The sequence below is a fragment of the Mesoplodon bidens genome, assembly GCF_964165515.1.
Source record: "Mesoplodon bidens genome assembly, chromosome: 5".
NCBI classification, from domain to species: domain Eukaryota; kingdom Metazoa; phylum Chordata; class Mammalia; order Artiodactyla; family Ziphiidae; genus Mesoplodon; species Mesoplodon bidens.
This window is the reverse complement of record NC_138161.1, coordinates 56,742,526-56,886,704: the sequence shown is the minus strand read 5'-3', so window position 1 is coordinate 56,886,704 and position 144,179 is coordinate 56,742,526. Positions and strand designations below refer to the sequence as shown.

Genomic DNA, 144,179 nt, shown 5'->3' with positions numbered 1-144,179 from the left:
ACAAAAGGTAACTGAGTTTCCCAAAGTATAAATGGTCGTGAGGGCCTAATTACGACCCTGGGAGACATCTGATATTTGGAACTCAACAGACCTAGTTTGAAAGTTAGCCTGGAATTTGTAGACCAAACAATGGGTGGAGAAAGAGAGGAAGAAATTAGATTTCTCTGCTACTGTTTGCTTTGAGCTATTCTATGTGCTTTACAGTTAACTCTCACCAAACCCTTTGGGAGATAACTATTTTTACACCAGTTTAAAAGATTTGCAAACAGGGTGTACAGAGCCTTTGACTTTGGTCGCACACAAACACAGGGTGAATCAACCCCAAAACCATATACTAATCATCATGAGCCGGTGGAGTGCACAGTCTGGCTTCTTTCCACTCTGCATGTTGAGTTTTGCTTTTTTTACAAGCACTATTCTGGGATAGAAAAAAATTTAGCCTGTATTAATAATGTTTTTGAATACACATGTAGTTATGCTTAAATGTGTTTCAATTCTAAAAATTATAGAAGCACTAGTAGCAAAGAAGACTTGACTGGAAATCCAGAAATGAGAGCAAATCAGAATACCTCAGGATTGGAATTAGAAGAGACAAGAGATCATTTAGTGACCTTCTACAAAAATTATCAGTTTATCAAATTATCAATTTCCTTTACAGCATTCCCAAAGAGAAATGTCACCACTTACTTCTAAATTGTGCCTCAGGTTCCCACCACTGAACTAGGAACTTAATTATTAACAGAAAATCGAATATGATATCTCCACATATTCCAGCCCCTACCCCCAACTCCCACTCCATGGTCCAAGTCCATTTGCACCAGCCCATTTTTGAGCAGTTGAGGGCAAGGCTCAGTTCCCAAATCTTACTGTGTAAAGTATTAATGTAAACATTAATCTATGTGGAATATAATGATATTTTACTTGCTCCAGGTTTAGCTAACCTGGGGCATTTACTCTCTATTCCATTTTGGTGGTGGTGATGGCGGTGTATGTGTGTGTTTGTGTGTGTGGAGGGCTATTGACAAAGGATGCTGCAAATTTAAAACTGTATGAAATTTCTGAAGATCTTTTTTCTTAAACTAAAAAAGGTCTTTTAGAAAAAACACTTCATTTTCATACTCCCAGGCTTTTACTACTTGAATTTCCTCATTTTCTTTACAATTAAAACCAGTGTGTAAATACTTTTATTAAAATGCAGAAGGTTTGTGCTGTTTGAGGCTTTTCAAGAGCTTAGAGAATGGTAGGTTTATTTGCAGCTACCTCACATTGATTTTTCTGTCATCTTTAGGATTAACCGATTTGCGTCAAATACGATTTTTGTACTACCTGCATCAGAGAGAATTTCAAAACCTCAATAGAGAACGTAAAGAAATAAAAAAAAATAGAAAGTATCATAGCTAATAAATATTTATTTTGCTTTGCAACTTATTCCAAAGAGATTTCTAAAAAGTATGAATGAAACGCATGGTTGAGGAAATTAACCAAGACCAACCAAAGGAGAAAAGTAAAAGCTATTCATTCAGAGCTTGCTAGAGCAATGGTGCATTGGTTCAAATGCTTGGAGGCTTCGCGGGTGAAATCTGAAACTGACCCGCAAACAGGGAGGGCAAGGAAAGGACAAAGAAAGACGTAGGCCACTCCAGATTGGTAGGTGGTAGGTTTAATAAGCAACGGGGTTGGGGGGAAGCAACGGAATTTACGAGGCTTTTCGTGGGCCTCCGCAAAAGTAGATCTCCGCACCCGCCATCAGAATCTTAAAAGTTTATACAAAAGCCTTACCTGGGTTCTGTCATGTACATGGTCGAAACGGTCTCAACAACACCTTGCTCTCTCAAGGCTGCATCCGTGAACACGGCTCTGGCTGTAGGAAGGGTGGGTAGAAGGTACATTCCAAGGCGGGCTGGGGGCGCAGGGGTGAGCGGCCTCTGATTCCCCGGATCCAGCTCCCAGGTCAACCGGCGGTCTTGTCCTCTGCATGACCTCCTGGAACACTCCACCCCTCGTGACCGGCTCTTCCCATCTCACAGCCCCCACTCTTCGGCAATGTGCCCTGAGCAGTCAGCCAGGCGTTCCACTAGCTTGGAGGTGGGTCATTAGGTGGTTATCGGGCAGCCCTGGAGGCAGATACCACAGCAGCAACAGAGGCACATGCAAGAGAAAACACAGATCAAAATAATGATTCCCAAAATAAGTAACGATTTTTCTCCACCAAGAGCCTCCTGATCTGAACCACTAGATTTATTAAATCCCCTGGGCTGAGGGTCAGATCACTCAAGACGTTCACTTCTGTCTTCATGTGATTTAATAGAGGACCCCCACCTTCTCCCTCTTTCAATGCTGTGTTCCATTCAGGTGCAGTGCATTTCAACGGGTCCAGGTTGCAGTAAAACAACGGGTCCTAGTGGAGACTGAGTAGTTCTCCCTCACCCGGAGGAAGCAAGTAACTCACCCATCCCGGTGAGATGTCCTATTGCAAATTCCCTTAGGTAATGCCTTTCCCAGTTGTGCTGGGGCTTGGTGTTCTCAGCAGCATAGCACATGTGTTCACACTGAGAGTCAGAGCAATGGGTGTCTCCCATGACTTCCATACCTTTACGGTGCTGGGTGTCTCAGCAAGGGTACCCAGTCTGGCATATGGTGCAACAGGCCCTACTTGTTAATCATTCAAATGTGTCAAAACCTGGGACAGTACTTTAGTTCTCCCAGCCAAAGTGGTTTTACCTGTTAGTAATTTAATCTGCTGCTTTAATATCCTATTTTTTCCTTTCTACCAATTCTGCTGCTTACAGGTTCTAGGGGAGATGGAACCTCCATGACAAAAAAAAATGTCATTTTTTTTTGCCCAGTCTTACATATCATGGCCTTTGAAATGGTACCCTGCCCATCACTGTCTATTCAGCAAGGGTAAGGGTATCTGTACATGGTACTCAGCTTCTCTAATCCCCTAACAGTGGCAGCCTGGTTTGCATGGTGACAGGGGAAAGCCTGGGTTAGGCCAGATGCAGTGCCCAAACAAAACAAGGCATATTTGGAACCCTCTCTCAGAGGGAAGAGGCCAATATAAATAATTGCCCAATCCCTCACCAGATGGGAACTCCAAGTGGATGGCCCTTGGCATCTTTTAGCAACAATGCCTTGGGCACTACTTAGAACACATAGGACACGCTGTTACTGCATTAATGAAGTCACTGTATTTCGAGGGCAATCCGGCATCCTTGGCAATATGCCATCCCACCCAGGCACTATGGTGGCCACTCTCTATACATGCAATCTGCTGTATCTACTGAAGGGTTAGTTGCTAGAGCTTGTAGGGAGCTAGGTTATGTCAGTGCCTTATCAGCTGGGACACAGAAGGCAGTGAGACTACCTCAGGCTCTGGCAGGCAAACCTAAATGTCTTTCCCCATATCCTGACCCCATAATGGCTTATTCATGATCAGTCACCTCTTGGCTTCCCATTGTCCAAGTCATTTAGTGAATCCCTTTAGAATAGTGCAACTGTCAATGCAAAGAATTAACAGCCAGGGCTCAAGAGTGAGCTTCAGCCAAACCACTGAGTTGAGCCCACTGGCTGCTGTGGTTTGTTCCTGTTTCCATCCAGATGGTGTCAGTGTTGGGCTGAATAGCAACTGCAGTCCCTGTGGATGGGTTGCCCCCAATAGACCATCTGTATAGCGGGTGTCAGCGGGAATTCCCCCACTCCCTCTCTACGGGCTGCAGGGGCCTCCGCAGGAACAGGGGGATCTATGTTTGGGGGATCAACATACTCCACAGGGCCTAGTAGCACCCACATTTCTAGAGACAGTGGCTGGTGGACACAGTGCTCCTCTGCTGCAAGTAGGCCACTCAGTTAACCTGGGAGTGTGAGCCATGGCAGAGGTGGGTGGATGGAATGTATTCTCAACCCACCACCCCTTCATAGGAAAGGAAGTTCTTACCATGATAAGAACTTCCTACCATAGGAAGGAAGTTACTTCATAAGAGGCTCTACCTGGAGGAATGCTGTGTACACTGCTAGGAGCTGTTGCTCTATGGGGTATTTGGGGTATCTGCCCCCTTCCAGAGCTGGGACCAAAATCCTAGGGGTGTCTCTCCTTCTGTTGTCTCTGCCACAATGCCCAGCCCATCCCTTCCAGAGTCACAGACACATCTACTCAGATGGTACCCTGCTTGGGAGATGCCCAGAGCTTTAGTCTGCTTCACTGGTATTTTTGGCTTCTGGAAGGTGGCTTGATGCTCTGATCCCCAGTCCTACATGTGCTCTTTCCTTACCGGGTGGTATAGGGGATGGAGGCACTGTGCTGGGTGAGGAATAAAAGTCCTCCAAAGCCCCCAAATCCCTAAATAGGCTTGTACCTCTTTCATGTTTGGGGGAGTTGGATAGGCTAGTACTTTATCAATCACAGTTTCTAGGACAACTCAGATCTTACTCAACCAAATGACTCCCAAAAACTTTACAGCAGTGCCTGGGCCTTGAATTTTCTGTGGGTTCACTGTCCATCCCCTCACACATAGATGTTCCAACAAAGTCTGCAGAGTGTCCTGCAGCAGAGGCAAGCCTTCACATGTTAACAGTTTATCATTAACACAATGAGCCCATTTTACTAACGTGGGGAAGGAGAACAGAGATACATCTCAGGCTGCCATCCCATGACATATGGTGGGGCTGGGCAGATAGCCTTGGGGAAGCACTTGAAAAGTCCATTGTTCCTCCCCTGTGAAGGAAAATTGATCTTGTGACTCAGTGACAAGGGGTATACTAAAAAGAACATTTGCTAAGTCCAGTACAGTAGGATACACTCCTAGGACCAGGGCCAACGCATCTAAGATGGTGGCAATGTTGAGCACAGCCACATGGATGTGGCCACAACCTTGTTCAGTTCTCTGTAGTTCATGGTCATCCGCCATGAGCCATCTGGCTTTTTTCCGGCTTCGCTGAGCTGTTTTGAAAGCACTACGGGCAGGATGTACAAAGCCCACTCAGTGCAGTTCTTCAAGAGTTTCTCCTACTTCCCTTTGCCCCCAGACAATTTATATTGTTTGACAGTTACCACTCTTCACAGGGGGTGGTACCTTACTGGTTCTCAGTTGGTGTTTCCCCTCAGTGCTGGTTTGATTACTCACTGAAAGCAGAATTCACTGACAGAGGTTTGCAGAGTTTGACCTTGTTAGGATATCAATGCCCAGTATATTCTCTGGTATTGAAGAGATAAACACCTAGTGTTCTCATAGGGGAGAAAGCCCAATTTTCAGAGTCAAAGGGACCTTTTTGACCATAACAGTTGATCCTCCATAACCATCAATGGCACTGAGGGGGCCAGAAAACTTCTGGGAGTGACCATGTATTGGAATACATTTGGTTCCAATATCAACAGAGCCATCCCTTTTTGCTTGTTTCCGGGGATCAGTGAATACTGATTTCAACAGGAAGCCTCCAGTCACCTCCAACAGCCCTCCCTGGAGGCTGTCTTGGCCTGCATCCTATACCTGGGCTGTGCAGGCAACCACCCCGAGTAGGACTGTATCCCTGAGGCCTCTGCTGGAGCAGGTGGGGCATCAGGAATGGTAGGGGCAGGTGGAGCAGCTCTGAACTGCTCTTCAGGTTTTAAGGCTGTCCACAGGCCAACTAATGCATCATTGGGTTGCTGGTCTATTTTTTTCAGGTGGGGTCCTGGTAGCAATGAGGTCAAACTACATTTGTTTCCAGGTTACTTTTACCAGACTCTCTATAGAGGATTGGGATAGCATCTTGGCTTTTCAATTTCCCTCTCTCTCTCTTGGGCCTTTCCCATAGCTCATACTTGTTCCCAGGAGTTGTCAGTTTCCCCCAGGTGAGCAATGGATTATCTGGCTTTCACTCCTGCAGTGAATGTGACTGGATCAGAGCCTTCAAAGACAGGGTGTAGGGCTTCCCTGGTGGCGCAGTGGTTGAGAGTCCGCCTGCTGATGCAGGGGACACAAGTTCGTGCCCCGGTCCGGGAAGATCCCATATGCCGCGGACCGGCTGGGCCCGTGAGCCATGGCCGCTGAGCCTGCACATCTGGAGCCTGTGCTCCGCAACGGGAGAGGCCACAGCAGTGAGAGGCCCGCGTACCACAAAGAAAAAAAAAAAAAGAGGGTGTAGAAGTCAACTCCCTAAGAATTTGTTGCTCTCCTCTGTGGATTTCCAGGGTCCCACATGCCCAGGGAGATCCTCTTCATTGGACCAAGGCTCCCTGCAGCTACAATAGTCCAGTCTACAAGGGAGTGAGTTCCTCGAACACTCCCCCCACACCCTAGAACCAAGCAGGAACTGCCAGAGGGGCTCATTTTCTCTCCCTCCCGCCCAGTCAGAGAAATGCCATCACACCCCATATCCCACTGCTGCACTAACCAGGCCTGGATACCTTCCCTGGCCTTTCCCTGGAACTTGGTGGCTGTGTCAATAAGCTCAGCAGGAGTATATTCTCTCATCATGAACATTACATGAATTGGGGGTTGCCCTGCTGGCTGGAGTTATGGTTGCTGTGCATTGCCTTTCCTTTGTATTAAGGGTCAGACTGTGCTGGGCATTTTGTCCATTTCATTGTCAGTCGCCACAATATCCTCCTCTTCACTCTCCTCACTTTCCCAGGGATTTCACCTCTTAGTGTCCCAAACAGTTAGCCTCATTTCCTAGAAGTTGTTGCTTTTTGTCAGATAAAGGAAGCTCCAAGAAGGCTTCTCTCTGAATCTGTTGAATCTCATACGTCTTCAGCTTAAAATAATCTTCATATCAACTCTGGAATTCCAAATGGGTCCCCACCATTTATAGCAGGTTGGCTTCCTGGGCTGTTTATTATAGATAGATAAGGGGGTTGATTTCCTGCACAGGTTGCTGCAGGTTGTGAGTCAGAGTTCTATTTGTAAATATGGTCCAGCCGTTGTCCATTTTATATTCAGTTCTCATGGTCATGTGTGATGCCATTTTTCAGGGAAGAAAGGATAGAACTTTTTCTCCTCCTTTTCTTATATATCCGCATTGTCATAAATATAGGCATATGTGCCTGAGGTTTAAAGGAATTCAGAATGAATATAGAATACTTTCAGCATAGTCAGCTTCTCCTTTTTGTTTCCAATTTAATTGTGCTGCAGTTAGACTATATTTGAGGAAGAACTGCATCCCTTCGCCAATAGACACAAAGAGAATGTAATGAAGATGAATAAAGGGGAGAAAAATCTAAAGGTAAATGAAAATAGACTCAAGACAACAGGTTGGTGCTTTCACTGGGAAGGACTCTTGCAGTGACTGGTCGACGGGCTTTAGCCCAAGAAAAGGGTCATGGGGGATTCTTGGCAAGGTGCTGGAGAGGGACAGAGATGGAAAGAAACAGGACAAACAGGAAAAGACAACGAGCCTCAATAATTCTAACTAGCATTTAACTTTCTTTCTATCCAAAGGGGTCAGAATGATCTTCATCCACACAACCCATTGTCCCTCTCTGTCTTTTCCTCTACCAACTCTCAGTTGGATTTTTCTACCATTCTGACACTAACCACAAGGTCTCACTCTCATTAAGAGAGAGTACAAAGACTTATACATACAGAGTGAAGTAAGTCAGAAAGAGAAAAACAAATATCATATATTAACGCATATATGGGGAACCTAGAAAATTGGTACAGATGAACCCGTTTGCAGGGCAGAAATTGAGACACAGATGTAGAGAACAAACGTATGGACACCAAGGGGGGAAAGCGGCGGGGGGTGGGGGTGGGGGTGTGATGAATTGGGAGATTGGGATTGACATGTATACACTGATGTGTATAAAATGGATGACTAATAGGAACCTGCTGTATAAAAAAAATAAAAAATAAAAAGAGAGTACAAAGACTTATAGGGCAAAATCAGTTGACCCAAGCAAAATAACAAATTGCAAGGAAAATAAAAAGTAGAAATGGGGCTTTCATGGTGGCACAGTGGTTAAGAATCTGCCTGCCAATGCAGGGGACACGGGTTCAAGCCCTGGTCCAGAAAGATCCCACATGCTGCGGAGCAACTAAGCCTGTGTGCCACAACTACTGAGCCTGCACTCTAGAGCCCACGAGCCACAACTACTGAGCCCACATGCCACAACTACTGAAGCCCGTGCACCTAGAGCAACAAGAGAAGCCACAGCAATGAGAAGGCCGCTCACTGCAACAAAGAATAGCCCCTCTCGCCACAGCTAGAGAAAGCCCGTGTGCAGCAACAAATACCCAATGCAGCCCAAAATAAATAAATTAAATAAATAAATTTTTAAAAAAAATTTTTTTAAGTAGAATAAAACATTATTAATGATACCAGGGAAAAGAAGTGCAGTGAAAATGCTGCCCTCTTTTTACATGGCATACTCCATAACTGATATCTCTAAGTAGGCTAGAAGTTCTCAAACCTTAATTTTAACTTTTTTAAAAAGTAACTGCAGGGCTTCCCTGGTGGCGCAGTGGTTGGGAGTCCGCCTGCCAATGCAGGGGACACGGGTTCGTGCCCCGGTCTAGGAAGATCCCACATGCCGCAGAGCGGCTGGGCCCGTGAGCCATGGCCGCTGAGCCTGCGTGTCCGGAGCCTGTGCTCCGCAGTGGGAGAGGCCACAGCAGTGAGAGGCCTGCATATCGCAAAAAAAAAAAAAAAAAAAGTAACTGCAATTTAATACACATAATATGTGCCAGCTGTACCAAGAGAGTGGCAGACAAATCAAGACTGACTTGTCTTGGGGGGAAAATGTTGAAATGTGCTTTAGATAGGGAGGGCTAATTGGCATCCAACTTAAAATACTTAAGAAATTAGCCTACACCGCCAAGACATTAGCTTACTAAGCAACACTGGAAGATAGGACATATGTGCTATGCTTGAAAAGGGCAAAAGTTATGTTTATTTTTAATGAAAAATTATGATAGCCCTGTAAATTATAGACTGTTCAGCTTCACTTGGAGTCCCCAGAAGGTACTGGATTTAATCTTCATATAATCAATGCAAAAATATCAACAGTGTCATACACAGAAGAATGCTCAGCCTGACTCTATGAAGAAGAAATGCCATCAAACCCACTTCCTATTCTATAACAGCATGCCAGGTTATGTAGATAAGGTGACTTACTACTGATGGAATGTTGTGGACTTGAGTAAGATTGTAATTCTGTAATACCAGATTTTTTTTCATCAACAAAAAAGGCTTAGAGTTATAGTATAGGATTTGTAAAACTTAGGTGAAGTGTTCAAAAGTTCAGGAATTCAATATTGCCAAAAGGACATTGCAAGAGTGCCCCATTTAAAGACAGATATTTTGGTAACCACCTGCAGCCTCCTGAAGCCCTACCATGATTAGTCAGGAAAAGGCACCCTTCTCCCCGGCAGATTGGCTGCATTGCAGCCCCTACTTATGCCTCTCAAGCATCCTTATGTAGGACAAACTGTATTGCAACTCCCTCTACCCTCTCTCTGATCCTTTTTCCCTGCTTTATTTTTCTCCACAGCATATAACAGCCTGTAATATACTATATAAACTAACTTATTTTGTTTCCTTTTGGTCCCCTTATACTAGAATATATGCTCCATGATGGCAAAGACTTTTGTCTGTTTTGTTCACTGTTGTGTCACCAGCATCTGGTATGCCTGAGCAATCATGATAGTGCTCAGTAAACACTTGGTGAAGAAACTACAGGGGAAATGGATCAGACCAGATGAAAACAATGAAGGCAAATAAAATAATTTTTGAAGGCAAAAAGGAAGGGGATATCCTTATTATCCCCTGGCTTGTCAATAATGTCCTACTATGATAGCCAAAACCAAGAGGTGATTCATGGGGACTCGTTGGCCTTGATCTAGACCGAAACACCTAGGCATAGTATTAAAACCTTCCCTCCTGACTCCTTTCAGCCCTCCTGTTGTTCACCAATATCAATCCCATTTCCAAGGGAGTGTGACAAGTCCGCCCTCTAGTGATTTGCCGCTCTGCAAAAGTCTGAAACCGGGATGTACTGGGGAGACTGGGTTCATCATTTCCTTGGTTTAAAAGCCCCATCCGCTTCAAAGGATTTCCAGGAAATTTCCACTTGGCAAAAGCTACAATTAAATACAACCACTTTAAAGGGGGTATGGGGTAGAGAGGTGAAGGCTTCATTCAAAGACTAACAGACAAGCTACCACTTAATTTTATGTCACTCGTTCTAGAATCTAAGCATGCCTCTTCCAAGAAAGATGTGCAAAATAAAATTCTTTTCTTTAGCAAAGTAAATATTCTCTATTGTTTTCCATCTTTAAAAAAATGTTTTTTAAATCTTTTCCTTGAGCTTGTACCTCTACCAACTGCCCCAATCTCTTGCCTTCCTTACATAAACCACATTTCAGGATGAAATGGCCTGAATCACTGGTCTCCCCTTTCTTACCTCCAAATACCATACATGTCAACTCACTTCCATCAGGCTTCCAACCACACACATGCTCTCCTGGTTCTCCTTTCTCCCAGGTTGTTCTTTCTCCTCCCTTTTGCTGGATCTTTTGGCTCAGCTCTTAAATGGTGGCTGTCTCCTCTTAGCCTTCTCCCTATATACTATTCTTGGACAATGACATTTACTCCTTGAAATATCAGCCCATGACCCCAACCCTAACCTCTGTGCAGAGCTCCAGATTAATATCTCACAGTTGGTCATCTCCTCCTGGGTAGCCTTCAGTCACATCAAAATTAAAAGTACAGGGCTTCCCTGGTGGCGCAGTGGTTGAGAGTCCGCCTGCCGATGCAGGGGACGTGGGTTCGTGCCCCAGTCCGGGAGGATCCCAGATGCCGCAGAGCAGCTGGGCCCGTGGGCCATGGCCACTGGGCCTGCGCGTCCGGGGCCTGTGCTCCGCGATGGGAGAGGCCGCAACGGTGAGAGGCCTGCGTACCGCAAAAAATAAATTAATTAATTAAATAAATAAATAAAATAAAAGTACAAAACTGAAATCTTAAACTCTAATACGACAACCTCTCATTATACGTTTCCTCTTCAAACTGCCCCTCCTCTTTTGGGTACCCTTCTCTCGCCCTTTTGGGAGCCCTTAAAGTAATGGTATCATTGTCCACTAGGACAAGCAAACCAGCTCAGAGTGGTCCTTCACTCCTCTCTCTCCCACGTTCAAAAGGTCATGGGTGCAGGTTGAGTTCTCCAGATAGCAGGCTCTGAGATGGAGGTTAGTGGGTCAGAAGCTTATGAAGGAATACCCTTGGCACTTGTAGATGAAAGGGGAATCAAGCAGATTAAGCTAGAGGAGACATAAAGTCAAGTTTTGTTTGTTTGTTTGTTTGTTTTTGGGGTACACGGGCCTCTCACTGTTGTGGCCTCTCCCGTTGCGGAGCACAGGCTCCGGATGCGCAGGCTCAGCGGCCATGGCTCACGGGCCCAGCCGCTCCGTGGCATGTGGGATCTTCATGGACCGGGGCACGAACCCGTGTTCCCTGCATCGGCAGGCAGACTCTCAACCACTGCGCCACCAGGGAAGCCCAAAGTCAAGTTTTAATGCAGTCCCAACAACTGCCTGAGCTGACTCCATTGGGGCTCTGAAGCTGAGAAGCGACTTTTCTGAGTTACCTGAGATGGGCTTAGGTAGCAAGGCCTTTATGCTCCATCATCAATACCAGCTACATGATTTGCAGAGTCCAGTGCAAGACAAAAATACAAGACTCTATTCGAAAATTAAGATTTCCAAGAGGGCGACAGCAGAACATTAAACCAAGCGGTAGACCCCTTCTGTGCATGGGGCACTGTGTGACTGCATAGGTTGTATGTACATGAAGCTGGGGCTGTTCCTCATCAGTCAGTGCATGTGGTCAAGGTCTCTCTGTAGTTAAGATCATCCCTGAAGGGGCTGGCAGCTGAAGGTTGTTTGCCAATGGCACTCCTAACAACTGGAGCAACTGAACATCACTCATGAGGCATCTGGGCCTGGATCACAGTATCCACCACAGTCACCAAGCCTGTCCTCTTTACCACCTTGAAATTTCTTGCATCAATTCTCTCTTCTCAATTGACCCTGCTAATCAATAGAATTAAGGTTCTCATCATCTCTTGCCTTAACTGCTGAAACAGTCCCATGCCTGTTATTTCTCTACTTCTAGTCTAGCCTTCTCATCCTCCATTAGTGGAAATGAGGCTGTCATTCCCATTCTTAAAATACGAAATAGCTTCCCATTGCCCATAAAATTAAAATCTAAGCCAACGTTTCCCAAATTGTGTTTCACAAAACACTAGTCTTCAGAGTAGAAAAAATACGATGCTTGCAAACTTTCTTCTGAGTTATTTTTGAAATACTTATGTAATAAAAGTACTAAGCCATTTACACTGTTCTGTCTATTATTTTATGATATTCACTCTGAAGGATGGGTGAGTTACACCTTAGAACTCCAGAGGTAGCAGGAAAGATCTCCTAATCAAAGGGTTTTATTCTGTCTGCAAACTGACCCCTAAACAGCATTTACTAACTACTACCTAGTTGTATATCATCTTGTTGATAATCACTAAATTTTTTGTATTTTCTATCTAATTTTAATAATAGCTGTGATATTATTCAATGTTTTTGATTTTATGCACGGATTTTATAAAATATTTTCCCCATTGGATTTGTGGATTATAGAAGTTAGTCTGTCACTACTTTTGAAAATCCACTTTTTTTTTTTACTAACAAACATTAAATATATTTACAGAAGTAGTACATGTGGAAAGATGTAGGCATCATAATTGTACAGCCTGATGAATTATCACAAAATGAACATACTCATGTAACAACCACCAAAATCAAGAAATAAAATATCGGGAATTCCCTGGCTGTCCGGTGGTGAGGACTCGGCACTTTCACTGTGGTGGCCTGGGTCTGGGTTCAATCCCCAGTCGGGGAATTAAGATCCCACAAGCCATGTGGTGTGGCGAAAAATAGCTAAATAAATAAAATATTAGCATCTAACAGCCTCCCTTTGCCCTTACAGTCACTACTTCTTTCCTTCTCCCCGAAGTTAACCACTAACCAACCTCTAACAATTTGTGATCTACATGAATCCAAGTTTGACTTACTTGAGCTCCTGTTGGTATTTCATTATTGTGCCAACTAATGGTAGAGCTGGGATTCAAATTTGACTCTATATACAAAGCCTATGCTTTTGGAATGTTCCTAATGGTTGTTTTTATTCCCTACTGACATAGTAAAATTGCTAAGAAAAAGAAAACATAATTATTTCTTCAAATTACAGGGGTTCCCACACTGCACCTTGACAGGGAAAAAAAAAACTGCCCTTCACACAGCCAAGCAAAGTATATGAATGAAGATGGAGTTAAATCTAATTGTTTATTAAATAATGAAGCTACTAAATCTAACATTCCTGGATTGATATAAGAACTGCATATAGGTGTGTGTGTATGTGTGTGTGTATGTATGTATGCAAACACATATATGTATATATATTATGGTCATATAATCCCATATCTGCAATGCAATAAAATATATTTCCTAGGTTTGGCACAAATTCATTTGGCAGTAAGACCTGCCCAGAACCTATATGAAGCTAAATATAGTCTTTATTTATTATGTAAATATTATAAATAACTAGATTTTGCTGGTGAAATGTTATGTGTTTGAAAAAGTTGTATGACCCCTGACCTCCTGGGTGTGTCATGTAGTGTGGCATATATATTAAATCTGTAGTATAGTGAACACACATAGGTTTTTATGTTTTTATTTTATTTTATTTATTTTTTAAAATACTTATTTATTTTATTTAGTCTTTTGGCTGCATCGGGTCTTAGTTGCAGCATGCTCTTCTCTCTAGTTGTGGTGTGTGGGTTTTCTCTCTCTAGCTGTGGTGCAAGGACTCTGTAATTGTGGCACACAGGCTTAGTTACCCCGTAGCATGTGGGATCTTAGTTCCCCGACCAGGGATTGAACCCATGTCTCCTGCATTGGAAGGCTGATTCTTTACCACTGGACCACCAGGGAAGTCCCAGGTTTTTATGTTTTTAAAAAGAAAAATCCTAAAGGAAACTGTGGCCTCTTGACCTGTTAAAGGCAAAAGAAAAGTAATGCAAACAATGCCCTCATCCACTAAAAAGTGACTAAAAAATAAAAATATGGCATTGGGAAACAATAACCATACTACACGGAAAAATCTATGAGATTCCATAGTATAACAAGCTACACTCTTTCATCATTTCTCCCTATCAAAGTAAAGAGAAATGTCTTTTAAATATCATAGATACTTGATTTTAAGACTTTTTTCACATCTGATCATTTCTGAAATCCAAATGTATTTTACAATTAATATGTAGGTTTAGTGTATAAGAAAAATAGCTATGTATAAATCAGGGATGAACGTTACAGTCACGATATCTAAGGAAGTAAGTTATGTCTCATCATACCTAAAGCATTCACCTGTTTCTACTAGTGAAGCATAATTCAATAAAATTACAGAGTATCCATAGCCACTATGTCAAAGACAGTTACAGAATTCCAAATGATGTGTTGGTGTCTAAGGTTATGGGAATTGACTTACACAGACCTAGTCAGCAGTACTTTCACAGTGTGTACATTACTTTTCAGAGCAACCCCTCAAGTTAGCAGACAAAATACATTTATTCATTAAGCACACTGTTATATTATTGAGCTATAAATATTTAAAAGGTTAAGTTAGATTGTGGAAATACCACAATAAAGAGCACCTAATTCTTAATCATTACTTATTGATTGTAAACATGAAATTATATATATGTTTATTTATTTATTTGTATATATATTTCTATGTAACATTATTATGTGTTTAAAAGGAAGATATCACAATGAACACATCATTCTGCAATTTACTTTTTTTAATTGCTACATAGTATCCAAAGGGTACTTATTCCACAGACATTTCCCATACTGATGAATGCTTTGATTTCTTATATTTTGCTGTTTCAAATGTGCTTCAGAATATCTCTAAAGGACACATTAAAAATTGGTATATCCTGGTTGCCTCTAAGAAGAACAAATCATAAAATAGAAATCTGGGTTTGAGAAGGAAACTTACTTTTCCCTGAACATCCTTTTATACTATTTGAATTTTTTGTATGTGAAAGAAACAACAATTACAATATTTATTTTTTTTTAATTTATTTATTTTAGTTATTTATGTTTGGTTGTGTTGGGTCTTCATTGCTGTGCGCGGGCTTTCTCTAGTTGCGACGTGTGGGGCTACTCTTCCTTGTGGTGTACGGGCTTCTCATTGCGGAGGCTTCTCTTGTTGCGGAGCACAGGCTCTAGGCATGCGGGCTTCAGTAGTTGTGGCACGCAGGCTCAGTAGTTGCTCATGGGCTCTAGAGCGTGGGCTCAGTAGTTGTGGCACATGGGCTTAGTTGCTCCATGGCATGTGGGATCTGCCTGGACCAGGGGTTGAACCCATGTGCCCTGCTTTGGCAGGTGGATTCTTAACCACTGCACAACCAGGGAAGTCCCACAATACTTATTTTTAAAAAGCTTTAATTACAATTCAGTACTGTGTAGTCATTAAAATTGAAAAGGCAAAGCTGCAATGAACTTCCCCTCTTTGGCATATTTTTTGGTTACAATCTACCAGGCACTGTGTTAAGAGTTGTACACATATTGCCTCATTTAACCTTCATAGTAATCTTACTAGACAGGTATTATTGTCCTCACTTTACAGATAAGGAAAATGAGTGTGAACAATTTTATTTTGTTGAGTCACAGAGAGAGAAAAAAGGTGACAAAACCAAGATTTAAACCAAATTTTTATGATTCAAAAACTCTTGCTCTGGGACTTCCCTGATGGCGCAGTGGTTAAGAATCTGCCTGCCACTGCAGGGGACATGGGTTCGAGCCCTGGTCCTGGAAAATCCCACATGCCGCGGAGCAACAAAGTCCGTGTGCCATAACTACTGAGCCTACACTCTAGAGCCCTCAAGTCACAACTATTGAGCCCGCGTGCCACAACTACTGAAGCTCACAAGCCTAGAAACCATGCTCTGCAACAAGAGAAGCCACCACGATGAGAAGCCCGCACACCACAACGAAGAGTAGCCCCTACTTGCCGCAACTAGAGAAAGCCCGCGTGCAGCAACGAAGACACAACACAGCCATAAATAAATAAATAGATAGATAGATAGATAGATAGATAGATAAATATTACATTAAAAAAAAAAACTCTTGCTCTCAGCTACTGAGCCAGAACAATAGCTTCTTCTCCAGAGACTTCTCCTAAACTCTACCAACTCTGGCTGTGCTACAACTTTGGGAATCATTTATAGGAGTCTAGTGAACTAGATTTTCTCATGTTCCTGGACTTTTGCACATTCTGCCCTTTCTGTTTATGTACCTTTCCCTCTTGGTTAATTCTCACCCAACCTTCAATGACCAACTCAAGTGTCATCTCCTCTTGCAATCTTTCCCTAAACCTCAGATTGAGAAGAATGCTTTTTGTCTGCCTTTTTCCCATCCTGTGCTACCAACATGTTCAAAATGCTGTTGAATCACCTAAGTATCTCTCAGCCAACAAGTCTTCAATGTCAGGAAATCTAAATATTCCTAATATACTAGTCCCAGTGCTAGAAATATTTAGCATATAGTAGGTCCTCAATCACAATATGCTGAATTCAAGCCAAGGACTAATATATACAAAGAACTATAGGGTATTAGAACTAATTCAGGATTTCCAACCCTGGCTGCACACTGTAACCTCCAGAGCTTTTGAAATAGGTTATCTAGCCTTGCCCAAGAGCTAGTAAATCAGAGTGGCTATAGGTGGAACTACACCTTCTGTATTATTTAAAAGTCTTTCCAGGCGATGCCAAGTTTGAGAATTCTACTTGTCTCACTTCATGAAATATGGAGATTGAGACCTAAGGACATTAAATTACTGGTCAAATTTACACAGACAGAGGTAAAGATAGGACTTGAACCCTGGTCTCTTGACTTATAGCTGCTTTACTTAATCACTCAAAACTATTTGTTAAATGCCTTTTATATGAAAAACATTGTGGTAGGCACTGGAGACACAGTGGTGGATAAACTAGAGCTTGCAATGTAATGGGAAAGACAGTATTAAACACATGCCCATATAATTAATAACTCTGATTGTATTAAAGGAGAACCTGTTTGTATATATACAAATAAATGGGGGACCTGGCTTAGTCTGGGGGCAGTTGAGGGTTGTCACATAAATCTTACTCCAGCTGAAGAGTACATATACAGAACTAATAAGGCTTGTGTTTCTCAACCTAAGATATTCTTGGGCCCATAGGTCCTCTCTAATACTTTTTTTAAATTTCCTATTTTCATTTTGATGACAACCTTAAAGATTGACAGAAACATTTTCTGGAAGTTCCCTGGTGGTCTAGTGGTTAGGATTTGATGCTTTCACTGCTATGGCCTGGGTTCATTCCCTGGTCGGGGAACTGAGATCCCACAAGCCGAGCAGTGTGGCCAAAAAAAAAAAGAAAAAAGAAACATTTTCTGGATTTTTTTCTTTTTTTAATGACTGGGTTCTGCCCAAAGCTTCAAAAGCCTACATGAACATGTGTGCTTTTGATTGAGTTGGCCACAAGTAGTACTACTCTGTCTCGGGCTAATATGAAAAGAACAGAGACTGACAATGTGTCTATATTGCATTCCTGCCGAGTGAAGATCAAATGCCCACCCATAAACGCTGCAAGAATGAAAGTTTCATGGTAGTTCGAATAGGGGGCAGCAGTGGGTGAAGTGTGTCATTGCATGTCACCAGTGCACTGGCCATGCTGAACTCAAAAGAACCTGGGCCCTGGGCCATGGGAGTCAGGTGCAGGCACTGTGCAAATGGGACTTCAACAAAACATCGTCTACTCCACTAAGTTAGTAATGTGAATTCTTACTTGAAAAAGAATGCAGCAAATCTGAGTAAAAATAAACTAAGGCTAAAAAACCTATATATCTCTGGATATATATATATATATATATATATATATATATATTTCCCCTTTAGGAAGGGGAACTGCAAGGCTGAGACAAGGTGTAAGAAGGAGAATTGCTTTTTTTTATATACCCTTTTGTACGTTTTTAGTAATTACATAATTTCTTTCTTTTTAGTTATTGTTTTTATTTTGGATGTGATGTTGTATATGAACTGCCAACATAAGGAGTTACAATTTTATGTCTGTACTATTTTACATTGTAATAAAGTAATTTAAATCAATAGCTGAACACCAGAAGGTATACATTTTTTGCTCGAAAGTGGTTGTTGCATTACTCACTAAGCAAGGAGGGAGTGTGTGTGCGCGTTGGAAGTCAGCGGGAGGAAGCAGCCTCCACGGAGTTGAGAAGGCTCACGGGAGACAACGTTCCCGCAGGAGAAACTAGGCAGGCCTGAGCACGGCTGGTGCAGAGCCAGCAGGGGGCAGGCCAGGCAGACCAGTCCCTGCAGCAGATCGGCAGCGAGGAACCTACTCTTCTCTGAAGAATAATGGGGGTTTCCCTGGTGGCGCAGTGGTTAAGACTCCGCCGGCCAATGCAGGGAACGCAGGTTCGAGCCCTTGTTTGGGAAGATCCCACATGCCGTGGAGCAACTAAGCCCGTGCACCACAACTACTGAGCCTGCGCTCTAGAGCTGTGAGCCACAGCTACTGAGCCCACATGCCACAACTACTGAAGCCCGCATGCCTAGAGTTCATGTTCCCGACAAGAGAAGCCACCGCAATGAAGAGTAGCCCCACGCGCTGCGACTAGAGAAAGCCCATGCACAGCAACGAAGACCCAATGCAGCCATAAATAAATACATAAATTTTAAAAATAAATAAATAAATAAGAATAATGAGAAGCCCTTGTGGTTTCAGTTACGTTAAGCGTTTTAGAAATCAATGTTTGTTGTAGGCATTTGAAATTCTAAAACCACGTTAGTTTAAATACTATTTACTTCTCTCCAAATTCATCCGAAATATTAATATTTTACAATATCCAAGCGAACAAGAAATGCTATTGTTTGAATAGAGTAAAAAAGTTAAGTTTATAGATTAATACGTACAGACCTGCTCTGTCCAATATAGTAGCTACCAGCCACGTGCAGCTGGTGGGCACTTGAATTGGGGATCGTGTCAGGTGAGGTGTTCTTTAAGCATGAAATGCACATGAAATTTCAAATAATTAATACCAAAAAAGATTATAGATTATCACATTAAAATACGTTCACATTAATTCCATGTTGAAATATTACTTGGGATATATTCAGGTAAATAATATATATTACTAAAACCTTTCCATTTGTTTCTTTTTATTTTTCCAATGTTGCTACTAGAAAATTAAAATTACATATGTGGATCACTTTATATTTCTATTTGGACAGCACTGCTATACTTCATACTAGTATACACATAACAATTTTTAAAGATCATAAAATTCATGGTATATACCCTTGCAAGTGCTTTTACATGCGTTAATGCATTTAATTCTTGTATGAACCTGATAAGATAGGCACTATTATTACCTCATTTTGCAGATTAATAAACTGAAGCACGGATGCTGCATAGAACGTTTTTGTAAGGGTACACAAGAAACTGACAACAGTGATGGTCTCCTGAGGAAGAATTAGGGGTTAAGGCGTGGAAATAAATTTCTAGGCCCAAGATAGCACCACTCCTGCCCAGGGTACCACATTAGCAAACCAACACTGAGGTGATATTTGTGTCCCTGTAAATGCTCTGCTTGACCAGAAATGTGGTATATCCAATCAGCCAATCCCCAAACACCAAACCATCTCTGACTTACTTCCTTGCTCCTTATTCTTTTCCTATAAATCTTCCTACCTTCACCCCAGTTTGCAATTCTCTTAGGAACAGAGACTGCCTGCTTCGTGAAGTGTTAAAGTGTTTGTTATCAGCTAAATTGTCTCCTTTAACAAAGGTCAGGGATGAAAGGGAGGTTGATTTTCATTGTTTATCTTTTTATACAGATTGAATTTTGTTACAATGTGAATATGTCATCTGCTAACCACTTCAAACTAACTATAAAAATACATAGGGGCTATCTGCAAAACTACAGCGTTAAGAGCACAAACTCAAGTACATTAAGTACAATCGAGCACTTAATTAAGAGTAATTGAGAGAAGATCAACTAGAAATCAAAGCATAAAAACCACTGAACAATTTGTACCTTCCAATCTAATCACAGACATGTCTTCCTAGCTTATTACCTGTAATCTGCCAAAGTGACTGTTTCCTGAGTATTCAATTGGTCTAAGTGTCAAAGCTTTCGCACCAAGAAACCAGGCTCAGCAATCATTTCCCAGGACTATGGTTTTCACCAAGACAAAAGGCCTAAGAAAAGCAAAAGCCTATTGCTTCAGTTTATGCCTGCAGTCTTTTATTTTATTTTTTATAAATGTATTTATGTATGTATTTATTTATTTTTGGCTGCGTTGGGTCTTCGTTGCTGCACGTGGGCTTTCTTTAGTTGCGTCAAGTGGGGGCTGCTCTTCGTTCCGGTGTGCAGGCTTCTCATGGTGGTGGCTTCTCTTGTTGTGGAGCACAGGCTCTAGGTGCGGGGGCTTCAGTAGTTGTGGCATGCAGACTCAGTGGTTGTGGCTCATGGGCTCTAGAGCGCAGGCTCAGTAGTTGTGGCGCACGGGCTTAGTTGCTCCAGGGCATGTGGGATCTTCCCGGACCAGGGCTCAAACATATGTCCCCTGCATTGGCAGGCGGCTTCTTAACCACTGCACCACCAGGGAAGGCCCCTATGCCTGCAGTCTTTTTTTTAATAAACTGGGTAATGTTCTTCCTTAATGCAAATGTGAATTCATCTTCTTTTTCCTAAAAACATGGATTAGAAGTCCCATGTGAACCAAGGTCAGGCTCACTATGGAGTTGTTTCAACCATACTTCTACTATATTAATCAACACTATCAGAGAAACCCAGATTAAGATCTCTTAATTAACAGCTTGTATTCACTGAAAATTCTCATTCTCTCTCTCTCTCTCTCTCTCTCTCTCTCTCTCTATATATATATATATATATATATATATATATATATATACACACACACACACACACACACACACACACCTGATATTCCTACCATTCATTTTCATTTTGTATGTGTATATTCCTCTATGTGACAGGCTGTTCTCTAGGGGCTGGGATTGTAGCACTGATGGCCCAGACAGACAGCAGATTTTTCTCTCATGGCTAATATTCTTGTGGAGGTGCAGAGAAAAGCAATAAGCAAACAAATAGGCAGACCAGTTTCAAATAGTGATCAGCACTCTGTGGCGAGAGAGTCAGGAGACAGAGTGGTGGGGGGGAGATGGCTTCTTCAGAATGGGTGATCAAGGGAGGGCTAAGGTGGTGACATCTGAGCCGAATGAAGAGGGGAGGAGCCATGAGGCTATGTAGGGGGAAAGTATTCCAAGCAGAAGGCATGGCACGAATGAAGACCTTGAAGGGAGAGGTCAGGTGTGGGAGGAACAGCAAGAGTAACTGCTCCCTGGAGCAGCGGAGCCAGAGGAGAGTGGGGGAGAGTTCAGAGAGGTGGGCTGAATCCCCACCACCACATTAAAATATTGGTAAGCCACAGTCACACGGTTAGATTTTACTGTAAGTTTAATGGGATTTTCAAGATTTCTATTTTAAAAGGTGTGGCATTCAAATGCTGATCACTGGTTTAATGATAGACAGCGAGGTCACTGCACAGAATCAGCCGGTGTCTAGAGTTTATATCCAAAGGCTTGCGCTGCCCAGCTCCCCTCCCCCTCCCAGCATGGGTGACCCCTGGGAGCTGGACTGGAAACGTCCTGCCCCAGACTGGATCACAACCTGCATTTTTATTTATTTATATTTATTTATTTTATTTTTGGCTGCATTGGGTCTTCGTTACTGCACGTGGGCTTCAGTAGTTGTGGCACGCAGGTTTCATAATTGTGGCATGTGGACTCTAGAGCGCAGGCTCAGTAGTTGTGGCTTAGTTGCTCCATGGCATGTGGGATCTTCCCGGACCAGGGCTCGAACCTATGTCCCCTGCATTGGCAGGCAGATTCTTAACAACTGCGCCACCAGGGAAGTCCCAGAACCTGCATTTTAATAAGCTCACCAGGTGATTCATGAGCACATTAAAGTTTGGGGAATGCTTCCTAAGCCAGGAGTCTCAACCTCGACTGCATTCTGGAATCACCTGGGGGAGATATAAAAAATACGGATGCCAGCATCTTTCCAGAGAGGCTGGTGTAATCGGCCCGGGGTGCAACCAGGGCATCGGGAAATTTGGAAGTCATTCATCTTCCAAAGGCTAAAGACCACTGCCTAAAAGGCACAGTGGGTGACCAGCAGCTGTTTTTCCTGCTCAGCTGATTTCCTCTGCTCCTTTTTTCTTTATTTTCCCTCCTAGCAGTCCCCAGGCGTTCACCTTGTTTTCCTTTCTCTGGTCACTAGCAAAAGTACTTCTCTCTCTGGGGATTTTCAACTGCCCATGCTGAAGGAGAGCAGTCCTGCTGTCCCTGAAGACAGACACACTGGCTTTTAATGTTAAGGATTAACTGCTTTCTCTACTAGGCCACAGGCTGTCAAATAGAACAACGCTGAACAAGTTACAAAACTAACAATGTTCTTACAAAAGTGACCCTGAGTCTAAAGTGCCTAATTCCCTTCAAATAGAAGGCCTAGAATGAAGAATTCCACTCTCCATCAGTCCTCAGCTTTTCAAAAGTCCAAGGTGTCCTGCATTCAGGAAAGACTTTTTCCTCAAACTGAATACAGTCAGCAGTCCCAATCCCCGGGTTTCGCATCCGCAGATTCTACCAAGACACTGGCAGATATGACCAGTGGATCTGCGGCTGGTTGAATCTGCAAATGCGAAACCTGGGAATAAGTATCGCAGACTGTATTCATGGTACTTCGCCCTCTTATATAAGGGACTTGAGCAGCCAAGGATTTTGATATCCGCGGGGTCTCCTGGAACCAATTCCCCTCCAGCCCCCAACCCCGCAGATTCCAAGGGAGACTGTAATTGTGCATCTCTGAGGAGTTGGTTCCTCCCAAATCCCACCCAGCACAGGAATGAGCCCCCTGGGCATTTTTTGCCAACCCGCTTAGTCACTTCTGTGGCTGACTTCTGGAGCCAACAAGTAGGGTCCCATGATCCCTAAATTGCAGCAAAGGGTCTACAACATCTCTCCCTTCTTTAATGAAGTGATTTCTTTTCACATTAAACTTCTCATATTGGGGCAATATGAGTGTAAGGGAAAAGGGAAAGGGACACTCCAAATTTTCACACAATGATTTAGCCTCGGGGCTTCAATGTAGTACTGCAAAAGGTTTAGCTTAAATAGCCTTTCTAAAAGATCATTACTCATTTAAGAGGAAAACTGCCAAGAGAGCAGCTCATTGTCTTTAGGTTTTCTAAACTTTCAGCCTCAACAAGTAGTTATCATTTAAATCTACCGTTTGACAACTTAACAGCAAAAGCATTGAAACTACCAATGACAAATCAGACTAGGCTGACAAATAACTTCATGAGAATGCAAACTTTGCTCAAAACTAATCTAAAATAATTAGATTAGGAAGGGAGTGGAAATGTAAGACACCTTTCCCTTACTAATGATGAATATGAATATTTACTGACCAACACTGTTACCTGAAAAAGTGGGTTCACCTCTTGGTAGGTGTCAAAAGATACAACCAAAGACACAGCCAAGTCAAAGATCAGCAGAAGGAGGTTTTATTACTTGCATCAAGTAAGGAGACTAACCGGGAATCTTTCCCAAAACAGTGTCTCCCCAACAGCAAAATTGGGGAAGTTTTAAGCTAAGGGTACATGAATATTCATGAAGGGGCTTCAGCAGAAGAGAATTCAGCATGGAATTGGGACAAAGGTTGCCAGAGTCAAAGTTTTAGTTGATTGAAGTCATGAGGGTCAGAAAAGGTCAACATCATCATCCCTTAGGTTCCAGCCAGTCTGGGGTCTCAGCTTGTAGTTACCATCCTCCACCAGAGTGGAGGCCCTAGGTCCTGCAGAACTCAAAGGTATGTATCAGATTGTTATGTATATGCCTTAGAGAGGAAATAGGACTCTGTTTTATCACGGAACCACTGTTTCTTGATTGTTTTTCCTTTGTGCCTTCATTAATTATGAAAAATGTTCCAGGGAAAGCATTGTGGCCAGGCTTAGATCACAAAATTGCTTAGGCCAAAAATGGTTTCTCTTATGTCAAGAAAGCCATTCCTGGTTCTCTTTTTCTGGGGACCTCCTACTCTATCTGCTTACAATACTGCAAGGGAACTGAAAGATATTTTATGAAATATGTTTGCAGTGCTTTTTCAGGACAGGTTTAAAATGAGATGGGAGTTATTACAAGCCGTTGCCTTTTGCAATGGTGATGTTATAGTCTGCCTGCTCCCTAATGTTCAGTCAGTGAAAACATATTCTACTCTTTGAGTCCATTTGGATGGTGTTCTTATGTTGACTTTGAGTCTAGGCCAAGAATAATTGGAATTAATTCAGGAGTTAAGTTCATTCATCCTGTAATATCTGGGCCTTTGTCAACCGGCCTTGCTTATTCTTGCAGCACATTGAGATCATGAGCACCACTCTTGGATACTTTGAATTTAATTGCTCTCAGAACGAGTTTTTCCACTGTTAGTACTGTCATCTTAAGCATATGTAACACAATCGGTGACTTCATTACATGTGCATTATATTTCCCATGCTTTGTCCCTTATCAAGTTTATTTCTGCCCTAGGGCCTTAGCACTAGCTCTGTTCTCTGTCTAGAATGTTCTTGCCTCAGCTTTTAATATAACTGGCTGCTTGTTTTTTAATTCTCAGTTATATGTTCCCTCCTCAGAGAGCATTTGCCTGACTGCTCAATCTAAAGTAGTCCCTCAGACACTCTCTATCAGACCACCCTATGCTATTTTCCCCCAGCACTGAGCACTGTTTGAAATGGTTTGGCTTATTTTTTGGTCTCTCCTTTCCCTAAAATGAAGCTTCCTATGCTTGAGGTCCTTGTCTGTCTTCTTACAGCTGTATCCCTAGCACTTAGAATTCTATCTGAGACATACTGGGTGCTCAGTAAATACTGGCTGACTATCTTTCAGAAACATGGTGTGGATTAGCTGTCACCATCTCATCCAGTTGTGGTAACTGTAACAAAACATTATGAATCTTTACCTTTAATGCATCAGAAAGAAAACAGAAACTTTTCAATATATTATTGTTTTTTAAAAGACTTGAAAATTACAATTCTTCAATAATGAAACATCAAATTATGGAAGTAGAATTGCAAACCTGAGGAATTTTTTTTCCCTCAAAGTCAGAGGATAACAAAAAAGAGATTGGATCTTTGATGCTATTTTTTAATTTCTGTCACTGTGACTAAAACTCACATTGGATTCACTGTCTCAGAAAGATATCCCGAGCCACGGTGATATAAAATATAGAGAGGATCAAGAAGAGAAATCTTGGCATGAAACGCATCTTAATAATATTGATAACTCACAGAGCATTTTACAAGTAAATTTATCTCAAAGAAAAGTTTTTTTGCAGTCATGGGTCCATGGGTCTGTAATTGGTTACCAATATGTTTTGTTTCTGAAAAAAATATTTATATAAGCTTTGCCTTGTAAGCACTGCTGATATTCTGATAAACCATAGCAATTTTAGGAGGAGGAGAAATTTGCTGTATTTATACTGTAACCCACTACCAGAGTCAATACAACATTTAGGTTTTCTATAAACTGCCTTCTTCTCATATTCCATACTGTCTTAACTCCAGCTGTGTATTCCATATATGTTTAAAGGAGAATTTTTTCTTTAAGTGTAACTCTGGTTTTCACATATAACATGACTTACTTTGGGCTGTTATATTCCCGAGAAAGATAAAGAAATCATCTGCTACTTGGACTTTTGTTTAGCTTGTTAGGTATTTAACTTGACTGTAATGTACCAGATGTTAAGCAGTTGGCAAAACAGTGCTTTCTTACCCATCTGTGTGCTCATCTCTCCCCTTAATTCTCCAGCTGTATTGCTCTCTGCTTCCTTGTATAAATAACAATATTGAAATGTTTCCCAAGAAACATGCCACTTTTTCTTAGCTTTTACTTCCTTGTCCACACAGAACTTGGGAGTCATCTGCATTCACCTCCCGGGACCCTCTGGATCTCCTCCCATTGTACTAAAAGCATCACAGTTGCAGTACTGTCATCCCATCTGTAAGGGTAAGACAGTTCTGAAGCTGACTAAATCAACTGGGATTATAGCTTACTTCTAAGTTCAGCTAGGCTTCATAAAGAGCTTTAGCAAAGATGTTTACCTTTCCTGAAGAATGCACATAGATTATTTGTGCAAACTAAGAGCAAGTCATGCTGTACTAGCATCAATGAATCATGAAAGTATGTTTCAAATCATTTTCCCAAGCCCCCAAACCCACTGAAATATTTTAATATCATTAACAAATGTTATATATTTAAATAATCTTCTAAGCTTATAAATCAACTATGCCAGTAGAGCTCATCACATTAAAATTCATTATTTAGACAACATCCTTACTATTAGTTAATCTCCTCTACAAATGCTCAAACTGAGAAGAGTCACTCCCAATTCACTAGAAGAATAGGAAAGAAAAACATTTATATAATAATAATAACTAATGTTAATTGAATGGTATGATACTATGTATCAGACCCTGTGTAAAGAGATATTACCTCCATTATCTTTTGTTTGTTTGTTTGTTTGGCCACCCCTCGCAGCTCCTGGGATTTTAGTTACCCAACCAGAGATTGAACCTGGCAGTGAGAGTTCACAGACCTAACCACTGGACTGGACTGCCAGGGAATTCCCTACATCCATTATCTTTTTAATCCTCGTAAGGACCCTGAGGTTGATAGTATTATTACTGCCATTTGACCAAAAAGTAACCTGATAATTACTTTGCCCAAGGTCACATGGTAGATTCGTAATGCAGGTAAGATTCTAAATAGAATATCAGGACAATAGAAATTTACCTTGAGGGGCTTCCCTGGTGGCGCAGTGGTTGAGAATCTGCCTGCCGATGCAGGGGACACGGGTTCGTGCCCTGGTCCGCGAAGATTCCACATGCCGCGGAGCGGCTGGGCCCGTGAGCCATGGCCACTGAGCCTGCGCGTCCGGAGCCTGTGCTCTGCAACAGGAGAGGCCACAACAGTGAGAAGCCCGCGTACAACAACAACAACAAAAAAAGAAATTTACCTTGAATTTTTAAATTTTCATAAATCAGGATTAAGAGAGGAAAAGCTATGGAGGCTGGGTTTCTCTTTCTATTTTTATTATGATAACTTTTAAACACACGCAAAGTAGAGAGAACACTAAAATGCATTCTTAAACCAATTATCCACATATATCTCACCAAACTTGTCACTTTCCTTCACCTATTCTTTTTTTCCCTTTGCAACCCTATTTTAAAACAGATCCTAGATATCATATTATTTCGTATCTACATATTTTAGCATGCGTCTCTTTAAAATGTGGCCATTTTCCTACTGACTGGAAAGTCAAAATCAACCAAACAAAATTAAGAATAATATTTGATGTTGGCTGATACCCAGGCCATGCATTTCCCTGTCTTAAAATGTCTAAAGTAGACTACTCTCAAGGGACTTCCCTGACGGTCCAGTGGTTAAGACTCCATCTTTCCACTGCAGGCGGCGCAGGTCCAATCCCTAGTCGGGGAACTAAGATCCCCTGTGTCGCATCCCGCGTGCAGTGTGGCGTGGTCAAAAATAAATAAATAAATAAAAATAAAGTAGACTGCTCAAACTTTTCCCCCTGTGTCATTGATTTGTCCTGTAGAACAGTGGTCCCCAACGTTTTTGGTACCAGGGACCGGTTTCGTGAAAGCCAATTTTTCTATGGGGGCGGGGGGAAGGGGGGCGTTGGAGGGGGAGAAGAGACGGTTCAGATGGTAATGCAAGCAACGTGGGGGGCGGGGGGAGTGATGGTGAGGGGAGTGGCAGATGAAGCCCGCCGCTCACCTCCTGCTGTGCGGCCCAGCGGGGTTGAGGACCCCTGCTATAGAATATGCCATATTCTGGGTGTGTCTGTTTCATTCTCTGTGCAATCACTTAATTTGTTCCTTTCTCCCATAGTTTTTGTAAATGGAAGTGTGCCCCAGAATCTTGATTAGATTCAAGTTCATTACTTTGGGCAATAATACATAGTGTGTGGTGTTTGTGATATTGCTTCACATTAAGCACCACCATGTCTGATGGCTTCTCTATATTTATGTAGACTGATCAGTGTATTTGTGCAGTAACTACTGAATCCTTCCCTTGTAAAGATCACCATCAGCCTGTCACCTACTGGTTTCATCCATTGTTGATTGTTGCCTGAATTATTACATTAGGACTTGCAAAATAGTGACTATCATTCCTTCCATATTCTCTATCTGTAATTTCTGTAGAGGAGAAGTGACACTTACTGGGACTATTGCTTAAATTGACACATTGTACGAGGAAACCTTAATTCTCTTCATTTAATTGTAAAATGTAGGATAAAAAGTTGATGTCTTAGCAGGTACCAATGCTGTCCAATAAGTTGGAGGGGATGAAGTTGGTGGGGACCGAGAAAGAGGCTCTCTCTACTTTCCCTCCCATTAGTTCCATTATGAATTTATCATTCTCTATTAAATATACATCAATATCATTGATTTCAATGGTGTCTAGTGTTCTACTGTTTGGCTAGATTAATGGTTCTCAAAATGTGTTCCCTGGACCAGCATCATCAGCATTACCTGGGAACTTACTAGAAATGCAAATACTCCAGCTTCACTCCCGAACTACTGAATCAGAAACTCTGTGGATGAAATCCAGAAAGATATGTTTTTTGTTGTTGTTGTTGTTGTTGTTTTTGCGGTACGCGGGCCTCTCACTGTTGTGGCCTCTCCCGTTACGGAGCACAGGCTCTGGACACGCAGGCTCAGCGGCCATGGCTCACGGGCCTAGCTGCTCCGCGGCATGTAGGATCCTCCCAGACCGGGGCACAAACCCATGTCCCCTGCATAGGCAGGCGGACTCTCAACCACTGCACCACCAGGGAAGCCCCAGAAAGATATGTTTTAACAAGCCCTCAGGGTGGTTCTGATACCCACCAAAGTATGAGGATTGGTGGGCTAAATCATACCTGAATTAACCACTCATTCATTGTTATTATTATAACCTGCTTTACTTTAGAATGACAAGCTTGTTTTATATCCTTTTCCAGTGAGGCCATAAATATGTAAGGTTTTTTTGTTTGTTTTTTTGGTTTTTTGTTTTTCTTTTTATGTAAGTTTTTTTTTCAGCTTTGTTGTTTTGTTACTGTCTATAGTTTCAATGTGCTCATCTCAGAGTTTGCAGACAGTTTAAGTTCTTTCATTTTTCTTGTATAATTTTAAAGTAGAAACAGTAAAATATTCATACGAGTCATAAAAATAAGTATCCAATTTTCATGTAAGAAAATGTGATATATTTATTTCTCAAACAAACAGTTATAAAATGATAAGGGACAAGGATGATAGAGTTCATTTGTAACTGCTGCTTTGTTTACAGTGGGCGAAAAAAAAAAATTGCTTCCCAAAGCAAGGTCAGTGCTTTTAAAAAAAAGTACATTTAAATCTGTTTTTTAACCAATATATTACTTGAGAGCATCATAAATCCAAAGCAGATATTGGACCTATATGAGAATCACTGAGAAAGAGGCTTGCTTTAAAATATTAAATATTACTATTGGAACTTTGCTGAATCTCATGGACAATTATAAAGATGCCATTAAATTGAAAAGGAAAGTAAATGCATATCTTACAACAGTAACATATACAGTAAAACCCCAATGTTAGTTTTTATTAAGGTTAAAACATTCTTCCCATGAGATAGAAGATCGTTGAGAAGATTTTTAGGTAAGATGGATTTTTTTGCTTGTTTGTTTGTTTGTTTTTGCTGTACGCGGGCCTCTCAGTGTTGTGGCCTCTCCCGTTGCGGAGCACAGCCTCCGGACACGCAGGCTCAGCAGCCATGGCTCACGGGTCCAGCCGCTCCGTGGCATGTGGGATCCTCCCAGACCGGGGCATGAACCCGCGTCCCCCGCATCGGCAGGCAGAGCATCGGCAGGCAGATTCCCAACCACTGCGCCACCAGGGAGGCCCAGTAAGATGGATTTTATTATGCATTTCTTTGAAGTAAGAGAAAATCTTTCAAAAAGAAATGATGCAATATAAGATGAACATGAGATATCATATTGCACTGTAAAGCAAGAAGGCTAATAAAGAGTAACTGGGCTTGGACTTCCCTGGAGGTCCAATGGTTAAGACTCCGTGCTCCCAATGTAGGGGGGCACGGGTTCGATCCCTGATTGGGGAACTAAGATCCCGCATGCCGCATGGCACGGCCAAAAAGAATAAAAGGTTAATAAGATTAACTGGGCATGCCAACATGAGCCATAAAAGAACAGTGCAGGCCCCATGGATGGAATACCTTGCACTCCAGGACTTGCTCTTTTTATTTCGTATCCCAGTGCTTAAAACAGTTCCTGGTACCTATTACCTCTTCGGTATAGGGATATAAGAATTAGGAAAAGGAAAATCAAAATTTGATCAGAGTAGTAGAAAGGGAAGTAGAGGGCACTAAAAATAAATGTACCTACTTAGATGTCTTCTATTCTGTTTTCTTTACACCCATCACCACAATACCCTCCCCTGAGCTCATACCACAAACCACCACACCACCATCACCACCACCGCTTGTCAACTAAAGCCCTAACTAGTCACACATACCCAACATCAATATACACCAACTAGAGGAGCAATCTGAGCCAATGTCAGGATTTCTGTGACCACACACCCAAACTTAGTCCCAGCAACAATGAGAAGAGCTAAACCAAGCACTGGAAAATTTATTTGCTCATCCATTCAGTCATCTACTCATTACTTAGCCAATATTTATTTGTGTGCTAGGCTCTTAGACAAGGGCTGGCAATACAAAGTTAAATAAGACAGAGTCCTTTTAATCCAGGAAATCCTAATCTAGCAAATCATTATACTATAGAATAAAAGTCGTGCAAGATCTGCAAAAGTCAAGAAGGGAAGAATTAAATGGGGTGAAGCAATTTGTCAGATAACTAACAAGGACATTTTATCAAGCTGGTTATACTAAATGGACTCCAGAATTTGCAATTCCAGGTTCTTTAACAAAGAAAGATATATTATAGTTCTATCCTCTACGCTGTCTTCAGAATCTTAGCTAAAGCCTGGGAGACACTTGATTACATAATTGTGGATTTATTTTATGCCAGGTGGATCATTGCAGGAAATAACACCTATCAACAGTTACTAAGTGCTGTGATCTCTTAAGTCCATGACACATCTCCCTTCCACATTCTCTTTGGTTCAAACATGGTGTTAATAATACCACCGTTTTCCTGGTACCCATATTTAAACCTCACTTTTATAACAAATTTCAATCCCCTGATACCTAATAAGTTCCCATGGGATTCTACCTCATCATGCTTCACATAATCTTCCTTGCCTTTCCAGTTCCACCAAAAACCACTTCATGCTGGTCTTCATGGTCCCTTGAAGGGAATCCCACAATCGCTCCTTACCAGAGTAATTTTCCTAAAGCCCAATTCCCATCATGCCTCTCTAAGAAACACAGCCGTGCTCATCATTAAATTCTCATCAGTGCTGACCCATAAGCAGTCAACAAATGTTTGTTGGAATTGACCCCTGGCTCCTGCTAACGAACTTCCCAAGGTAAGCAGAGGGGATTTAATATTCACAGGATCTGCTTCTCTACAGTATCAAGAATGTTTATGTCCAGTAGCTGGAGTTTCTCTCTCCTTTGGACAGTTGTAAATAAATTCAAGTACTGACATGTTCTCTTTTTCTACCCTACTCTTTGGTTTATAACAGGGCATGATCACACTGCCTCTCTGCATTTCCACCACTTTCAAACTGGGTTACCATTTTGAAGTTTACAGACTTTTTAACATTTATTGTATTTCAGGCTGACTACTTCCTAGGGGTATAAAGGGCCTTCTTGTCAGAAAATTGCCTTTGAAGCACATCAGATGAGTTATCATACCTGTATATACTTGCATGTTTTATTTTATTTTTTGGGTATCGTGGTTGTGACTTTTATTTATTTATTTATTTGTTTACATTTATTTATTTATTTTTGGCTGCATTGGGTCTTCCTTGCTGTGCGTGGGCTTTCTCTAGTTGTGGTGAGCAGGGGCAACTCTTCATCGCGGTGCGCAGGCTTCTCATTGTGGTGTCTTCTCTTGTTGCAGAGTACAGGATCTAGGTGCTCAGGCTTTAGCAGCTGCAGCATGTGGGCCCTAGAGTGCATGGGCTTCAGTAGTTGTGGCTCACGTGCTCAGTTTAGTTGTGGCTCATGGGCTCTAGGGCGCAGGCTCAGTAGTTGTGGTGCACGGGCTTAGTTGCTACAGGGCATGTGGGATCTTCCCAGACCAGGGATCGAACCCATGTCCCCTGCATTGGCAGGTGGATTCTTAACCACTGCACCACCAGGGAAGTCCCTTGCATGCTTTAAAAAAAAAAGAAAGAAAAGGATATATTCCGTAAGGATTTTTATGACCCTTTACCAAAGTCATATCTAGGTCAATATTTATGGGATTCATCTTACTCATGCATCAGAACTGTTATTCACTGTCTGTATAGGATCACCAATCTGTGTAAACAAGCTAATCACCACATTTGGTATTGTGTGGACTAATATAAGGGTCATGTGGTTTGAATGCTCTCACCTGTTCTTTTTAAAACTAATTCTACACATAGGCAATATGGGAAACTTCGTGGATAATGTATCCCACACAAGGCTGCACTTATTCCAATGTACTCTTATCACCATTCTGCTATGCTTGTTGCTGACTGACTGCATTAGTAGTCCTCCTTAGAGATGAGGGATGATCTAAAAAAGAACCATAGGCCAGGATATAAGGAGGCAATATCTGTGCCACCCAACCTAGTGCCACTACCATATGTGGCTATTTAAATTTTAATTAAAATTAAATAAAATGTATAATGTGGTTTCTCAGGAGTTCCCTGGTGGTCTAGTGGTTAGGATTTGGTGCTTTCACTGCCGTGGTCTGGGTTCAATCCCTGGTCGGGGAACTGAGATCCCCCAAGCCACATAGCAGAGACAGAAAAAAAGGGGGGGTTTCTCAGTTACACCGGCTGCATTTCAAATGCTCAATAGCCACATGTGGCTAGTAGCTACCTTATTGGATGGCATATTGTATAAAACATTTCCATCAACCCAAAAAGTTCAATTGGACAACTCTGCTCTATAATTTAGGACATTAATGTGCTTTAAAATCACCTGCAGGACAAAAAAAAAAAAAAAAAGCTTGAAAAATAGATGGGTCCCAAAGTTTTTTATCCATTAGATCTGAGGTAGAGACAGAGAATTTGCATTTCTAGTAAGTTCCCAGGTGATGCTGATGCCTCTGGTCAGGGTCTACATTTTTTTTTTTTTTTTTTTTTTTTGCGGTACGCGGGCCTCTCACTGTTGTGGCCTCTCCTATTGTGGAGCACAGGCTCCGGACGCGCAGCCTCAGCGGCCATAGCTCACGGGCCCAGCCGCTCCGCGGCATGTGGGATCCTCCCGGACCGGGGCACAAACCCGTATCCCCTGCATCGGCAGGTGGACTCTCAACCACTGCGCCACCAGGGAAGCCCAGGGTCTACATTTTGATAAGCACTGGTTTAGGAGCTAACATCTCAGATTACTGAGACAGAAACATCTGAGTTTGAATCTTAACTCCACCTCTCATTAAGTGTATGACACTGAGTAAACTTCTGGGCACTAGTTTTCTTATCTGTAAAATAGGAACAATAATGCAATAATGTAAATATAATACTTATCACATATACACTCAATAAATGTTCATTGTTATAATTATTTATGTCTACCTAGTTTTCCTAGTACCTAACTGATTCCTAGACAAAACTGAATCCTATTGCCTAACTGACTCACAACTAGAGGAAATTAGTCAAAAAACAGGTAGCTTTTGGGCTACTAAGCCCGTGCGCCACAACTTCTGAGCCCGTGCTCCTAGAGCCTGTGCTCTGCAGCAAAAGAAGCCACTGCAGTGAGAAGCCCGCGCACGAAGAGTTGCACCCGCTCGCCACACCGGCTGGGTGTCCTACAATTTAACTCAGTTCTGACACTATATTCACAGAGATCGCTTCAGACCCCACAGTCCCACAGACTGCCCCTAGCCCCACTTCAGACGCCAGTCGCAAGTCCAGGCAATCACCTGTACTTCTGAACAAACAGCTAGGGATTGGAGGTTCCAACAATCCCCGCCTTGGGTTCTATTAATTTACTAGAGCAGCTCACAGGACTCAGAGAAACATTGTACTTACTAGATCACTGGCTTATTATAAAAGGATATCGCTCAGGAACAGCCAGATGGAAGAGATGCATTGAGCAAGGCATGGGGAAGAGGCACAAGTGTCACTCTCCCAGCACTTCCCAAGTTCACCAATCCCCACCCTTTCGGGGGTTTTATGGATGCTTCATTAGGTACACTGGATTAAATCATTGGCCACTGGTGAATGATTCCATCTCCATTCCCTTTCTCCTTCCCAGAAGTCAGTTGGCGGTGAGGGAGGGACTGGAAATTCCAATCCTCTAATCCTGTAGTTGGTTATCCTGGCAACCAGCCCCCATCCCTTGAGAGCTTTCCAAAGGTCACCTCATTAACAAAACAAAAGATGCCTTTACTGCTCTGTCAATTAGGAAATTCCAAGGGTTTTAGAAGCTCTGCCCCAGAAAAGGGGAATGAAGACAAAATTCGTATTTCTTATTATAAATCACAATATCACAATGAGAAAGGTCGAAGACAATACCATTTTTTGAAATTCCATGTATATAGAAAAATGAAGATATGACAATGTAAATTTACAGAAAATGTTGTACAATTGTAGAAAGTATTTACTTCTAACAGTTAAATTGAACAATTGATATATATTTTCTTTTAATCCTGATGGTACATCTCTGGCTATAGGGATAATCTCTTTTGGAGATCTTTCAACTGTCTAAACGTGAGGCTCTTTGAAAATGCGAAGCTTGGATCTCTTGGTTTCCTTTATGGCATTGACAAAAAAATCAGTCAATCTAAGAAAGAGGTGGAAAATTTTATGGGAGCCAAACTGAGGATTATAACCGAGGAAGAGCTTCTCAGAAATCTCCAGGAACTGTTCCACTCTAGAGGTCAAAGCACAGTTATATAAGTTTTTGAGACAGACAGCTATACATTAAATGATGTATTATTGACAGTTTGCACAATCCATATCTACACATACAGAGTGAGTAGTAGGTCAAGAAGGTTATCTCCTAAGGATTTGCGACCCTTGGTGAGATTAAGAAGGAATGTTATCTCCTAAGGAGGTTTGGTTAATGTGGATGCACAATATACACTAAAGGGGAGGGAGGAGGCCCAAAGGGACAGAGAAAAATTTTACGTTTAAATTTTTTTCGTCTTGCCATAAAATATGAATTTTATTTCATCGATGGTAACACCTGTTCTTATTTATCGTGAAAATTTTAATTACCTTGGGAAAAATATATTGTTTACTCTTTGCTTATTTTAATTTTTCTGTGACTGATTAACCTTCAAAAAAGGTCTTTTTTTTTTTCCTCCAATCTATTTAGAAATTTAGAGTCTCACTGTTTAACTTCTGTTATGTCAGGAATCAAAAATGCATGCACCGGGCTTCCCTGGTGGCGCAGTGGTTAAGAATCTGCCTGCCAATGAAGGGGACACGGGTTCGAGCCCTGGTCTGGGAAGATCCCACATGCCGCAGAGCAACTAAACCCATGCGCCACAACTACTGAGCCTGCGCTCTAGAACCTGCAAGTCACAACTACTGAGTCCGTGAGCCAAGAGCCCGTTCTCTGCCACAAGAGAAGCACTGCAATGAGAAGCCCGCACACCGCAACAAAGAGTAGCCCCCGCTCACTGCAACTAGAGAAAGCCTGTTCGCAGCAACGAAGACCCAACGCAGCCAAAAATAAATAAATTTTTTTAAAAAATGCATGTACCTATAGACAGGTACAATATGAACATTTTAAAGTCACCAAAAAAATACAAGGTTACAACCTCACAAGAGAAAGTGTGTGAAGAGGATCAGTTGCAATGTATTTCTGGAAATTTCTAGACCTACTATCAATATGCAGAACACTTAACACTTTAGTATTGCAGTTCAGGGCTCTAATAGGCAAAATTTCCATTTATACCACTGAGCACATCCTGTAAATCTTTTGCTTCAGCAGAGTGAAGAGGCCAGTTCTCAGACGCATTCTTGACGTGTTTGTTAGCACCATGATTGAATTGATTCTGGGGAGCAAAAGATGTTTTATCTCCTTCTTCATCTCTGTATTTTTCCACTGCAACTTTAGAACAGCTCAGAAAGATGTCCATTCATCACTTATCATTATGTTTTTCTCCCATGACAGCAAATGCCTCAGTGCCACAAAGGCAGGTAGTCCATCGATGCCTTTGCACCTTGAGGTTGACGTTAGAGGGGAGGAAAAGAGACAAACCTGTGTTCAAAATCAATATACACTGAATTCTAGAGCTGCTTTAACTCATTATCATATTTGAGAAAGGAAACACTCAGGAATAAGGAAATTGCACAGTTGTAATCTTCAACCATAACACAGAATCAGCTACATTTTGCCTTCCTTTGAGATACTCAGATGAAAGGCAGGCTTGTCTGAATGCAATATATTACCTATCTTCTCTTTGAGGTTGCAGTTATTTAGTGATCATTCTCACTTAAGTTACTCTTAGTGTTCTCTGCATGGTTATGCTTTTAGCTCAGGAGGAAAGCAATTCTTATAAAAGCCACCCTATTTCAGAGCTGGGTAACATTGAAAGTCAAATAAAGTGAATTATATTTAACAGCAGTTAAGGCTTCTGAGCAAAAATGCATACATGCCACAGAATTAAATTAAGCCTGCTTTTATACAAAGTCTCACTCCTAAATTCCTTGAGATGGTCATCTAGGTAAAAAAGCCTCATGTACTCATGTTTTCTATTCCCTGCATCACTGGGACACTAGAGCTGAAAGGACTGTAGGGGACACCATTCACGTCATACTCGTGTCCCCTGGAGGTGGAGAGCACAGCCTTCTATAGTAAGCCTCACGTGGAGGATGGTTTGGAAGGGGCAGGCTGAATGAAGGTAGAACAGCAATAAGGAGGCTATTACAGTGGTGCAGGTGAGAAGAAATGAAATCCTGAGTACAATTGTAGCTGCGGGGATGAAGATGAGGAATGGCAGTGTTGTGAAACATTGAGGAGGTGGACCCAATAGGACTTGGTGGGGAATGAGGATGAGGAAGGAGGGATTCATCCCTCACACTGGGAAATGGAGGAATGGTCTTGTTACTGAGTCCAAGCTAATACTGCTCACTGCACAATATGCCAATGAATTGAGAGACGAGTTGTTGGGGGCAAGGAATAGTGACTTTATTTAAAAAGCCAGCAGACTGAAAAGATGGTGGACTTCTGCCCCAAAGAACCATCTTGTCTGAGTTAGAATTCAGGCTTCTGGGACTTCTCTGACGATCCAGTGGTTAAGACTCCGTGCTTCCACTGTACGAGCACGAGTTCGATCCCTGGGGGGAGCTAATACCCCGCATGCCACATGACATGGCCAAGAGAAAAAAAAATGAATTCTGGCTTCTTTTATGCTACAGGGAGAGGGAGTAAACATTTCCTTGTCAGCCTCTGGAGGAGATGTGTTAATTTCTTCCTCCCTGTAGTCATTCACAGGTGGACCTGTTCAGGGTGTTTCCTGTGAGCTAAACAAAGGTATTTTAGCTTAATGGTCATTACCTGGGAGACAGGGTTCCCAGAGATGGGGATTATGTATAGTCTAAGCTTATAGGCAACATCCCTTTAGCGATTAATTTGTACTAGAATACAAAATGTTCTTCCCTATTGTATTCTCTTTCCTTTACTTTGAAGTAGGTCACTGTATCCAGGCGAGTTTATATGATCACAAAGACTAGTACAGAGCCAGGTATTTCTCTGTTTTCAGTTCAAATAGGTTCATTAAGGCCTACAGGCTCACAGTTGCCTCTCTTCCCCAGTAACATACAAACAAAGACTTGGGAAATCAACGTTCACCTATCTACAGACACTATCAGTTGGCTTGGTGAAGAACAAGCTTTGGGAAACATCAATATCCTCCAAGGCAGTGATGAATCTCCTGGAGTGTTGATAGATATAATTTATTTTGGCTTCAAAAAGCTTTTGAAGATGTCCTCAATAACATATTTGAAATAAACCAGGCACACAGAACTGCCGTGGTAATAGTACAAGTAGTGGTCTCCATACGGAAGCTCCAGAGAAAGGATGTGAATTGAAGCTGGAATAAAGCTCAGGAGCCTCTTGTCAATCCCTGTGCCTCACTCAGAGCTGCATCAGCCTGGAGAAAGTAGCAACTTTTTTCTAACTGGTCCCGTTGAGTGGATGCTTTTTTGCAATTTGTCAGCTCCAAGTGTCATGGGTTTCAGATGTATACTAAATTTCATAAGGGCTGATAATGGCCCTAGGACACACAATTACTTTGGCACTTAGCACATACAGGAAGATCAGAAGCTAGAAGCCTAATAATTGAGTAATGATTCTCCTGGAGTAGTTAATTGGGAGGAGAGAGGGGAAGCTGGGAAGGGGAAGCAAAAGGAGAACATATTAGGCGAGATTGTCAAGGAATGTTATTGTTTTATGCAAACATTTCAGTATTTATGTATAATCACTGGGTCAGATCTATAAGGTCTGAAGCTTATACAATTTTGGAGTTCCCTTTTTAAGAAAAAGAATATAAAATTATGAATGCACAATTGCTAGAGCCCTCACAGGAACTTGGGATGGGCCAGTGCAAGTCAAGTACTCAAAGCTTAAGCTTTAGTAGCTTCATGGTAAATCTGCCCTGATTAGCACAAAGCATCCTGTTCTTTAAAGTAGATGCCAAAGAAAACTAGGTGTATAATTCACACCACTAGGTTTGCTCACATTTTGGGAACTTCTTCTACTGTGAAGAAATTAAGGACCAAAACCACCATTTTGTTACCAGTGCCTAATACACAAAGAAAGGAAGGCAGAAATGAAGGAGAGAAGTTGGGAGAGAGATAGTTTATAAAGAGACAGGTTTATTTTTATTTTTTTATTTCATTATCAGCTCTACCAGCTACCTCCAACTTTTCCCTTTTTAAACCAAAGTTATTAACAAAGCTGATGGCCTATTTTACTGTTTAGATTTACTTCTAAATGACTGGCCTGTTTCTTAAAATAAAATAACCTAATAAAGAGCAATAATTTCCCACTATAAGAGATACTATTTAAAAGGTACATTGTCATAAATTAGGTGTGTCAAGTTCCAGTGTACTTGTTAAAGTACCAGTCTCTTGGATATGGAGAAAGAGGTGTTCTCATACACTTTTAAATTGGTAAAATCTCTCTGGATATGAATTGAGTTATGCGTAAATTTTAAATAAGCCTAACTTTGGACACAGCACTTCTAGGAATACACAGTGTAGAGAGATTCAGGCAAATTCTCCAGCCAGCCTCCACAGTCACACCTCCCACAAAATCTCTTTATTCCATCAAATATGAAATGGTGGCTATGTATGATATAATCCTGTTTCATCTAGTGTAAATGCAGATTAATGGCTTTTTAAGCATCATTGCCTCCAGGTAAACAACTGTAGGCCTCATTAACTCAGCTCATTTTATTCAATCAAAATTTTTAGGGAAGAGAAAATACACATAAAGACAAAAGAAAACCTGGCAGAAATACCCCCATATCTCTCAAATCTGTCTTCCTTTCCAACATGCTAATAATAGAAACATTTAACATTGATCCAACACGTGCTGTGCCAGATACCATATATTGGAACATGTGAGAGCCCACTCCACTCTCCCATAACCCTTTGAGCAAGGGGTATCATTTTCATCACCCCCATTTTACAAGTGAAGAAAGGGAAAGACCCAGAGGTGTTAGACAACTTGGCCAAGGTCACACAGCTAGAAGAGGAGAGGTCGAGGTTCAAATGCAGTCTGGCTTTGGAGTCTGCTCTTTTTTAGTTCCCCGACCAGGAATCGAACCCGTGCCCCCTGCATTGGGAGCACAGAGTCTTAACCACTGGACTGCCAGGGAAGTCCCTGGAGTCTGTTTTCTTAACCACAACTCTACATCGCCACCCAGTCACAAGTTTTCACAGGCCTAAAAATGCCTCAGTGGCCTCCTAACTCATCTTCCAGGGTCTGTGCTGATTCATCTCCACTTTCTCCACATTGTAGTTGAGAGACCTTGAAAATATGCTCATCGGAATTCACTCACCCCCATCCCATCCCCACAGCTATCTTGAACTTTTCAATAGCTTTCCATTGCTCTTAGCCTACAGATCAAAAGGCCAAACTATCCAGACTCAGTTTACACTCTCCTCCTCCCCATCAGAACAGACCTGGGCTGATCCCTCCCCACCTTCCTCTATTCAATTAGGTAGCTCACCTGGTCCTTCAGATCTGCTACTTTCTTGACTTCCTCCATGAAGTCTAAACCCCTGTTGCAAGCTGCCAAATGTAGGAAATTTTCCTCCTTTTCAAGGGTCATAATTGAATAGTTTACATTTGTTTGGATAATACCTATGTATATATAAGATAAAAAGATATTTGGATTTTTACTTCATTCAATAATTCAGTAGTATTAATTATGCTCAAATATTTTAAATTGTACTAATCCTCTTTATATTGAATATATAGGACATTATTTAACCCTTTTTTTTTTTGAATGGTTGGTGCAATTCTTTTTTTTTGTCTTTATTTTTATTTTTTGGCCATGCCGTGCAGCTTGTGGGATCTTAGTTCCCTGACTGGGTATCGAACCAGGGAACACGGCAGTGAAAGCCTGCGTCTTAATCACTGGACCACTGGGGAATTCCAGGTGCAATTCTTTTAGAATTGTGTTTCCCCAAATAGCAGTTGGCCTAAGAATTTCTAAATTATAATCTCAACACAGACTCCCATCTATTAACACACAAATCACGGATTATATCTTGCCCAGGATTAGGTATCTATTTTTTTAAAATAAATTCATCAACACTAGCTAAATATTAACATATGTCGTGAACTTTTAAATTAATTAATTAATTTATTTATGGCTGTGTTGTGTCTTCGTTTCTGTGCGAGGGCTTTCTCTAGTTGTAGCAAGCGGGGGCCACTCTTCATCGCAGTGCACAGGCCTCTCACTATCGTGGCCTCTCTTGTTGCAGAGCACAGGCTCCAGACGCGCAGGCTCAGTTGCTCCGCGGCATGTGGGATCTTCCCAGACCAGGGCTCGAACCCGTGTCGCTTGCATTGGTAGGCAGATTCTCAGCCACTGCGCCACCAGGGAAGCCCCAGTATCTCTTAATTTAGAACTCCGTAATGTTACCTTCAATTACATTGGGAAAAGGAAGATGATTCAATGAAATACTTGAATCAGGCAAACCTAAACTTGATTTCAGTTCTTTCACTTACTGTGCCAAGCAAGTTACCAACACAATCTTATACACACTTTTGTCATCTATGAAATGGAGAACAATAAAATAATGGCTGTGTGGGACTTCCCTGGTGGTCCAGTGGTTAAGACTCCATGCTTCCACTGCAGGGGGCATGGGTTTGATCCCTGGTTGGGGAACTAAGATCTCGCAAGCCATGTAGCATGGCCAAGAAAAAAAATTAATAATGAAAATAATAATAATAGCTGTGAACCTTTAAACCCAGAATTAGTATTAAACAAATACTCAATGGACTTTTAAAAAAATTTTTATTTTATTTTTGGCTGCATTGGGTCTTCATTGCTGTGCACAGGCTTTCTCTAGTTGCAGTGGGCGGGAGCTTCGTTGCGGTGCTCAGCCTTCCCATTGTGGTAGCTTCCCTTGCTGTGGAGCTAGGGCTCTAGGCACGTGGGCTTCAGTAGTTGTGGTGCGCGGGGTCAGTAGTTGCATTAGCAGGCAGATTCTCAACCACTACGCCACCAGGGAGGCCCCCTCAATGGACTTTTAAAACTATTATTGTTAGTTGCTGGCAGATGGGACGGTTCTAGTTATTAGTAGTACTGATGGAAAACTGAAGTTTTAATAAGTTGAGTAACTTGCTTAAGAAATGAAACGTATATGGTACAAGAAAACAGTTTTGCTTTCTTCAAGCCACTGGTTCGGCCCAGAATTCTGTTGTTTCCACAAGTTTCAGCATTCAGTCCTGTCACACGGCCCCTTCAGAAGTCTCTAGCAACTTTTCTTTTCCCCTTGGAATTTTTCTGAAGGAATTTTCAACTTCCCAGTGTCTCCGGAACCACACCCTCCGTAATAATGTTAAAAAACTCACAGGAAAGGGCCCGGAATGTTATTATGTATTCATTCATACAATAGTCATTCATGAATAAGAAAGTGTGCAAGTTTAGCTTTCACAGGGTGTAGGGGAAGGAGCAGAGGGGAGGAGAAAAGGAAAAGTGCTTACGGGCGCCGGAAGGAGGAGGAGCCTTTAAAAGAGCAATCTTGGGCCAGGGGCCATTTCAGAAGAAAGGAGAGTCTTTGTTTTATCAAGCTTGAGATTTCTGAGCATGGAGAGTGCAAAGAACCAGGAGGTAAGTACAATCTGCACGGGTTTGCTTTTGTCTGTCTTTGTCAATCTTCGTGTTTCTCTTTCTCTTGGGCACACTTACTCCCTCTTTTGAGGAGAAAAGAAGGTCCCTTAGAATTTCCTTCCTTTCACTTGTTGAAAAAAAAAATCAATTTCCTGGGTATAATTGCTCCCTGGTATACTGGACCAGATCCTTTCATTTCGCTTCTACAGACACAGGTTCGAGACCAAAATTGCTGCATCTGGATTCATCTTTTCTGAGGGTCGTTAGGGCCAAGGAACAATGGGAAACCAGACGTATTGAGGAGCACCGAGGACAGCAACTGAAGTCAGACAGGCTGTGGGGCTTTGTTGAGAAAAATTGAACCCCTCTGCCAGTGCAGCCTGACCGCTCTCCGGGTCTCCTTCCTAGAGCTAGGCCATTTTTTGCCCTCCCAATTTTAACTAAGACTTTTGGGAGGCCCCAAAGTGAGTGAGGTACAAAGTGAGCACTTTGTGTAAGTGTTATGCCAATGTGAGATTTGAATATGAATGTAAACCTGCTATAGAGATGTAAAAATATAATTTGTACTCCCTTCTTGGAGGTGATAGGATTAGATAGGGGAGCAAATCTGGGATTTAATATTGACTTGGGGTTTAATTTCTATCGAAAGTGCCTACCTGTGTGCCCTTAGTTATGTAACCTCTGAGCCTCAGCTTCTGTATCTGAAAAACAAAATAATAGATTGTTGCTGGATTGCTGTGGGGATTAAAAGAAGGAAGGAGTCTGTGGTGTGGAACAATGCCTGATGGAAACTATAGGCTCAAAAAATGTTGTTTATTTGTATCAAACAGCTTTATTCTCACTGTTCTCTTGTTTCTTTTGAATTAACCAATATTTATTGAGTGCCTACAACCAGAGGGAAAGGAATTCTACCCTTGGGGAGTTTATAATCAAATGGAGTACCAGACATGGATCAAATCACACAAGCAAATGTAAAACTGCAACTGACAAGTGGTAGGAATGTGGCAATGTGCAGTAGATTTGTATTGGTCTATAAAGTGGAGAAAAGGTTACCAGCTGAACTAACACTTGAAGTGAGATTCTGAAAGAGGATTAAGGGTTTAAGGATATGAATATAAGGGAAGGTGGTGTGTGTGGAGCTGAGTGATTTCAGGCAAAGTAACTAGGTTGGAAAGGAAAGTAGTTTTGTAGCTTGGGGCAATAGTATGGGAACGGTTTATCTAGAAGAGGTAAATGGGGGGGGGGATGGGGAAAGGGGGGAAAAAAAACCTTCCAGGTGAGGGATAATGGATATTGTGGGTGATGTAAGGGCTTTCTCCAAAGCAGAGGCTAGCTTCTTCTATGACTTTTGTTTATATATATATATATATATATATATGGTTTTTTTTCTTTTTTTGGACCTTGCCGCCGAGGCTTGTGGGATCTTAATTCCCCAACCAGGGATTGAACCCTGGCTCTTGCAGTGAAAGTGCTGAGTCCTAACCACTGGACCACCAGGGAATTCCCCTTTTCTCATACTTTCAGATTGGCCTTCCACTTCTCTATCACTGCTTCCCTTTCTTATAAATAAACCTGAGTATTAAGATGATACCCAGAAGAGAATCCATGTTGCCAGTGGAGCTCAATGATTATCTTGGTACCTTGGATGTGAGGTGTCATAAGTCAGGTAGTGTATGTGGTGGGTTGGATGCCCAGAGGAGTGACTTTCTGGTTCCTCTATCCCCAGTGCAACTCCACAAAGAAGACAGAGGAAGAATATATGAGTTGCAAATTCAAAGGTACATCAGTAGATGCCGAAGAGGGACAGGGGGCTTCTGGTAAACCAGATATACTAGAAACCTCGGCAAAGGGGACCAAAAGAAAAAGATCTATAAAAAATAACAGAGGTAAGAGATCTACAGTTCCTTAAATCCTATTTCCCTGGGTCTGAGAAGACTGAGGGATTTTTCTGAAAAAGTAGGGAAGAAATTTCAGTCCTGTATTCTGCAAATCCTACACTTCCTTCGAAGCCTAGTTTAAATCTCACCTCCTGGTTCTAATCACTATTTTGCCTACTCTAGATTCTGGGAGTTAAGGATCTTAATGTGCAATGATCTGGGGACAGAGACCTATACATTCAAAATCCCATCCTTGAAACTCTACTTCCTGTCTTAAAAATATGAGGAAAGTAGCTACCTTGCTGAGTTGGATTGAGGTCAGGGTGGAGGGTCAGTTGTAATTTACACAGAAGAATTAGGTAAACAGCCTACACTTCATCTGACTGTAATGGGCGCTCAGTCAAACCTAGTGACCATTAGCATCAGTCTTTCCTGAATGGTGAGAGCGTGTGAGGTGAAGCAGGAGACCAGAGTGCTGCCCTAGTGAGGTGGGCTGCCAGAATTATGGGTATTAGTCATTGTGTAGCATTTCTGGGTGGCTTATTTTGTTTTGTGGTGAGAGGGCAAGGCATGGCCTAGTAGTTATGACCACAGGTCTAAAACTTCTATCATTCCCTGCATCGGAAGTGCAATCTCTAGGTCAACCTCCTCAGGGTCTGTGGTTTAGAGCTCTCACAAAAGAGCAAGTGTGCGTGAGTAGTGGGGAGTTTTAGGAAGTAAAAATACTGAGGGATTCAGAAATATTGTCAGTTTTAGTTTTGAGGTTCTACCCCTTGAAGGTTACGAGGTCTTTGGCAAGTCATTTAATTTTACAGTGGGGATCAGAACTAAAAGTGATTGTACTTTTGACATTTTAAAAGGCTACACAAAAGTTAACTGTTGCTAATTTTATCTCATTCTCCTTCAGCTTGCTGTCCACGAAAAATGCCACAATGTTGTGACAGTGTGAAACCTCAGAAGAAGGCAATGCCGATTCCTCCTTTACCTTCTACACTGCCGCCTGTCAATCTGATTCACAGGGATGTTGTGCGCGCTTGGTGCCAGCAGTTAAAACTGAGCACCAAAGGCCCGGTGAGTGTCCAGGGTAGGAGTTGATGCTCTTGGGAGGAAGACTACGAGTCTCAGTTTGATTATTAACTCATTTTTCTCTTGTCTTAGAAACTAGACGGATATAAACGACTCTGTGAACATGCCTACCCTCATCAAAAAGTGAGTAATTTGTAGAGAATTTGGCCAAGTCGAAGGTTTAGTTATTCTCATCCTAATCACCTATTTTAGCGTCAAAAGGTGAGTAGGGGGCTTCCCTGGTGGTGCAGTGGTTGAGAGTCCGCCTGCCGATTCAGGGGACACGGGTTTGTGCCCCGGTCCGGGAAGATCCCACATGCCGCAGAGCGGCTAGGCCCGTGAGCCATGGCTGCTGAGCCTGCGCGTCCGGAGCCTGTGCTCTGCAAGGGGAGAGGCCACAACAGAGAGAGGCCTGCATACCGCAAAAAAAAAAAAAAAAAAAAAAAAGGTGAGTAGAAGAATTGTCTTTAATCTTTTAAACCCTCTATGTAGAACATTCCTGCCACAGCCCAGGAGGCCAGGATCCTATCACTATCGAGAAGAAAATCAAAGATGGACAAGGGGGAACTACCTCTGGAATGTTCTGATGAAAAGATGTCTTCTGAAGTGGCTCCTCCTCCTGAGGAGGAAGCACCTGCCCTTGAAGGAGCTCCTACTCTTCAGGAAGTTGTATCAACTTCTGCCTCTGACACAGGAGCTGTGTTTGCCTCTTGGAGCAAAATGACAGCCAGGGCCATGAAGATGGAGTCGGCGCAATCACAAGAGACCTGTGGTAAGCTCATTACTAAGAACTGCTTCTGGTTCAGGTGGGAAAATAAGTTTAATTGATATTAATTGCTGATTAACTTCAGGGTATTATCAAAATCATCTGAAGACCTGGTGATTCCTGGGCCCCATCCACACATTTTTCTGGTTCAGCTCTGGGTAGGCCCCAGGAATTTACATTTCTAACAATCTCCCAGGCATGGCTAATCTGGGGACCACACTTTGAGAACCAGTGATCTAAATTAATGAGGTCATCAGAAGGGGATAGAAATATGGCTTCATTTCTTTTTGCCTCCTTTAAAGAATTAAAAGTAAAAGCAGTCTCTAAAGTCAACTGCCTGAGCTAAAGCCTTGGATCTTCTAGCATCTGTCAAGTGGCATTAACTGTTATTTAATCTAGTTCTCAGTTTGCTCGTGGTAATGTAGGTTAATAATAATACCTACCTCATGATGTTATTGTGAGAGTTACAGGAAATAAAATTAAGACCATGCACTGGTTAGCACATTACAATGCCTGTTGAGACCCCTGTCCCCCTATAACTGGTAACCTCCCCCTCCCCTTGGGAGCAAAGCCTGGGGCCAGGCCCTGCCCACTGTCTGTTGCACATAGTGGGGTGTTGCTCCAGGATCTTGCTTCAGACACGTAAGATCCCCCATCCATTAAACCACTGATGTCGCTAAAAAAAAAAAATGAGTTGAGACCTCTGAACTTATTTTATGAGGGCCTTCCCAGACCACTCTGGTTTAGTCTTCTATTGAAGGAAACCAGAACATCACCCCAAAATCTGCCTCTTTGCCATAAAAATCTTGAGCTGAAGGCAATCAAAAAGCAGCAAACCCAAAAAAGCTCTTCCTTTTCAGCCTAAGGCAGGATTATCTATTCTCCTTTTGTTGGAGACAGACTTATCCACTGAGAGTGGGCACCAGAGCAACCAGCAAAGAAAACTCATCCATTAGTTTACTCCCATATATTTACCTTCTCACTGTTTGCCACCCTTGGGAGCCTAAAACTGCTTCCCTTTGTCCTGTCATTTCTTTGCAAATGTATTGTTCTTTGTCAAAGATGTTACATAAGATGGAATTCTAAGCTGCCATTTTGAGCTAGTTTTTGCGTTTTTCCTGCACTATGTGCACTGCATGAATTCATCCACTGTTTTCCCCTTGTTAGTCTTTTTGTTAGAGTCCCAGGTGAAAAGCTAAGATGGGCAGAGGAAAAGCTTTGCCACCCTCCCAGCCACAGTGTCATCTACCCACTTGCCTCTACACATCCAGATATATTTTTTGTTTCTTTGAAAATATTTAACAGGAACTGTTTTTGCATTATTTTCTAAAGGGGAACAGGGTAGAGAAAGTTAGGTTTCAGGGTTCATATCTGGGAGCTGACACTTGAGGAAGACAGTAGCATCAAAGGCCATGATGCAAACTCAGAGTTTAGACTTTGGTCTTGCTATGCTAGTACTGAACCTCTCTTTCCTTCCTCAGGGGTCTGCTGGTGTGTGGTTCACGGGAGAGGTCTCCCTGCTAACACAGAGGGCTGGGTTCACTTACAATTTCATGCCGGACAGGCTTGGGTGCCTGAAAAACGAAGGAGGGTGTCTGCGCTCTTCTTGCCGCCTGCGGGCAATCTTCCTCCCCCACACCTGGAGGACAACATGCTGTGCCCTGAGTGCGTGCACAGGTAACCACCTGGTACCCTTCTACACACTAAAAGTGGGCATCTGGGTTTTAGTTGGGGGAAAGAGGAGATACATATTCATCTTATTTAGCCCTGTATTTCAAGCACAAGTTGTCAATAAAGATTTTCACAACAGGTTTTACTGGAGTAAGTGTATTTGTAGGAGAAAGGGCATTTTTATGTCAAGGCATAATGCTTCTACCTGGAGACCCATACTTTTGGAGCAGTAACCAATTGTATAATTACTATATTCCCGGTATACGCACTACACAGAAATAATGACTGGCAAAAAAACCCTTATTTTAGGTGGCCTACAGTCTAAGGGGGATGACTGGTACGTAAACAACTGTATCACCATGTGATGACTGGTATCAAAGAAGAGGTTTCTTAATTTTTTTTTTTTTTTTTTTTTTGGTACGGGGGCCTCTCACTGTTGTGGCCTCTCCCGTTGCGGAGCACAGGCTCCGGACACGCAGCCTCAGCGGCCGTAGCTCACGGGCCCAGCCGCTCCGCAGCATGTGGGATCTTCCTGGACCGGGGCCCGAACCTGTGTCCCCTGCATCGGCAGGCAGATTCTCAACCACTGCGCCACCAGGGAAGCCCGAGGTTTCTTAATTTAAGGGAAGAATTGTCTAGATGGAAAGGAGGAAGTAAGAAAAACCTGGCTTCTAGATGGTTTTTCGGTAACTGATAAGGAGAAGAGTTGCATTGGGTTGAGGACAGAGCTTCAAGGAACAGCAGTGTTTTAGGGGCATGTTAAAGGACAAAAGAAACAAGGAGAAAACCTGAAATATGAAGTCAGTGGGGAGAATTTGCATGGAGAAATTGTCTTATAAAGAAGGTAGAGATAACATACTTGCTTGGAAAAGATAAGGGATTCAAAGCAATAAAGAATATAGATAATTTGGGGGTGGTTGAATAAGGGGAGGAGAGAAATAGAGGCTACAATTGGAGGTATTTTCTGAAAGATACAAATGGAGGAGGGGAGCAGTAGGATGCTTGGAGGGGATTGCCATGTGTTTTCTGTTAAATTGGGCCACGTGTGTTTCCGGGCTTAGCTTGGGAGAGGGGCCTGCAGAGGAGGAGGATGGAAAGAAGCCCATCCCTCTGAATAGAGGGGCTTGGAGCAGCCCAGACGTGGCTCCCAGGGATCCATCTCCTCAGCCTGTAATTGTCCAGGAATCATCCTGGGCTTCATCCCGTGCTCTCTGTTGGCTCGCTGGGGACCCACTTTTGGCGTCATGATGACTGAACACCAGAGATCTAGGGCAGCTGGCAGAGGATAGAAGCCTCAAGTGGGGCGGAGTGGGCGGGGAGCTCAAGCTGCAGGATCTTAGTTCCCTGACCAGGGATTGAACCTGGGGCTATGGCAGTGAAAGAACTGAGTCCTAACCACTAGACCACCAGGGAAGTCCCAAGGGCAATTTTATTGGCATTCCAGGAGTGGGTTTCTTGGTTATTTTCAAGAATGCAACTTGATATTTCGTCTTGATTCTAAAACATTTCCTTTGCTTTTTAGGAATAAAGTATTAATGAAAAGCCTGCAGTGAGATCACAATACCAGTAAAAAGGGTGCAGCTATGATTATAATTAATGATAGAGAAGTGACTACAAATCAACTCCACGGTGCTATTTGACAGCTGAACTCTGGGCCACTCTGCACTCTCCATGCTTCCTGCTTACAGGGTTGCGTGAAAAAAAGCCTATGAACGGCCAAAAGTGGAAGTGGCTAACTCTCCAAAGATTCCCAGCCCTAAGGGAGCAGATGAGAAAGGAGATGGGGACATTTTAAAAATGCTAATTCGATGAATGGAATTAATTTACTTGAAAGTGCCGCAAATAAATTTCTACATTGGCAAAGATGGGGCTTATAGGCAAAAGTTCAAATTTGGTTATGTACACCTTAACCAAGTATTCAAACTTATCATCACCAGGAATGGTAAGAGTAGCGATGTGTTTCCTGATGTGATACAATATATCACTGATAATATTCTTGCCCCAAAGAATCTATTCACAAGGAAGCAATCAGGCCTGATTATGCCTCTTGTCTCCACATAATTAAGTGAGCTTACCTTGTTCTGGGTGGCAGTTACTTAGATGCACCCATATGTAAATACTCACAGAGCTATGCACTTAAGATGTCTGTATTTTACTTATATGTAAATTATATATAATTTTTTTAAGTGTCCTACATTGAATGATAAATTATAGTGCCTCTAGTAAAAAGGCAACTAGAAAATTTTGAAATTAAAGCTTTTATTTTAAAACAAAATTCTCAATTGTGTATGTGAAATGACCCTTTTGAAATATGTCAGATCACGACACTGCTCAAAACCCTCCCATGGATCCCATTCAGAGGGAAAACCAAAGTCATTGTAATGACCTCCAAGACCTTAACTAAAGTGCATTCTACCCCGTGCCCCTTCATCTCCTGCCTCATCTCCAACACCCTGTCTTTGCTGTTCTTCGACCATGCCTCACATGCTCTTACCTCAGGGCCTTGTCACTGGCTGGAATGCTCTTTTCCCCACATGTCAATATGGTAAACTTTCTTTTAATTCTTTCTTCGAATGCCACTTTGTCAAAAAGGCATACTCTGACCCCCTATTTAAAATCACAAGCTGTTTCTCCAGCCCTATAAGCACCTTGGGTCCCTATTTCTTTTTCCATAACATTTGTCTCCTCTAACATGTTAATTTGTAATTTATTGTTTGTCTTCCCCTAACAATACAAAAGGATTTCTGGGGGACTTCCCTGGTGGTGCAGTGGATAAGAACCTGCCTGCCAGTGCTGGGGACACATGTTCAAGCCCTGGTTCGGGAAGATCCCACATGCCTCGGAGCAACTAAGCCTGTGAGCCACAACTACTGAGCCTGTGCTCTAGAACCCGTGAGCCACAACTATTGAGCCCACGTGCCACAACTACTGAAGCCTGCGTGCCTAGAGCCCGTGCTCTGCAACAAGAGAAGCCACCACAATGAGAAGCCCGCGCACTGCAACGAAGAGTAGCCCCTGCTCGCCACAACTAGAAAAAGCCTGCGCGCAGCAACGAAGACCCAGCACAGCCAAAAATAAAAATAAATTAATTTTTTTTAAAAAAAGGATTTCTGTCGGTTTTGTGCACTTAGTTATCACAACCTCGTAGAACAGCCTGACACATTACAAGTTTCTTGGAAACCAATATTAAAAAAATAGACCTCTGTCCTGTCTGTCTATATTCTCTGGGAAAATAAATTGCTTTGAGTTACCTTTTGGAAAGAAAAAAACTTCTCTGTTGTAACACGCATTATTCTGTTTTCTATTTCCGCCATAAATCTCATAGTTTAATTTCCTCCAAAATACAATTTTGGAAGGTCTCTAGTAAATTCTTTTAAAACTGTTTAGCAGGATTTGTGTTTTCCCCCATGAGCCACCCTCCTGTTTTAGAATATGAAGGACCGAAGTGTTAAGAATGGCAGTAATCACCCAGTATTTCAATCAGCCTTACCTGAAGGACATAGCTGAAATTGTATTTTTTGAAAGATAAGAAGAGGAAAAAGATCTTCTATTACTAAGGGGTAGACATCAGATGACAAAAGATGAAGTAAATGGGTCCAGAAGACACTTCTCTTTAGAAGAATTAACTTGAGTCATCTTTTGTTCCTGGCCAGGAAAACCTAGATTGGAATGGCCTGAAGGAGGTAAATCGCTCCAAAAGATGTTACTTTTCATTTCTGAGTCCACTACTTAAAGGGACAGATTTCTCTGAGAAAGAGTTTTGAGCTGACATCAGATTGAATGGCAAATAAGAATTTAAAAAGGAGGACATTCCAGCCAGGAGAACGGGTTGTGAGGCTCCTGAGGTGGGAATCAAGAAAACTGAAAGGCCAGTGTGTTGGGAGTTCAGAACCAGGGAACATAGATATTGGATGAGGCTGGGAAGGAATGGAAGCCCAGACAAGAGAAATCCTTTGTTTTGCCTTTATCTTAAAAAATAGAGGGAGGCACTGGGAGTTCAAGGGGCTGGGCTGAAATGTTAGATTTGCATTTTGCAAAGATGATTTGCCTCTAGTGTGGAGGAAGGACCAGAGGAAGAGGGTGTGAATTAGAGGAGACCAGTTAGGAGTTATTTATTTCTAGCAAGAGATGTTGGCAGCTTAGACGTGCAGATGGAGGTAAGCTGTAATGGGACGGGATTTTGGAGGGAGGATAATAGAAAGTAAGGAAAAAGTGATTCTAAAACTGATGTCTATCAACAAATTACCACTTCCATTGTTCAATTTTTTAGTCTCTTCATCATTTTTTTTAAAAATTTATTTTCTATTGGAGTATAGTTGATTAACAATGTTGTGTTTTCTTCATCATATTTTATATTAAAAACCATTTGGTAGGGCTTCCCTGGTGGCGCAGTGGTTGAGAGTCCGCCTGCTGATGCAGGGGACACGGGTTCGTGCTCCAGTCCGGGAAGATCCCACATGCCACGGAGCGGCTGGGCCCGTGAGCCATGGCTGCTGAGCCTGCGCGTCCAGAGCCTGTGCTCCTCAACGGGAGAGGTACCACAAAAAAAAAAAACAAACAAAAAAAAACCATTTGGTAATCAAGATGAGTAAGAAGAGGGACAGTCCACCTACCTAAAGTAAATAAGATGCCACTTCTTTATCCAACTAACCCATGGGGCGGGAGTGGCCAGAATCTCCTGGAAGGGGCAAAGAGAAAATTCTGTGGTGATGGAAATATTTTCTGTCTCGACTAGGGAGTTGCCTACCATTTTTCAAAACTTTTCAAACTGTACACTTAAAATCTGTGTATTTTGGGACTTCCCTGGCAGATCCAGTGGTTAAGACTTTGCCTTCCAATGCAGGGGGTGTGGGTTTGATCCCTGGTCGGGGAGCTAAGATTCCACATGCCTCATGGCCAAAAATCAAAACATAAAACAGAAGCAGTATTGTAACAAATTCAATAAAGACTTTAAAAAATGGTCCACATCAAAAAAAAATCTGTGTATTTTACTGTAAATTTTACCTCAAAGGGAAAACAAAAAGGTTTCGTTTGGAGATCGAAGAGGAAATTGCATCTGTCACATGACTCTACTCCTAGGATTTGTATACAGAGGCCTCAGAGTAGAGTTTGAGGAGGTCCTGTTTTTTCCCATGACGGATGACAAAGAGGAGTGCCCCCATACATTAGGGAGATTTATAACACTGAGAAGGGTTATAGAAGGTCACAGAGACTGGACAAGATTTCCTCAGTAACTCAGAACTGCTGTAGCTCTAACACTGGAAAACGAAGGTCAGAACTTGATTCGTTCTGCTCTTCCTCAAAAGCCCTGATTAAATCTTCTCTGATAACTTTATTTGATATATTCCTTTTTTTTTTTTTTTTTTTTGGCCGCGCAGAGCAACATGGGGGAATCTTAGTTCCCAGACCAGCAATTAAACCCATGCCCCCTGCAGTGGAAGCAGAGTCTTTTTTTTTTTTGCGGTATGTGGGCCTCTCACTGTTGTGGCCTCTCCCGTTGTGGAGCACAGGCTCTGGACGCGCAGGCTCAGCGGCCATGGCTCACGGGCCCAGCCGCTCTGTGGCATGTGGGATCTTCCCGGACCGGGGCACGAACCCGTGTCCCCTGCATCAGCAGGCGGACTCTCAACCACTGTGCCACCAGGGAATCCCAGAAGCACAGAGTCTTAACTACTGGACCACCAGGGAAGTCTCTATATTTCAATTCTTAAAACTACTAAAACTGCTACCTTTTTTATCCATACTGGATTGGAAGGCACCACTTATTTCTTACTGTTAAGAAACACAAGAGCCCAAGCTTTGGGGGCAGCTAGATATGTTTACAAGTTTCTATCCTGAAAGCTCAGTTCACTTGATTTTTAAAATGAAGGTAACAGCTCACACTTGCGAGGTTTCTAGATTGAAAAAAATAATGTATGTAAAACAATTATGTTAGGAAAGTGATAGGCACTCAGCCAAGAGTAACTGCTGTAATTTCTACTATATTTTGTCTCTTTCTTTTCTGCACTGAGCTGATATGTAATTACCAAGCACTTATTAGCCATTTCAAAGCTGTGTGGCTTTAGGAATTTAATTAATCTCTCTAGCCTTAGTCAGGTTTATTTACATAGAGTGAAATTCACCCATTTTAATGTATAATCCTTTGAGTTTTGATAAATGCATGCAGCCATGTAACTACCATCACAAGAGCTAGAACTTCCATTGTTCCAGAAAATTCCTTCTTGCCTCTGTAGTTAACTCCTTTCCCCTCCTCAACTCCTGAAAACCAAAGGTCTATTTTCTGTTCCTATAGTTTCTTCTTTGGTTCACGGGGCCCAGCCGCTCTGCGGCATGTGAGATCTTCCCGGACCGGGGCACGAACCCGCGTCCCCTGTATTGGCAGGCGGACTCTCAACCACTGCGCCACCAGGGAAGCCCGAGACTGGGTTCTTTAATTTAGTATAAGGCATTTGAGGTTGACTCATATTTTTGAATGTATCACCAATTTGTTCCTTTTTATTGATGAATAGTAGTATTCCATTGTGTGGATATACCATGCTTGTTTATCCATTGAGGGGGAGCAGAATATGCCACTCCAGAATGTGGCTTTGGCATATGGATTATTTTGAGCTGAAGACAAGCAGGGACCAGCAGATTCAGAAAGAGCTTTTTACCTTCCCCTTAGCTGTCTCAAAGAATTTAGATAGAGGACCTATACTAGGAAGAAAGCTATTACTAGAGATAATATTTTATATAAGAAAGACTTATTAACAGGACTTCCCCAGCAGTCCAGTGATTAAGACTCCATGCTCTCAATACAGGGGGCACAAGTTTGATCCCTGGTCAGGGAACTAAGATCCCACATGACGCATGACATGGTCAAAAAATAAAAGACTTATCTACATGGCAGAGCAAACATTTGTTTACCAAACATTTGCTCTTCTCGTCTTCCTGAGAATTGTCTTCCTCCGCTTTGAAGCCCCAGACCCCTACCCCTTCTCTTTAGCTTGGGATGGTATATATGCCTCAGTTACCTGACTGCCAGGGAGTCCACATATTTTTATGGGGCTCCCACACATACAAAATTTGATTTTCTCCTGTTAATTTGTCTCATGTCAATTTAATTATTAGACCAGCCAAACTACCTAGAAGAGTTTTCTGCTCCTACACCATTCACCAGTTGAAGGATATTTGGTTATTTTTAGGTTTTGGTGATTATAAATAAGCCTTCTATAAACCATCATATACAGTTTTTTGTGTGAACATTCAAGTTTCACTCATTTGGGGGTAAATATCTAAGGAGGGAGATTGCTGAGTCATACATTAAGTATGTTTAGCTTTACAAGAAACTCTCACACAGTTTTCCAAAATGGTGGTGACATATTGCATTCTCACCAGAAACGTATGATATCCTCATCGACACTTGATATGATCAGACTTTAATTTTAGCTATTCTAATAGGTGTATAGTGGTATCTTAATTGTGGTATTAATTTACCCTCCATATAGCTTCTTGATGGAGTGGCTGTTAAAGTATTTTGCTCTTTTTTTTTGGCAGCGGGGTTGGGGGGGGATTGTTTTCTTATTATTGAGCTTGAGGAGTTCTTTATATATAAATTTAGAATCAGCATGTCACCTTCTGCAGCAAAAATCCTTTAGGGATTTTGATGAGCTTTCTGGGTCAATGAGTCATGGGAAAAGCAGCTTGTTGCAGGTCCAACAGGAGAGACTAACTCTAGAAAAATGATATATGGTATTGTGTTGTAATGTATTAGGGATAGTTATGTTTGTTGCAAGAAGAATGCATTTAAGTATGTTCCTCCGTAAGAAAATATCTAGCCTTAAGTAGAATGCAGTGTGTAAGGAGTTCTGCAAAGTAGCAGAAGGCACTAATGGAATGCAGGTGGGTTGTATGTAGTGTGGAAGGTATTAGGAAATGAAGATAACAGTCAACTGTGTTAAATTCTAAGACTTCATTGCCCTAGATGGTTAATATAACTCAACTACAATCTAATGCAATGATCTGACCTGCGAGTGGGGACTATAGAAACAAAACAATGACACACATGTATGTTGGGCAAAGTGTTAATGACCCTCAAAGATTAAGAAAGTAACAAGTCTAAGACCTAGTTTTGAGACCAGATGTGCTATTTTAGTAGATGGTTGATATTGAGTATCTGTTACCTAAATAAATAGCAGTGATCATAATATTTATCTCACAGGATTATAAGAATTAATGAGATAATATATATATAATATATTTCATAAATTGACAGTCTATGCAAATGCTCTTTATGACTATTTTATTAAACTCTTTCTTAACTTCTGTTCTTCAGTGTTAAGTTGCCCCGAACAGAATACTTCCCTAGCCAAGCAGTCTGCCTCCTATGGATGGGCTATCTTGAACACTTTGGGTAATTGGTGCCAACAACATAATTTGAGTAGTGATAGCAAGGTTAGTAAACTGGGAATTTGTGCTGCTCAGAACAAAGACAGGAATGTGAATCATTTTATTAACTTTTATTTCCCTCTTATTCTCTCCAGAAAAAAACAATTTATGAGAGATTGTATAAACGTGCATTTTTTTTAAAGTCACTTGTTGGGAAGATATTAATGCTACAAAATCATAATTCTTACGTTGAATCATTTTGCCTAATTTTGGTATAAAGCAAGGCCAGAGAAAGCAGACAGATAGAGAAGGGGAGGCTATTATTCTTAGTGTCTACTACCATACCTTACTCTCTCCATACTCTATTTTGAACTATTAAGATAAATAATGTTCATCTTTTAAAAAATGGTAGTAATACCTTACTTTTGAACACTGATCATGAGACCTGTTTGCAGAATATGCTCACCTCAGCAGAAATGGTCCAGAAATTGTCACATTTGAGAGGAGACCAGATATTATCCAGATACAACTGGAAGAAAAAAAAAGAAAAAAAAGATATATATATAACTCAACTAAAACAACCCCTCCCCCCCCCAAAAAAAAGAGAGAGAGCAAGAGAGAGAGAGACCTGATGTTAGCTACTCCAGCAAAGCCTCAGCGCAGACCTAAAAGAGGGAAGAAGGTTGCAGTGGTCACTACCCTCGACATGGTTAAAAGATTTGTGATAAATAACTCAGACAAAGGGACTGTACAACTATTACATTCAAGAAAAGGTTCAAGATAAGACAACCCTATTGTAGTTGCCCTCCCTATTTTTACTGCCACTTCTGAGTCCTGGACCCAGAAAGTCTCTGGTAAGACTGATAATAGTGCTGGTCAGGAAGAGGTAAGAAGCTCAATTTAAAATAGCTTCAGATGGAAATAAAGTGATGGAACAAGCCACTTACTATTTAACAGTCTATAGGTTGGGAAATATTTTTCCATAAAGCTTCTCTCCATTTGCGGCAGCTCACTTACTACGGGCAGATGTCAACGTTTTTCCTGAATTGATTTCTAAGCCAAGTGATTTGGCCCCTGCTCTTTTCCCATCATTGAGTGTAATTATAATTTCAGAGGGAAGAATAAAATGTTGATGTGCTCAGAAGAGGAATGCCCCAACTTAAGTATACTCTATTTCTCTTCCCTTTCTTCAAGGCATTCAAGCAAAGGGAGTATAGCATTATGGTGTGGTGATCATGCAAATGTGCCTTTCAACTCTGTACTGCAGGTCACTGGCCCCCTCTTTAACACCACTGCTGTGAAGTTCACACCTATGCTATAACTCCCATCTGCTCCTCCCAGCCACTAAGTGTAGCAGGGATTCTAAAGCAGGGGCATTCTTATGGCTTAGACTCAAGGACTCTTCATCAGCCTTGCTGAAACTTTCTTAGAACTGCACTGCAGTTCAAGACTCTTCCTACCCATACTCCCTTCCTTCTCCTTCAGAGAGGTCAGACCTACATCATGGTCTGACAACTCTCCCAGCCTTCCAGCTCCCTTCTTACTTTCATTCGCAGTTATTTTCTATACCGAATCTCTTGCATACCTAGTCTCTTCTTGCCATCTGCTTCTTGGAACATATGAACAAATACCTATTGTGCCAGGAGCAGTCAGGAAAAACCAGGTAATAAGATGAGATTCTGGAACTGGCTCACTGACCTGCTGGTGAACACAAAAGGAGAACATTCTGAGTGCTATATGGGGGATGGATAATCCCTGGCCCACAATGATGGTCCAACTGCTGAAGATTTTACTGGAGGTGATCTGGGAAAATGTCCTTGTAAAAGGGAATGCCCTCACAAATGCAGTAATTCAGGCATTTGGAAAATATAGTTGTAAAAGCAACTACAAAGTTAGTGGAGTTGGCTGGTTACTTGTAAGTCATATTAATGTCCATCAATGGGATAATGAGAAACTGAAGGCCATTAACAAGCATTGGAAGATGAAGTATGAGATGTGAGAGCCAAACAGCCCCTAGTAATTTACAGAGACCCACATCTCCTGCTGTTAGATAAATGGACACAGCAAATAGAAGCTCTAACAGATAAAGTCTCAGAGCTACAGAAACTTAAAATTTTAGCCAAGGCAGGTCTACTATGCTAAAGTCAGCAACCTGATTGGGAAAATCTTGGACCCTGAAACATCCGGTGGGGGTATGGGAGTGGGTGCCCCTGAGAGTGTCAGCTCTGTAGAGCCCTGTGAATTCTCAGACTTTACAGAGCTGGTCCGTGGTTCCCTAGTAAGAACTAACACTACCTGTACGCTGGAGGATGCTGCACAGGCCCCTCCCCCGAAAGGTAACAGTGACAGGTACTCCCCTCAAAAGTTCCTCCAAACTCCTCTCCCAGCTACTAGGCCAATAACTGAGAATTATATTCCAGCATAACCCAGCTGAGGAAGTGATGGGCCTGGCAAGGGAGGACAGACAATATCCACCAAAGGATCCGGAGACATTAGCCAGCATGTTTTGGCAGGAGCTAGGGAAGCAATTCTTGTGTTAGGTTTTAAAAGCAACTGACCAAAAGGACTGGAATACAACATTAGATAAGAAAGAATTTATTGTCTTGGAGGGATATTTTCTCTTTGAACGGGATTCAATATCCTAGCAAGGATCCCAGGAGGTGGGACAAATTCACTGCTAAGATGATTCTTAGAGGCCCAGGGCAAGTGACAGCCAACACTGAGCAAAGTATAAATGCCCAAGCTGCCCTGGCAGAGGGTAGAGGAGGGAATAAAGAAGCGGAGGAAAGTGAATCTGCAGGGATGGACAAGTTATATGAGGCCAGACACCTACCAGAGAATGTTCCTCAGGGGGGCCCAGCATTCACCAAGGCCACAGGAACATGCTGGAGAAGGGAGCACCAGTATTGCTGAGACAAGGCTGATGGTAGGTGAGGCAGTCACAGAGTTGGGGTTGTTAATGTCATTCTGGGGATTATGGTCCCTGAAGTAAATGAGTCATATGGTGGCTCTTAACCAGCAGAAACCAGGAGGCTGCAATTACCAGGAGGGTTGGAGGGCAGCCAAGGGAGCTTGATTCATAGGAGGCTGTGGAGATGGTTAGTAGCTCATGACAGCTAGGGGCAAAGTAGATGGGAAGCCAACAAGGATGCTTCTTTTTTTTTAAATGTGGAAGTAAACAATTACTTGTATTTAAAATTTTTCCAGTTTTATTGAGATATAATTGACATATAACATTGTACAAGTTTGAGGTGTACAACATAATGATTTAATACATGTATCTATTATGAAAAAGGATGCTTCTTAACAGCTACAGTCAAAGTCAAGGATAGAGGAGCAGGAGGCTGAGGGCAGTCATTCTAGTAAAAAGTCACCATCTCTTGCTTAGCTCCCAGACCTGAGCTGATTTTCAGATCCAGAACCCACTAAGAGCTGAGATGGCCAGCTTCCTGTGAAGAAGGACCCTGTAACCACCATAACACGTATTTCTTATTATTATTCCCTCTGTCTTTCTCCAAAGGGATATATAGGCATTTAACAATGCGACTGTACACTGGAAAAGAGAAATGAGACATTTTAAAGACTATTGGACACAGGATCTGAATTGACTTTGATACCCAAATTATCATCATGACCCCCTCTTTGTTAGGTTGGGGGCTTAAAGGAGCCCCGTAATAGCTGAGTCCTGGCTAAAGTCTAGCTCCAGAAGGCCCACTGTTTTTATGAAGACACCCAGAGATCATTTTCTCAGTCTCTGAATGTATAATTGGAACTGATATACTTCACAGATGATGTAACCACCACATTGGGTCCTTGGCCTGTGGGATAAGAGCTATCACAGTGGGGACGCCAATTCTAAACCTCTAAAACTGCTTCCTGTGACTTCCCTGGTGGTCCAGTGGTTAAGACTCTGCACTTCCACTGCAAGGGGAGCAGGTTCGATCCCTGGTCGGAGAAATAAGATCCTGCATGCCACGCAGTGCAGCCAATAAATAAATAAATAAACAGAGTAATTTCATTAAAAATAAATAAATAAAACTGCTTCCTATCTCACCCTGGTGTGCACAGAACAGACACTAAATTCCCTAGTTATGAAACTCAACTTGAGGTAACATACATCAAGCATCATCAAGAATGGGTTGGGAGACTTCCTTCGTGGCGCAGTGGTTAAGAATCCACCTACCAATGCAGGGGACACGGGTTCAGTCCCTGGTCCAAGAAGATCCCACATGCTGCAAAGCAACTAAGCCCATGCGCCACAACTACTGAAGCCCCCTCGCCTAAAACCTGTGCTCCACAACAAGAAAAGCCACTGCAATGAGAAGCCCGTGCACTGCAACAAAGAGTAGCCCCCGCTCTCTGCAACTAGAGAAAGCCCACGTGCAGCAACAAAGACCCAACACAGCCAAAATAAATAAATAAATTAAATTAAAAATAAATAAATAAATAAGAAAAAATAATGGGTTGGGGATTTCCCTGATCTGCCCTCCAATACAGGGGACACGTTAGATCCTCAGTTGCGAAACTAAGATCCCACATGTCACGGGGCAACTAAGCCTGCGCACTCTGGAGCCCTCACGCCGCTGCAAGGAAGAGCCCGCGGGCTGCAACTAAGACCTGATGCAGACAAAAGAAAAACAAAACAAACACACAGAATGGGTTGAATCTGAAAAAGAATGTGTGTGTGTGTGTGTGTGTGTGTGTGTGTAAAACTGAATCATTTTGCTGTACACCTGAAACTAACACAACATTGTAAATCAACTATACTTCAATTAAAAAAAACAGCATAGGTGGGCTGGGAGGTGATGTGGTCAGTGAGAGATTTCAATAACGGATTAGAGATGCTTTAGACAAGAAATAAGGCAATGGCAGTAGAATTATAGGAGAGGCAAAATCAAGCAAGATGTGTACATGTTTGACTCCACAGGACTTTGACCTATTGGAGTTTAAGGAGAAGGGGTGTTTTAAGTAGTTGTTACGTTTCTGCCTTTAGATTACTGGGTGGATGATAACACAACTCAAGAAGAAATACCAAAGGAGGTGAAAGTTGGTAAGGACGTCACTGAGTTTACTTCTTACTATGTTTGAAGTGCATAGCCCGATATGCCAAAACTTGGGTCAGTAAGGCAGGCAAAAAGATTGGGCTAGAAATACATATATGGGAGTCATCAGCATGTAGGTGGAGGTTGAAATTGGAAAAATGGATGAAGCTGCTCTAGAAAAGCATGAAGCATGATCACGAGTAGAGAAATGCAACCTCATGGGACATCAGTGTTTTAGGAGTTAGGTGGGGAAAAGGAGACAGAAAAACCATTAGACCGGAATGGAAAGGAACTAGACAGGATAAAAAGTTATGTTCAAAAAGTTGAACTGTGAAAGAAGGAAGAGAGAATAGTAGTTAAATAAAATGATAGTGTCAAAAGAGCTGTGTGTTTTAAGTAGGATGAGGTTAAAAATGTTTGTGTGCTAGTAGGGTAAGACTTGTGAAGAGTGAGAGGTGGAAAACTCAGGAAGGAACAAATGATAGGCACGTAGGAGGGAGTAACCTCAGTTTACTTTTCTTGGCCTGAGTCCCCATCCTTTCTTACCCACAATCCTTATATAGTGGCAATTGCTCGGGGTCCAAAAGTCCTTGGCACCAGTCTTCAGCCACTTCAAAAGGACAACATGAATTAAGCTTTCCAACTCCAGCATGTTTCACATACATTTGATCTGTCTCATAGGAAACAGATCTTGATGAAAATGCAATATGCATTCAATATGGAAAGAGGAGGATGAGAAAAGACTCGGTTTGACTGGTCAAGGTCACTTGCTGGGGGGAACTAAATTTGCAACTATTATTGGAGAATCTACAGCCAAATCAACTCCCTGTCCATTCATCAAAAATCGTCCTTCCCACCTCATCTCCCCTGACTGCCATGCTCTGTCCTAACCACATCTTCTGAGTCATACAGAACAGAGGATAGACCTTACTTGTCTGGATTCTGAACTTAAGATTCTCCTAATTGTGACTGTTCCTTCATGACAGAGAAGAGATATTTTTTTCAGAAAAAAAAATGTTTATTTATTCTCAATCAGAAGACAAAGATCTGTAACTACTGCTCTAAAGTAGAAATGAATTTTCAGTAGTCCTTGGAAGTGGGAATTTCTTGAAATGAAGGATGTAGCAAAGTTGGGAACATCTTTCAGAGTGCATCTTTTATCTTCCTCCTCAGAAAACTGAACTCAGTAGCTGTCCCTTCCACATGAGAATGATACCGAACCATAGTTTCCAAACTGTTTCTCAGCAACTGAGGATTCTGTGGGGGTGTCTTATGGTGTTTTATTTTTCAACCAGAGTTGCTCCACTTTTATCTGTTACATATTGGTGCTCCATAAACATTTACTATCACAGAACATGTTCCTTTGATTTAAAAAAAAAAAAAAAGAAAAACTTTTGAAAAACATTTATCTAAACAAAAAAATACAATGTATTTAAATATTTAACTTACAATATGGTAAATAAAATATATTTGAAATAGGTAATGCATTTTTATTTCAGAACTATTCTCTATTATTGGAATAAATATTAGAATCCAAGTATCCATAAACAATTTTTTTTTCTTTTTAAAATCTCTACCCTAGAGTCTAGGTTATTTTTTATAGCTTAACATCCATTTAGTGGCTGCTTTTCAGCTTTGAGGTATATACTGAGCCCTAAACTGAAATTGGCATCATATGATTTGAGTCCTTTGTTGTGCCTAATTAAGAGCCTTCTCTAAACCAGGCACTGAGCTGAGCATGGGGAGAATAAAGGTGAGTCTGAGAACTTCACAATGTCACAGTCTGACAGGAGAGAGTCAGGTCAGTCTGTTATCAGCATTTGCAGCATATCCATTAGAGCAGCAGCACAGAGAGGACCATCTACTCAAAAGGGAGTTGGTGGCATGGTGTGGGGGGCAGGGAATAGAGGCTGATGCAGGATGAATAACCAGCATTGATTGAGCCTCTGTTCTGAACCAGATACAGTGCAATGCTCTAGGTTAGACCATTGCTCTCTGGAGTCTGCTGTCTAACTGGGGAGATGAAGTTAAACAATCAAAATTTCAAATATATACAGATTTAAAGAAATTCTATGAAGAAAAGGAGTAAGAGAATAACAGGAGTAAACTCTTTTAGGGTCACTACAAGAAATTGGCATTTACACTTAAAGAACAGGATAGAATGCTAATTGTAGCTACAATGGCAACAGTATTACAATATACAGATGTATCAAATTAACATGTACACCTTAAATTTACACAATGTTATATGTCAGATATACTTGAATTAAAAATAAGTTTAAAGAATGTGGAGTCAAATGAGTGAAGAGAAAGGGAAAGAGTGTTCTTTAAAAAAAAAAGAAAAGAAAAAAGAAGTTCCTACTGAATCTGATCAAGCCAATTTACAATAAATGCAGAGGATAGAAGACTAGCTTAAAGTGGAAGTACAAATGAAATTAGCAAAACCTAGATATAAAACTACAGGAAATTCACACAATTCTTTAAGCAATGATAAGAACAAAAACAAAACTTGTGAGGAAAATAAAAGATGGAGGGGGAATTTACAGATTAAAGAAAATTTAAGGTGGGAATTCCCTGGCGGTCCAGTGATTAGGACTCCGTGCTCTCCCAGACTAGGGCCCAGGGTTGGATCCCTGGTCTGGTCAGGGAACTAATATCCCACGTGCAGCATGACCAAAAAAAAAAAATAAAATAAAAGAAAATTTAAGGCACATATCCTTTTTTAAAAAATCTTTTATTGGAGTATAGTTGATTTAAAATGTTGTGTTAGTTTCTGTTGTACAGCAAAGTGAATTAGTTATACATATATATATCCACTCTTTTTTGTTTGTTTTTTTTGGCCACACTGCGCAGCTTTCAGGATCTTAGTTCCACTACCAGGAATTGAACTTGTGTCCCCTGCAGTGGAAGTGCAGAGTCCTAACCACAGGACTGCCAGGGAATTCCTATATCCACTGTTTTTTAGATTCTTTTCCCATATAGGTCATTTTAGAGTTTTGAGAAGTGTGCCCTGTGCTATACGGTAGGTCCTTATCTATTTTATATTAAGGCACATATGTAATCACAGTGTGTAGCCCTTATCTGGATCCTGATTCCAACAGATTGTTAAAACAAGAAAATGTGAGTATGAGATAATTGCATATTTAAATACTGCTGGATGTTTAAACAGACTGAATAGTGTGATAATATTAAAAAATTATTTTAAATTATTTTTAGATATGAGAAAGATATTGTAACTATAGTTAGAAAAAGTCTTTTTTTTCCCCGAATTTATGAATGATAGCTATGAAGTCTGGTATTTCTTTTAAAATAACCCAAGAGAGGAGGAATAGGTGGTGGTTTAGATGAAAACAGATTGGCTGGGAGTCAATAGTTGTTCAAAGCTGGATGATGGATCCATGAGGGCTGGTGATATTACTGTCTTCTTTTATTATTTTTTTTCTTTTTTTTCAGCTTTATTGAGGTATAATTGACAAATAAAATTCTAAGATGTTTAAGGTGTACATTGTGATGATTTGATATAGGTAGACACTGTGAACTGTCTGCTTTTATATGTTTGAACTTTCCCATAATATAATATTTTCAAAAAGCAGAGGGGAAAACCCAAGAAAATAAATAAGATAATTATATTGTAATAAACGCTAAGAAAAGAAATATGGTAATGAATAGTCTTCCCACTTGAAGTCCCATCCTAACCTAAGGCACAGGAATCAATCTGTTCAGGTTACCAGGTCAACTCCCTTCTAAATCATCCAGAAAAAACCTGTAAGTTGGGGCCACACCCAAGTGGGGAGATAGAGTGTTTTCTTGGCTGAATCTCTATAGGCCAATTCAGTTTCCATCTTGGAAGGGAGGAGCCAGGATTCCAAGCATTATCTGCCTAATCCAAAACCATTTGGTCACACCCTGATCTAGCCAATGTGTACAGACTTTTAGGTGCATAAGAACAACCCTGAGGGCTGGTTGAAGCACAGATTTCTGGGTCCTGCCCTTAAGGATCTGATTCTGAAGGTCTGGGGTGGAGTCTCATAGTTTAATTTTCCAACCAGCTCTTCAGCAAACTGAGGCAGAGCCCTTGCACTTTGAATATAATATAATATTTAAGTTAAACTGACCCCGGCTCCCTGGGTCCTGAGACTGATGGACCAGACCATTTACCTAGGGGAAGAGAAAGCCCTTTGTGAGACTAACAAATGTCAGAGTTGCCATACTGTTTGTGAATATTTTCCTGTAGAAACTCTGGCTCCTTAGAGTGACCTATGAAAACATCTGTGACTTTTCCAGCCTCATGTCTCATCACATCCTGCCCCCAACATTATCCTCCAGCAATTCCCAACTTTTTGCAGCTCCTTCTCCTGCATTCATTAGTACATCACTTGCCTTAGCGTTTTGGCTTCTGCTGTTCTTATTCTGAATAGCCAAACCTTTCCCTTCTACTCAGCCCGCCATTATTGCAGGCATAAACTCTGTGTTTAGAGCTAGATCCAGGAGAGATCATGTTATCCAGTCCCTACAATCTAAATCCAATCTCCCAGTGAGTGACACACCCATGGGCATAAAGCAGTTATAAAATACCTTTGAACTTCTATTCCCTCCACAAAGCATCATTCAATCTATCACCAATATTGTTTACAAAGATTGTTTATTTGTTTGTAACTTGTCAACAAGTGTTTGTCATTTTCAAGTTTCACCTAAGTCTCACCTTAAAGGAATAAAAACCAAAAATGTTTTAAAAAATCAGGAGTGATATTAATTACCCAATAACTTAACTCTCGCCTAACAGAAAAGCCTGGGTATAAAACTGATGAAATTATCACACTGTCAGATAACAAGGGAGGGGGAAAAAGAGGAGGAAGGAAAACAGCTCTTCTGGAAAACAGGAAGTAGGAGACATTTGCTTATAAAAGGAGAAATTGGACTAGAAACCTCAGGTTAAGAGGATTAAATTGCAGATGTCCTTAACATTGCCGGCTCTGCCTTTCTCTGAGAGTTTCTTGGAATGGCACACCCGAATTATGAGAAGGTAAGTTTGGTTTGAATTTCATTTATTTTCCCACAGATTCACTTTTTAAAGCCTTTCTAGAGCTCACTTAAATTTCCCTCTTTCTGGATGTAAGAAATCTCTATCTGAGAATCTCCCTCTTTTGCAAGCGAATTATTACTTTTCTTTCATGTGATTGCGGTATACAACTTGGGTGAAAGTAAAAAAGGAGAAACTAAATATTTCTGTTCCTAGTTCAAAGTAAGATATTTATTTTGTAGAAAGACATGTTGTAGCTGGGCAAGATAAAACGGTAAAGCAATGGAGAGCTGCCATAAAAAGAAAGTGAAAAGGGTAATGTGGATAAGGTCAGAAAGTGACGTGACTAGTAGGTTTATTTCCCCCAGGAGTAAGAAGCAAACCTACTCCCAATGGCCTTGGTACCAAAGGGTTTCCTGACTAGGCTTGGGTAGTCCTGGACTAGAGGAGAACATAAGTTGAGTAGGTTTCATAGGTATTTGCAGGGGCCACTGCACCGGGCTAGAGAACTGAATTGGCCAATATGAAGTATATGATTATGGGCAAGTCATATAGCTGCTTACCTCTTGAGTGGAGTGATACTCTCTCAATAATGTCCTTTTTTTTTTTTTAAGCTGACCAGTGAAATGTTTCCTGGAGTGCTTTGAAAAAGTGGTGTACAAATGCAAAATCCCTTTTGCTAGCTGAAGTGCAGAGCAAGGGGAAGAGATTTAAACTGGGTGCGGAGGGGCAGGCGGGCGGGCGGGCGGATGGGGACGGGCCTGGCCACATTGGCTTCACTTAGCTGTTCAGAGAAGAGAATATTACAATTGAGCTGGAATGGAGTTTATTCACCCTTGGATTGCAGAGGAAAACTAGAAACTTAAGCATATGTGACTCTATGTTATTGTCATTTAATTTCTAAGCCTCAGTTGCCTAGTTTCTAAAATATGAAAACTAATAAATTACTACAAGTATGTTATAGGTTTAAATGAGAAATACAAAAAGGTCCTAGCACAGTGCATGTGGACTGTACAAAACCAGTAAATATCAGTTCCTTCCTACCTATCCACTTTATCTTTCATTCATGAAATTGTTAAAAGAACACTGAGTGTCCACTCTGTGCTGGGCACTGTGTAAGCCCTGCGATAGCAGTGGAGAGTAAGACAGATATATTTGCTCCCCTCAGGTCGTGGGGCTGAAACAAGGTTGGTATGGCTGAAGCTCAGAAACCTCAGGGCTCTTAAGCTGGAAAGGCAGGCAGGGGCCTGGCTGTTCAACAATTTATAGGCTACACCAGGGAGTTTTGTCTTTTAACTGAAGTATTTTAAACAAGCAGGAGAGCAGTCTGCAGAAAGGAGCCAGAATGGATTGGGATCACAGGAGATTACTGATTCTGCCAGTGATGATAACGTGAATCACACAACAGAAGATGAAAAGGCAGAAACACCTTCTACACAGATTTAGGAGATAAAAGCATTTGGTGTTCTAACTGATGGAGAGGAAGACCATGAAGAAAATGGTTTCCCCAAACTCAAGATCTATGCTTTAATTTCCTCTTATCATCCACATGTAAATCTGCTTTTGCCCATTTCTTCATTGTTTTCCTCATCTAATAAAGGGCCAATGAATCAATATCAAATTCAGGGAATCTCAGTTTTTCCATCCAGCTATTGGCTTTTATTCATTAGTTGTGCCATGAAAATAAATATTTTAGTTGTACAGCATTAAATGAGAATCAGTGATTGAGCCTTGCTTTTCCAGAATTTCTTTGAAGAGGCCTTAGGTGAAGAAAATATGGTTCTTACATTGCTTCCAGTTAATGAGGAAATTGTTGAAGACCATCAAACCGAACCAAGTGTTTCTTCAACTTCAGAAGTCAAAGTGGAGTCACTGAGTCCAGATGATCAAGGTATGAGAACAACAGGGTGAGCTCAGTTTGCTGCTCCTCCAGCTCTGGAAGCCCAGGAAAAGTAAGATTCTTCTTCCCCTGTCCTTTAACTATGCAACACCCAGCTTAAATCTCACCTTGATTATCTGTGGTAGGAGATTCTCAAACTCTCATACTGCTCATTTGCTAAGCACCATTACTGTCTTACTTTTTTTTTTTTTTGCTGTATGCGGACCTCTCACTGTTGTGGCCTCTCCCGTTGCGGAGCACAGGCTCCGGACGTGCAGGCTCAGCAGCCACGGCTCACGGTCCCAGCCACTCTGCAGCATGTGGGATCTTCCCAGACCAGGGCACGAACCCGTGTCCCCTGCATCGGCAGGCGGACTCTCAACCACTGCGCCACCAGGGAAGCCCCACATTACTGTCTTACTTTTAAAAAGACACAAAAACTAGGCATGTGGAGTGCTTTGGACAGAGCATGACCTCATGGGGCAGCTAGATGTGAGCTCAAATTCCCAACCCATGAAGCTCAATCGTCTTTCCATTTTTACATACTTCTTATGAAAACCAAGTCATTCCGAGCTTTTTTCTTTTTCTTTTATTTCGAGCTTTTTTGAGATATAACTGACACATAAAACATGGTGTAATTTTAAGGTGTATAGGGTGATGATTGATGTACATATATATTGCAAAATGATTACCAAATTAAGGTTAATTAACACATCCGTCACCTCACACAGTTAACTTTTCCCCCACTGTGGTGAGAACATTTTAAGATTTACTGTCTTCTTAATTTTTAAGCATACATTATAGTATTAACTGTAGTCACCATGCTATACATTAGATCCCTAGAACTTACTCATAACTGAAAATTTGTACCCTTTGATCAACATCTTCCCATTTCCCCTACTCCCAATTCCTGTCAACAACCAATCTACTCTCCATTCCTGAGTTCAGCCTTTTTAGATTCCACATATAAGATCAGATGGTATTTGGGAGACTAAATCATCTTGAAAAGCATCTAATCTTTTGCTTGGTGAGCAATTACTGATCAAATATCTAGCGGCTCTTAATATCATGACCCTTTGTATCAGGGCTTCATATGAAGGCATTGAATAAGTATTTTCAGAATGATTTTATTTTGGGGGCAAATAATGAGGACTTCCAGATAAAGTAGACAGTGATAAGTTAAGTTAAGCAAAGTGATGTGAGACAAGGTACATTTTCTCTGTAGAGAAAAATGAGGCAGGTTGACAGAATGGAGGACCATTGTTGGATGGGGTGGTTTTAATTATTTCTGTAGGGACAGATATTTTGTGGTCCAACATCTACACATTTTGGGGGAGCAATCCAATATAATGTTCTATCCAGGTGGTTGTTTATGGCTGCAAAAAGCAGGTTGCTATAGGTAGTGTGAAAAAAGTGGAATTTAGAATTTCAAAATGTGTATTTGAGTCCCAGGTCTGCCATTTTAATGGTGGAGTGATCTTGGGCAAGTCCTTTAACTCCTGAATCTATTACCTTATTTGTAAGATGAATAATAGTTGATATGTATATGTACAAATTGGGTTATGAGAAATAAGTGAGAACTTTGTAAAATCTTAAAGAATTTACAAATATTACATTATTACTACTTTGTTTCCCTTCTTTTCTCAGTTCATCCTCCTCAGACAGATGCACAGGTCAAAGCTTGCCCAAAATCTAGTCGTAGTAAACCAATTTCTCCCTTGCCAGCCATACTGCCTCCAATTAACAACGTGAGTCGGGACACTTTGCGGAAATGGTGCCAACAACTTAATTTGAGTACCGATGGTCAGGTGAGTGCACTGGTAGGAATCTCTGGTGCTTGCAACAAGTATGGGAGCTCTGCCAGCTTTTAATTTTTTAATTAAATTTTAATCAATCAATTAATTAATTTTAAATTAATTATTTTGGGGGTTTTCATTGTGGTGCATGAACTTCTCATTATGGTGGCTTCTCTTGTTGTGGAGCATGGGCTCTAGGTGTGCAGGCTTCAGTAGTTGTGGCATGTGGGCTTCAGTAGTTGTGGGCCTGGGGCTCTAGAGCGCAGGCTCAATAGTTGTGGTGCAGGGGCTTAGTTGCTCCACGGCATGTGGGACCTTCCCGGACCAGGGATCAAACCCATGTGCCCTGCACTGGCAGGCAGATTCTTAACCACTGTGCCACCAGGGAAGTCTGCAGGTTTTAATGTTTATTTCCCTTCTTAATTTCCTTAGAAAATAGATGTTTATCTGAGACTCCAGAAACATGCTTATCCTGAAAAAGATCAGGTGAGTGAGGAGTGTCATGATTTAAGTTCTGACTGTGAATTTTTCCTCCTCTCCACCATCTCTATATGGTGGCAAGGTTTCTCACCCAAGACAATTGACATTTCGGGCCAATTAATTTCTTTTTGTCCTGGGGCTTGTCCTGTGCATTTTAGGATGTTTAGTAGCCTAAATATCCATGGATTCTACCCACAATGTGTTAGTGATCTCCCTCCCCCTATACACAGTTTTGACAATCAAAATTTCTCCCAGTTGAGAACCACTGCTCTGAGGGAACTAACATTCCTAAACCCTTCCCACACTGACATACACAGGCACATGTTCATACATGTATGAACACAGGTACATCTTCATACATGTATGAAGAATGATAAAATCAACCCAAATGTCCTTGGGGCGGTGACGCTTCACTGCATACTCATTGTGAATTCCATTTGCAGTATATTCCTGAATCATCACGGGAGGCCAGATTGCAGTCATGTCCAGGGAAACACAAGATGGTGACCAAGAGAGCAAGTGTGCAGAAAAGGAAGATGAGTGAGAATGAGGAAAGGACTAACGTGGTTGAAGTGATAACTTCAGCTCAGGCAGCCATGTTGGCAGCATGGTCAAGGATTGCTGCAAGAGCTGTTCAACCTAAGGCTATAAATTCACGTCCCCTGCCTACCTCTGTTGAGTCCTTTCTGCCGCAAGCTTCTGGTAAGATCAACCTTAAAGAATGGTTACCATGCCAGAGAAAGAAGACACACTTTTATTAGTCCAATACTGATGGTAGTTAAAGGGAAAGCGTTAGTTAAAATATCTGCAGATGGGAAGTTAGGTTCATAGAGGGCTTATCTTGTGATTGATAGATAGCCAAGTTTTGCTTGAATGGCTCTCTGAGCCAGGTGGCTGAGTGGGGACACTTTCTCATCGCTGAGCACAGATCCAAGGTGGGAAGAAAGCATAATCTGGTAATGTGGTCAGCCACAGCCTGAGGTCTTCCCCTTTCTATTGGATTGGAAGAATTAATTTAAATGACCATGGTTCAAACCCTTGTCTTACCACTTCCTAGGTATGTGACATTGGCAAGTTACTCAGAATAAACCCTGGTATCCTGATTTATAAAATGAAGATTTCAACTATTCTACTTGATAGAATGATTGTGAGCCTTATGAAATACAGCTTGGTATCCTAAAAGTAGGCAATGATAATTAAAATATTTGGGGCCCCTGTCCTCTTGAGAAATCTCGAGAATAACTTAGCCCCATCTTTCTCCAATTCCTGCTCCACTCTTTGATACTTCTGTTTCATTTCCATCAGACCCTACCTCAGGCCAGCACAAAGTCATTCTCTTTATTGGCTTGAATTCTTTTCCTCTCTCCATCCCATTTCCAGAGGTGTTCTGGATCCTCTTTTTTTTTTTCTTAAATTTATTATTTATTTATTTATTTATTTATGGCTGTGTTGGGTCTTCGTTTCTGTGCAAGGGCTTTCTCTAGTTGCGGCGAGCGGGGGCCACTCTTCATCGTGGTGCGTGGGCCTCTCACTGTCGCGGCCTCTCCTGTTGCGGAGCACAGGCTCCAGATGCGCAGGCTCAGTAGTTGTGGCGCACGGGCTTAGTTGCTCCGCGGCATGTGGGATCTTTCCAGACCAGGGCTCGAACCCGTGTCCCCAGCATTGGCAGGCAGATTCCCAACCACCGCACCACCAGGGAAGCCCCCTTTTTTTAAAATTATTAATTAATTAATTTATTTTTGGCTACATTGGGTCTTTGTTGCTGCGGGCAGGCGCTCTCTAGTTGCTGCAATCCGGGGCTACTCTTTGTGACAGTGTGCAGGCTTCTCCTTGCGGTGGCTTCTCCTGCTGCAGAGGGGCTCTAGGTGCGCAGGCTTCAGTAGTTGTGGTGCACAGGCTTCAGTAGTTGTGGTGCACAGGTTTAGTTGCTCCAAGGCACGTGAGACCTTCCTGGACCAGGGATCAAACGAGTGTCCCCGGCATTGGCAGGCAGATTCTTTTTTTTTTTTTTTCGGTACGCGGGCCTCTCACTGTTGTGGCCTCTCCCGTTGTGGAGCACAGGCTCTGGACACACAGGCTTAGCGGCCACGGCTCACAGGCCTAGCCGCTCCGCGGCATGTGGGATCTTCCCGTACAGGGGCACGAACCCGTGTCCCCTGCATCGGCAGGTGGACTCTCAACTACTGCACCACCAGGGAAGCCCTGGCAGGTGGATTCTTAACCACTGCGCCACCAGGGAAGCCCTACTCATCCTTTTAATTCCTCTTCATTCAGCAGTTATCGAGCACCTACTGGGATCCAGGAGTGTGCCTAGCCACACTCTTTAAATTATTCTTTAAATTTTATTTTTTAAAATTTATTTTATTGAAGTATAGTTGATTTACAGTGTTGTGTTAATTCCTACTGTACAGCAAAGTGATTCAGTTATACATATATGTATACATTCTTTTTCATATTCTATTCCATTATGGTTTATCACAGGATATTGAATATAGTTCCATGTGCTATACAGTAAGGCCCTGTTGTTTATCCATTCTGTGTATAATAGTTTGCAACTGCTAATCCCAAACTCCCAAGTTCTCTATGTCTGTGTGTCTGTTTCTGTTTTGTAGATAAGTTCATTTGTGTCATATTTTAGATTCCACATATAAGTGATATCATATGGTATTTATCTTTCTCTTTATGACTTACTTAGTATGATAATCTCTAGGTATATCCATGTTGCTGCAAATGGCATTGTTTCATTCTTTTTTATGGTTCATACTCCATTGTGTATATGTGCCACATCTTTTTTATCTGTCAATGGACATTTAGGTTGTTTCCATGTCTTGACTATTTGTAAACAGCTCTGCAATGAACACTGGGGTGCATGTGTTCTTTCGAACCATGTTTTCTTCAGATATATGCACAGGAGTGGGATTGCTGGATCACATGGTAGCTCTGTTTTTAGTTTTTTAAGGATCTCTGTACTGTTCTCCATAGTAGCTATACCAATTTACATTCCCACCAACAGTGTAGGAGGGTTCCCCCTTTTCTCCACATCCTCTCCAGCATTTGTTATTTTGTAGACTTTTTTTTTTTTTTTTTTTTGCGGTACTTGGGCCTTTCACTGCTGTGGCCTCTCCCGTTACGGAGCACAGGCTCCGGACACGCAGGCCAAACGGCCATGGCCCACGGGCCCAGCCGCTCCGCGACGTGCAGGATCCTCCCGGATCGGGGCACGAACCCGCGTCCCCTGCATTGGCAGGCGGACTCCCAACCACTGCGCCACCAGGGAAGCCCTGTAGACTTTTTAATGATGGCCATTCTGTATGGTGTGAGGTGGTACCTCAGTGTAGTTTTGATGTGCATTTCTCTAATAATTAGTGGTATTGAGCATCTTTTCATGTGCCCATTGGCCACCTGTATGTCTTCTTTGGAGAAATGTCTATTTAGGTATTCTGCCCATTATTTGACTGGGTTGTTTGTTTTTTGTTATGAACTGTTTGTATATTTTGAAAAGTAAGCCTTTGGCGGTCTTGTCATTTGCAAATTTTTTCTCCCAGTTCATAAGTTTTTTGTTTGTTTGCTTGTTTATGGTTTTCTTTGCTGTACAAAAGCTTGTAAGTTTGATTAGGTCCCATTTATTTATTTTTGCTTTTATTTCTTTTGCCTTGGGAGACTGACCTAAGAAAACACTGCTACAATTTATGTCAGAGAATGTTTTGCCTATGTTCTCTTATGGTATCATGTCTTATATTTAAGTCTTAAAACCATTTTGAGTTTATTTTTGTGTATGGTGTGAGTATGTGTTCTAACTTCATTGATTTACATGCAGCTGTGCAACTTTTCCAACACCATTTGCTGAAGAAGATGTCTTTTCTCTATTGTATATTCTTGCCTTCTTTGTCAAAGATTAATTGAGCATAGTGTGTGTGTTTATTTCTGGGCTCTCTATTCTGTTCCATTGATCCATATGTCTGTTTTTGTGCCAATATCATGATGTTTTGATTACTGAAGATTTGTAGTGTCATCTGAAGTCTGGGAGAGTTATGCCTCCTACTTTGTTCTTTTTCCTCAGGATTGCTTTGGCAACTCTGGGTCTTTTATGGTTCAGTATAAACTGTAGGATTATTTTTTTAGTTCTGTGAAAAATCATGGGTTATTTGATAGGGATCACCTTAAATCTGTAGATTGCTTTGTGTAGTATGGCCATTTAAATAATATTAATTCTTCCAATCCAAGAGCGTGGTAATCTCTACTCTTATTTTACAGTCTGACTGGGGAGATTTTATAGATATTTAAGCCTACAGTGATTGCTCCTTTCTCTCAATTTCAGACACTTGATATCTGTAGGACTTAACTACTCTGTTGTCTCTCAAATATCCCATCTCCCCAATTAGATTGTTCCTTAGACTTTTAAAAAAGATCCTTTTGCCTGTTTTCTATAGTTGAGGCAGTACAATGTAATGGTTAGGCAAATTGGCTGTGAATCAGAATACCTAGATCCTTGTTTTGGTTCTGGGAAAATTATGATATTTTAACACTGTAAGCTTCACTTACTTCACCTGTAAATAAGAAAAGTAAATAAAAGGTAAATATTAATAATGTTCTTAAGAATAAATGTATTAATACATGTAAGTCACTTAGCAAAATCCCGGACACAAAGCAAGGTTTCCAAAAGTTAATTGTTATTGTCCTCTGTGCTATGTAGTTTGTGAAGTTAGATTACGGTGTCTTTTGGTCTACATTTTTCATGCTTCTCATTCAGTTGATTCAAGAATGACTCACTGAGAGATTGGATTGGGGTACTCTTACCTGATCGTAGCAGTTTATATTTGCTTCTTTTTCCTTGCCTAGGTGTCCGGTGGTGTGTGGTCCATGGCAGACCACTCTTGGCAGACACAGAAGGTTGGGTTCGCCTGCAGTTCCATGCAGGTCAGACCTGGGTGCCTAACACTCCCAGGAGGATGATCTCTCTCTTCATGTTACCTGCCTGCACTTTCCCATCCCCAGACCTAGAAGATAATATGTTATGTCCTGAATGTGCTAAGAGGTAACCCTTAAGTATCTTTCTAAATATGACACAGAGAACAATAGATGTCTAGATGGGTTTCTGAAAAATTTAGTAGGAGAAGGCAGAGGGCAAACATGCTGTTTCCTTAATTTGCCATATAGATCAGGCAAAAATAGGAAGCAAAAATAATTTAGCAGTGGATTAGAACCCAGATAAACGTAGCTTCTTCTTAGCAACCTTAACAAGGTAGCTGACAAGTTAAGACCTTAACTGCCTCAACTTTAGAGAAATCTGTTTTAAGAAAGAAAAAATTAGGTTCTTACCATATGTCAGATACTTAGCTGGGGATACAAAAATTAGTAAGACAAAACCCATGTAGCATGCTGAGACGAAAATGAGTAAGAGATGCTATGAAACTCTCTGGAAAGTACCTATATTGAAGTGACTTAGGGAAACTTCAGAAGGGATTACATGTACTGAGGAAGAGTTTACCAGTTAGAAAGTAAAAATTTGGGCATTTTGGTAGTCAAAACAGCCCCTACCAATACATGGAAGAATATGACCTGCTTAGAGATTGCAAATAGGCCTATATGATTGAAGCTTATATTGACAAATAAGTCTGGGAAGGGAAGGAGCAGACTACTGAATGTTTTATATCTATATTAAAGGTCTCATATTATCCTGGGGGTCATAGTTTCTCAGTCACTTTTGGGACATAGATTTCTTTGAGAAAATAATGATAACAACATCTTCTCCACTCAAGAAAATACACATTGTGCATACACATAAGCAGTGCTTTAGGTTTTATATGGACGTGGAACTCATGAGCACAAAATTCAGCTTTTGGTGATAGAATTGGATGGAGGTGATGCAAGATGGGTGTGAAGGAAAATTAGGTTTTTATTTTTATTTTTTTATAGTTACATATTTTTTAAATATTTATTTATTTGGCCGTGTCAAGTCTTAGCTGCAGCACACAGGCTCTTCATTGTGGCATATGGGATCTTTCATTGCAGTGTGCGGGCTCTTTGTTGCGGCTCATGGGCTTCTTTCTAGCTGTGGCGTGAGGACTTAGTAGTTGTAGCACAGGGGCCCAGAGCACGCGGACTCAGTAGTTGTGGCACGCGGGCTCTAGAGCATGTGGGGTTCGTTGTCCCGTGGCATGTGGGATCTTAGTTCCCAGACCAGGGATTGATCCCGCATCCCCTACATTGGAAGGCAGATTCTTAACCACTGGACCACCAGGGAAGTCCTGAGGTTTTTTTGTTTTTTAAGAAAGTAGATTGAAATCTTATGACAGAGACTAGATTGGAGGGTAAGAAATTACTATAATAATTCTGGAAAGATGTAATTTATGACCTTGGCAAAGAATTTGAAGTGGAATGGGACAAATGTAAGAGTTGCAGGAGTATAGAGAACAGAATGCCACCTTATTAGACGAAAGGCAGAAGTTCAGTTCAAGGGCAAAGAATGATACATGGGACATGCTTCACATGGGTCTAGTGTTCAGAGAAGTATGGGTTAGAGAGAAACATCTTTGGGAGTCATTAACATGCAAATTGAACATAAGAATATGTAAGAATTAGAAGGGACTGCAGAAGAACCTTAAAAGAGAATCAGCTTATCGATGGCAGGTGAGCAATGAAGACTGAAAAGGTGCAGTTAGAGGTTGGGAGATAAATGAGAAAAAAAGCAATGGGTTGAGAGTTTCAGAAGGAAATAGATGGTAGTGAGTGTAAGATTATGGTTAATGTAGTGTTGCTGGGAACGTCAATTTGGTACACCATTGGCAGCCTTTTTGAGAGTATGTTGAGAGGGTCAGGTGATAGTTGGAACAGAGCATGTGAAGAACTAGGAACAGGTCATATTGATGATCTCTACTACCTGAGCTAGAGGAGATAGTAGTTAGTTGAGGCAGTAATATCAAAGGAGCTTGTTTGTGTCTTCCCTTCCTTCCTTCTTTCCTTCCCTCCTCTGTTTCTTCTTTTTAATTTTTAATGGGAAAACCAAGAGCATGTGTGAACAGAGAGGGGATGTGGGGAGAAGGTGTGAGGAGGAAAGGGAAAGTATAAAGATAAAGGAAGTAGAACCAATTGTAGTTTAGAGAATAGGAGCCCTGATATTAAGTGGACAATGTTGTTCCTTTGCTTACTGCATAAAATCTTTTTGCCCACCATCCTTGGGTTGTGGGACAAACTACTCACAAACTCCAGAAGGGTATTCCTCATTTTATTGGTCATTTTCAAGGGGTTGGTATGTAATGGTCTATCTTATTCTAACCATTTTCCAAAATGTTTTTCTGACTTGCTTTATAGGAACAAGAAAATTATGAAAAGATTAATTGCAATGGGGAAGAGGAAGAAACCTGGTTTGGACATACCAACATCATTGCTTTTAGATGGGCCATGACTTAATACAAAATAAATGGTTAGCGGAGGGGAAGGGGTGGGGTGTGGGTGAAATGTGTGAAGGGGGATAATTGTATGGTAATGATGGTAATTAAACTTATATCAGTTTTGTAGTGTACACAAATATCAAATTACTATGTTGTACACCTGTAACATAACATTATATACCAATTTTACCTCAATATAAAAAAATGTTTGTTAGAATACACCAGTGAAGCCATCTAGTCCTGGACTTTTGTTTGTTGGGAAGTCTTTGATTATGATTCAATCTCCTTACTAGTAATCATGAAAAAAAAAAGATAAATGATGGAGAGCCCACAGTTAAAGTGACTTGCATCCCAGTGATTGCTATGCTCTGTCCTCACCATCCTCAATGTTGCCTGATGCCTTAAGTACCGATGGGAATGTCTGGATTCTGTACTTAGGTTTACCAAAAAGTGACTGTTACTGCTGCTTCAGGTACTAGCTATATAGGATGTAATTTGTTTTTATTTTAGTTAATAGATTTTTGTCTTTTTAGCAGTTTTAAGCTTTCAGAAACATTGAGCAGAAAGTACAGAATTCTCAAATACCACCCCTCCTCCCCACCCCATTTCCTCTACTATCAACATCCTGCACCCGAGTGGCACAGTTGTTGAACCTACATTGACCCATCATTGTCACCCAAAGCCCATAGTTTATATAAGGGTTCATTCTTTGTGTTGTACACTCTATGGGTTTTGACCAATGTATAATGACATACTCATCATTTTAGTGTCATACAAAATAGTTTCACTGTGCTATAAAAATGTTCTCTGCTCCACCTATTTAATGCTTTCTCCCCCCAACTCCAGACCACTGATCTTCTTCCTGTCACCATAGCTTTGCCTCTTTACAGAATGTCATACAGTTGGAATCATACAGTAGCCTTTTCAGATTGACTTCTTTCACAACAGAAAATGTATTTAACATTCTTTCATGTTTTTTCATGGCTGGATTGCCCACTTTTTAATGTTGAATACTCCATTGTTTGGATGTACCATAATTTATCCATTCACATATTGAAGGCCACCTTGGTTGCTTCCAAGTTTTGGCAATTATGAATAAAGCTGCTATAAACATTTGTGTGCACGTTTTTGTGTGAACATACATTTTCAACTCATTTGGATAAATATCAAGGAACATGATTTCTGAATCATAAGAGTATGTTTAGTTTTATAAGAAACTGCCAAACTATCTTCCAAAATGGCTGTACCATTTTGCATTCCCACCAGCAATGAATGAGAGTTCCTTCTGCTCCACATCCTTACTAGCATTTAGGGTTGTCAGTGCTTTGGATTTGGGCCATTCTATCTTATTTTTAAAATAAATTTATTTATTTTATTTATTTATTTTTGGCTGCGTTGGGTCTTCATTGCTGCACGCAGGCTTTCTTTAATTGCGGCAAGTGGGGGCTACTCCTTGTTGCAGTGCGCGGGCTTCTCATTGCGGTGGCTTCTTTTTGTTAATTTTTTTAGATTAATTAGTATATTTAGAAAATTGATATTCAACATGATTGATATAGATGGATTAAGATCTGTATTTGTTTTCATCACCCTCTTTTTGAATTTTTTGTCTTCCCCTCTTTCTCATTTTAGTTGAACATTTTATATGACTCCATTTTTTTCCCCTCTCCTGTATATCAATTACACTTTCACTACTGTTTTTTCTTTGTGTGTGCTTGCCCTTGAGTTTGCTATGGTTACTAGCAATCAAGTTCTTTTTCTTTTTTTTTCTTTTTTAAATATAAGTCATTTTTAAAAAATGGAATTTATTTATTATTTCTTTTTGGCTACGTTGGGTCTTTGCTGCTGTGTGTGGGCTTTCTCTAGTTGCGGCGAGCAGGGTTTACTCTTTGTTGCAGTGTGCAGGTTTCTTATTGCGGTGGTTTCTCTTGCTGCAGAGCATGGGCTCTAGGCACACGGGCTTCAGTAGTTGTGGCACACAGGCTCAGTAGTTGTAGCTTGCGGGCTCTAGAGCTCAGGCTCAGTAGTTGTGGCACGTGGGCTTAGTTGATCCATGGCATGTGGGATCTTCCTGGACCAGGGCTCAAACCCGTGTCCCCTGCATTGGCAGGCAGATTCTTAACCACTGTGCCACCAGGGAAGTCCCCAGGCTCTTTTTCAAATAACAATATAGCAATTCACGAGTATTGCAAGTGCCTTGTAATATAGTATTTCCAACTCCTACTTCTCCCTTATAACATTGCTGTCATTCATTTTATTTATCCATTTATTTATTTTGAACAAACATATGTTAGATCAATTAGGAATAAGAAAAATAAAAGATTTTATCTCCTTTTACTTCTTCTCTAGAACTCTTCTTTAGAGCTGAGTTTCTGACCTATTTCATAGTCTTTCTGAAGATTTTTTTTAAAAGAATCCAGGTTTATTAAGCCAGACATTAATTTGCAAGAGATTTGTAAAACAATGTTACCCTTCTGACTAAATTTCTTTTATGAAAATATATTATTTTCCATAAAGATATTTATGTTAACATGTAATGGGTTTATTATTTTTAGTGAAAAAATATTTTTAAAAGTTACTCAGTTTTAATGTCTAATCTGGCAAATATTGAAAGACAAACAAAATCTCAATAATTCTCAATAATTTTTAAGAGTGTGAAGGAGTCCCAAGACCAAAATGGTTGAGAATAGTTGATCTAGTCCAACCCTCTCTCTCTTGTTCCCCCAATTTTTAGAGGCTTGGAGTGGGAAGGGGCCCTTCCCAGGGAGATTGTGGCTGTGGTCCTGACACTCCATATTTGGTGAAAGCCTTTGAAAAAGATACCTCCTCTCCGGTGTATTCACTCTCTCTTCATTGGATCCTTATCTGGATTTAAATGTCTTTGAACACTTTTTAAAAGGCCTTTCTCTATATGTATACCTCCTTCCACCTTACAATTGCTAAATCATTGTAACAAACTTCTTGAAGAAATTGTTAACACTCATATCCCTACTTTCTCATCTTTCACTCACTCATTCAATATGTATTTATTGATAGCTATGTACCTACCATATACAGTTTTAGGTGCTCATAACGCAACAATGAATTAAACAAAATCCTTGTTCTTTTAAATCTTACATTCTAGTGAGGGTAGACATGTCCAGAAAAATTGTCCAGAACTTGTAAATGGGCAGAAGAGGATTACTGGGTGATCTTTCATTGTAGTGCTGGGGTATACCTTTGATTGACTTTATATTGATTAAGCTATCTTACAAATTTGTAGGGGTAGAGGCTAACTGGTAGAAAACTGATAGCAATGCAAATACTTCCTATTCCTAGTAATGCAAATGGATTTTGTCTAGTAAAGATGGAATTCATTTCCATCTGGTAGAAGAAATAACTCCCAGAATTACAGTTTTTTGCTTCATAGGATATTAGTATTGTTGTAACTATTAGCAAATTCATTTCAGTATTCCTTTGGCTGATAATCTAAATCTCTGAAACTCAAATTCTCATTTGAACAAATCTTACCTACCATCTTACTGGTTCCCTCATCATTTAAGATAATAATGGATGAGTAGTTTATTATGATGAATAAAATCTTTGTCATGTGTTCATTATTTATTTTTATGAAATATGTTTTCAACCTTTTGGAAATTATTTAGCAGACTAAAAGAAAATAAAATACATATCAGGTGGTAATAAGTCAAAAGAATAAAACAGGGCAAAAGGACAGCTATTAACTGGTGGTGTACTATGGTACTGTTTTAGATAGGGCCAGTCAAGTCTTGCACTACTCTCTCTTAACTGTAAGTGGAATCCATTCTCTCCTCTCCATCTTCACTGCCACCACACTAATCCAGACCATTACCTTCTCTCATCTGATCTCCTCGCCTTACTCCTACCTACTCCGATCATCAGCTATCAGATGATCATTTTTATAAACAATTATCTGATCATGTCCCTCTTTTCCACTGGCTCCCTATGTGGAGTCAAGTTTTGTGGGGTCTAAACCTTACACAATTCGGGAGGCCCTCTTTGAGAAAAATAATGCAAAAATTAGGTACCGAGCCTTGAAAGGGGTAGTGCAAATGACAGGTTCTGAAACTTAAGCTTCATTAGCTTCACTATAAATCTTCCTCTGCCTACAAGTCTAGCCTCTTTTTTCTCTACCTCAAGAACTTTCTCCGTACAATTTCTGCCCAGAAGGCTCTTCCCGTCCCCTTTTGCCTAGATAACTCTTGAAGTACTCAGCTCCCGATCCTCCCTGAAACCCCAACCGGATTAGGGACCTTTACAGCCTCTCCCAAGTCCAAGCATCCCAGCAGAGTCAGCTTTCTGTGCAAACGATCCTTCAAAAGATCCCTGGCTGGGCGGGGTTTGCACCTGAGATATGTCTGTGGGCGGAGCCCCAGGCGAGAGTGAGCCGTGGTCCTCTCCCCTTTACGTCCGGAGTGGGGCGCACCACCTCTCCGGAACCTGCACGGCTCCCGTTGCGGTTCCGGACGGAATTACTGGGCGGCGCACGCCGACTTGGCTGCGCAGGTAGTGAGAGTGCTCGGGTCATGCGGAAGCGTATGGACTTCGCGGCGGTCCCGCGGTGACATAAGAAGTGGGTAAGATCCAGTGACAGCAGCCTCTTGCCGCCGCCCCTCGGGAAACTTCTCCAGCCCTTCCAATCACTTTCCTCACCCTCCTCTGAAAATTTTCTAACATTTCTTGCGAGACAGATCTACTGGTGACCAATGCCCTCAGTTTTTGTCTGAGAAAGTATTTCTTCACTTTTGAAGGATAATTTTGCCAAACATAACATTCTAAGTTTTTTTTCCCCTTAGATACTTTAAATATCGCTTCACTCTTTTCTTGCTTGCATGTTTCCCGAAGAGAAGCCATAAATTTCCCTTTTCTCCTCCAGACCTTCATTAGGAAAACATTAAAGCACACTGAAGGGGCTTCCCTGGTTGTGCGGTGGTTGAGAGTCCGCCTGCCGATGCAGGGAACACGGGTTCGTGCCCCGGTCCGGGAGGATCCTACATGCCGTGGGGCGGCTGGGCCCGTGAGCCATGGCCGCTGAGCCTGCGCGTCCGGAGCCTGTGCTCCGCAACGGGAGAGGCCACAGCAGTGAGAGGCCCGCGTACCGCAAAAATAAATGAAAGAAAGAAAGAAAGAAAGAAAAGAAAGAAAGAAAGAAAGAAAAGAAAGAAAGAAAGAAAGAAAGAAAGAAAGAAAAGAAAGGAAGGAAGGAAGGAAGGAAGGAAGGAAGGAAGGAAGGAAGGAAGGAAGAAAGAAAGAAAGAAAGAAAGAAAGAATCTGCCTGCCAAAGCAGGGGACACGGGTTTGAGCCCTGGTCGGGGAAGATCCCACATGCTGTGGAGCAACTAAGCCCGTGCACCACAACTACTGAGCCTTCGCTCTAGAGCCCATTCTCTGAAACAAAGAGAAGCCACCACAATGAGAAGCCTGCGCACCACAAAGAAGAGGAGCCCCTGCTCTCCGCAACTAGAGAAAGACCGCGCAGCAACAAAGACCCAACGCAGCCAAAAATAAATAAATAAATTTATTAAAATAAAACCCACACTGAAGAACTGAAGAAAACAATACAATGAATACCTGTATTCCCTCTACCTAAATTTAGTGTGTTAATATTTTTCTAAAGTTGACATGTCATATATAATTTTTTTACTAAATTATTTAAAAGTTGTAGAGATCAAAACCAGAGTTTTTCAAATTTTCACATTTGTTCAAAATGTTTCTAAACAAAATCCAGTCAATGTTTACACATTATATTTGGTTATTAAAACTTTTTCAGGATCAATTCCCCCATTACTTTCTTCATTACTTTTTTTTTTTTTTTTGGCCCTGCCTTGTGGCTTGTGGGATCTTAGTTCCCCTATCAGGGATTGAAACTGTGCCCTGGGCAGTGAAAGAAGGGAAACCTAACCACTGGACCACCAGGGAATTCCCAATTACAATTTTTTTTGAAGAGTCTAAGCCAGTTGTTTTGCAGAAGGTCCTACTTTTTTTAATTAATTTATTTTTGGCTGCGTTGGATCTTTGTTGGTGCACGCAGGCTTTCTCTACTTGTGGGGAGCAGGGGCTACTCTTCGTTGTGGTGCAAGGGCTTCTCATCGTGGTGGCTTCTCTTGTTGCGGAGCGTGGGCTCTAGGGCACGTGGGCTTCAGTAATTGTGGTGCACGGGCTCAGTAGTTGTGGCTCACGGGCTCTAGAGCGCAGGCTCAGTAGTTGTGGTGCATGGGCTTAGTTGCTCCACGGCATGTGGGATCTTCCCGGACCAGGGCTTGGACCCATGTCCCCTGCACTGGCAGGTGGATTCTTAACCACTGTGCCACCAGGGAAGCCCCCTCCTTTTTTTTTTTAAAGTATAGTTGATTTATAGTATTTCAGGTATACAGCAAAGTGATTCAGTTATAGGTATACATATACATACATATACTTTTTCAGATTCTTTTCCACTGTACATTTTTATAAGATATTAAATATAGTTCCCTGTGCTATACAGTAGGTCCTTGTTGTTTATGTATTTTATATATTTTATATATAGTAGTGTGTAATTGTTAATCCCAAATTCCCAATTTATCCCTCCCCCCCTTTGGCAACCATAAGTTTGTTTTCTTTTTGTTTGTTTGTTTGTTTTGGACTATTACAAAAGTTTATTTAGCAAAAAAGTTCAGTAAGAAAATGTACATGACTCAGATTTTATCATAGTAAAATGTGGAGAGGGGACACGTAGAAGCAGTTGCTTTCTCTGGTGAACACAGCCATTGTTCATACTTTTTCCAAGGCTTCTAACATGATGATACTATTTCCTCGTATTACCACCATTCCAGTATTGTTCTGTTGCTCACTAGTTGCCATCTCCACACATTCATCTATCACAAGATTCATAAAGGGATCTAATCCCTACAGTATTCCTTGGACGTGTCTGCCACCATTTAATTTTTATGATAACTTCTTGTCCATAAATTTCTTCAACTCGGGAGGGTGACCTTTGCTCATGATGTCTACTCAGCAGGCTCAAAGATGCCTCCAAACAGAATTCGAGTCATCCCTCATACTCCAGCAGTAGCAATTTTGTTTTCTATGTCTGTGAGTCTATTTCTGTTTTGTAAATAAGTTCATTTGTATCATTTTTTAGATATAAGTGATATGATATTTGTCTTTGTCTAATATACTTCATTTAGTATGGTAATCTCTAGGTCCATCCATGTTCCTGCAAATAGCATTATTTCTTTCTTTTTTATGGTTGAGTAATATTCCATTGTGTGTGTATGTGTATTTTATATATATATATATATATATATATATATATATATATATATATATAATATATATATTATATATATGCCACATTTTCTTTATCTATTAATCTGTCGGTGGACATTTAGGTTGTTTCCACATCTTGGCTATTGTAAATAGTGCTGCTATGAACACTGGGGTGTGGGTATCTTTTCCAACTAGAGCTTTTGTCTTTTCCGGATATATGCCCGGGAGTAGGTTTGTTGGATGATATGGCAACTCTATTTTTAGTTTTGTAAGGAACCTCCATACTGTTCTCCATAGTGGAGCAACATTTACATTCCCAGCAACATGTAGGAGGGTTCCCTTTTCTCCATACCCTCTCCAGCATTTATTATTTGTAAACTTTTTTTTTTCCATGCCATGCAGCTTGTGGGATCTTAGTTCCCTGAAGTTCCCTGAGCAGGGATTGAACCCTGGCCCCGGTAATGAAATTGCTGAGTCCTAACCACTGGATCACCAGGGAATTCCATATTTGTATACTTTTTGCTGATGGTCATTCTGACCACTGTAAGTTGGTACCTCACTGTAGTTTTAATTTGTATCTCTCTAATAATTAGTGATGTTGAGCATCTTTTCATGTGCCTTTTGGCCATCTGTGTGTCTTCTTTGGAGAAGTGTCTGCTTAGGTCTTCTGCTCATTTTTTTGATTGAGTTGTTTGTTTTTTGATATTGAGGTTTATGAACTGTTTGTATATTTTGGAAATTAATCTCTTGCCACTCCTATCCTTTGCAAATATTTTCTCCCATTCTGTAGCTTGTCCTTTAGTTTTGTTTATGGTTTCCTTTGTTGTGCAAAAGCTTTTAAGTTTAATTAGGTTCACCCCCTTTCTTTTTTGCTTTTGTTTCCATTACTCTAAGAGATGGGTCCAATGAAATATTGCTGTGATTTATGTCAAAGAGTGTTCTACCTATGTTTTCTTCTAAGAGTTTTATAGTATCTGTTCTCACATTTAGATCTTTAATCCATTTTGAGTTTATTTTTCTATATGGTGTTAGAAGATGTTTTAATTTCATTTGTTTACATGTAGCTGTCCAGCTTTTCCAGCACCACTTGTTGAGGAGGCTGTCTTTTCTCCATTGTATATTTTTGCCTCCTTTGTCATAGATTAATTGACTATAAGTGTGTGGGTTTATTTCTGGGCTTCCTGTCCTGTTCCATTGATCTATGTGTCTGCTTTTGTGCCAGTATCATACTGTTTTGATTACTATAGCATTGTAGTCTGAAGTCAGGGATTCCTCCAGCCATGTTCTTCTTTCTCAGGTTGTTTTGTCTGTTGAGGTTCTTTTGTGTTTCCATACAAATTTCAAAATTTTTTGTTCTAGTTCTATGAAAAATGCCATTGGTAATTTGATAGGGAATGCATTGAATCTGTAGATTGCCTTGGGTAGTATGGTCATTTTAATGATATTGTTCTTTCAATCCAAGAACATGGTATATCTTTCCATCTGTTTGTGTTGTCTTCAATTTCTTTCATCAGTGTCTTATAGTTTTTGGGGTACAGGTCTTTTACCTCCTTAGGTATGTTTATTCCTAGGTATTTTTATTCTTTTTGATGTGATGGTAAGTGGGATTGTTTCCTTAATTTCTCTTTCTGATAGTTCATTGTTAGTGTATAGAAATGCAATAGATTTCTGTATATTAATTTTGTATCCTGAAACTTTACCGAATTCATTGATGAGCTCTAGTAGTTTTCTGGTAGTGTCTTTAGGATTTTCTATGTATAGCATCATGTCATCTGCAAAGAGTGACAGTTTTACTTCTTCTTTTCCAGTTTGAATTTCTTTTATTTCTTTTTCTTCTCTGAGTGCCATGGCGAGGACTTCCAAAACTATGTTGAATAAAAGTAGTGAGAGTGGACATTCTTGTCTTGTTCCTGATCTTAAAGGAAATGCTTTCAGGTTTTCACTGTTGAGTATGATGTTAGCTGTGGGTTTGTCATATTTGGCCTTTATTATGTTGAGGTATTTTCCCACTATGGGTCCTACATTCTGAGTGAGAAGATATTACTCCCTTTACCTTACTCTTTTTTTTTCTATTATAAAATGATTACATGCTCATTATATTCAAAAAAGAAACATAGAAAGTAAAAACTGTATATCTGAACTTCCAAGAGACAATAAGTAATCATATATTAATGGAAGGGTCAGTTCATCAAGAAGATATAACAATTATATCTGTACCAAACACGAGCCCAGAAACGTATGACTCAAATAGAATTGAAAGAATAAATAGACAGTTCCACAATATTTGGAAATTTCAATACCCCACTTTCCATAATATATAGATAACAGAAGTTCAGTAAGGAAATAGGAAACTTAAATAATACCATAAACCAACTAGACCTAACAGATATCTGTAGAATACCCCAAAACAACAGAATACACATTCTTCTCTAGTATACCTAAAACATTTTCCAGGATAGACAATATATTAGGCTACAAAACAAGTCTCAGTAAGTTTTAAAAAATTGGAATCATGCAGCGTATTTTTTCTGACCAAAATAGAATGAAGAAATCAATAGAATCAATAATAGAAGGAAATAGAGCAGTTATAAATGAAATCAATAATATAAGAAGAAATAACTGAAGGAAAGCTAGAAAACTCACATCTATGTGGAAATTAAACAACACAATTTAAAATAACCAATGGACGGACTTCCCTGGTCGTCCAGCGGTAAAGCATCTGCCTTACAATGCAGGGGATGCATGTTCAATCTCTGGTCAGGGAACTAAGATCCCACAAGCCACAGGGAAACTAAGCCCATGTGCCACAACTACTGAGCTCATGTGCCTCAACTAGAGAGCCTGCATGGCACAAACTACAGACCCCACACGCTCTGGAACCCATGTGCCACAGCTACAGAGCCCACATGCCCTGGAACCTGCACTCCACAACTAGAGAGAGAAAACCCGCACACCAGAGCTAGAGAGACACCCGCGCAATGAGAGAGAAGCCCGCATACCTCAATTAAAGATCCCGCAAGCCTCAACGAAGATCCTGCATGCCACAACTAAGACCCAATGCAGCCAAAAAATAAATAAATAATAAATAAATCTTTAAAAAAATAACATAAAATAACCAATGGATCAAAGAATAAATCACAAGGGAAATTAGAAAATACTTAGAGATTAATGAGAATGAAAATGCAACATACCAAAACTCATGGATGTAGTGAAAGCAGTGCTCATGGGTAAATTTTTTTTTTTTTTTTGCGGTATGCGGGCCTCTCACTGTTGTGGCCTCTCCTGTTGTGGAGCACAGGCTCTGGACGCACAGGCTCAGCGGCCATGGCTCACGGGCCTAGCCGCTCCGCGGCATGTGGGATCCTCCCGGACCAGGGCACGAACCCGTGTTCCCTGCATTGGCAGGCGGACTCTCAACCACTGTGCCACCAGGGAAGCCCCATGGGTAAATTTTTACAGTAAGTGTCTACATTTAAAAAGAAGAAAGATCTCAAATCAATAACCTAGCTGTATACCTTAACAAACCAGAAAAAGAACTAAACCTAAAGTTAGGAGATGGAGGAAATGATAAGTATTAGAGCAGATATAAATGAAATCAATAATAGGAAAACAATGGAATTAATGAAACCAGAAGTTCTTTGAAAATATCAAGAAAATTGAGAAACCTTTAGCTAGATTAAAAAACAAAACAAAAATACCTCAAATACTAAAATTGGAAATGAAAGGCGGGCATTGTCAATTTTACATAAATAAAAAGGATAATTAAGAAAATATTGTGAATAGCTGTATACCAAGAAATCGTATAAGTTGGATGAAATGGAAAGATTCATAGAAACCCATAAACTACCAAAACCGACTCAAGAAAAACATAATAAGTCAATAACAAGGAGACTGAATCAGTAATCAAAACCTCCCAACAAAGAAAAGCTCAGGACCAGATGGCTTCACTGCTGAATTCTATCCAACATTTAAAGAAGAATTAATACCAGTCTTTCTCAAAGTCTTTCTAACTTGTTCTAGGAGGCCAGCATTACCCTCATACCAGAACCAAAGACACTATAAGAAAATGATAGACCAATGTACCTTGTGAATATAGATAGCAAAATCCTGAACAAAAATACTAAAAAGAAGATGAATTCAATGACATATTAAAAGAATTATACACTATTACCAAGTGGGATTTATCCCTGTGACACAAGGGTGGTTCAACATGAAAATCAGTGCAATATATCCATTAATAGAAAGAAGGAAAAAAAACACATAATTGTTTCAGAAGAAACATTTAAGAAAATCTAACACCATTTCATGATGAAAACATTGAATAATCGAGGAGTAGAAGGGAACTTCCTCAACATGATAAAGGTCATATATGCAAAGCCCACAACTAACATCATTCTCAGTGGTGAAAAGCTGAGTTTTTCCCCTAAAGTCAGGAACAAGGCAAGAATGCCCGTTTTTACCACTTCTTTTCAACATGGTGCTAGAGGTTCTAGCCAGAGAAGTTAGGCAAGAAAAAAAGAAATAAACGTAACCTTACTTCAAAAGGCAGAAATAAAGTTATGTCTATACACACGACATGATGTTACATATAGAAAACTCTAAATCATCCATCAAAAAACTATTAGAGCTAATTATAGGATTTCCCTGGTGGTCCAGTGGTTAAGACTCCGCACTTCCATGGTAGGGGCACAGGTTCGATCCCTGGTTGGGGAATTAAGATCCCACAGGCCATGTGGTGTGGCCAAAAAACCCAAAACCACCCCCCCCACAAAACTATTAGAGCTAATTATATTTGCAGAATATAAAAATCAACACAAAAATCAGTTGTATTTCTTTATACTAGCAGTGATGATCTGAAAAGGAAAATAAGAAAATGATTCCATTTACAATAGCATCAAAAATAGCATAAAATACTAAAGAATAACCTTAACTAAGAAGGTACAAGACTTGTACACAGAAAACTATGAAACATTGCTGAAAGAAATTACTTTTCCCCCTTAGTTAATTAGTGTGGTAAAATAAAACTGATCAGTTTCAAATGTAGAAACACACTTGTGTTTTTTATACTGCTAACTTATGATTCACTTTATGATTATATTTTATATGTTTTATTTGAAAATTTTTGTACCAAAGAAAAGTTGAAAGAATAGAAATAATTTACCATTTGTTAACATTTTGGCCATATTTGATAAACCTCTTTTTCTATTTGTTGTTGATTGGTTACCCTGCCAGATAAGCAGACACAGGAGTAAGCAGACACATTCTTGGTCCCTAAATACCTCAGCATGCATCTTCTAAGAATAAGGACATTCTTCTATGTAATCACAATATCATTATAAAACCTAAGAAATAGGGCTTCCCTGGTGGCACAGTGGTTGAGAGTCCACCTGCCAATGCAGGGGACACAGGTTCATGCCCCAGTCCGGGAAGATCCCACATGCCGTGGAGTGGCTAGGCCCATGAGCCATGGCCACTGAGCCTGTGCGTCCGGAGCCTGTGCTCCGCAACGGAAGAGGCCACAACAGTGAGAGGCCTGCGTACCGCAAAAAAAAAAAAAAAAAACCTAAGAAATATACAGCCGTTCCATAATAGCATTTAATGTCTAGTTCATATTCAAATATGCTTAATTGTCCCCAAAATATGTTTTGTAGTTTTCTTTGAAAAATCCAGGATTCAATAGAGTCTTAGGCATTCTATTTTTTTTGTTTTTTGATTTTTTCTTGTGGTATAGTTGATTTATAATATTTTATTAGTTTCAGGTGTACAATATAGTGATTCAATATTTTTATAGATTACACTCCAGTTAAAGTTATTATAAAATAATGGCTATATTTCCCTGTACTATGCAATATATCTTTATTGCATATTTATTTATTTATTTATTTATTTACGGTATGGGGGCCTCTTACCGCTGTGGCCTCTCCCGTTGCATAGAGCACAGGCTCCGGACACACAGGCTTAGCAGCCATGGCCCACAGGCCCAGCCGCTCCGCGGCACATGGGATCCTCCCGGACCGGGGCACAAACCTGCGTCCCCTGCATTGGCAGGCGGACTCTCAACCACTGAGCCACCAGGGAAGCCCCATATTTATTTTATACATAGCAGTTTGTGTCTCTAAATCCCATACCCCTACCTTGCCCCTCCCCATTTCCCTCTCCCAACTGGTAACCACTGTTTTATTATCTATATCTATGAGTCTGTTTCTGTTTTGTTATATACATTTGTTTGTTTTATTTTTTAGATTCCACATATAAGTGATAGCAGAGTATTCTCTGACTTATTTCACTAAGCATAATACTCTCAGTCCACCTACATTGTTGCAAATGGCAGAACTTCATTCTTTTTTATGGCTGAATAGTATTTTGTGTGTATGTATATGTAAATATACAACATATAGATATAACATCTTATTTATTTATTTATTTGTCGAAGGACACTTAGATTGCTTCCATAGCTTGGCAGTTGTAAATGAACATTGGGGTACGTGTATCTTTTCAAAATAGTGTTTTCGTTTTCTTCAGATATATACCCAATGGTGGAATTGCTAGATCATATGGTAGTTCTATTTTTAGTTTTTTGAGGAACCCCTGTACTGTTTTCTACAGTGGCTGCACCAACTTACATTCCCACCACGGTGTATAAATGTTCTCTTTTCTCCACATCCTTGCCAACATTTGTTATCTGTAGACTTTTTGGTGATAGCCATTTTGACAGGTGTGAGGTGATATGTCATTGTGTTTTTTTTAATAAATTAAAAAAATATTTATTTATTTATGTATTTATTTATCTTTGGCTGCATTGGGTCTTCGTTGCTGCATGCAGGCTTTCTCTAGTTGCAGTGAGCTGGGGCTACTCTTCGTTGTGGTGTGCGGGCTTCTCATTGCAGTGGCTTCTCTTGTTGCATAGCGTGGGCTCTAGGTGTGTGAGCTTCAGTAGTTGTGACACATGGGCTCAGTAGTTGTGGCTTGTAGGCTCTAGAGCACAGGCTCAGTAGTTGTGGCGCACAGGCTTTGTTGCTCTGCAGCATGTGGGATCTTCCTGGGCCAGGGCTCAAACCCATGTTCTCTGCATTGTCAGGTGGATTCTTAACCGCTGCGCCACCAGGGAAGCCCCTGTCATTGTGGTTTTGATTTGCATTTCTCTGATGATTAGTAATGTTGAGCATTTTTTTTTTGCGGTACACGGGCCTCTCACTGTTGTGGCCTCTTCCATTGCAGAGCACAGGCTCTGGACGCGCAGGCTCAGTGGCCATGGCTCACGGGCCTAGCTGCTCTGTGGCATGTGGGGTCTTCCCAGACCAGGGCACCAACCCATGTCCCCTGCATCGGCAGGCGGGCTCTCAACCACTGCGCCACCATGGAAGCCCCGAGCATTTTTTCATGTGTCTGTTGGCCATCTGTATACCTTCTTGGAAGAATGTCTATTCAGGTCTGCTGCCTGAAATGGGCCTTTTAAAATCAGGCAGCTATACTTTATTTAGATGGATTTCATGTATGACTCTGAAGAGAATCTCTGCTACTTGCCAGTTTGAAAAAATCTAACTTAAATAAAATAAAATGCATTTGCAAATATTTGTCTTTATTTTATTTATTTTTAAAATTTTTGGCTGCACCCCATGGCATGCAGGACCTTAGTTCCCTGACCAGGGATCAAACCTGCATTGGAAGGTGGTGTCTTATCCACTGGACCACTGGGGAAGTCCCTGGCTTTATTTTAATTAAATATAAAGTGTAGGAGTGAAACACCTAATTTTGTTCAAGGCATGGTATTTCAATTTCATACAAATAAATATAATATATATCTTTTTAATCTAAAGCAAGAATGGGATTTAAAAAATAAAATTTCTGTTCAACACAGGTGATCAAAATTAATAAACTGCATATCCTTAGCTGAAGAAATAGTGACATGTAGATGAATCATCAGATCTTGTCCTTCTTGCTTAACAAACAGAGAAACAAATTGATAACATTGGTGTGTGAATTTCTCATGGGAAAATACCTGTTTTAAGTACTATAGCTATTATAAGGCACATTGGCTAGAACTTGGCTATTTGATGGAATTCTGAGCTTTCAAGTTGAATTTCAATCTTGAATGTATGTCTGTTTCAGGAAAGATGGAGAGAAACTTTGGGGTGAAATGTATAATGAAAAGTATAATGTAGAGATCTAAGAGGAAACAAATCTTAATACATAAACTTAAGAGAAAGAGGCTTTGCTGAGAGATGTAGGGAATATGTTGCTGGTGAATGTGATCCAAAAATTTAGACACACTTGATGCTACTGGAGAATTGGCAGTGAGCTAATGATTGTTAGTGCCCCATTATTATCCTGGAAAGAATTTAATTTGGATTGTTGTCATTTAAGGTGAATTTTATACAATATATACCGAGTAGTGAATGTTAAATCATGTTACCATGGAATATAATAGGGCTATGAAAGAGAATGAGATAGTTTTACTGTTATGAAAGCTATCTGACACATATTAAGTGAAAGAGAAACTTCTAAAATAGTTCCAAGATTTACTTAACTATATTTTCTAATTGAAATTGAATCTTAATGCATCAATATGTTGTAGACTTTATCAGTTAGTATTTGCTGCTTAATAAACCATCCCCCAAAACATAGACACTGAAAACAATCCCTGGGCAGTTCTCTTGGTGGGGGTGTTTAGGTTCAGGACGCCTCACTTACACTCTGGAGAGTACACACTACTTGGTCTAGGGGGACTCCCACTCATAAATGTGGAAGTCGGCTCCATGTCAGCTGGGCAATGACCACATAAGTTTCACCATCTCGCAGACTGGCCCAAGCTCCTTCCTATAATGGCCAGAGGGTTCCCTGCAGCAAGAGGAGGCAAGTCTTAATGCACAAGCTCTTTTTAACCCTTTGCCTAAGTCACATTTTCCATTTTACAGCTGGCCAAAACTAGTCACACAGCCAAGCACAACATCAGAGAGGGAGGGGACGTCCCAAGGGAGGGGTGTAAAGAGATGTGAACTAATTAGGGCCATTATCACTATAATCCTACCACAAAGAACTCACGGTGCATTAATACAAATTTGAAAATACCCCATTTTTTGTTTCCATTGATTAAAGTTTGAGAAAAAAATTTCTTTTGAGAAACTGCATTTTTTGTGAACTACAGTTCTTTTGTATAATTAAAATAAGACTTTGAATCTAGGCAAAGAGACTCTCTAAACTTAGAGCCACTGTGGTCCAAAGTCAAAATCTATTTTAGCAGAAGTCCAATCTGGAAGTGAGACTACGTACAACAAATGTAGTTCATTAACCTTCATTTTAATTTTTTGAATAGAGAGTTCATTCACACAGTTCAAAATTTAAGATACCAGAGTGAAAATCCTCAGTCCTCTATCAACTTGGTTCTCTCCCCAGAGAGAATCAATGTTGGAGTTACTTAAATGGTCTTCTAGAGATGCTTGTGCATATGCATGGGAACATTTATATGCATTCCCTTTCAAATATAATTTAGAACCTTAGTCTAGTTCCCAGTCAGGCTCTCAGGAAGCCAGGGGAAAGAAGGCAAAACACCATGTGGTCTGTCTTTTGAAAAAATGTTACAAGTGAATTAACAAGTAATTGAAAATGAGTGTGGCATCAGAGTTGCCATGTTATTAATCTATAATACTAAGCGTTCACTAGCCAGGGAAGGAGATTAACAATTTAGTGCAAACACAGCTGACCTTCTGCTATTTATCATCTACTGCATGAAGGTAAATTAGTGGATATATGATCAAAATTATAAATTACCTAACATTAAAGTGATCTTAGATTGTAAAAAAAAGAGGAGGCTTTCTAAAAAGACCACACTTTCCTGTTAGCAAAATATACTTTCTGAAACTCTAAATATAAGCAGTAAATGTTCCATAAAGTTTATTCCTATTTTAAAAATTGAACTTGCCCTTCAAGTTAGACAGTGGTATATGAGGTAATGAAATGCACAGTTGCCTATTTGTTGCATGTAAATGTGTGTTATTGAGACAGCTCAAGAATATTTTCCACCTTCGCTGTTGGATTATGATCCCCCCATGCCTAGTAGATGGTAGATATTAAATAACTATGTCTTTAACATATGAAGGAATAGCTTATACATAAAAAATCAAGTGATACTTAAGGGGGCTAGATTTCTCAGTCTTCACTTTTTTCCCACTAGATACGACTAACAGCAAAAGAAGGAGTATCATGAAGATGTTTAACCATGAAATGTAGTCATTAAAAAAATTCCCACAGGTAGCTAAATTTCAGAAAGACAGCACTTATCCGTAGTCTTCTTCAGCGTCCCTGAATTTTAAAGGCATAGTAAAAAGAATATTGATGTTGAAGTTAAACAGAGAAGTGGTCAACTTCTGGTTTCACCACTTAACAGCTGTGAGAAGGTAGAGTGCTCCTTACCCTTCCTCATCAGCAAAAGGACAGTGATGTTTCTTACCAGGCTGGCTCTTGCTTTGTGAGAGAATGTCTGTAAAACTCCATGCAGAAAACAGATCTGTAACAGTAAATGGTAGCTATTATTGTTATTCTTAGCAGACAGGAGAGAAAGTGTGGAAAATGGAGAGCCTACACCAATATTAAGCAGGAACCTTGGAAAATTATGAAGAGTTTATAGCAGGAACTGAGATAGCACTTTGTTACCTCCGGTAGCAGTTTTCTCCAAAATATCCTGACCATCAAATAAATAATCTTAAGCTTTTTCTCTCATTTAACTCTCCTGCTTGAAATCTCTTTATCTCCCTCTGCCAGTGTCTTAATAGGAGGTTCATGTCTGTTCATAATCTGTTATTTTATTTTTTTCAAATTTCCCAGGGCAAAACCTCTACTCCTGCTGCCTGGCACTGGAGATGCTCTTTTCCTTGTCCACTTCTAGGCTTCAGTTCCAACTGTCTTCCCACCTTGCCCTGTCATCTGCACTCACCTTTCCCAGTCCCCATCCCCAGTAAAAAGACCGAACAGCAATGCCCTCCCACATAAGAGTTGAGAGCTGATTTTCATGTTTTCTGAATTTTTTTTTTGTAATTTAACTTTGCATTAGGAGTATCACTTGTCTTTTCAATAAGAGTGTTTCCTCAAGGTGGTGACTGTTCTGTTATATTTCTTATTGTCCAACCAGGATGCTAATATCTGTAATTTATGTTTCTTAGAGAATTCTACAAAGAAGTCTGCAGGTCCAATTACCCCTTTTCTGATAATTTTGATAATGCATCTAAGGAATTAGGACTTTTAAAATCCAAAAACCACATGGGTCTGAGGTTCCCTCAGCTATTTCTGCCTAAAGAACTATTTTCTCCAAGTATTCCACTGTAAATCAGTCTATTTCAGGAGCGCCCCCTATTGGGCAAGTGGCTGTTAGAGCACATCTGTTAATTTAAGGATAGCCTCATTTCTCTGTACCAAAGTTTCAGTCTACAAGCAAAAACAGGATGCTTAAAGCAATGATGCAACCCCAGTGTAAATTAGTAGTGTTTTTTTTCCTCCTAATCCCACTATGCCCCGAAGGCTCTTGATGACTTTTTTTTTTTGTATCCTGCAACCTTACCAAATTAATTGATTAGCTTTAGTAGTTTTCTGGTGGCATCTTTAGGATTCTCTATGTATAGTATCATGTCATCTGCAAACAGTGACAGTTTTACTTCTTCTTTTCCAGTTTTTATTCCTTTTATTTCTTTTCCTTCTCTGATTGCCATGGCTAGCACTTCCAAAACTATGTTGAATAATAGTGGCAAGAGTGGACATCCTTGTCTTGTTCCTGATCTTAGAGGAAATGGTTTCAGTTTTTCACCATTGAGAATGTTGTTTGCTGTGGGTTTGTCATATATGGCCTTTATTATGTTGACGTAAGTTCCCTCTATGCGTACTTTCTGGAAGATTTTTAAAATTTACTTACTTACTTACTTACTTACTTGCTTATTTATTTATTTATTTAATTTTTGGCTTCATTGGGTCCTCATTGCTGCTTGCGGGCTTTCTTTTATTTGTGGTGAGCGGGGGCTACTCTTCGTTGCGGTGCACAGGCTTCTTATTGCAGTGCCTTCTCTTGTTGTGGAGCACAGGCTATAGGTGCACAGGCTTCAGTACTTGAGGCACGCAGGCTCAGTAGTTGCGGCATGCAGCTCTAGAGCACAGGCTGAGTAGTTGTGGTGCACAAGCTTAGTTGCTCCGCGCATGTGGGATCTTCCCGGACCGGGGCTCGAACCCATATCCCCTTCATTGGCAGGCGGATTCGTAACCACTGTGCCACCGGGGAAGCCCCTCTGGAGGGTTTTTATCATAAATGGGTGTTGAATTTTGTCAAAAGCTTTTTCTGCATCTATTGAGATGATCATATGGTTTTTCTCCTTCAATTTGTTAATATGGTGTATCACATTGATTTGTGTGTATTGAAGAATCCTTGCATTCCTGGGATAAACCCCACTTGATCATGGTGTATGATCCTTTTAATGTGTTGCTGGATTCTGTTTGCTAGTATTTTGTTGAGGATTTTTGCATTTATATTCATCAGTGATATTGGTCTGTAATTTTCTTTTTTTGTAGTATCTTTGTCTGGTTTTGGTATCAAGGTGATGGTGGCCTCATAGAAAGAGTTTGGGAGTGTTCCTTCCTCTGCAGTTTTTTGGAAGAGTTTGAGAAGGATAGGTGTTAGCTCTTCTCTAAATGTTTGGTAGAATTCATGTGTGAAGCCATCTGGTCCTGGACTTTTGTTTTTTGGAAGATTTTTAGTCACAGTTTCAATTTCATTACTTGTGATTCGTCTGTTCATATTTTCTATTTCTTCCTGGTGCAGTCTTGAAAGGTTATACCTTTCTAAGAATTTGTCCCTTTCTTCCAGGTTGTCCATTTTATTGGCATAGAGTTGCTTGTAGTAGTCTGTTGGGATGCTTTGTATTTCTGTGGTGTCTGTTGTAACTTCTCCTTTTTCAATTCTAATTTTATTGATTTGAGTTCTCTCCCTCTTTTACTTGATGAGTCTGGCTAATGGTTTCTCAATTTTGTTTATCTTCTCAAAGAACCAGCTTTTAGTTTTATTGGTCTTTGCTCTTGTTTCTATTTCATTTATTTCTGCTCTATGTTTATGATTTCTTTCCTTCTGCTAAGTTTGGGTTTTGTTTGTTCTTATTTCTCTAGTTCCTTTAGGTGTAAGTTTAGATTGTTTAGTTGAGATTTTTCTTGTTTCTTTAGGTAGGCTTGTATAGCTTTAAACTTCCCTCTTAGAACTGCTTTTGCTGCATCCCATAGGTTTTGGATCATCGTGTTTTCATTGTCATTTGTCTTTAGGTATTTTCTGATTTCCTCTTTGATTTCTTCAGTGATCTCTTGGTTATTTAGTACCAAATTGTTTAGCCTCCATGTGTTTGTGTTTTTTACGTTTTTTTCCCTGTAATTGATTTCTAATCTCTTAACGTTGTGGTCAGAATAGATGCTTGATATGATTTCAATTTTCTTAAATTTACCAAGGCTTGATCTGTGACACAAGATGTGATCTATCCTAGAGAATGTACCGTGTACACTTGAGAAGAAAGTGTAATCTGCTGTTTTTGGATGGAATGTCCTAAAAATATCAATTAAGTCTGTCTGGCCTATTGTGTCACTGAAAGCTTGTGTTTCCTTATTAATTTTCTGTCTGGATGATCTGTCCATTGGGGTAAGTGAGGTGTTAGAGTCCCCCACTATTATTGTGTTACTGTCGATTTCCTCTTTTATAGCTGTTAGCATTTGTCTTATGTACTGAGGTGCTCCTATGTTAGGTGCATATGTATTTATAATTGCTATATCTTCTTCTTGGATTGATCCCTTGATCATTAGGTAGTGTCCTTCCTTGTCTCTTGTAACATTCTTTATTTTAAAGTCTATTTTATCTGAGTATAGCTACTCCAGCTTTTTTTTGATTTCCATTTGCATGGAATATCTTTTTCTATCCCCTCACTTTCAGACTGTATGTGTCCCTAGGTCTGAAGTGGGTTTCTTGTAGACAGCATATATATGGGTTTTGTTTTTGTAGCCATTCAGTGACCCTGTGTCTTTTGGTTGGAGCATTTAATCCATTCACATTTAAGGTAATTATCAATATTATCAATAATTATCAATATATATGTTCTTATGACCATATTCTTGATTGTTTTGGGTTTGTTTTTGTAGGTCCTTGTGTTTCCCACTTCGAGAAGTTTCCTTAGCATTTGTTGTAAAGCTGGTTTTGTGGTGCTGAATTCTCTTAGCTTTTGCTTGTCTCTAAACCTTTTGATTTCTCCGTCAAATCTGAATGAGATCCTTGCCAGGTAGAGTAATCTTGGTTGTAGATTCTTCCCTTTCATCACTTAATATATGTCCTGCCTGTCCCTTCTGGCTTGTAGAGTTTCTGCTGAGAAATCAGCTGTTAACCTTATGGGAATTCCCTTCTGTGTTATTTGTCGTTTTCCCTTGTTGCTTTTAATAATTTTTCTTTGTCTTTAGTTTTTATCAATTTGATTACTATGTGTCTCAGAGTGTTTCTCCTTGGGTTTATCCTGCTTGGGACTCTCTGCGCTTCCTGGACTTTGGTGGCTATTTCCTTTCCCATGTTAGGGAAGTTTTCGACTATAATCTCTTCAAATATTTTCTTGGGTCCTTTCTCTCTCTCTTCTCCTTCTGGGACCCTTATAATGCGATAGTTGTTGCATTTAATGTTGTCCCAGAGGTCTCTTAGGCTGTCTTCATTTCTTTTCATTCTTTTTTCTTTATTCTGTTCCACAGCAGTGAAGTCCACCATTCTGTCTTCCAGGTCACACTTATCCATTCTTCTGCCTCATTTATTCTGCTATTGATTCCTTCTAGTGTATTTTTCATTTCGGTTATTGTATTGTTCATCTCTGTTTCTTTGTTCTTTAGTTCTTCTAGATGTTTGTTCTTTAAATCTTTTAGGTCTTTATTAAACATGTCTTGCATCTTCTCAGTCTTTGCCTCCATTTTTTTCCTGAGGTCCTGGATCATCTTCAGTAACATTCTGAATTCTTCTTCTGGAAGGTTGCCTATCTCCACTTCACTTAGTTGTTTTTCTGGGATTCTATCTTGTTCCTTCATCTGGTACATAGTCCTCTGCCTTTTTATTTTGTCTGTGTTTCTGTGAATGTGGTTTTCTTTCCACAGGCTGCAGAATTGTAGTTCTTCTTGTTTCTGCTATCTGCCCTCTGGTCTTTTGATGACTTTTTAAGTGGAACACTATTCAAATTACATATGTGAAGCACATGGATTCCTATTGTTTAATTTTCTTGGCTTTAAAAGTTGACTCAGGTAAATCCAGGTTTCTATTCTTTTTTTTTTTTTTTTAAGAAGATGTTGGGGGTAAGAGTTTATTAATTAATTTTTTATTTATTTTTGCTGTGTTGGGTCTTCGTTTCTGTGCGAGGGCTTCCCCTAATCGTGGCAAGTGGGGACCACTCTTCATCGCGGTGCGCAGGCCTCTCACTATCGTGGCCTTTCTTGTTGCGGAGCACAAGCTCCAGACGCGCAGGCTCAGTAGTTGTGGCTCACGGGCCTAGTTGCTCTGTGGCATGTGGGATCCTCCCAGACCAGGGCTCGAACCTGTGTCCCCTGCATTGGCAGGCAGACTCTCAACCACTGCGCCACCAGGGAAGCCCCAGGTTTCTATTCTTACATTGCACTTTTAGCTCCCTAGGACTATGTAGTCAATTAAGCTATCCTTCCAAGAGTGCTAAATAGTCATTAACATTATTAATCATTTTTAAAGTACCAGGGTCTGATTTCCTCTGGGAAATGCTGTGCACTGCTTTTGAGTGTGTCTCAGGTCTACTACAAGGATGGAGCCATATCCTTCAGCTCTGTTGTCATATGTGTCAAAGCTAAAACTTTCCTGTTGGTGGGATCATGACTTTGGGTTTTAGGTATAGTTTCATGGCTTCATAAATTACTTAAGACCCATATCTGGATATGGTTCTCTTTTAAATGAAATTATTTTAATCCTAACCGAGCATATAAATATTCAGTGACTAGAACTGGATTGAATTGGAAAATTGGATTAAATCGTACACCATTGCTAATAGCCACAAATACTGAAATGGTCCTTCACATAACCCCCCCTCCCCATTTTACTGAGAAAAAACTGAAGCTGAGAAAAATTAAGTAATTGGGACTTCCCTGGTGGTCCAGTGGTTAAGACTTCACCTTCCAGTGCAGGGGGTGTGGGTTTGATGCCTGGTCAGGGAGCTAAGATCTCACATGCCTCACGGCTGAAAAACCAAAACATAAAATAGAAGCAGTATTGTAACAAATTCAATAAAGAATCTGAAAACTGTCCACATCAAAAAAAAAATCTTGAAAAGAAAAGTAATTTACCCTAAGTCACCCAACTATAAATGGTAGAGCCACAATTCAAACCCCAAGACACTGTGAACCCAGTTATTTCTCTTAAAAACTATTCTGGAAGAGAGCATATCTGTTTGTGAAATAAGTTACTGAAATTAAGATACCCCTGTAGTTTAGAGTGTATTATGCCAAGGTAACATGGAGGCTGCTGGTGTCACCTTATCTTTTGAGCAGAGACCTTAAGTAGTTATCCCTCTAATGGAATTGATTTAATTAAGAATCTCTTTTGTTCATGGCCCTGCTTATAAAATCTCTGTAAATAAGCACTTTTGCTAGGTGTTCAGTTTCTAGTACATACACTTAACTAGAGGTGAGGTTGAACAATTCTTTGACTCCCGTTTCTCTTCCACACTCAGCATCACATTAGCACAGGTCTTCCCAGTTCCCACTCTAATGCTTTAATTCAGATCTTAGGGCATGCAGAGTTTTATATGGATAATTTGTTTTTTGACACATCTAATTTCTGTATTTGTTTATTACATTATTTTAGGTGATTATGGTAACTATAGTAAAATTTTGTCATTCAGTGTCTCTTGTGTAAAGAAAATGTTTAAAAAATTGTATTACCCTGTTATCTTTTTTTTTAAGGCTTTTACTTTTTAATTAATTTATTTTTGGCTGCATTGGGTCTTTGTTGCTGCATATGGGCTTTCTCTAGTTGTGGTGGTTTCTCTTGTTGCGGTGCATGGGCTCTAGGCGCACAGGCTTCAGTAGTTGTGGCGCACGGGCTCAGTAGTTGTGGCTCACAGGCTCTAGAGTGTGGGCTCAGTAGTTGTGGCACATGGGCTTAGTTGCTCCACAGCATGTGGGATCTTCCTGGACCAGGGCTTGAACCCATGTCCCCTGCATTGGCAGGCAGATTCTTAACCACTGCACCACCAGGGTGGTGTTATCTTATAATACCATGCAGCCACTAAAAAAGATTGAGGTAGATAGATATTCACCCTACCTACCACCACCACTACCACCAGTACTACCACCTCCACCTCCACTCTTATTGTTATTAGTAGCAAAATTTGCATGGCAGTTGGTTTGAGTTAGGTAATGTTCTAAGCTGTTCACGTGTATTAAGTCTTTTAATCTACAGGCTATCTCTGAAAGGATATGCAAGAAACTGGTCATCATGGTTCCTCTGGAAAGGGTGTCTGGAGCAACTAGAGTCTGACCTAGAGATTTAGTTTTCACTGAATCCGTTTTTATTGGTTTGAAATTAACATACACATTGCATTGTATTTAATTTTAATTTTAATGTAATGAAAACTTCATTAACATTAAAAGAATATGAAAGTAGAAATAGAACATAGGTATGTAGAAAAACAGCAAGCAGCACATGTTCACTATGGCTGCAAATTGTTGCTTTTTAAGAAATATATTATGGCCAACACTAAAAGGCACAGCTCAAATATTCCTTCAAGAAAAATCTCACTGCCCATCTATAAGTAGAGAAGTTAGCTGACAGCCTCCAAGTATTCAAGCTGAGCTCATTCTCTTTTTCACGTGCCCTGTTAATGACTGAGTGAGGTGGTGGAACAAGGGCCAGGCCACTTCCTCCCAATGTCAGTCTCCTCTAACCTTTGCTCCAGAATTCCGACTGGGCTATTCTGCATGGCATTGTCAGGTCTGCATGACAGTCTACCCTCTGACCAATCCTGTGTCCTGCACTCTTTCACAGGTTTTCCTTCCCAATAACCATTTGCATTCCTAATTAATTCTCAGTTCCTGCTTCCCAAAAACCTGAACCAGTACATACATTCAAAAGGATGTAGAGGAGGAAAAATTCTCTTCTACCCTTTTAGGATCTCTGGCTGCACCTAAGATTTAAACTGACATAAGAGGAAAGATTAATGGGAGAAAAGCATACAAGTTTTATTGTTTTTACATGTACATGGAGACCTTTATTAGAGAATGAAGACCTGAGGAAGTGGCCAGAGCAGAAAGGTTTTATAACTTTTAGACAAAGAAATGATAAATGTGTGAGGGAATGGCAAAACAAAGGAGTTTGGGGCAGGGCCAGTAAATTGTGGGGAAGTGACTAGGAGATATATTGGGGTGCAAAACTAGGGTTTATACATTTTGCAAGTTTGTACAGATGCATTTCAGCATCGATTCCCAGTCTCTGTGGATAAGGATGTTCTTCTCTTCCTGGTGCTGGGAGGGCACCTGTACCCTCATGGGAAATTTTATGGCCTGTTTTTAGGTAGAAAAGGGTAGGTCAGAGAGCCCTTCCTGCATCTACTGTTTCTCAAATGCTTTGAACTCAGAATAATTAATATGTCAAAGTGACATATTTTGGGGTGCATGTCCTGAACTCCTTCAGGGACAAGGACAGGACTGGAAGAAAATGTAGACGATTCCTCCTTTATCTTAAAATTTGTTACTTCATCTTTTTCTCTTTTATACTGTTTATTTAATTATGCATCTGTGTAGTTTAAATGCACACACATAGTTTAAACGTATATACATTAAGAATCAGTCAGTTCCAAAAGATTTGCTAAGATCAACAGAAGTCTCTAGTTCTTTTACTCCATTTTTCTTTCCCCAGAAGAAAATACTTTTAATACTTTAAGTTGATTTTGTTTGATTTTAGCCTCTATATTGCTGATTAACAGGCTTGTACTGCTGCTTGTTGACTTTTTATTTTAGACTTTATTGGCTCTCTACTATGAAAGATAAGGATCTAGCTCTCCTCTTCCTTCCTGTGTCCACTGTGCATAAGCACCTTCCAAATGCCTCAGTGCTTTAAATAACACTGTATCATAATATCAGTATTTAATATTCACATTATTATGACTGTGAAAATGCCATTCACATCACAACCATATAGAAAACTATCATTGCTTTTCCTTATGCCATTTTCTGTTTTTCCTGAAGTTGATTTTTCTTGTTTTTTTCTTAACTGGTGGCATTTCTGTACCCTTGGAAAACTAGGGTGGAATAAGGATTACGAGTCAGGTTGCCTGAGTCTCAGTCCCAGTGCTCCTTCTTACTAGCTGTGTGACCTTGAGCTAGCTAGTTAATTGGCTTTGCCTCCTTTTTCTTATCTGTAAAATAGGGGCAATACATACATCCATTGCCTAAGGTTTAGATGCAGTGTGCTTAGAAGAGTGTTTGCCCACATAGGAAGCATACCATAAATGTTACTTATATTATTAGTCACTAATTCAACCCAAACACTCTGTCAGTTTGTCTGAGTCTCTTAATATGTTCACTCACCACAGTGAGTCTGTCAATTTCATCTTTGGGGAAGTGTCTCCCAGATTCTTCCAACCTGCCCCCACGCAGTAGTGTTCACCCAACCTAGGACGGACAGTGCAAACTCTTATTCAGGATTTCCATTGGTGAAATAAAATTCACATTTTATTGCAAGACAAGAAAAATTTAACATAAAATTTCTTTGCTCATTTGGGCCTCCTCCCTTCCTTTTAGTGTGCATTGTGCATCCACATTAACCAGACCTCCTTAGGAAATAACTTTCCTAACCATTTTTCTTAATCCCATCAAGGGTCACAACTCCTCGGGAGATAAACCTTTCTTCTTAATCTTGTACGGGGCCATGAATGACCCACAACCCACTACTCCCTTTATACCTGTAGATCTGGATTGTGTAAACCATGTTTAATGTACAGTCCTCTGTCTCAAAAACTTATGTAACTGTGCTTTGACCTCTAATGGGCAGAGCAGTTCTCAGAGCTTTCTGAGAGACTGTTCCCAGGTTATAATCCCCAGTTTGGATAGAATAAAAATTTCCATTTCTTTCTTAAATTAGCTGATTAATTTTTTGTCAACATCTTTTACCTTCATCTTCCCTTGTTTTTGGTTTTGATCCCTTCTCTTCTGGACTCCATATTTTCCTCTTTGTTGGCCTATGACTATTTTAATGAAGAATATCTTATAGCTTCCTGAGAAAGAGTTTTCTGGGAGGTAATTTTTTTTAAGGAAATTGCATGTCAGAAAATGTCTGTATTCTATCCTTACACTAATTAATAGTTTCATTGGATATATAATTCTAAAAGAAAAGTAATTTGTCTTCAGAATTATGAAGGCATTTTTTTCATTGTCTTCTCATTTCCAGTATTGCCATTTAGAAGTCTAAAGCTATTCTGATTCCTATTCTTAAATATGACTTTCCCCCCCCTTTTCTAGAATACTGTAGGTCCTTCTCTTTGACTTCAGTTTTCTATAGTTTCACAGTGATGTGTAATTAAATTTTAAAAGAAATTTGTCACTTTCTGCACCATTCTGCTCCTTGCTTTTTTTCACTAAGTATATCCTCAGATCTCAGCATATCAGCTGTCCTTACTGGAAAGCCTGTCTCACAAAGCATAGTAAACAGAGATGACAATGTACTCTTAGGGCAAGCTCCATCATGAGTGATAGTGGGGTTATATGGTACTTTTAAATAATTTTTCAAAATGTTTAATATATTTAGTAAAAAAAAAAGGATAAACCTTTCAAACAAATTGTTTGAAACAAACCAACCTTACAAACAAATTGTACACACTAAATATGTGCAGTTATTTGTCTATCAATAATACCTCAATGAAGCTTTAAAAAAATGTAGGAATTTTGGGCTGACTTCAGGTCACACATGATTTTATTGCCACTGCTTTTGTCTTGAATGTGACTGACAAAGAGCCTGCATAAGGATATAAATGCCTATTCTGCTTTTTTTTTTTTTTTGCCATTGCTTTCCTTATGTATTATCTTCAATCTACATATCCCTTGAAGGAACATTTTGAAGTCATTTGTTCATTTAGTTACAGTCACTTAACAAGGCACACATAAAGTGCAGAAAATTTCAATAAACTGAGAGCGCTGCTACTAATCTCATGAACTATCTGGCGTACTGAGCATAGGTAACAATGTCAACCTGAATATTAAATATTAGTATAGCTCCTTTTAAAAATAAAAATTCTAATATTTTATGCCTATACTCCATTGGATTGTTTTGCACACATCCAGGGGCAAACACCTCACTTTGAAGACAGGTCCTCCAGGATATCCTATTCTTTTGGCATATAATTATGGCAGGTTCCCCAAAAAGGATAATATTCCTGGTATGTGCATGTTAATATAGTGCCTGCTTTTTATCTTTCTCTCTTAAACTGTTACCACGTTTTGTCTCTCAGACCTTCACACCTGGTATTTTTACAAGCTATGAAGCCTTTGTGTTTTGAGGGTAATTAACACGTGTTCAATCTTAAGGTGTATAAGGCACTATACTAGTACCGTAGTGTTTCTTTTTTTAAAAATTAATTAATTAATTAATTAATTTTTGGCTGCGTTAGGTCTTTGTTGCTGCCGGCAGGCTTTCTCAAGTTGCGGCGAGTGGGAGCTACCCCTTGTTGTGGTGCCCGGGCTTCTCACTGTGGTGGCTTTTCTTGTTGCGGAGCATGGGCTCTAGGTGCAGAGGCTTCAGTAGTTGTGGCATGCGGGCTCAGTAGTTGTGGCTCTTGGGCTCTAGAGCACAGGCTCTGTAGTTGTGGCGCACGGGCTTAGTTGCTCTGCGGCATGTGGGATCTTCCCTGACCAGGGCTTAAACCCATGTCCCCTGCATTGGCAGGCGGATTCTTAACCACTGCCGCCACCAAGGAAGTCCCCGTAGTGTTTCTTAAACTTCAATGTACATTGAAATCACCTGGAGACTTCTTTTAGTGCAGATTCTGATTCAGTATGTCTGGGATTAGGCCTGTGGTTCTGTATTTCTAATAAGCTCCCAGGTGATGGCAATGATGTTGGTCTATGAAGCACACTGAGTTCTACTGTTGGAATGCAAAGATGTGCATAATCAGGCCTCCACCTTTAAAGGATTTATAATGTCATCAGGGATAAGCATGGGCATGAATAGAATACCCCAGATTTATGTAATTGTGAAATAGCTCTCCTTTTTTAGTGTCTTTATAGTCCTATTCTCCTCAAGGTCACCAAATTTTACCTACCCACTTGGACAGTTAGCAGCATGTGCCATGTGTTTCAAAACTCACCTGCATTCCCTTAATATTACCCTCCCTGAGATTTTTCCTCTTTGAGAATTAACATATTAATCATTATTTTAAAATATGTTAATGTATATTAATGTTTAATCCCTTTCAGATATTAGATTGAAATTTGTACCAGGTTGTCTGACGACATAAGCCCAAAATTTTGATGGTAGGAGAAATTATAAGGGCTGTGCACATGCTGGAAAGTAGATTGTGAGAGAGTCCTAGAAGCTGGGAGAAATCTGCCATGCAGTTCTATGATTAAATACTCAGGAGCTATATACATAGCATAGTCCCAGAAAGTAAACATTTCCTGAATGAGCGGGACCATGGGACTGATATACAAGGAACAAAAATGCAAGAAAAGAGTGCTGTTAAACCTCAAAATGGACTCATGAAAGGATTAATCATCAGTGATAAATGTTCATTGTCTCCAAAGAGCTGAATGTGTTGTACTATTCTGAGAAAATTCCATCTATCACTGTTGACCCATAATAGCTATCCATCTATAACACTGACTGGTGAGGCTCTGCACCCGCCAAGGTCAGCTTTATGACTTGCTTAGCTCCAAGTTACCACAGTGGCTGTTGCACCGTCACTATCACCAAGCATCCTTCTCTTCATCATAATTGCCAACCCACAAACACGCACACTCACTGCTTCTTCATCCTAAAGCAAAAAAGAGAAATATGGTGGCATGGTTTGTTCTCTCTAGGTATGCCTGCTAAAGTTAACTGAGCAATTAAAATATAGGCTTTCAAGTCTAATCAATTACTGAACACTGATTGAGTACCAACTTTATAAAAGCACTTTGTTAGGCCCCTGGGGGACATGAAGATTTGTAAGACCTGGTTCCCACCTTCACATAGCTTACATTCTAGTTGTTTGGATAATACATAACCTTTTGAAAAATCCACTATGAGCAACTGACCAAGTTCTTTTCACCTTTGTGTTTCCCTACCCAGGAAAAGTGAATGGTAGATAGTAGGTAACAAAAATGTTACTGAAGAATGGTAATTAAATGATGAAATTAAGCAACAGTTTTAGGCAACAATGAAGTACTCTCACAGGACATGATACAACTAATTTTAAAATGAACTTTGTGTACAATGATATAGGAACAATATTTCTCAAACTGGGCCCACAGGTTTCTTCAAGAATATTTTTTATTTTGTAGATATATGATACATACACATGAGGAATTTATATCCAGTTTCATGTTTGTATGTATTTAATTGTATTAACTGTATTTAACAGTTGAAATTTTAATTTAATATAATTAAAATGATTTAAAGTAATGTTAGGGATCCTCAGAAATAGTATTCTTTTTTTAATTATCTATCTGTCTATCTATCTATCTATTTATTTATTTATCGGCTGCACTGTGCGGCATGCAGGATCTTACTTCCCCAACCAGGGATCGAATCCAGGCCCCCTGCAGTGGAAGCACGGAAGCACTGGCCCACCAGGGAAGTCCCAATATTATTCTTTTAATATTATTAAAAGAATAATTCACATTATTCAATGCTATTGAATATTATTCAATGCCGTGTATGGATCTTATTTGAATTCTCTTACAAACAAACTGTAAAGTATCTTAAAAATCATAAGGGACTATATCCCAGTTAAAAAAAAATAAGGGGGGCTTCCCTGGTGGCGCAGTGGTTGAGAATCTGCCTGCCAATGCAGGGGACACGGGTTCGAGCCCTGGTCTGGGAAGATCCCACATGCCGCGGAGCAAGTAGGCCCGTGAGCCACAACTGCTGAGCCTGCGCGTCTGGAGCCTGTGCTCCACAACAAGAGAGGCCGCGATGGTGAGAGGCCCGCGCACCGTGATGAAGAGTGGCCCCCGCTTGCCACGGCTAGAGAAAGCCCTCACACAGAAACGAAGACCCAACACAGCCCTAAATAAATAAATAAATAAATAAATAAATTAAAAAAAAAAAAAAAAAAAAAAAAAAAAATAAGGGAAATTTATTTATTTATTTATTTATTTAGGCTGCACGTGGTCTTAGTTGCAGCATGCGGCATCTTCGCTGCGGCATGCAAACTCTTAGTTGCGGCATACATATGGAATCTAGTTCCCGGACCAGGGATCAAACTCAGGCCCCCTGCATTGGGAGTGTGGAGTCTTACCCACTGGACCACCAGGGAAGTCCCGGGAAATTTAAATAATTACTGGATGGTTGATGATCCTAAGAAATTATTGTTATTATGTTTTAGGTGTGATTGTTTTCTTTTCAAAATAATTTTTATCTTTTAAAAATCCATACTGAAGTAGTTATGAATGAGATGATGTGACGTCTGGGATTTTCTCTGAAATAATCCAGAGGGTGAGTGGATATTATGTGGAGGTATAGATTGTGGTAGGCAGAATAGTGGCTTCACCAAAATGTCTGTGTCCTAATCCCCAGGAATTAAGGTAGCAGTTGGAATTAAAATTGCTAATCAGTTGACTTTAAAATAAGATTATTCTGGATTAACCATTTGGGATCAATGTAATCACAAGGGTCCTTGTATTTGGAAGAGAGAGTCAGAGTCAGAGTCAGAGTGATACACTGTGAGAAAGACTTACTTGACTGGTTGTTGCTAACTTGAAGATGGAAGAGAGCCATAAACCAAGGAAGGTGAGCAGCCTCTAGAATCTGGAAAAGGCAAGTAAATGGATTCTCCTTTAGTGTCTTGAGGAAGGAACTCAGTCTGGTCAACACCATGATTTTAGCCCAGTGAGACCCATTTTGGACTTCTGACTTTCAGAACTGTAAGATAATAAATTTGTCTTGTTTTAAGGCTGACATAACCCTCATACCAAATTTAGAGTGTTTCCTTCTATCACCACTTTGCTTGAAGTTTTTTTTTTGCTTTTTAGTCATAACTTGTTGAATTTTGTCAACTGTTTTTTCTATATCTATTGAGATGATTTTTTTTTTTTTGATTTTCAAGTGTTAAGCCTTCCTTGCATTCTTAGGATAACTCCAATTGTCATGATATATAATCCTTTCTATATATTGCTAATTTTAATTTACCTTTCTTTTATTAAGGATGTTTGTGTGTATGTTTGTGAGAGCATTATACTGGCCTTATAAAATGAGTTGGGACACATTCCATCTTCCTTTATTTTTCAGGAACAGTGTATAAGATTAGTATGTATCTTACCATATAGTTGTTCAATATAGTTTCTGGGAGGGTACAAGTGCTAGAAATTCCTGTACTGCTGCCTGCTAACATCATCCTGTTTTCACTATTGGTTTTTAAATACTTATTTATATTTTATATTTTAGTGGTTGTTTAGAGTTTACATTATGCATCTATAATTTGTCCCAGTCTACCTTGAATTAATACATAACTTATACCAAATTATGTGTAGTCAGAATCATGTAACCCTATATTTCTACTTACCCCACTCATTCTTTGTAGTGTTATTGTCACATATTTTAAACTTACATATGTTATAATCCTCAGAATACAGTATTATAATATTTGTATTAAACAGTCTATTGTCTTTTTAAAATTAGCATTTCCAGTGCTCTTCATTTTTCCTCCTACTGAGCTAAGTTTCTATCTGGTGTCATTGCCCTTTAGTCTGAAAACTTTTCTTCAGTATTTATTGTAGGACAGTTCTGCTTGTAATTAGCTCTCCTAGGTTTTTTTTTTTTTTTGCTATTGTTAATTCTCCAAAAATATACTGAGCACAAAATATGAGCAAGACACTAAGTAATTGTCTAATGTATTCTTCATAAGGAAAGTCATTTGTTTTGATACTGTTTTCATTTTCCATGTTGAAATACTTTGCTTTTATTCTAGACTGAAAGATAGATAGCAACAGCAAGTCAGGATCAACTAAAACTAAAAGCCACTAAGAAACTGAAATTCAAGTAATTTCATGGAAAAGAATGGTGATTCATTCAAAGAAATGTAAGTAACAAAAAAATCCTATTTAAGTTATTAACATTATCACTTTCTTTACACTTTATGATTTAGAATTATAACAGTTTTTTGGGGGGGGCGAGGGGACGTGGCACACAGCTTGTGGGATATTAGTTCCCTGACCAGGGATTGAACCTGTGCCCTTGGCAGTAAATGTGTGGAGTCCTAACCACTGGACCACCAGGGAATTCCCAGATAACAGTTGTTTTAACAAAGCTATTTACAAAAGGAAGCAGTAAATAGCTACTGGCTTAAGGCCAGAGTGGCAGGTGATTGGTTCAGTGTTTTCACAATTTTAAAATTTCTCAAACAGGTTTATGTAAATAAGAGATAAGCAGAAATTTCAAATTATGTGTATGTGTTTGTGTGTGTGTGTGTGTGTGTGAGAGAGAGAGAGAGAGAGAGAGAGAGAAGAGAGAGAGACTTCTCAAATATAAGTGGGTCAAAAAATGTCCCTATGGTACCTTATTTCTAGGTTAAGAAAGTTGTATTGTTGTTTTTAATAAATGGTTTTTTCAAATGTATGGCTTTTGTCCCTTCCTAGTCACTGTAGAAAATGAACAAGCATATAAGAATCATAGCAATTACTATCAATCTTTTTGGCCTAATTAGTTCTTTCTTAGGCATAAAGCTAAACCTGGCACTATTTGTTATTTTATCTTGTCAGATATATTCCAGTATGAGGTGAAATGCAAAGATTTATGATGCAAAATTATTATAATACATCATCCAAAGAATGTTGGCTTCTTGCCATTACAGAAAGTATTAGGGATGAGAAGTAACTGGCCAATGAAATTATAACCTAGATTTATCAGCATCCAATAATCATAGGTACATGTTCATTTATTTACAGCAGAGTCTGTATTTTTAGAAGTATCTTTGAAATTTCTTTCCTCCTCACTTTTATGATTTATCCAATTGTCCATTCCATTATTATTATTTAAAAATATTATTTATTTATTTATTTGTGGCTGCGCCGGGTCTTAGTTGCAGCAAGTGGGATCTTCGTTGTGGCATGTGGGATCTTTTAGTTGCGGCATGCGGACTGTTAGTTGCAGCATGCATGCAGGGTCTGGTTCCGCAACCGGGGATTGGACCCGGGCTCCCTGCATTGGGAGCGCAGAATCTTACCCACTGGACCACCAGAAAAGTCCCCACCATTCCATTATTATTTTTAGAGTAAATATGTTGAAATTCTAATTTAATTTATATATAAAGACTGATCCTGAGTAATCAGATGGATATGTCCTCTGACGTGGGGATAAATTATGCCACATAGTGACTGAAAATAGAATTAACCCAGAAAGTGATTTTGACATAAGACCTCATTTTTTTACAGAGGTTATTTCAGTCCCAGACTTTGGGGATGAGTCAAAACAACTCACAGTGGGAGGGGTGAGGGAGCAATTTCATACTGAGTAAATTCTGCAGTATCCAGGAAGATTGATTGTTAGCAGGAACTTCTGAAAAATCAGGTCATGTTTATCAATCAACAGAATTTAATGAGCATTTCCTTTTGCCTGACACTGTTGCAAATACTGTGGGAAATATAAAAATATCTGTAAGACAAATAGAGGATCTACAGTCATGCTGGAGAAATAATACAATTGTTAAGAACAATTAAATGCTAAATTTTGTAGTAATATACAACTGTAGGTTCAATAAAGAGAGACTTTTTGTGGATTGGAATAATTAATAAGGTTTTACCAAAGGAAATGGGGAATTAGCTGTATGCTTATTAATCTTGGTTCTATTCTGGGTGGGATGACTGTAAAGCAAAATAAATAAACAACCAAACAACCAGATTTGTTGGTAGAAATGACTTATAATGATCTAAGTAGGGTCAGTTTAAGCCTTCCAGGTGTAGACAAATAAAGATACAAGATAAATTTCAAAAAGATCTGATTTTTATCTCATTGAGATAAAAGAGAAGAGGTGTTCAACAGATTAAATTCTGGGCTGTGCTAAGCTATTGTATTAGTTTTCTATTGCTGCATAACAAATCACCAAAAATGTAGCAGCTTAAAACAGCACATATTTATTAACTTACAGTTTCTCTGGGTCAAGAGAAACTATGGGCATAGCTCAACTTGGTTCTTTGCTTAGGGTTCAAAAGGCCACAATCAGGATGTTGACCAGGCTGCATCTGGAGGCCCGAGTGGAGGAAAATCTGCTTCCAAACTCATTTAGGTTATTGGCAGATTTCTGATCCTTTGGCTATAGGACTGAGGACCGCAGCTTTTTATTGGATGTCGCCTGGAGGCTGCCTTTTGGTCCTAAAGGACACTCATAATTTCCTACTACATGAACCTTTCCACAAGCAGTTACACTGTGGCAGTTTGCTTTTTCTGGACCAGCAGGCCTTGGACATGGTCTGCTAAGAGTCATATGTATATGATCTTAGGTGATATATTCATCTATCTGTCTATCTAATCTATAAGCCATGAGTCTCCTAAGATATAGATGGATAGATAGATAGATAGATAGATAGATAGGCAGATAGAAACGGTAACCTAATCATGGCCATGACATCCTATGACCTTTGGCATATTCTTTTGGTTAAAAGCAAGTCACAGGTTCTTCCTGCATTTAAGGAAGGGAGATTAACTCATTAGGTCTCACCTTAGGGTGTGTCCACCTAACTAACAAATATTAAATAATATATTTCTACCATATTTTATTGCACTAATTAACAACTCAGCACTTTAGTTGGTGACCTTAAATAATCTCTTTCTTTTCACTAAATCTCAGTGTTAGGACACAGTTTTCTATATGTCTCTCACATTTCTGCACATCTTCTGAGCAAGAGGCATTAACTTCCTTGTTCTGTTTGCACAGATGTTTGTATAGCTATTGTCTCCCTCCAGGGCAGATGACAGATTTGTTTCCTGACCAGGGTGATAAAGATAGTTTTTCCTTCTTGTAAAACATTAGGCAAGTTTGCTAGCATCCTTCTTATAAAACTAAGGGTTTTCTAAACTCAGAATTCCTCAGCTGTGACACAAATCATCTGCATGTCCAGCATCCACCTGAGTTCACATCCTCATACCCCCATGGGACTTGGGGAGTAATGGATATCGACTTGAACATGAAGCTCATGTTGCCTGCTGTGCCCTGGGCACTAAAGTCCTTTGTCTCTGACCCGGATGTCTCCTGTCTTCTACCAGCATCTATGAAACTGCGAGCAGGCTAAGCAGGGCAACATCTCAATCCCTTCACAATTTTTGACACTCAATTTTCCTCTATGTAATTTAAGAGATTAGAGTGAGATTATTTCTAACATTCCTTTCATGTTTCTTCATTGATATTCTAATACTCTAACTGGCTTTGTCATTTTTATCATTGGCATAGAAGAACTCAGCCATTTTTGTACTTGACTTCTTTAAAGGGTGTTTAAGCACTCCGCAATAGTATGGAGATAGTAAACATTATTTAAAACTACCGTTTGCAAATAAGGAAACTAAACTTTAATTTGCTGGTACTGCTAATGTGAGGCATTTACCATTTGGGAAACAAATCTGTTAGGATACTGGTTTTACTGGGGTTCAGGTGCTCATCCCTTAGCTCATGTTTTTGTTGTAGTTTTTGGCTTATGGAAACATTATAAAATTTCATTCTTTGAATTTCTTTAAGTCGTATCAGTCTGAAATATTCCACATCCTGTGTTTTGTTTCAAACTTTTCCTTTCTCACATTTACAAACATTAACTTGTCTGTGACTGTTAATTAGCATTTCTTGATTGATATTTTTTGTTTACTGTGAAAAAATGAAGTGCTTTGGCAGGGGATAGAATTGTAGTGAACCATCGAAGAGGGTTGGAGCCTGAGAGGGCATCCTGAAACAAACCCGTATAGGCAAAGTGCACAGATATAATAAGTAGGTTTTCCACAAAGTCAGCAAAGGACCCACAACTGCAGGTGAGACTAGCCTGGTTTTGCTATTTTGTTATTTTCTTCAGCTATAATTGAAAGTAATAAACTCAAAATTTAATTTTTTACCACATATGAAAAATGTATAGAGACTTCAGAAATAGCTAATACGTATTTTTCATAGAAGATTATATTTGGCTTAATATTTTAAAACAAAAACCCCAACATAAATAAAAAAATCTAACATTCTGACATCAGAGTTTGTGCCACACGTGAGCATCCTATAACTGTGAGTGTGAGCGTGTATGTGCATGTGTGTATCAGCTTGTGTTTGCATGGAGGTCAAAGTGACAGTGTACCCTTACCTCCACCTAAGGGACCAGGTTTTAAGCAAAATTACATTTCACTGGAGCCATCCTTTCCCCTCCCCTCTCAGCATCAAATGATGATGATGATGATGCCAACCATGATGAAAATAAAATGATGGTGACAACAATAGTTACAACAGCTAACGTTTATCCAAGTCTCTAATGTGTATCAGGCATTATTCTCTATGCTTTACTAGTGTTTCATTTAATCCTTAAAACAGTTTGTGGATTGGGTATTACTATTAAACAGATTTTCATGAAACTGTAGCAAAAACAACTTGTGTAATTTTTCCAAATTAAAATAATTTTCAAGTAGTGTCAGAACTTTATCCTAAGGATAACTTCTCAGTAGCCTGGGAATTTTTTTTTTTCAGTTATGAGCCATGACAGAGACAAGAAAAATAAAACAAAACAAAACTGAAGGTTGAATTAGTAAAAATGAACCTAATTTAGATACCTAGAAATCTATTGTTGGTGGTGGTTTTTGGCCGCACAGCGAGGCTTGTGAGATCTTAGTTCCCTGACCAGGGATTGAACCTGGGTCCTCCGTAGTGAGAGCGCAGAGTCCCAACCACTGCACTGCCAGGGAATTCCCAGATACTGAGAAATCTATTAAATGTTCCTCTTATCATTAATTTGGAACAATGAACAAAATAAGAAAAAATTACCAAAGGAAGTTACATAAGGTTAAACAGAGAGTGCCAGAGACCAAGAGCTACATCTTGGTCTTGCTACGTGTTAGCCTCTCTGGCTGTGTCAGTTCAGAAACTGTAGGATCAGTTTCAGGAGCATTCAGCATGCCACAGTTCCTTCCATGATTTAAAGCCCTCTCTAAACTGCACAGTCCTCTCTGAATTTCCACTCCATTTTTCTGCTTCACTTGCCAGGGAAAAAAACAAAAAATCCCCCAAAGAGCTGCCTATGCTTACTATCTCTACTTCCTTGATTTCTCCTCTCATCTCACTCCAGTCAGGTTTCCTGCCTAGTATTCCTACAGAAACTGCCTTTGCCAAAGCCACCAGTGATGTCTTTGTTGTCATCTCCAATAGATATTTCTGCTTCTTATCTTACTATACCTCTCAACATAATCTAACGAAGTTGATTATTATTTTCTTCACGAAACACTCCTTCCTTTCTTTGTAACATCATTCTTGCCTGATTGGCCTCCTTTCTCACTGGTCACTCTTTCTCAGTCTTTTTTCCTGGCCTCTCCTGCATGAACAAACTCAAATCAAGTTTGTTCTCTTCATCTCTGTGCCTGTCCCAGTACTCAATCAGTATTTGCTGGATGTATGAGTGAAAAAGTGAATGGATAGATAAATGAATAAAGTAATAAATGAAGTGTTATGGATGTGCATAGGTAGAAGAGCTTAATTTTGCCTGAGATAGTTAGAAAAATTTTTCTGAAGAAGGTAAAAATTGACCTGTCTTGAGAGATATGTCAAGACTTGTCTAGTGAACAAATAAAGTGTTCATTTCCAGAAATGAGTGTTCCTACAAAATTAATCTATAGTGTACCATTTCTTAGGAAGCTATGGGAGAATGTTCTATTCCAGAAGGAGAAAATAAGCTAAGAAGGAGAAAAACATGAGATCCAGTAGATCCAACACAAGTGAGAGGAAAAGGAAGTCATCTGGAAGATGGATAAGGGAGACGCTATGATGATGGCTGGGCAACAGGCCCAGGGATGAGCAGTCCAGAGTGGACCAGGAGGGCAGAGCGCTGCAAGAAGATGAATCTGGTGGAATGTACTTCTACCAAGGAAAATGAGTCTGATAGGTACACAGAAATCCAGGTTATTTAAAAAGGGATAGTTATTAAATAGAGGTAAAATTAAAAGAAGTGAAAAAAGAGCATCATGATGCAGGTGTAGATGGTGTTCACACAGTCATAATAATGCAAATACTGTTTTATTTAATTAAAATTATGGTTAACTCTCCTGGAAGGATTAAAGAAAGGGAAAAGTCTGTGCTTTGGGAAGGGATAAGCATGAAAGGGAACTAAATTCTCATGTTCTATTATACATAGGAAATTCATTAAAAATGACTAAAACTGAAAAAAATTAAGTAGCATTATAAATATATTATTTAGAGATAAGGAGTTAAATGCTAAAAGAAAAAAGCCAAAATAGTTGGGAATGGTTGCCTCTGTGGAAGATAATGGAGGGGTCAAGTGATTACTTATTTTCGTAATAAGCCATATAGAAGTATTTGGCATTAGAATGTATGTTAAAAAGAATAAAATTAGAAGAAGAGAGGTTAAACAATGACATTAACATAAACAGTTCAGTCCTCAACACTGGGTTCTCAGTGTTGATGCCAAAACCCTTGCTTTGATGTGGGAAAGTTTCAAAAAGAATTGGTGGAAAGTTTGAGAGTTTTGTATTTAATCTTTATAAAAATAAGTGTCTGTCAATTGACGTAATCTCAGAGGGTGATGATGTGACCATAGGCAGACCTAACTGGAAAAATAGGTTACCTGCCCGTAAGAAAATTCAGCTGGAAAATATCATAATATAGCTTTCAGGGCTATTTGCAGTTGTGCCTTGGTGGTAAAGTCAGAGACCGCTCAGAGACTACATTCTTTATTTATGTATTTATTTTTGACTGCCCTGCCCAGTTTGTGGGATCTTAGTTCCCTGACCAGGGACTGAACCCGGCCCCGGCAGTGAAAGTGCCCAGTCCTAACCACTGGACCACCAGGGAATTCTCCAGAGACTGAATTCTTAATATAATCTTCTTCATAATAAACATATATTGTGGGTTACAGTCAAGCTTGTTGTAGGAAAATGTGTTCTCTTTTACTAAAAGCCCTTTGAGGAGAATCATTCTTTCTCTGAAGAACTCTGTAATTTCATAGCTTTTATGTTACAGAACTTATTTTTAATAAGGAAAAGTCTTACAGCAGAGGTGACCTATTAAATAAAGTTATAACATACCTAGAAAACTGTGTCTGGTGCTATTATAGAAGTGTTGTCACAGGATGGTAGTAACACAGATCCAAGAGTATAAGCCCACAGACTTAGATTTAAGCAACTGCCCCCAGATTCAGGTCTGAGAACTTTATTTTTTTTTAATTAGTTAATTAATTTTTAAATTTTTGGCTGCGTTGGATCTTTGTTGCTGCGAGCGGGCTTTCTCTAGTTGCAGCGAGCGGGGGCTACTCTTCGTTGTGGTGCACGGGCTTCTCATTGCAGTGGCTTCTCTTGTGGCAGAGCACGGGCTCTGGGCACGAGGGCTTCAGTAGTTGTGGCGCACAGGCTTAGTTGCTCCACAACATGTGGGATCTTCCCCGACCAGGGCTCAAACCCGTGTCCCCTGCATTGGCAGGAGGATTCTTAACCACTGCGCCACCAGGGAAGCCCCAGGTCTGAGAACTTTAGTGTAAAAAGTTCCTTCTGTTAAAAAATGAAAGAGTGACATCAGACAGTTTGTACTTGGGTAGGAGATAATTTTCCCATAGCCTATTTATGTCTGTGGGGCTTAGTTGTGGAGGTGAAATAAATTTGGATAGAGAAAATTATTCTCTGGAATAAAGAATCTTGCCTGGTTGAGTTTCTACAGAAATGAGACCTAACGGGCTAGGCATCCATTTCCAAAGTGGTTCTATTTCTTTGTTACATCCTAGGAGCCTTCTAGTTTTTCCCTTAAGAGCCTTAAAACGTGATTATTGAAGAAAAAACCTTGCTTCCCAGCCAGTCTTGTTAATCCTTTCTTGTGGGGAGGGAAGGCAGCAACAGAAGTTGTAGTGGGTTGAATCGTGTCCCCCCGAAAGATATTTCCACTTGGGGCCTGTAAATGTGACCTTATTTGTAAAAAAAAGGTCTTTGGAGTTGTAACGAAGTGAAGGATCTCGAGATGAGATCATTCTGGATTCTAGGGGGCCCTAACTTCAATGACAAGTGTAATTAGAAGAGAAAGAGAGGAGACACACAGGGGAGAAGGTCATGTGATGATAGAGGCAGAGATTGGAGCAATGCACATACAAGCCAAAAAATACCAAGGATTGCCTGCAGCCACCAGAAACTAGAAGATAGTCATAGGACAGTTTCTCCCAAGTGCCTCCAGAAGGAACAAACCCTGCTGAGGCATAGATTTCAGACTTCTGCTCTACAGAACTGTAAAAAAAAAAAGTTCCTATTGTTTTAAGGCACCCAGTCTGTGGGAATTTCTTATTACCATAAGAAAAGGAAAAGGATTACAGGTAAAGGATACACAGCCGTTCCAGTCTGACTGTTTTCAGCAGAGCCCTCGCCCAGCTGGGTCTGCTGTCTCCCTGCCCCCTGTCCAGTTCTCTTCAGGAGAGAGTATATATAGTCAGCCAACAGATAACACTTTTCTAAATATTTATGTGCTACAAAAATGCTTTGTATTTTCTTAAACTTTTCTCCTAGTTTGACAAATTTTATTAACAAATGTCTGTTAGATGGCTTCATCCGAGGAAAAAGCCTAATATCAGGGAAGCTGCAGCTAAGGCCCTGGATGTCTAAAGTCATGGGAAGATCAGTAATGCCATTCAACTAATATTTACCATGGATCTAAGATGAACCAGGCACCATGGGAGACTAAGAGGTTGAGTCAGATGTAGTCCCTGCCTTCTTCCCTCCTTTACAGGAGGGAAGACACAATCTTAAACAACCTTCAGGGAAGAAAGGAATTGATGTTATCAAAGACAAATAAGGTTTCATAGGAAAAATCTTTCCTGATGGAGGCCATTGTAGGGCTGCTTTGTGAAAGATTTTTTTTTTTTCAGCTGATTCTTTAAGAGCTAGGTCAATCACCATTTCCACTGGGAAGCCGTCTCTGACCCCCTGTTGCTGGCTGCCCAGTCTTCTCTGACCTGAGACTTTGAGATTTCTCTATTTCAGCAATTAGCACCTTTAATCTTGAGGATTTATTTGCACATCTTACTTCCCTCATTAGACTTTGTCCAAACTTTGAGTGTATGTATGTGATTAATTTTTTATTTTTATTTATTTATTTTTTTGCGGTACGCGGGCCTCTCACTGTTGTGGCCTCTCCCGTTGCGGAGCACAGGCTCCAGACGCGCAGGCTCAGTGGCCATGGCTCACGGGCCCAGCTGCTCCGCGGCATGTGGGATCTTCCCGAACCGGGGCACGAATCCGTGTCCCCTGCATCGGCAGACGGACTCTCAACCACTGCGCCACCAGGGAAGCCCAGTATGTGATTATTTTTAATAGCACATATCCTGGCACACACTTGCTACACTAATACATAAATGAATGCATGCTAGCAGAGATGATCAGAGGACAGAGATACCCAGATGGAAGAAATGGCATGAACAGAGGCACAGAGGGTGAGAAGGGAAATAATTGTCAGTATTGAAAACTGTCTTCTTTTACAATTTCCCTGGAGACTGATCCCACTTAAGGATATATCATTAAGGATGCCCTTCAGCTGCAGGTAACAGAAGCCCAACCACAGTGCTTTATAAAACAGGAATATTTTTCCCTCTTAAATGAGAATCTAGATATAGGCAGCTGAGGGCTGAGTCCTCCACATCCGAGTCTGCCTTTCTCTTTTTATTCCAACCTCCTTAGTAAGCAGCGTTACCCCAGTATTACTTCATAGTCGCAGTCCAACTTCATACCTGCATTCTAGGCGGGACAAAGAAGCAAAAGGTACAACAGCAAGGAAGACTCATGCCTATGCCAGGAAAATAAAACTTTACCAGAAAGACCCAACAGATTTCTACCTATGTATCGTTGATCAAAACTGTACATGTGGCCACTTCTAGCTGCATGGGAGGCTAGGAATATCCATTCTGAGGGGGACCCTCTTTTCAAAATTATTATTGGAATATTTTATGTGGAAAATGAACACGATATGAACAGAGTCAGCTACAATGTGCATGGAAGGCAGTGAAGGATTTTTTTATTTCCTAGGGTCCAGAATCAGGGGCAGCATTTATTTTCCTTTCTCATCCTAGTTCAGAAGGCCATTTACCAATGACTCTGGAACCCACTGACCTCACTTCCACATAACCAAAGCTCTTTGGCTTATCGGAACTTTTTTTTTCTCAATATCATGCATAGTGGAATAGAGTCTTTGTGTTCCTTTTAAGGAGGTTTCTTTTAAACTCCCACACTCCTGAACAGGAAAACAGCATACAGACCAAAGCTGGAGGAAAGGACATAATTCTATGCACACTAAGTTGCTCCCATCTATCATATGTAACCACTGACATTTCCTGACAGCCACTAGGCTTCTGCTATTTTTCAAGAAGCTGAATCATTATCCTAACTTTCCAGATTGAATCAGAAAACAGCTGATTTTCCAAATGTGATACGGTTAGTTTAGGGTAAAGCTGGTTTCTCTGGCTTCTTGGTGTATGTTTAGTACTTTTTCTAAATTCAGAAAATTTGAGACTCTCAGTGTAAAGATTTTATTTGTGGTATTGAACAATTTTAATAGACTATGGAAAAAATACGAAAATAATGATAGAACCCTGAAAAATGTCACAGATAATTAGTATTTCCCTTCACATATGTGGATACTTGCCCTTAGATTCCATTATTCATTAATAATTGTATTTTCTGTGTTTCTAGACAATATTTATGACCCTTTGAATTATCCTAAAGCAAAAATTTAGTTATAGGCAGAATAAAGATAAAACAGGTTTTGTTATATTTCTCTCGCAAGTGATGTACTTCTTAAGATGATGCTATAACATCATGAAAGCTCATCAAAATAATTGTAAAATGTAATGTCAAATTATGTTTTGAACAACACTGATCACAATATTTAGCAAATATATCATGTACAAATGCTCCCTAATTCTTTTTTTGTTTGAATGTGTGCTGTAGATTTTCTTTTTTCTTTTTTTAAATTTTTTGGCTGCATTGGGTCTTCGTTGCTGCGCACAGGCTTTCTTTAGCTGTGGCGAGTGGGGGCTACTCTTTATTGCAGTGCGCGGGCTTCTCATTGCGGTGACTTCTCTTGTTGTGGAGCACGGGCTCTAGGCTCACGGGCTTCAGTAGCTGTGGCACGCGGGCTCAGTAGTTGCGACGTATGGGCTGAGTAGTTGTGTGCGGGCTCTAGAGCACAGGCTCAGTAGTTGTGGCGCATGGGCTTAGTTGCTCTGCGGCATGTGGGATCTTCCTGGACCAGGGATCGAACCCGTGTCCCCTGCATTGGCAGGCGGATTCTTAACCACTGCATCACCAGGGAAGTCCCTGTAGATTGTCTTAATAAAATACTGTTCAATATGTATTTTTGGGTGAAAGGAAATATTGGTTAAACTAGTTACCCAAAACTGGAACCTGCAAATGAGAAGTGTTTCTGTAACTGTCCGAACTTAGCATCCAGTTTCAAAGTGCCTAGATTCGAATGTCATTGCTAATACTTATCGGCTGTGTGACCTCAGGCAAGTTTCTTAACCTCTCTGTGCCTCAGTTTTATCATTGTAAAATGGAGGAACTAAAAGTATTGATGTCATTATGTTGTTATAACAATAAAACTTGGAACAAATAGCACACTGAAAGTGTCATATAGCCTTATAAATTTGGTCATTATTGTCAGAAAGTAGAGAAATGGATATGGTTGTTTTATAGATGTCCTTGACTCCTGTAAGTCTCAGCCATTGTGGGGAAGCAAAAACTATCTCCCATACTCCCTCTAGTAAGATGCCAATTTCTGCCTCAAGGTATGCTGAGAGCTCACTAGAATGGAGTTTTCCATGCAGCTCTCTAAAGGTAAATTTAGGGAAATGTACATGGAAAATGGGAAATAGGAGTCATGTCAATGACTTAGTCGAAGTCCAACACTGAATGAGTCCAAGCACATGATTCTTGCCTTCAAAGCTGGAGACATAAGATTTAGACACCTATATAATTTAGGAGTGTTTTCAGTTGTAAATATCAGAACACACCGTGGCTGGCCTGTTCCACAGTGTTTTTGTTATCTCATGTCTCTTGTCTTAAAGTCTCAGCAGAAATTTTTTATCTTAACATCCCCTTATATAGTCAGCCACCCAAATGGGCAATTCAAAGCCTGAGTTGAATAAAATTATATCTTCACTTTTCACTTCTATACACTGAAGTAGCCAAATCTGAAGACTGATACATTTTACATTCCTTAAAATTTACCTTCTTCAATTTATGGTGTGAATTCTATGCATTTGCAAAGAGAACATTCAGCATATATTAAAGTCCCTGTTAGATGGTTTTACACTTGATTTTGCTATTCAAGCAAACTTTTCTTCTGTAAGTGAGCTCAGAACCTGGCTGCAGTTTGCCCAGAAGCATGGGAACTTCAATTGTTCAGTCATTCCTCTCATTCTTACACATAGAGTTTCTGATCTCAGTCTGATAGTTTTCTGTTTGGGCAAGAGGGGACCCTCATGTTACATCTTCTTCCAGCCAAATATAAACATTTTATTTGTATAAGATTATGATTACTTTGTACAAAAATAGCTGACAAATGCTGTGGTAGCTATGTGTTCTAGATAACTGTGAGGCCTTCGTGTTGACAGGCTAAGTCACTGGTTGTTTCAGCTTTACTTTCCTGTGTTATAAAGTTTACAGTTTCCACAGTGTATCATCAAAAGTGCTTATTAGCAATAATAGCAGCTTTCTTTTCCGTTCATAGAAACACTCCAGTATTTGCATTTTCTGTAATGAGAATTAGTGTTGCTTAGAAGAGTTTTTGCCTTTGAGCAAGAGTTTTAAGAGATTACCCATAAGCAAGAGATAACTGCATAGAAACAGAACTAGACCAGGACTCCAGAGACCTTTAGTTCAGGAATTCTTGAAAGAAACTAGGAAACTATGTCATCCTAATTCTTAATGTTATTTTTAATGGTTTTAAAATCTTTTTTCTGTATAAGTATATTCTCTTTCAGAGTACCTCAAAATAATATCTAATATTATTTAGCATTAATATAAATAGATAATCCCATAATTTATTTAAGCCTTTACAGTTTTTAAATAACTTTCATAAATGTAAAAACCTAGAAATGTCAAATTTTTTGAAAGATACAGCATTTATAAATCACATCAGCTTGGTCAAACACACTTTTTATTTAGAAAAAAAATCCAGCATTACAAAATATTAACTTAAAAGATAGAAAGTACCTGAAGCCATTGTATTAACCACTGTTTATAGTTGAGTATACATTTCTCTATTTATTTTTCTAAACATTTACTTGTGGTGATTTTTTCCTTTTTAAACAAAGATAGAACTATACCATCCATGTGTTTTTTCACATACCAATAGCTCTTGAATAACCTCTTGTGTTTACATTATGTTGAATCTATTTCATCTTTTAAATTGCTATACAGTATTCTATAGTTCATTCAATCAATCAGTTGATAGACATTTAGATTGTTCCCAGTGTTTCTCTAATACAATCAAAACTGCATTAATATTCTCAAACACTTATTTTTGGAATTTCTGCAAGTACATCTGAAGGATAAATTTCTGTTTAGGATGTCTATGTTAAAGAATAAGAACATTTGCAAATTTAAAAGGCATTTCCAAATTGTCTTCCAAAAAAAGGTTATATCAGCTTCCACTCCCACCAACAATGCATAATCAGAGTTTGATAAACTACTTATTTTCTTATCCTCTTTTCCACATGTGTTAAATAAGCGGGCTGGAGCACATGCACTTATATTCCTGCCTGATTGTCTCCCACCATGGATGGCAAACCCCTAATGTCAGGCACTATGGCTTGCTCAACTTTAATTACTTAGTGGATAGCATGTTGCCTTGCACATAGTACATAATCAGTAAATATCTGTTAAATGGACACATCTGTGGATCCCTCCAGATCTCCTATTTTATGGCTCAGTGATGATGATGATGTTGATGACGTATCTTAGTGTACTTCCATAGATAGCTAAGTATAAAGTATCATGAACTGCTGGCAGTAGGTGATTACGATGTGTGAGATAGCCGGAAAAAAGAAAAAAAAAATATATATATATTGGTCTCTGCCTTCTGTTCTAATTAGGTAACTCTTGGTGGGCTCCTGGATGGCAGCTGGTCACCAGAAAGATCAAGCCACGATTAGAAACTTAGAATTTTCAGCCCTCCTCCAGAGAAAGGAGAGGGGCTAGAAATGAAGTTAATGATCCATGATGCCTAGGTGATAATGCCTCTATAAAAATCCCTAAAGTATGGGTTTGAAGATCTTCTGGGTTGGTGACTACTCGGAAGTGCTAGGAGAGCATTGCTCTGGGAGAGAGCATGGAATCTCTGTGCCCCTTCCCACATAGCTTGCCCTACACATCTCTTTCATCTGGATGTTCATCTGTATCTTTTAGCATATCCTTTTATAATAAACCAGTAAACAGCAAGTATACTGCTTTCCTTAATTCTGTGAGCCACTCTAGCAAATTAATTGAACCCAAGGTGAGGGTTTTGGGGATTTATAGCTGATTGGTCAGAAACACAGGTGACAACCTGGACTTGCTATTTGAAATTGGGGTGGGGAGCAGTCTTGTGGGACTGAGCCCGTAAACTATGGATCTGGCTCTATCTCCAGGTTGATAGTGTCAGGGTTGAGTTAAATTGTGGGACGCCCAGCTGGTGTCACAGAATTGCTTGGTGTGGGAAAAATTCCCACACATTTGGTGACCAGAAAGTGTCAGAAGTGAAGTGTTCTGTGTGAGTAGTAAAGGGGAGATACACAAGAAAGTGAGTTTTTCCTACTCAGGATGGCTCTTAAATTCCTACAGCTCTGACATAGTCTCTTGCAATTGGAGACTATAGTGGGTTGAGGTAGGCAGAAGATCAAGAAAATCTTACTGTATCCCATCATGAGGAGAAATAAATAAACTCTTTTTCTAGATGATCTTTAGACTACTGCCTCTCCCTCTGATTAAATCTGAGACTATTTGATCAAGTAAAGGAAATGTTTCCAGACATTTATTATAAAAGTCTTAATAGGGCTTCCATTCTTCCCAATGACAGTTTTAGATTTTCATATCTATTCTTCTCTGTGACAACTGTAATATCTTGGGTTTTCATGAGAATTTCTAAGAGTATATGGCAGAAATACAAGCCAGCAATTACTATATATTATTTTAGCTGAGCATGGTGAGAATTGCAAGAAGGGAACAGTGTGCTGGAATTGCTAAATGAAATAAGTAATGGTGAAAAACTTCTGTAACTTGGAGAGACATACAGAGTATATTCCTCGATCTTCAGAGACAATAGAAAAGGTATGATATTGGGATCAGGTAGACTTGGTCATACCAGTTATTATCTCTAAGTCAGAGTGCATCTGTTTCCTCATCTATAAAATGGGAATAATTATGTTACCTTACGGGGATTGATAGAGATTATGATGAAAATCAACTGTTATTCATTTTTGTGGCCCAGTGTGATCATCTCTTCTGAGAAGCTATTCTTGACTCTCTTCTCCCACAAAATTAGGTAAAATACCTTGTCTCTGGGCATTCCTCCCGCTCCTACACTTATTCCCACTCTACACCAGGACCTTCTGCTATCACTGCATTTCTTATCGTATCGAAATTGCATCTATATATACTTGTCACTGCCACTAGATTGTGATATCCTTATAACCTTTATGTCTTCAACACTTAAATAGAGTACCTGCTCATCGAAGAGTGTGAACTCAGTAAATGTTTGTTGAGTGAATTAATGACATATTTCAAGTGCTTGCCCGGTAGTTAAAACATTAAAAACATTCAATCATTTGTTCTTGACTTCTTTTGTAAATTTTTATCTCCAAAGTTTTATCAAGGAAAAGATTTATCTTTTGTTTATGATGCTTTAACTACTAAAATGCAGGGTTAGGACTGTTTTTGGATCCATTCTAGGTAATTAGATACACTGTGAGAGACATGGTTCATGGAAGGTTAAGATCTATCAAACTAGGTGAATAACAGGATGAAAATTGCTTCAGACCTTTAGTCATAGCCTATGCACATACATCTAGAAAAAAATTATTTATTTGACCCTTTGTCCATATTTTTTGTAAATACATAACTTGGCAGTGTCAATATAGATCATCAAAGCAATGTGTTGGAGACCTTTTTTTTTGCATTTGTCTCAGCTGCCTTATTGCACTGCATTACAAATAATGTTAATTCTATGCTTAATTATGCTTAGCATAATATATTTGCAGCCCAGTGTTTATCAGTTGGACATAACAAAAGTGCTGTTGTTTCTTCCCATCTTGCTTATCATTTGTTGATTTTTGAAAGCAGCTGGAGTTGTTCCATGTGAATGGAAACAATTACAAGGCTGTACAATAAATGCTTTCTCTCTAGAAACCATCCTATATCAACTGTGATCTTTACTTTTTAAAGATTTGGTGTACGTTTTCATGCAGATTTTTTTTTTTTTTTTTTTTTTTGCGATACACGGGCCTTTCACTGTTGTGGCCTCTCCCGTTGCGGAGCACAGGCTCTGGACGCGCAGGCTCAACGGCCATGGCTCACAGGCCCAGCCGCTCTGTGGCATGTGGGATCTTCCCGGACCGGGGCATGAACCCGTGTCCCCTGCATCAGCAGGCGGACTCTCAACCACTGCGCCACCAGGGAAGCCCTCATGCAGATTTTTAACCTGATCTTTTCTACCCTTTCAGATCAGAAGAAATCTCTTAGATAAAAAAAGAAAAAGCTCACATTTGAATTTTTCAAAAGCGTGCATATTTCATCCATTGAAACAAGAACTTCCATGTTTCCAAATTGACTATTGTAGTCTGTCAGGCATGTGTTGATTCATGTTTACATAGAAGACCATCTTAATATAATGATGGTATTTGTGCCTTAGGTTCTCATATTTTTAACTATTGCATGTTACTTAGGAGTTGGAAAGTGAGTAGCTTTTGGATAGTATTTATTTTAAAATGATCGTTTCAGCTAGTTTGTCCATTAGAGATGAATTTATTAAAAAAATGTTCTTTTAAATTTTTTTGAGTGCAAAGTCAAAACTGCAATTAGAGCATAGGTGTAATTATTGAAAAACATTGTAGATTTTGTGATTTTTCCCTTAAGTTCTAAGATTAAACTTCATGAAAAATATTTTTGGTGGCTATCAATACTTATTAAAAATTAACATCATCTTTTTTTGATCCCACCATGTGGCATGTGGGATCCTAGTTCCCCGACCAAGGATCTAACCCGTACTCCCTGCAGTGGAAGAGCAGAGTCCTAACCACTGGACTGCCAGGGAATTCCCAAATTAACATCATTTCTGAGAGTAGTTTTTTCTTTTAATAGATCTTTATTGGAGTATAATTGCTTCACAATACTGTGTTAGTTTCTGTTGCACAACAAAGCAAATCAGCCATACGCATACACATGTCCCCATACGGAGAGTAGGTTTTTTGTTTTTTGTTTTTTTATTTGCGGTATGCGGGCCTCTCACTGCTGTGCCCTCTCCCGTTGCGGAGCACAGGCTCTGGACGCGCAGGCTCAGCGGCCATGGCTCACGGGCCCAGCCGCTCCGCGGCTTGTGGGATCTTCCCGGACCAGGGCACGAACCCGTGTCCCCTGCATCGGCAGGCGGACTCTCAACCACTACGCCACCAGGGAAGCCCCGTGCCCTGTGATTTCGATGGCAGAGATGAAAACCTAGAGAGAGAGTAATAGGAGGGTGAGACTAGGAATTACAGTGGGTGGGGTGAACAGACTTTGGGATAAGGAGGTGAAACTTGCCAGCAATTTTCACCCCTTTTATTAAGGTATTTATCTTGGATGGATATCTGCTTTGTACTCTGTGAAAGTAGAAAATCAGGCCGTGGAGTTAACCAGAGCCTGGAGTTCTTTCTAAGGAAGCAAAATGGCTAAGAAAACACAGCAGTAATTTAATGTTTATAAAGAATGGGCTGAAATAACTATAGTATATCAAAAGCAAATAACTGCTGAGGAAATTGGCATATTTTAATTTGGTTCAGACTATATTTTATATGTTCTGTCTGTACTGTAATGTATGAGTTTGTATGTAGAGCTTAAATGTATAATTAATACAGCTTTGAAGCTAGTTCTATCCACATGATTAAAATTTATCATGGAATTAGTTTTCAAATAGAGACTTTTTAACATGTTATAGTCAATGCTATAAATTAGATCTTCTCTGATGGACTCTGAATAAAGGACTCTATCTCAGTGGTATTTTATTAGAGATATTTTAATTGCTATGGCAGGTAAAAAGCACTATCCAGTATCTTGGCTAAACATTTCAGTTACTGAAATCATTTTCCATCCTAGTAAAAATAATTGGTTTAAAGAATATTCTGTTTTATTGAAGATGAACTAAAAGTCTTTTATTTTATACGCATGATTCAGCCTCACATTGAAACTTTGTGGGAAGTTTGCTCTGTAAAGGAAAAAAGGAATCTTTTTACATCAGTGAAGGAAATTATATACTATCCCAAGGAAGAAATCCCAAATTTCCCTTCCAGAGATCTAAAAGTAAAGATCTGGGAATTGATTGCTGGTGAATAGGTTATGGGTGTGGCATTTTTTAATTGCTTTCCAATTATTTGTATTTTTTCCTTATATCTATTTTTTTTAAAAATCAAAATAATAGAAATATATACTTTAAAAATTTCCAATAATCCTTTCTTGATAACTACTCTTAGCAGTTTGGCATACATTCTTCCAGAAATTTTCCACACAAAGTATTTTTTTCCTCCTTAAAATTCTGGATCTGTTGCCAACAAATGTCTGAATTCTTCCTGCTCTGCCTGCTGCATTTTATCAAATTTGCCCACCCCATGCAGTTTCAATCACTTTGTTGGAATGACGCATTATCTAACTATAGCCAAAATTCCCAGTTTCTGGGCCTAAGGACAGATTTTATGCCAGTGCATCTGTGCCGAAGAGCAGGTTTTAGATTGTGTGCCCGTGCCGAAGTAGGGACTGGGTGCCAGCTTGTTCAAAACTCAGCCGACTGCAGATACCCACATGGAGTGAGGCTGCTTCTGGTGGCTCCGCTTCTTCAACCCCAGACACGAGTGTCTGGTGGAGCACAGTGCTGAAGGGCAGTGTCTTTATCGCACTTCCTCACACTTTGCTCTGTGGATGAGGTAAGGTCTCTCACTTCAGTTTTGCCCTTGTCAAAATGATTACCAAGGGCTTCCCTGGTGGCGCAGTGGTTGGGAGTCTGCCTGTTGATGCAGGGGACACGGGTTCGTGCCCTGGTCTGGGAAGATCCCACATGCCGTGGAGCAGCTGGGCCCGTGAGCCATGGCCGCTGAGCCTGCACGTCCGGAGCCTGTGCTCCGCAGCGGGAGGGGCCACAACAGTGAGAGGCCCGCGTACTGCAAAAAAAAAAAAAAAAAAAAAGATTACCAAGTTTATTCCATCTTGGATTGTATGTTCCTAGCTACTAATGGATGGTTTTTATGGTTTAATATTTGACCACTAATTCACTAGACACTAGTGAGAAGCTTTAAAAAATGTCTTAGAAGACAATTTTTGTTCAATATGATAGGTCATTTGGAATAATATCCACCATTTAAAGAGGGGCTGAAATTAACAGTCTAAATGCCATGCTGCATTTAGTGTTGATTGAATTCTAACAAATCAAATAGATCTACTAAAGCCTAATACAAAATTCCACGGACGCTAGAATATTAATTCTGAGAAACGCTGGGTCAGAATGCATCAGAAGCTGTTAAATGTCTTATTGAATTTTGTCAACTTGCCTACACTCCTTAATATGCCATCTTCAAGTTTTATTTTGGTATATTGAGATGCATGTAAAATTGCTGAGAGATGTCAAGTAGGTAGTTGGATATACAACCGTGGGGGCTCAGAGTGTGAAACAGATACATAAATTTGGGAGTTGTCAGCATAGATGGTTTTAAAAGCTACATAATTAGATGAGATCACCTGAAGAAAATGTGGGGAGAAAACTGATCCAGGTGAATTTCTAACATTTAGATGAGGAGCAGGCAAAAGAGACTGAAATAGAGTGGCCACACTGGAAGATGATGTCAGGGAAACTAAGAGGAGAGCAATTCAAGATTGAGACAGTAGGACTTCCCTGGTGGCGCAGTGGTTAAGAATCCGCCTGCCAATGCAGGGGACATGGGTTTGAGCCCTGGTCTGGGAAGATCCTGCATGCCGTGGAGCAAATAAGCCTGTGCGCCACAGCTACTGAGCCTGTGCTCTAGAGCCCACGAGCCACAACTGTTGAGCACATGTGACACAACTACTGAAGCCCGCACGCCTAGAGCCCATGCTCCACAGCAAGAGAAGCCACTGCAGTGAGAGGCCCGTGCACTGCAGCGAGGAGTAGCCCCTGCTTGCTGCAACTAGAGAAAGCCCGTGCACAGCAATGAAGACCCAACACAGCCAAAAAATAAAATAAATAAATTTATTAAAAAAAAAAAGAATGAGACAGTATACAGTGGGGTCAGTGCTTCTACATGGTCAAGTCAGATGATGTCAGAGGAGTGGATGTTTTTGGTAATCTTAGCGTGAAGAACTTTCAGGTTATTGTTGAGACTGAAGTAGATTGAGAAGGTAATGGAAAGTGAAGAAGTAGAAATGATGTGTGTAGAGAGTTTTTGTGATATTTTACTGTAAGGGAGAAAAGAGAGTTGGTACAGTAACTGGAGGGAATTGTAAGGTCAGGAGATGTTTTATTTCATTTTGCTTTTGTTACCAACCTTCCCGAGTCGGTCCCCAACAAGGGTCCTTCTGTGCAGTGTCGTTTGAGTCCATAGAACGAGACCAAGTTCGGTTCAGAAGCAAAGGAAAGCTTTATTCTTGGATCAGAGAATGAAGAGGTGCGAACTAGCACTTTTCCCGACAGGCCGTGGGCGGGGCTGCTTTATAGGGATCCCCTCAGCAGGGAGGGAAAGGGCGGAGTTCTCCCGGGGCTGGCACAGCTGTGCTGCTCATGCTCCAGATCGCAGTGCCAGGCACAGCATCTCCACACGCAACCTGCTGCTGAGGAACTGTGGTCCAAAGTGCTGGGTGCAAGGTCTCTACAAGTGGCCCCCTATGAGCAAGTGAAACTAGACGAAGCGCAAAGGAAAAAACAAAACTTAGACTTTATTTTACTACCCAGATTCTATTTTTATTTCCCGGGAGTTGTTAATGAGCATTGCCAGTTAAAGATCCCTCCTCTGTCTTTTGACCTGCTCCTCACTCTTGAGGGGCGCTGAGGGGCGAAGGTCCATGTTCTGTAACTTCTTCCTGCTAATTTTGGGTGTCAGTCACCATAATCCTGGTTAGAGGAGCAGAACTTCTCCCCAGCTGCCTGTAGATACATTTGATTGTCACCAGGCCTTAACACTAACTGTTCATACCCCTGAGCACCCACCATTTGTCTAACCTTTTGGAGGCAAAGGACACCAGACAATTTAAGATACATGGCTCAAATATTAACAAGAGAATAATGGTCACATGACAGCTTTTTTCCTAAAAATGCAGGTATCTAGGTCTTTTGCTTATAGGCAGAAGTGTGCCCTGATGTTGAGGCTCACTGCCTTGGCCTAAATATCCCTGGTCACACTTTTGTTGTTTTTCAGAAGAGAAGCTTCAGGGCAGAGAGTGGTTCACACAAGTAGTCAAGGGGTTCCATCGCCCCAGGTTGTCTCTCAGAGGTTGGGCCTCAGGAGCCCTCTTCACGTGAGTGTGATATACCCACAGAATGATCCCTGCAACTTCAGGGCAGAATGGGTGGTTAGGATCACCAAGTGAGGTCATTCCACTTAGGAGTGAGTTGGTTTTGTTGACTGCCAGCTTTCCAGGTTTTTAGGTTCACCCAGTCTCCTGGCTGGAAGGGGTGCAGGGCCAGGTCAGTGGGTGCAGGCAGCACCTGGTTACCATATTCCATAGGGGCTATCATGGTTTCTCCTACCTGGAGGTCATACTTGAGTTGTTCCATTTCAAGGGGGCTAAAGTGTCCCTTCTCTTGGGTTTGGGAATGGGTCTACCATACATGAGCTCAAATGCACTTAACTTCAACTTACTCCTTGGAGCTAACTGCATGTGGAGCAGGGCAATCAGAAGCAACTTAATCTGATTTTCTTCAGTTTCCTGACATAGTTTGGCTAAGGCCCTTTTCAAGGTCTTATTGGACCTCTCTACTTTCCCCAGTGAATAGGGTCTCCGGGCTGAGTGCAAGGTCCATTTTTTTTTTTTTTTTTTTTTGGTACGCGGGCCTCTCATTGTTGTGGCCTCTCCCGTTGCGGAGCACAGGCTCCAGACGTGCAGGCTCAGTGGCCATGGCTCACGGGCCCAGCCGCTCCATGGCATGTGGGATCTTCCTGGACCGGGGCACAAACCTGTGTCCCCTGCATCGGCAGGCGGACTCTCAACCACTGCGCCACTAGGGAAGCCCTTGAATTTTATTTTTTTATACAACAGGTTCTTATTAGTTGTCTATGTTATACATATTAGTGTATATATATCAATCTCAGTCTCCCAATTCATCCCACCACCACACCCCCCTTGGTGTACATACGTTTGTTCTCTATATTTGTGTCTGAATTTCTGCCTTGCAAACTGGTTCATCTGCACCATTTGTCTAGATTCCACATCTGTATGACAGTCTCTAGGTCCATTCACGTCTCTACAAATGACCCAATGTCACTCCTTTTTATGGCTGAGTAATATTCCATTGTATATATGTACCATATCTTCTTTATTCATTCGTCTGTCGATGGGCATTTAGGTTGCTTCCATGACCTGGCTATTGTAAATAGTGCTACAATGAACATTGGGGTGCATGTGTCTTTTTGAATTATGGTTTTCTCTGGGTATATGCCCAGTAGTGGGATTGCTGGGTCACATGGTAATTGTATTTTTAGTTTTTTAAGGAACCTTCATACTGTTCTCCATAATGGTTGTATCAATTTACATTCCCACCAGCAGTGCAAAAGGGTTCCCTTTTCTCCACATCCTCTCCAGCATTTGTTGTTCATGGATTTTCTGATGATGGCCATTCTAACTGATGTGAGATGATACCTCATTGTAATATTGACTTGCATTTCTCTAATAATTAGTGATGCTGAGCAGCTTTTCATGTGTCTTTTGGCCATCTGTACGTCTTCTTTGGAGAATGTCTATTTAGGTCCTCTGCCCATTTTTTTTTTTTTTTTTTTTTTTTTTGCAGTACGCGGGCCTCACTGTTGTGGTGTCTCCCATTGTGGAGCACAGGCTCCGGACGCACAGGCTCAGGGACCATGGCTCATGGGCCCAGCCGCTCCGCGGCATGTGGGATCCTCCTGGACTGGGGCACGAACCCGTGTCCCCTGCATCGGCAGGCGGACTCTCAACCACTGCACCACCAGGGAAGCCCTTTTGCCCATTTTTTGACTGGGTTATTTGTTTTTTTGATATTGAGCTGCATAAGCTGTTTATGTATTTTGGAGATTAATCCTTTGTCCATTGATTCATTTGCAAATATTTTCTCCCATTCTGAGGGTTGTCTTTTCGTCTTATTTATAGTTTCCTTTGCAGTGCAAAAGCCTTTAAGTTTCACTAGGTCCCATCTGTTTATTTTTGTTTTTATTTTCACTACTCTAGGAGGTGGGTCAAAAAAGATCTTTCTGTGATTTATGTCAAAGAGTGTTCTTCCTATGTTTTCCTTTAAGAGTTTTATTGTGTCTGGTCTTACATTTAGGTCTTTAATCGATTTTGAGTTTATTTTTGTATATGGTGTTAGGGAATGTTCTATTTTCATTCTTTTACATGTGGCTGTCCAGTTTTCCCAGCACCGCTTACTGAAGAGACTGTCTTTTCTGCATTGCATATCCTTGCCTCCTTTGTCATAGATTAGTTGACCATAGGTGTGTGGGTTTCTCTCTGGGTTTTCTATCCTGTTCCATTGATCTATATTTCTGTTTTTGTGCCAGTACCATATTGTCTTGATTACTATAGCTTTGTAGTATAGTCTGAAGTCAGGGAGTCTGATTCCTCCAGCTCCTTTTTTTCCCTCAAGATTGCTTTGGCTATTCACGGTCTTTTGTGTCTCCATAAAAATTTTAAGATTTTTTGTTCTAGTTCTGTGAAAAATGCCGTTGGTAGTTTGATAGGGATTGCTTTGAATCTGTAGATTGCTTTGGGTAGTATAGTCATTTTCACAATGTTGATTCTTCCAATCTAAGAACATGGTATATCTCTCCATCTGTTTGTGTCATTTTTGAATTCTTTCATCAGTGTCTTATAGTTTTCTGAGTACAGGTGTTTACCTCCTTAGGTAGGTTTATTCCTAGGTATTTTATTTTTTTAGTTACAGTGGTGAATGGGATTGTTTCCTTAATTTATCTTTCTGATCTTTCATTGTTAGTGTATAGAAATGCAAGAGATTTCAGTGCATTATTTTTGTATCCTGCAACTTCATTCCAAATTCGTTGATTAGCTCTAGTAGTTTTCTGGTGGCATGTTTAGGATTCTCTATGTATAGTATCATGTCATCTACAGAGAGTGACAGTTTTACTTTTTCTTTTCCAATTTGTATTCGTTTTATTTCTTTTTCTTCTCTGATTTCCGTGACTAGGACTTCCAAAACTATGTTGAATAATAGTGGTGAGAGTGGACATCCTTGTCTTTTTCCTGATCTTAGAGGAAGTGATTTCAGTTTTTCACCATTGAGAATGATATTTGCTGTGGGTTTGTCATGTATGGCCTTTATTATGTTGAACTAGGTTCCATCTATGCCCACTTTTGGAGAGTTTTTCTCATAAATTGGTGTTGAATTTTGTCAAAAGCTTCTTCTGCATCTACTGAGATGATCCTACGGTTTTTATTCTTCAATTTGTTAATATTGTGTATCACATTGATTGATTTGCATATATTGAAGAATCCTTGCATCCCTGGGATAAATCCCACTTGATCATGGTGTGTGCTCCTTTTAATATGTTGTTGGATTCTCTTTGCTAGGATTTTGTTGAGGATTTTTGCATCTAGATTCACAGTGATATTGGTCTATAGTTTTCTTTTTTTGTGGTGTCTTTGTCTGGTTTTGGTATCAGGGTGATGGTGGCTTCGTAGAATGAGTTTGTGAGTGTTCCTTCCTCTGCAATTTTTTGGAAGAGTTGGTGAAGGATGGGTGTTAGCTCTTCTCTAAATGTTTGACAGAATTCACCTGTGAAGCCATCTGGTCCTGGACTTTTGTTTGTTGGAAGATTTTTAATCATAGTTTCAATTTCAGTGCTTGTGATTGGTCTGTTCATATTTTCTGTTTCTTCCTTGTTCAGTCTTGGAAGGTTATACCTTTCTAAGAATTGGTCCATTTCTTTGGGGTTGTCCATTTTATTGGCATAGAGTTGCTTCTAGTAGTCTCTTATGATGCTTTGTATTTCTGTGGTATCCATTGTAACTTCTCCTTTTTCAATTCTAATTTTATTGATTTGAATCCTCTCCCTCTTCTTCTTGATGAGTCTGTCTAAAGGTTCATCAATTTTGTTTCTCTTCTCAAAGAACCAGCTTTTAGTTTTATTGATCTCTGCTATTGTTTTCTTTGTTTCTATTTCTTTTATTTCTGCTCTGATCTTTATGATTTCTTTCCTTGTACGAACTTTGGGTTTTGTTTGTTCTTTCTCTAGTTCCTTTAGGTGTAAGGTTAGGTTGTTTACTTGAGATGTTTCTTGTTTATTGAGGTAGGATTGTATTGCTATAAACTTACCTCTTAGAACTGCTTTTGCTTCATCCCATAGGCTTTGGATCATCGTGGTTTTGTTTTCATTTGTCTCTTACGTATTTTTTGATTTCGTCTTTGATTTCTTCAGAGATCTCTTGGTTATTTAGTATTGTGTTGGTTAGTCTCCAAGTGTTTGTGTTTTTTACGTTTTTTTTCCCCTGTAATTGATTTCTAATCTCATAGCAGTGTGGTCAGAATAGATGCTTGATACGATTTCAGTTTTCTTAAATTTACCAAGACTTGATTTGTGACCCAAGATGTGATCTATCCTGGAAAATGTTCCTTATGCACTTGAGTAGAAAGTGTAATCTGCTGCTTTTGGATGGAATGCCCTATAAATATCAATTATGTCTGTCTGGTCTATTATGTCATTTAAAGCTTGTGTTTCCTCATTTATTTTCTGTTAGGATGATCTGTCCATTGGTGTAAGTGAGGTGTTAAAGTCCCCCACTATTATTGTGTTACTATTGATTTCCTCTTTTATAGCTGTTAGCATTCGCCTTATGTATGAAGTGCTGTTATGTTGGGTGCATATGTATTTATAATTGTTATATCTTCTTCTTAGATTGACCCCTTGATCATTATGTAGTGTCCTTCCTTGTCTCTTATAACATTCTTTATTTTAAAGTCTATTTTATCTGATATGAGTATTGCTACTCCAGCTTTCTTTGGATTTCCATTTGCATAGAATATCTTTTTCCATCCCCTTACCTTCAGTCCGTATGTGTCCCTAGGTCTGAAGTGGGTCTCTTGTAGACAATGTATATATGGGACTTGTTTCTGTATCCATTCAGAGAGCCTGTGTCTTTTGCTTGGAGCATTAATCCATTCACATTTAAAGTAATTATTGATATGTATGTTCCTATGACCATTTTCTTAATTGTTTTGGATTTGTTTTTGTAGGTCCTTTTCTTCTCTTGTGTTTCCCACTTAGAAAGTTCCTTTATCATTTGTTGTAGAGCTGGTTTGGTGGTGATGAATTCTCTTAGCTTTTACTTGTCTGTAAAGCTTTTGATTTCTCCATCAAATCTGAATGAGATCCTTGCTGGGTCGAGTAATCTTGTTTGTAATTGCTTCCCTTTCATCACTTTAAATATATCGTGCCACTCCTTTCTGGCTTGTAGAATTCCTGCTGAGAAATCAGCTGTTAACCTTATGCGAGTTCCCTTGTATGTTACTTGTTGTTTTCCCATGTTGCTTTTAATAATTTTTCTTTGTCTTTAATTTTTGTCAGTTTGCATACTCTGTTTCTTGGCATGTTTCTCCTTGGGTTTATCCTGCCTGGGACTCTCTGCGCTTCCTGGACTTGGGTGGCTATTACCTTTCCCTCGTTAGGGAAGTTTTTGACTATAAACTCTTCAAATATTTCTTGGTTCCTTTCTCTCTCTCTTCTCCTTCTGGGACCCCTAGAATGCAAATGTTGTTGTGTTTAATGTTGTCCCAGAAGTCTCTTAGCCTGTCTTCATTTCTTTTCATTCTTTTTTCTTTATTCTGTTCTGCTGCAGTGAATTCCACCATTCTGTCTTCTAGGTCCCTTATCTGTTCTTCTGTCTAAGTTATTCTACTATTGATTCCTTCTAGTGTATTTTTCATTTCAGTTATTGTATTGTTCATCTCTGTTTATTTGTTCTTTAATTATTCTAGACGTCTGTTATTTAAATCTTCTAGGTCTTTATTAAACATTTCTTGCATCTTCTTGATCTTTGCCTCCATTCTTTTTCCAAGGTCCTGGATCATCTTCACTATAATTATTCTGAATTCTTTTTCTGGAAGGTTGCCTATCTCCACTTCATTTAGTTGTTTTTCTGGTGTTTTATCTTGTTCCTTCATGTGGTACATAGTCCTCTGCCTGTTCATTTTGTCCACCTTTCTGTGAATGTGGTTTTCATTCCACAGGCTGTAGGATTGTAGTTCTTCTTGCTTCCGCTGTCTTCTCTCTGGTGGATGAGGCTCTCTAAGAGTCTGTGCAAGCTTCCTGATGGGAGGGACTGGTGGTGGATAGAGCTTGGTGTTGCTCTGGTGGGCACAGCTCAGTTAAACTTTAATTTCCTTCTCTGCTGATGGTTGGGAGTGAGTTCCCTCCTTGTTGGTTGTTTGGCCTGAGGTGACCCAGCACTGGAGCCTACAGCCTCTTTGGCAGACTCTGGGAGGGCTCATGCCAAGGAGTACTTCCCAGAACTTCTGCTGCCAGTGTCCTTGTCCCGTGGTGAGCCATAGCCACCCCCCGCCTCTGCAGGAGACCCTCCAACACTAGCATTTAGGTCTGGTTCAGTCTCCTGTGGGGTCACTGCTCCTTCCCCCTAGGTCCTGATGTGCACATTACTTTGTGTTTGCCCTCCAAGAGTGGAGTCTCTTTTTTCCCCAGTCCTGTCAAAGTCCTGCAATCAAATCCCACTAGCCTTCAAAGACTGAATCTCTGGGAATTTCTCCTCTTGTTGCCAGACCCCCAGGTTGGGAAGCCTGACGTGGGGCTCAGAACCTTCCCTCCAGTGGGTGGACCTCTGTGGTATAATTGTTCTCCAGTTTGTGAGTCACCCACCCAGCGTTTATGGGATTTGATTTTATTGTGATTGTGCCCCTCCTACCATCTCATTGAGGCTTCTCCTTTGTCTTTGGATGTGGAGTATCTTTTTTGGTGAGTTCCAGTGTCTTCCTGTCCATGATTGTTCAGCTGTTAGTTGTGATTCTGGTGCTCTCGCAAGAGGGAGTGAGCGCACATCCTTCTACTCTGCCACCTTGAACCAATCTGAGTGTGTCCAGAGGATGCCTGCTCTCCACAACTGTATCCAGATTGTCTTTCCTCCATGGAAGGTGGATTATAAACCATTTCTTTTTTTTTTTTTTTTTTTTTTTTTTTTTTTGCGGTACAGGGGCCTCTCACTATTGTGGCCTCTCCCGCTGCGGAACACAGGCTCCGGACGCGCAGGCTCAGCGGCCATGGCTCACGGGCCCAGCCGCTCCGCGGCATGTGGGATCTTCCTGGACCGGGGCACGAACCCGTGTCCCCTACATCGGCGGGCGGACTCTCAACCGCTGCGCCACCAGGGAAGCCCTATAAACCATTTCTTAATCGTCTTCATTCTCCTTACAGATCTTGGGATTTGTTAGCCTCTGTAGTTGCATGAGCCAGTCAGCCAATTCCTTGAAATGAATCAATCTCACATAAGTCCCGTTAGCCCTTTTCCTTCACTTTTGGTCAGTAATCCTTTTCTTGGCTAATTTGCTGATTTTTTCTGTCTAAGATATGCCACAAGATTGATGGCCTCAGACCTTCAATTTCAGCTTTCCTTCTTTTGCAAGTTAGGATTAGGTGTGGGTCAACTCCTCAAAAAGCTTTTTTTATTGCTACCATTTAAAGGTCAGTTCTGATCCAGGAGCCTATCAATTTAAACATCAGTTAGATCATGTTCGAGGGGGGCGGTTCGGTACCGCCAGGTCACGGAGCTCCCTGCAATAGGCTATGTCAGACTCCTCCCCCTTGAATTTGTATTTAGTCTTTCCTCAGTCAGAATATCCCACAAGAGTTTAGATGGGACTGCCTCTGGGCCAGAACAGGTTAGCCACATTAGTTCCTGACCAACTTGGTGCATTAGGGAGTGGCACAGCTGTCTGAGATGGTGGTCTTCTCTTTTGTCCTTTCTGCAGAAAAGGAGGAGTTTGCAGACTTCCTGCTTGGTGAGAGCTAAAAGCACGTGGGATTCCCAACAGGATACTCACCATATTGCTGGGCAGCTGGAATTCTCTGTTGGTACTGGGAGGAGAGCCCTTGGAACTTCAGTTGATAAAGAATCACCCAAGATTCACCTCACAAGCAGAAAGGGAAGGAGAGGTTGCACAGTGGGTATTTCCTGTTTTTGCCAGCAGCTCACAGCTTCTTAATAATGGGGTTCCTGGTCTTGTGAGTGGCTCACAGAGCTCCCTAGCCCACTTCAGAGAAACCGGCACTGACTGAAAGAGGTCAAGCCACTGTCACATACCTACCTTGGGACCCTTTTACACTCAGGCATCTTCAGTGCCTTTCCTTGAACTCAGATTGAGCATCCTTATTCCATTTTGCCTAGCGATCTTTAATAACTGGCCTTTTCCTGGTCTTGCCTCTTGGCTCACAGGTCTGGCCACTTTCCTTTACCAAACCAAAAGTGACTATGGAGAATGCGACTGTTGAACCCTGGAGGCTGGCGAGCCCAGTGAATAGGTGTAGGCAAAAAGGCCATGATCTATCCCTTTGTGGTTGCCAAAAGTTTGTTACCAACCCTCCTACAGGTGCCCAACAAGACTACTTCTGCCTGGTGTCATTTGAGCCAATAAAACAAGACCAAGTTCAGTTTAGAAGCAAAGGAAGCCTTCATTCTTTGATCAGAGAATCGAGTGGTGTGAGCTTGTACTCTAGAGTACATGCTCTCCCTGAAAGGGCATGAGGAGCATGGCTGCTTTATAGAGTTCTTGTCTGCAGGGAGGGGAGGGAGGGAGGCAGAGTTCTTATAGATGGGGTGCAGTTTTGTTGCTCACAGTGCTCCAGACTGAGGTGCCAGATGCAGCATCTCTGCAAACAGCCTGAAGAGCTGAAGCGTCAGTTGCAGCCATTTCGCACCAGGAACTCTGGTCTGAAGTGCCGGGTGCAGGACCTCTGCGTGTGGTACCCTATGAACAAGTGAAACTAGACTAAGACAAAGAAAAAGGTTAGAGTTCATTTTATTACCCAGATTCTATTTTTATTTCCTGAGAATTGTTAATAGGCTCTTATGGTGATGCTTTTAAGGATGAATGATAATAGCACATCTTTGCATAAGAGGAATGATTCAGCAGGGAGGAAAGGTTGGTTGATTGTAGAAGAGAGAAGGGATAACTAAGGAGCAAAATTCTTGAGAGAAGATGAGGGACTTCCTGTTTGATGCTTAAGAGTAGGGAGAAAATATCTTAAAATATTCATCTTTGTTCTCCCCGGCCAACATCCTTGTATGAAATATTGCATATGTAATTTTGTATTTTTTCTCTTAAAGAGAGATCCTAAATTGCATCAGTTTGAAGCCACTAAAAACCTGAATCCAGCCCTAAGGGGGAATATTGATGCCATCCCACAATGCAGAGGTAGTTGGTTTTGAGCCTGCCTGTCTTAAGTTTGGAGAATTATTCTTAGCTTTTGTTTATTTTTAATTTTAGACTAGAATTTCTCTCAGTGGCTATGGGGTCGTTTAGCAGGTAGATAATCTAGCATTATATGCACCAATCTGGGAGGCCCGTGGAGTGTGTCATTACTTATGAGAACAAATTCCAGTTTTCTCTACGGGCAGGTCCAGCAGTGTCAGCACAGGCTGACCTTCATATTTAGATGTGCTTTTCTCCTCATATTTATTTGCTGCTGCCTCAGAAAAGAGAGAGTGGGCATATTGGCCAAACAGAGATGTACACCATAAAACCCTTGCTTTTCTAACTAGAGTTGCATCCATAGTGCTTCCCAGATTAAAGTTAAAATGTTTGGATTTTTAGGACATCTCAGTACCTGATGAAGGGAACAAGAGACCAGGAAGAAAAAATTTTAAGACACCAGCAGTTGTTCTTCTAAGAATGAGAAATATGTTATGTTCAGAGAGACAACAAATAATAGGATAAAAATGATCCACTCACTTCCCAGAGGCATTCTAGATAGATTGCAAGTTCTGAAGTTGAAGACATATGTGAGCATACTAAAGAGTTATTCATCAACAGCATTATATCCAAATCCCAGAGCTTTAGGTATGGTCTAGCATGGTGGTATGAAAGGAACCTGACCAAGTATAATTCCATGGACTATGGCATTCTAAGTAATCATGCACTAAAATAAACTAGTATTCTGTCCCTGGAGTTTGAGCCACCTTGTACTGTCTTCCAGGGAGACATTGGAGGTCATAGCTGGACTTGAAGAGTAAGAATGATCAAATACCCAGGGCTAAGGAGGATCAAGAGAAAAATCTACTTCATCTGACCTGTGTATGAAATGGGGTGGGGTATCAATTTGAAAGGGTGCCCAAAAGTGTTTCCAGGGCCTCTGCCAGTTTTCAGAGTTTAATGGAGAAGGTAATTGGGGGGGTAAACTACCTAGAGGCATTTATCTATTTAGATGACATAATCATTTTTGACAGGATTCTGGAAAAACTAGAGCAAAGACTTCTTAAAGTTAGGAAGGGCAAGGCTTTGGATGTTCCCTGATAAATATTAATGCTGACAAACCTTTATTAATTATGATGGGCAAGTAAAGACACAGCATAAAGTTCACAGTTCCTGAAAAAAATATCTGATAGTCCCAATAACATCAAATTAAAAACTTTCTTTGAGGTTAGTGATGACTAGAGGACACTGAAGAGTATTCCCTAATTGCTAAACCATTAACAATTTGACAGATTACCCCCTCAAGGAAGGCCACAGCATGTGGCTATATGGCCATGTTTCTTCTCCAACTTTTCGGGGATTACTGGTTGAAAGCCTGTGACCAGGCAGTCATGGAAACCCATTCTGGCTACTTACCTGGAGACTATTCAAAGAAGGAAGCCTCTGAAATCAGTGTGCATGGATTTTTCTGACCCTGGACTTGGTGCTTGTAATCTGATCCAGTTTGTTTTACAGGCTATCTTACTTGGCAACAGATATTATAAACATGAGTGTTTAAAGTACAGGAGGTTTCAACTTCCATTCTTAAAAGCTAACTCATTTCTTTTCCAGCCTCTAGACAAGGTGAGATCTAGAATGCTTGTTTGGAAAGAAAGAGGAAGGACAAATTTACTTCAGGTAGGGAAGGAAGGAAGGAAGGAAGGGAGGAAGGGAGGGAGGAAGATGAGATA

At 40.3% G+C, this 144,179-nt stretch overlaps 2 protein-coding genes, 1 long non-coding RNA gene and 1 pseudogene across 4 annotated transcripts; 3 read left to right on the top strand and 1 right to left on the bottom strand.

Annotated features, from left to right (window-relative positions):
• Nucleotides 1-42,611: 42,611 nt before the first annotated feature.
• DPPA4 (developmental pluripotency associated 4) lies at nucleotides 42,612-49,567 on the top strand (the record flags this gene model as incomplete). Its single annotated transcript, XM_081235334.1, has 7 exons — nucleotides 42,612-42,635; nucleotides 44,362-44,521; nucleotides 45,420-45,583; nucleotides 45,671-45,721; nucleotides 46,070-46,349; nucleotides 47,825-48,020; nucleotides 49,537-49,567. The coding sequence occupies 7 exons, from the start codon at nucleotides 42,612-42,614 to the stop codon at nucleotides 49,565-49,567; spliced, it is 906 nt and encodes a 301-aa protein (XP_081091460.1).
• Nucleotides 49,568-66,422: 16,855 nt separating this feature from the next.
• Nucleotides 66,423-78,003, top strand: DPPA2 (developmental pluripotency associated 2; the record flags this gene model as incomplete). Its single annotated transcript, XM_081234697.1, has 7 exons — nucleotides 66,423-66,446; nucleotides 68,187-68,334; nucleotides 69,970-70,130; nucleotides 70,551-70,604; nucleotides 71,042-71,300; nucleotides 75,438-75,633; nucleotides 77,910-78,003. The coding sequence occupies 7 exons, from the start codon at nucleotides 66,423-66,425 to the stop codon at nucleotides 78,001-78,003; spliced, it is 936 nt and encodes a 311-aa protein (XP_081090823.1).
• Nucleotides 78,004-82,501: 4,498 nt separating this feature from the next.
• On the top strand, nucleotides 82,502-141,070 carry LOC308617278. The gene is made up of 3 exons (XR_014015850.1): nucleotides 82,502-82,577; nucleotides 111,403-111,513; nucleotides 141,010-141,070. It is a non-coding gene; the product is annotated as an uncharacterized lncRNA (long non-coding RNA).
• Nucleotides 84,712-84,982, bottom strand: LOC308618034 (small nuclear ribonucleoprotein G-like; annotated as a pseudogene). The gene has a single exon. The product of its transcript is annotated as a small nuclear ribonucleoprotein G-like (transcript).
• Nucleotides 141,071-144,179: the final 3,109 nt, after the last annotated feature.